This window comes from Pelecanus crispus, chromosome Z (assembly GCF_030463565.1).
Source record: "Pelecanus crispus isolate bPelCri1 chromosome Z, bPelCri1.pri, whole genome shotgun sequence".
NCBI classification, from domain to species: domain Eukaryota; kingdom Metazoa; phylum Chordata; class Aves; order Pelecaniformes; family Pelecanidae; genus Pelecanus; species Pelecanus crispus.
Window position 1 is genome coordinate 27647175 of NC_134676.1, and position 144179 is coordinate 27791353.

A 144179-nucleotide genomic window follows, 5' to 3' on the forward strand; every position below is an offset into this window, starting at 1 on the left:
TCTCCAGTAAGCTACCTCCAGTAACAACAATCATTGTCTTTTCTTCCGCAGCAATCTAAACTCTGCTGGTTCACCCCTGCCGCCTTTACCGAGTTCAATTCTTGATACAGTGTAGGCAGGGTAAAGAGAGTGTCTCGAGACCTTTCCTGTTAATGAGTAGTGGACTGCTTCTTCAATTGCAGCCACAGCTTTGACGCTCTTGCCTGCAGTCTGGAGTGCACAGTGTTAAAAATCAGCAGTTCTGCTAGTATTTATTAACTGAATAGTCTGAGAATAGTCTAAAATTTGAACTCATGTTCTGCACGTGATTAAAATGAGATGTACAAAAATATGCATTTGTGCTTTGGAAGCTTTAGCATAAATTCAATACCTAAAAACTAATGAAAAACTATGTTTGATTTCTAACTTATTTACATCTTTTGAAATACTTTTTATATCACAAAACAAACGAGCATTTTATTAGGAGTGAAAAAGCAGTACAAATTACAATGCTGTTATAAATTATAACTGGAAACCTTTTCTTTAAAAAGCAATAGGTTCATCCTAGAAGTAAGTAGCACAATATATGGACTTATCATAAAATTTAGATCAGTTTAATAAAATTGATGACCATGTGTACAAACACCACTTTATAAAAAAGGATGTTGATCAAGTGCCGCAATGTTTTTTGTGTAAAATTTGACAAAATATTGCACGGTAACATCTTGTAAGATGGCAGAGAAATATGTGGATGGCACCAATTATACAGAACATGCTTATTTTCCTCCATTATATGACCAATTTTAAGGGAATTTAACTCCTACCGAGATTTTATATGGAAAAGAAAGAAGAGAGAACAGGTGGTCTCTGAGAGAGAGTCTCTGTAATAATAAGAAGGTTGATTTAAATGGTGCAGAGTTTGGTTTTTACTGTAGCCAATTTATCGACATTCACTTGCTCTACTGTGCATCTTCTCTTTAGAACTATGGTTCAGAGAGCTGAAGAACACCAATAGAATTGGAGAAAACTTATGCTAGATAAGTGGGAAGTTTTTATGCTTACTTGTCAGCCTATTCTTACTCTACTGGTGACTAGATTACCCCTCTGAGAAACAGTTGTGTGAAGTGTTAGTGAATACAGCTGTATCAATTACAGGATTTGACAAACGCATATTCAGTATTAGAAATTAGTTTCAGAAGTACATTTTCTGCCACAAAATGTTAGTTCCAAAGAGCACTTACTCATCTGGGGATTATGTAGCCTTTTTGAAAACATTTTCCTGTAGGATTCGGAGAAGCTTAGAAGTGATGAATAAAATATTTCCTTCTTGCCACGCAGTCTTAATTTCACTGGAAAGGAAACACCATCCCTCTTGGAGCCAAGTCAGTAAGTGATTCACAGTGAAACTGGTAGATCAAGAGGTCTGTTTTTCTTGCCTTAGTGTCAGTTGTTGTTTTCTGATGGGAGCCTGAGACTCCTGCACTTTAACTCATCCAGTGTTTTCCAGTGTTTGTAGTTATTAGCCAAGTGTTGCATCAAAACAGGCAGATGTGCAAATGCTGAAATGAACAGGAGGAACAGTTGTACTATGTATACAGCACAGGCAGAAGAACAGCCCAGCCTTCTCTGAAATTGGCATTCTCCTACTCCTTTTGTTCCTTCAGCTGTAAGCTAATGCTAAAAGGGGAAAGTTTTTTTAAGTCTGTTTCTCATTCAAGCAAATCCCTTTCTTAATGCATGATGACTTTACTAAATTATGCTAACATACAACCACTGTGGTCTTAGCTTCTGCTGCTCAGAAGAAATATATTGCTAAAGGAAGAAAAGACCTAGGTGAGAAAAAGCTTAGTTTTAAGCCATTATGCTTTCCTTCTTTACATAGATTGTCTGGTAAGCGCTCAATTTTCGTAAAGCTGGTGTTGTGTGCAGTGAAACTGGCTTCAGCAGCATCATGGCTTAGATCCTATGCTGTACTACTTATATACGGGTACTGCCCCTGGAAAAAAATGGACTTAAGGCCAGCTTGAGATTATTCGTTTTAGTTTGTAGAAATCTCTGCTTCAGAGCAAGGAAGAAAAAAGCAGAAGTACTTACCATCCCATGCATCGAACATATCTGTTATAAAATAATCAATGAAGGAAATTTGAGACTTGGGGATGCTGCAGGTGTTTCTATCAAATACTGGCATTACAACAGGCAGTCCCTGTCTCTTCTCTTCATCAGTCTAAAGAAACAAAACTCCAGTTAGCCCCTAGAGCTTTGCTGGTTTGCATGCTGGAGTAGCAAAGGCCAGGGGATTAGATGAATTGCAGTAGGAGATTTGAGGCAAACCTTAGAACTTCTGAGGTGAACTGCCTTGGTTTCATATGCTTTATTTCATCTGGAACAGGGACTGAAATCAACACCTCTTCCCTTTCACAGGTACTCTATTACTGTAGTGCTGTGATTGCTCTTAGCTCTGGTGAGACAGAACGCTCTAATCTGGTGATTAGGGCACACCAGCTAAAAATGGAAAATGGGGTTGCGGAGTCCTTTAGCAGAAGACAGGTTTGATCTCTCCGTTTTCCACACCTCTAGTGGCTATTTCAAACCATTTGTCTTTTAAGTAAGAGTGATGTTGCTGTCGCTACTTTCTTTGCTTGTACTGGGTTATAAGATGAATGGAAGTAAGGGTATGCCCTTTAACTCCGTGTCCACAACTGGAAGAGGGCTGGTTTTGCTGCACTCAGTATGGTGGAGGAGACAATCACCTCAATAGTCTTAGAATTTAATTAGAAAAAAATATTTTAAGTAGTATAGACAGCACCTAATGCTGGAATTGGCAGCAGAGCAGTCCCAAAAATTATCAGATGAGGTGAATGACCACCAGAACAGTTCTCGGCAACTCACATTGCTGCAGGTGAGCTAGTGCCTAAGATTGGCAATTTAAAGCTAGCTCATGATACTTTGACTGCTAGGGAGATATGACCTAAGTAATCCTTGATCTTACCTAGGAAGTGATCAAGTTTATTCACTATGATTAAAATGAAATTCAGACATGTCCCAGGCACTAACTACTATTTTCTTTCAGTAATAACTATCATATGTATGATCTGAATTTGGATGGTAGGCATGCCTGCTTTTCTGTCTCTCCATTTGTAGCTGCTGATTTCCACATCATTAGTAGCAAATAAAAGCTAAGAATCTATCAGTTGTTCAAATAAAGAACTAGAAGAGTGTTTAACTTTCAGGAAGCTGGTACATTTGTATTAGAAATAATTAATACTAGGAAAGGAAGTTGAGCTTCCAGTTCTGTCTGGAGAGATCCCATGTGATAAGCATTTACATGGTCCACATGTCTGCCACATTGTCTGCCTACCGTGACAATAGTTCAGGTGCCATTTTAGAAGACAAAGAGCCAGCCTGATGATTCAGTTGAGCGCTTTGTCAAGCATGGATCTTCATGCTCTCTTCAGGGGAGGTATTGGGACTAGAAGCTAGAATGGTGACAGTCTTGAATTTCAGCCAATTAAATTGACTAAGGTTAATCAAATAATTTTGTTTTGGCCAGACAGAGAAAGTTGAAAGTGTAAAATCTCCTTTCCATTCCGTACTGCAAGCTTCACAGCAAGTAAACTAGCTAGCTTTGACTGGGGTGAATTCTTCTGTATGAAAATAAGGGGCCAGTTCTGACTGGGGGCAAAAAGCATACATCTGGACCGCATGGTGATGCCAGGCAGACCCCGTGTGGAACAGCAGACCAGCCGACATGCACTTTCTTACATAACATAATAGTCAAATTATAAAAATATACATACCTGTGCAAAATACTCCTCTGAAATCCTCCCTGCCCATTCAATACATAGCTCTAGAGGGCGACATGGATTTGCTACATCCGCACATTTAATCATCATGCGCTTGATCAGTGTCTGGTTATCTGAAAAATTCTTTATATTGCCTGTACATTCACAGTCGCTGCCTTCGCTCTGTAAAAGAGAGTTGGTGACAGGGACTGGTGGCCAGCACCCCTGCTAGCAGGAGCGAGGGCATCATTATCAGCTTTATTGCACTTAGGCAGTAAGAGGGCACCCAGCCTGACACCTTCTTACTTCACGCAGAGCACCAGGAATTTGGAGGAGAAAGTGATGTCTGAGAACTGCAGCCTTGCTCAGAAACTAATGTTAGCCCCATTACATATGACAGTTGTGAAGATTCTCAGAATTAACAGCAAAGGTTGTGAAATAAAGGAGTCACAGGCTTTTTATCAGCTAGGGTGAGTTACCCTTCTCTGCCTCCTGGTCTTGCCCTCTTGGAACAGGACCAGGATAGGGGATGCATCCACCAACTGCAAGCCGATAAACCATCCTCACTGCTGAGTGTTTAAATCTGGGGGTGGTGATGGTAGGGGACAGCTTCATTTAGGTGAGTTTCTAGAGTTTGGTTTTCATTCCTAGGTGAGAAAACAGGCAGGCGTGGGGAGCAGGGGGTGAACCTACCTGCACAACTGACTGTTTCTTTTGCAGGCAGAAAAGCAGGTCTGTGCCATTCAGTTCCAGTATGTTTGCGAATAAAACTGCCTTCTTTGTGCCAGATTTTGAACCCTCTGCCTGGAATACTTTTTGGTCTTAGTTACCAGCTAGACTGAAGTCTCAGATGATCTATGAGATTAACAGTAGGAAAATACAGGAGTGGCAGGCACACTGACTGCAGAAAGTCTGTTTGCTAGGCAGTAAAACACTGAACTGCTTATTGACTGCTCTGGAGAGCGGGCAGAGGGGACAGAGTAGTTTTTACAAGTCTGCTGTGGCATCGTCTTCTGGGTCTTGAACAATTTAGAAGGGCAGAGGTATATTATATTCCTTATTGAGTAATAAAAAGCCTCCACCTCAGCTCACCATGGCATTAACACTATTCTCAAAATAATATATTTGTGTAATTATGGCCTCTCTTCACTGCTAAATTCAGCTCTTGAGTCAAAAACTGAACATAAATACTTTTTACCACCATGACTAAATTAATGTCTTTGTGGTTTATGGGGAGATATTTTGTAGTGACTCTTGCCAATTCAGGCATTAATCTTATAACTTTATGTTTAGCAGTTAATTTTTTTCAGCATGGGTAGCCCAGGAAAGAGCTGCCAGATTAACCCTGCTCCTTAACTGCTGTTCAAGATCAAAAATAGGAAGAGCCACTGTTAACAATATGGAACAGAACAACCTAATACTGGGAAAGCCCCAAATCTGTAATACAGGTGGTTCTGTGCTCCACTTTTATTGCTCTCCAACTCTTGTACATTTTAAAAGAGCCTCTGCTATAAATGGGTAAGATAAAGGGGAGTGAGTCAAAGAAAATCTTTTCTATAGGTTACAAAAGCTGATTGCAGTAGAATGAATGGAGAGCATTTAAAGGGTCTTTAGGAAGTGCTGGAACAAATGGATTCATGGGATAAAAGGGAGATTCCCAGAAGTGTATCCAGAGCTTGGAAACACCATGGTTTCAGTGAGCCTTGTGAATCTAAATCCTACAGGCCAATGTGGGGATGCCAGAAAACTAAAGAGATTTTAAAAGGGTGGAGATGGAGGAAACATTTGAGAAACACACTTAAGCTGTCAGAAGGAGAAATGAAGCACTGGGAGAAGCCACATTCCCAGTGACAGCTCAGAGGGGTTTTTTTAGAAAATGGTGGAGCAAGCTGCTATCTGGTCCACATGTAAGTACAGAGAAATCCGGCAGCCAGTAATTCCACGCCACCCACTGATGTGGACCTTCCTTTCCTCTCAGCTGTGATTTAAAGTGGGATGCCCACTGTCCTGGCTAAGCCTGTGCCATGAGGGCAAACCCATGAAACACAGCACCAGGCAATGCGCTGGGAGCGCAGTGCAGAAACAGTGATAGGGGCCCTCAGCACTGCCCAAACCACGTCCCCCTGTGCTGTGGAACTTCTGGCACTGAAGATGATCAGGCTAACTCAGACCCCGTGCCACATCCAGTGAGCCCTCCAGAGCTTGGAAGTGCTGGGGAGTACAGTGCAAAGTGTCCACAGAGCTAGTGAAGTTCAGCAGCATTTGTGATTTCCAGCTCAAACTGTTGGGAGAACGGAGTTCAGCGGTACCTAGAAGCAGGACAGTTCAACTGATGTAATGCTGTCCTTAAAGTCATAAACCCCACTGGCCCTGACTGTTCTCTGCACCTATAACAGTCAACAGTGCAAAAAGTCCAGTTATGGAGAACTGACAGAAGCTACTTTTATTTGTTTTTAATATCACTGACCTTCAATTTAGTCTGATTTTTTCAATGTTTCTAACAAAGCACTATTTTCACTAAGCTGTTATAAGATGGTCTTTGCTTAGGTGAGTAACACTGCCCTTTTAGAACCCTGTCAGTCACTGAGCACTCTACCTCAAAGGCAACAAAAGAAGGTAAAGAGGGTCCTGGGCTGGGGAACTTGGAGGCATTTTATGAAATACACCCTGGCTGGTGATGGAGCATTAGGGTGTATAACTGAGAGGAATAAAAGCCCAGACACCTCTTGGTACAATCAGGAATGGGGATGGGGTGGTGAGGTCTCAGGAAGCAATGGAGTTACTCCTCATGACTTGAAGGATCCAGATCACACGGACAGAAAACCATAAGGGCAGGCTCCTCAGTTACAATGCCAGGCTTGGGCAAATCCCAGTGTTTGGAGGCAGGACTGTAGGCACAAATGCTGACGTGGCTTCATGCACAGAATTTTGCATGTACAAAAGCACCCACCTGCATGCTTTGTGAACACCAGATGGCTTTGAAACCAATGTTTATAAAATGAAGTGTTTAAATAGGCTAAGGGCAGAGCTGGACATAGAAGACAAGAAAATAAAAGTATTTTTTCACATTTTGAGGTGTGAGGTCACAAATGCAATTGTGTGTTTTGGGCATTACCACTGTGCAAATTAATACAATGTGAATGAAAATGATACTTGACGTTATCTTGGAAGAACTTCACTGGAATGTCCAAAGGCATCAAGTCCTGGAAGCACTTACGTGTGAGCTGGTCTCCTCAGATGCCATTGGCTTGTTGATGCTGTTCACAAATTTGTTCACGTGCTCAAAGTGCTTCGTCATCTCTGTTGCCAAAACCATATCAATAATGGCCTGGCGCAATGTCCGGTAGTGATTTCTAGGAAAGAAAAATAGTTCCTGCTCAAAAGCCTGCCAGACAGAGCTCCGTCATTTTCTCATTCCTGCCCAGACAGCACTGCAAAACACTGCTTGGGGGCTCATCCACATGACTCAGCACCTTGAGAGTTATGAACAGTCTAGGGTTACAGGAATGGACTAGATCATGCCCCTCTGGGTTCCTCCAGCTCTGATTTCCTATATTGCCTTTTTGTCTGTTATTTTTATCTAATGAAAACCAATCCCCTGAAAGCATTAAAAATTTATGACTCAATTTTGTCATGCTGTAACATGAAGACAACTTCTCCAGGAATGGCACCAACACATTTCCATCTCACTGTATTTTAGCTTGGAACTCAAACCTCAGGTTTTTCAGAAACCAACAGTGCTATGGGGAGTAGACAAATTCATTACTTGTTTGGGATCAGGCCCTTTCCCTTTCAGATCCCTTTCTCTCTCACCCTGTCCCTGCAAAAGCTAGGCTGATGCAATGGGAAACTCCCAGGCTACGTGCATGTCCAGCAGCAGGGTCCCTCCAACTCTCCCAGAGCTTCAGCTCCCTCTGCTACCATCCCTTTCTGTCCCATGTGAATACAGCAGTGCTGGCAAGCATGGGGCCATGTGCAGGCACAGCATGCAGCATCTGGCTGCTTGGGTGGAAACACATGGCCCAAAAAAGATATTTCCAGACTCCTGCAATGAAAAGGCAGCAGGTCAAGATGCAACCTTGAGGCTGCCAGCTAGACCATGCCAATGTAATCCGTAAAAGATGATCACACACCTTTATATGCTTCTACAAAATACAAATTGGAGGTCAGGTGGGGAAAACTAAAACCTTTTTGAAAATCATGTTTACATAGGATTCTGGAAGAGGTTAAATATTAATGTCTCTATTCAAATTATATTTTCTGGTTTAGAAGATAGGCTTTTAACCTGCCCCATACTAAAATCTCCAAACAAGCAACCCACACATGCACACTCCCCTTCTCCAGCGGACCCACCTATCAATATTCTTGAAAATGTTGCATTTGCTGTCTTTAGTTGTAAGCTGAAATGCCAGTGCTGTGTGATGACTCTCTAATACAGCTGTGTCATTGTAAAGGACAGCTAATTCACTGCCCGCATTGCACAGGAAAGAGTTGGTCCGTCCAGGGTGGTCTATGTCATGAATGGTGGCAGCTATTAATGCAGCCACCTCATCTAAATGGTCAAGACTTCCCTACAGGAAGAGAGAAAAATCACGATGTGGCACAAAGATTACAGTAAATAATTTCTGATCATTTTCAGGTACCCACAAATATGCAAATGTAAGCTTCAGTGCAGGGATTCTACCTCCTTGCAATTGTTTTGCACTCACTGTGCCCACAGGTTACCTACTCCAAAACTCGCCCTCCCGCCCTTACCCAAACCCTCTTTCCTTAATGAAGTTTTTTACTGTGCTGTCACCTAAGCAGACCTTTGCATTAAATCCTCTAATGGTGGATGGTGTCTCTAGTGGTGTCCTTCCAGTTTGTGTGCTTTCCTGAATGCCCCTGTACTGACTCTGCTCCTACACCGCTTGTGTTTTAGAGTAGGATAGGCTAGGATAGGACAGAATATTTCACTTGGAAGGGGCCTACAATGATCGTCTAGTCCAACTGCCTGACCACTTCAGGGCTGACCAAAAGTTAAAGCATGTTATCAAGGGGCATTGTCCAAATGCCTCTTAAACACTGACAGGCTTGGGGCACCTCTCTAGGAAGCCCGTTCCAGTGTTTGACCACCCTCTCAGTAAAGAAATGCTTCCTGATGTCCAGTCTAAACCTCCCCTGGTGCAGCTTTGAGCCATTCCCACGTATCCTATCACTGGATCCCAGGGAGAAGAGACCAGCACCTCCCTCTCCAAAGCTTTTGCAAAGCTTTGTTAAGAGCTGTTACTAACAGCCCGTTACAAAGAAATAGAAAAAAGCCAGGTTCCTCCCCCCACTCCCCCATTGTTGCTACTTAAAAATGTAAATTCCTTACTCATATAAACAGACTTTGGAGAAACTGTGTGGGCCTCCAGGCATCACAGGAAAAGACTTCAAGGGCAGAGTGACTTTATGAAGCCAGGACCATTATTTAAGTAAACATCTGACTTTTGAATGACACACATAAAGTGGTAAACACACCGAAATCCTAGCCCAGAGGACTCCTGGGTGGTGGTTATACCTTAACTCTCTCCTTCCCAAGAAAGAAGGCAGTAGCATGCAGGACATCTGCAGCATGTGTGGAGTTGTGGTATGAGTTGGAGGCGTGGTAGTTGGCTTCAATCACCTGCAGCCATGCTCGCAGTGTTGCTTCCGAACAGTTTAAAAACTCACAGACTCCAAACCGGGCAAAAACTTTCAAGCCCAAATACACTAATGGCCTGAAAAATAATAGAAGAAAAAGGTCCTGCTGTAAAATAGGAACTTCTGATATTCTAAAGAGCAATGGTTTTGACAAAGAAACCAACAAGACCTTAACAATAAAAGGTGGGGGGGAAATGTTAAGCATTTTTAAATTGCACATCTATTACCTCTGAAAAGCCTGGCCAAGGTTACAAATTATTACATCTACATCCTTTCAGACATTATTTTAATATGTTTTGTAGAAATGGTGCAGTTCCACTAGAGTTTCACCAATTCTTGTGGCTTCAGAAAAAAATCTTAAAAGCTCAGGTCTTCGGTGTTTTTAGTATCTGTCAACCAATAAAAAATGCATTTTTTTCTGAGGAGGAAAAGTGGACTTTGAACATGACGTGGGCACATCCCAAAGGCTAAAAAGCCCTAAGACAAAAAAAGTCAAATGTTTACTCTTTCAAATAATCCTGTGACTTCAGGGGGTCCAGATTTCTACTTCCTGACTATTTGAAGTTGACAATATGCAAAGTATATTGTTGCTCCTCAGAGCAGTTCTTAGCATCAGGTTACTATTTCATATGAACTCTTCTAGCTTTAGGAGGACTGGATCACTTTCTAGAGCTGAGGCAGAAGTCTGCCATTGGTGAATGTCTCCTCCCTTGAATTCCAAATGCTAACAGGCAGCAGATAACTCTGTGTGTGTGTGTGCGTGTGTGTGTGTGTTAATGTCTAAAATTGAACTTCTGAACTCTAAAGCAGAAGAAGCCTGCTACTTTCTTGCTTCAAGTGGTATGGGCTGGACTAAACAGAAGTGGCATGTCCTGAATCCTACCAGCAGTGGTCTTTCAGAGGGAATTTGAGGTTTGGTGAACGTAATGCTGGGGAAGACAGTGATGAGCCTGTGTGTGAAATAGTAAGTAGGGTAAAATCTCTAATCTTGTTGGTTCTTAAATCCAAATCCACTCTGGGTTGTCATTTACTCTGTGTTGCCTGTGACAGGGTCCTATCTATCAGTCACATCTTTCATTCCTGCAAGATTCCTCAGGGCTTCTGAGCTGAGAAAGGCATAACCAAAAGCCAACATCTGCAAATTAAAACCAGGCAAATGCAGATCCCCCAAATGGCCATTTCTTCAATCACAGTACAAGAGACCTGATAGTCTCTGCAATTCTTTGCATCTTGGAATGAAAATCACTTTTCTCTGTGGATGACTTGCTTACTTTTGTGGTCTGCATGACCTCAAAACTCCTGGAGTCTTCTTTCATTATAAGCTTTAAAATCTCAGGCTCTTGATCCTGTCACTGGTTTATCCTCCATCCCAGTTTTTTATCCCTATAATCAAAAGCCACAGTTGCCTCAGAGCTTCCTTAATCATAGGGTGATTTAGGTGAGGGAGTGGAGAGGCTTGCTTCTTCCAGCATGACCATTTGCACATCAGCAGGAAAAAGGGGCATCTGTGGACATCCAGCATGTAACAACACTGGACTGTGCCAAACAGTGTCACCTGGATAGAGTGGATGGGAGTCAAACAAGGTAAAAGTTGAATGGAAAATAATCCTGGAGGGCTGTAGGTGCTGTCAAGGAAGACAACAGTCTGCACAGGGCTTTCCATGGCCTGTGCATGCATCTTGGCCATGCCTGGCTTGTCAAATGGGACAAATGGTAACAATACACACACACACACACAAAAAAAGGCAGCTCTCACAGATTTACTGTGTCTTGCTTCAGTTTTTCCAGAGCAAAACACTTTCTGCTACAGCTCCTCAACAACCTTTCTGCGGCACCCAGGGAAAGGAGTCCAGTACCTTTTATTTGTAACAGCCTCCAACTCAAAAATATTGAAGTCCCAGCTTTCCTCATTATCCAGGAGCTGTGCAATACAGGGTGGAACATCATTGATGGTGTTTGGCACTGACAGGTGACTATGGCTCAGGTTCGTATCTGTTGAAATGGAATTTGGGAATTACAACATTTCTGGATTATTTTTTCCCTCAACATGCAGAATTATATTTAGAAATCAACTCTTTTTCAAGGAAAAACACTCTTTTCTTTACATGAAAAATTCTGTAAAAGCCTATAATATATATGGTTTATATTATTACAGATGATTTGGACATAAACCAAAAAGATCAGTGAACATTTCTTTGAGTGACAATTTAGTTTTTTCCTAATCTGACTTTCTATATTTTGAAACATATTATTTTAATTATTTGAACCTGCTTCAACTCCAAAATGGAGGCAGTCTAGCACTTGTTCTGCAGTCACTTAGGCAACCATTTCCAAAGACATACATCCCACTGCAAGTTAGCTTGGAGCTCTGTGTCACTAGCATCTACAAAAGAAGTCCCATGTGCAAAGGGAAGTTTAAAATGGTGGCTTACTCTTAGAAAACACATACTCATTTCCTGACAGTCTTCTCAAACCATCCTGAAAAAGCAAGTTTATCGTAAGTTTTAGGCAGAGTATCCATGCATCATTAATTGCAAAAACACTACATGCACTTTCTCTTTAGGTACTATTCCTGTGTACTAAAAGCACTGCTCCTATTGTAGCACTACAAGAACCATCCTTGTTTTAAGGTCTTTCAAAAGAGACATGAAAGGATCCAAGGAACACTAGTATGAGATCTCCAGAAATGGTGTTATTAACTATAGAGTGTATTGCCCTCCTTCACACTTTCATTGGCACCTGAAGGATTTTGTCATTCAAATTAACCACTATCATTTATTTTTCATTTTCTTTATATTATTTTGACAAGGGTTAGTTCAGTGTAAGTCAAAAAATGAGGTAAACCATGATGAAACCTAGGCAGTATGTCTCTGGCATACTCTGTTGTTGCTGTTATAGGATCAAAGCCAGAACCTGATTAAAGTAACCTCTCTCTTACACTGGACCAGTTGTAGAGCAATCCCTCTAATCCCATCTAAACTTCTAGGGTTTCTAAAAAGCATCTGCTTGAGACAAATTAGATTGGATGATATAGTTTCTAGTGGCAACTGGGTTCACTTATGTATGAGGATGAACACACCCAATGGACTGAGACATGGCCTTATCTTACTACATCTTGGTGCCTACTGTTACTAGAGAGGCCAAAATACTTAAGTGAAATGGTGATGAATTATGAGTCCCCTTCCTACTGCCTGTGAAATTTTAGCACAGCAGAATACTGAACTGTGATATAGGACACTGGTAGCAGTAATTTCATCTTTACTAATTTTACTCACAGTCATCAAACCTCCAACAAGATCACTTGTGTGAGGATCTTCATCTTTGGTACCTAGCTGAGGGGAGTAAAGTTCTGTTGTCCGCAGGATTTCCAGAACTCTGTCCAAGGCCTCTGCTACTGTGATGGGGCTGTTTTCCTGGGCAGCATTAATTATGTTAATAACCTGAAAGCAGATTAAGGAGGCAGGTGAGGAAGAGTGAATGTCACTTTTGTCTTTTGTTATTACAAAATCTTTATTCTTGGCTTGACTATGCTACTTCGCATTTGACAAATGCTATGTAATTCCCCCCAACCCTTTAAGTACAACCCTGAAAACATAAATTTGTGCTCTGATTCCCTGGTATCCACCTGCTATTTATAACTGGTAAACTCCTGGGAAGAGAAAGCAGAAGGGTGTGAAATATCTGAAATATTTGGAGGTGGGTAGACCAAAAACTAACCTTGTCCCAGACCTTCAGCATAGTCAGGGCTGCTCAGAAGCAACCACTCAGTCCCCAGAGGAAAAAAGCAAACGAACGAACTCTTGGATGTGACTCAGGTTATCCTGATATTGGATGTAAAACCTTAATTTTCTCAATGTGAAAATGAAGGGCAGAGAGCACCAACAGCTGGGCTGTGGTTGAGGGAGAAGAGGATGGCTCTTCTTTGCCTCCCACCTTGTGTCTCACCCGCAATCTGGGAATGCAGCAATGACACGGCAGCACCGAGGACTGCTCAGGGCACTGCCAGGACTTAGAGAGAGAAAGGCCCTGTGCTGTCTTCACCAGCAATCAGAGGCTGATGTGGGTGCATTACAGGTTTCCTTGCAGGTATGCTTGGGGAGAAGGAAAAGGAAAGGAGTCAGCTGCTCTAACAGGCAGAGTGTTGCTGTGAGGTAAAGAGCTTGATGCCAGGAAGAGAAGATGGGGAGAGAGATAAAAATGATCTGAGGGCGGGAGATGGCAGACATCCTGGTTTGTGGGACAAATGATTGTGAAGCTGGTTTGCGACAGCAGAGTTTGTATAACATGGATAGTGAAGAAAAGACTGCAGGTAAGTGGGGGGACAATATAGTGTAGGTGCTCCCTTCTTTGTATGCTATCTTATAAATATCAGTGGTAAAAGCAAAGGTGAGACTGGAAGCATATGTTTTCCCACACACGCACAGCCCAACAGAGGAGGGTCCCCTTTCTGTCACAAGCAGTGCGTCTAGCAAGGACACCTTTTTCCCCTTTTTAATATTCCTTATGACTAGGATTTGTAATGAGATTATGAGATGTAGCAAGTGGTAAGAAAAAAAAAAAAGATTTAAATTATTCTGTTAAATAAAAGGTGCAGGAAACCTGCAGGAAACCCTGGCTGTCCTGCCACAAACTACATACTTCCCTATGAGAGCTACTTCACACTCTGAGTTTGTGGAAAAGGCAGTGGCTCAGGGCTCACCTTTGTGATAGGAGCTTCTATTGTCATTGAATGGATCCTTGCCATAGAAGAGTACCATCGGGTCTGTAAACTTGGAGCTGCCATTAAAGAGAGCACTGTTTACATGTCACAGAGTGTAAATCAGATGACAGCATTTAAAGAGTGCAGAAGGCTGTCACTGGGGAACAGCACAACAGAATCCAACCTCGTCTCCCATTTCTCCTGTATCTCCCCTCCTGCAAGTTCTCGCTATACTCTTTAATTTCTTGCACTGTTGTCTACCTCCTTTACAGCCACCCCTGACTTCTGCTGTCAGTTTTTCTATCCCTCCATCATTTCAGCTACTCTGAAATGAAGCTATACTTAAGCTATATTATACTTCGTGCCCGGTACCTGCCACTCTCCCTTTGTTTGCAACGGACCTGTGCCAGACATGGTTCTTCCTTGTGAGAGTTGTGTATGTGTGTATCTCAGTGATACAACTGCTCTAACGAAACCTGTTGCTGCTCTCCCTAAGCTGTGCTTCTCTCACTACATACTGGGGCAGAAAGAAATATCTGCCACCACTGTCCCAGCCCCAGCAAGCAGCCACAAATGGAATCAGAAGCAGAAGTACTGCTCTCAAGTAACCAGCAGCAATAGATCCCTTCATGTCGCACACTCATGAAGCCAAAATACTGGTTTGGGAGCACAAGCTGCAGCTTTCTAGAAGAGGTGGAACTAGCACTTCACCATGCACTCTTTTAGCAGGCTGCCCCCATCCCTTGGCACAGCCACTCCTCCCTGTGAAGGCACTGCACACTGCACGCATTGTATAGTGACGCTGGTACTCATGCTGGAGCACTGTTTTGCAAATCAGAATATAGAAATTTTACAGCAGTTATAAAAAAACAGAGTACTCTCTGTTTAATCAGCTGCGAGTCTGTCTGGTTCCTCTTTCCTTCTGCACTTTTATTGCCTAGGGCAAGTTTGTTCTTTATTTATAATGGCATTCTTGACAGTTTACTTTCTTACCATCACTACTTTGAGATGTTATTGACTTAACATCAGTTGAGTCTCTCCTTCTGTTCTTGCATTTGAAGGAATGGGATTCTGCAAATACAAAACGAAAGCTTTAAAAATGCATCAAGACCTCTACAGAGTCTCCTCCATCTAAAATTCTGAACATTTAATTAAATGATCTTAATGATACCACGTAAGTGGGGGGAATACTGTAATCTCTGCACATCAGAACAAGGCAGTTGGTGTCTATCAATTTACAACAACTTGTCTAAAGTCACCTGGAAAGCTGTTTCACAAAGAAGGCAAGACACCTTATGGAACAGGGGAGTCACTTCACCTAACATCAGCTGCCTAAAACCAGCAGTCTTTCAGGCTGTCTTTGTCTCAGGCAGTTGTCAAAGATCCTGCTTTAGGAGATATATCTCAGGCAGGTGGGCTGAACCCCTCCTGCAAGTCCCTTTTGTTCTCCACCAGCCACTGAACAAGCCTGAGTTTAACTGCCTGGAAATTTAGCAAAGTGAAAAAAAATCCCATCTCAGTCTACACTCTTCTAGACCAAGCACAATTCAGACTCAGACAGCTTTTGCTTTTAATTACAATAATTGTTTGTACCATGTGCTTAAGAAAAATCCAACATACTGAGAATGATTATAAACAATCAGTTCAGTTGCTTTGAAAATTAACCACACACCAAGCTGTCTTTCTTGAAACTGCCATTTGCTAAAGCAAGAGAAATTATCACATCCAGACAAATGTAATAGCTAGATGAAATGCCTGGAAAGAGTCTCAAAAAAAAAAAAAAAGAAAAAAAAGGAAGAAAGATGTGGTAAAATTTCATTATTCTCCAAAACATTACAGTCTGCACTCTCTCATGCTGAATCTATGCACCTCTTTGTAAGAGTCTCTATAGCACTTATTCCCAGAGTATCTGAAATGCCACCCAAAGATCAGAGACCCCAGCAAGCTCTCAAAAGGAGATACCCACCATGTGAAGAATCAGAAATATCATAAAATTGATATTCTCAACATCAGGACCGATTTGTATAACCATGTTACAAGACAGAATACATGCGGCCTGTCTTTAGCAAAACAAAATGTTAGTATACAATTCTCCAGAATTAAAAATATAGCCATCTTAAAAATGAATAAAACACAATTTCTGTCTTAATTTTTTCTTTACCACAGATTTACATGACAGCTTGGGTCTTTTTATTTTGTTGTACTCCAGACTGGATAAACTGAAAGCATTTTCCTGTGTTGACAGCTAAGACTGGGGAATAACTAATGTATGTTAAATTATTTTATTTATTTATTTGATAGGACTCCTCCTTCAAACCCTTTTCCTGCATTAACATTTGGGGTAACATAAGGCACTTGAGTGGAGCAAACATTTACATGTAAACATAACTGTGAGTGGCAGTAGCAGACAAGACAACTCTACTTGTATTAAATACCAACTATCAAGTTGGAAGCTGTGCTAGTGCCACTTAAAGAGTCACAGGTGCATAAAAACTACTCTGTGCCATGCTACAATTTCAGCTGAAAATATTTAAATGCCTATATAAAAAATTTTCCTTCACCTGACAAGTGGAATGTCTCCCCATCCAGATGTGTTACAAATCACACCATTGCAAACAGCATGATACACATAGATTATTTTTCTACCCTCATCACATACTTGTATATGCCCATAGCTCTGGGAATTTATTCTTGGAGCACAACCATGGACTGCAGGGAAGGATAACCTACATCTCATACACGTGACTCTGAGGTTGCCTGCTTTCACTGCATCACAGTCATCAACAGGGCTTCATGGGATTTGGCTTCCCAGTCTTGCTGAAATCTGTGACAATAATGAGCAAACCTAAATGCCCCACATAATCTGTAAAACCCATTAGTAAGCTAGTAACTATGTGTTAACTAGTAACAACTGTTCTTCAGCTTAATTCACAGGCATTCTCACCTTCCCCTGTTTGCAGTAAATAAACAGTGACAAAGAAAAATTGCATTTATTACAGGGATACAGGAGCAAACAGTTTAACACATGATGGATCAGTTCTGATGGCAGCAATGGTAATGAGAACAGCAAATTGCATATATTATCTCTTCCCCCCTGCCCATTATTATTTGGTATCACAAAGCTCTCCAATGCTTGTATAGAATCTTATGATACTTGAAATAGGGGATGTCAAGCAGTACTTCCCATGCTCTTGGTATGTTATATCCTCATCCCATGTGAAAATCAGAAACTACCTGACATAGCATGGCGACATTGTCCAGTGTTTCATAGTGAGAAGGGCCTTGGGTGCCAGAAGGTAACAGGGCATGAGAACGTGTTAACTCAGAGTAAGACAGCAGTGTTGCATCTGGCTCAGATCACTAGAATCACAAGCTTAAAATTGGCCTTTAGTGCCTCCTTCTTCACAGAAAATGATTTTAAACACTACACAGCATCAAAAGAAGAGATGATTCTCTTATACTCGACACCTTTAGTCAAAAGCTATCTGCAGACGTTACTGAGAACTTGAACATGCTGTCTGCAAGTAAGCAAACCTGCCCAGGACACAGGGCAAAAGTTGTGCAGACACACTGCAACAACTCAACGCTGACTGGACATGACTAGCTCTACCGTGCACACTGCAGACAACTATCTTAGCCCTGTGCTGGGGCCAAACCAATGGCCTGCTGACAGGTCCTAAACTTGGAAACACTAGGGCAGATCTGCTGGCACAAGTTGTCACAGTTCCATATTAATTTCAAACAGAATGGGGTGCCAAGGTACACCAACTTCAGAATCAGACACGGTATTTTAATACAACGAAGAGCATCTTAGCTCTAAATGCACGGCAAGACCTCTGCACAGGAGACTGAATTATTCATGATAGTTACAAATCCAATTCATGGTGCAACATCAGAGCAGCTGGCATCTGTCATTGGCCATCTGCTCTGACCACTGACTCAACAGAGGGAAGTGACAACACTTCACACCAGCAAAGCACCTGGCCATGACCTCAAGCACAGTGGTATATAAAGGTAAATGATAGTATTCTAACCTGACTGAGAATTGTCTCCTGTGTACTTCTCATCACGGTGACTCTTGCAGAGCTGAAGATGCACCAAGAGTAAAATATATATGTAAGGAAAAAGAATACAAGAAGATTTTAAAAGGGCTACATTCAACACTGTCCTTATCCAACATTTACACTTCAGTTATTTGAAAAAAAAAGTGTTTGGCGAAGACTCTTCTTTAGGTGTAATTAGATGTAGAGAAATAATATGAAAGTAAACAGATATGCAATTCAGGAAATCACAGATATAATAATGCTTTTATGTACTAAGTTCCTGTTTAATGCCTGTGTCTGCAAGAGAACTGATATTCATTTTTAGATAGTGCTTTAAGTTGAAATTGCATATGAACCTGAAAGATTCCAGGAATAAAACACAAAAAGAAAAAAGAAATCCTAAAGTGTTCATTTTTGCCCTCTGTACAGTAATTTAAAAAACATTTTCTTAGTACTATATAAGCTAATTTTGTATGCATCCTTTTATGGGTCACTGATAAATGGGACTTCAAAAAACACAGTTACAAAAACAACTCTCCAGCAGCTGAAGGGTAGAGGTAGGTGTCATCCATCAGAACTTTTTTTATTTCCAAGTAGTTATTAATCATTCTCATGAATGAAGTTAAACACAAAATCTTAATTCTTTGTGGAAACATCTTGGGTATCTCTACTGATAAATATTTCAATCTTTCTTAGACTTTAAATAGGATATTTCCACCATCTTAAAGTTTACACCTATTGCTTGGTCTACAGTAACACAGATTAAATACTTCTCTGCTTTTCCATCCAGCTCAGAAACAAAAGCACAGTCTGTCCAATATATGACAATTTAATATCTGCTAATCACTTCACCCCGTTCCTTTGTTACATGGTTACAGAAGGTATTTTGCTGTTAAAAGGAAAACTGAGCAGAACTTTCAGTTCCTCAAGTCTTCCCTATAAAATTAACACAAGTTGTATTCAGGTATAGCTAACAGAGACACTGAAAAGGACTAAAAATAATGCATTACTTTTTTTACTGTATTCACTAGAGAAGGTATACATATCCTCTAATTCAGATGAATAAACTTTAGTGCTTAACACTGCACTTACAAATTATTCATTACACATTGTATTTAGGAGTGCAGTACTGTCATCTAATCTATGGTAACTGGCTCCTCTGACCAAATCCATCACCTGCTTATAGCAAAGCACTAGACTGCATGGAAACATGAAATCCATGGTTGTAACCTGTGAGTTAGAAGGAGAGTATGGCAAGGTTGCACTTATGCGATCTTAGCGTCCATAGCATTTCATGACAGTGCATGCTGCAGGGTTCTTACAGGGATTATTCAGGAAAGAAAGGAAAGGAATGATACAAATTCTCTTTTCCATCATTCTTGTACACCTCCATCTTTTTTTTTTTCTTTTTTGTTTTTGGGGGGAGGAGGGGAAGAGGGTGAAAAGGAAAGAGAACAGAAGGGAAAGGAAAAAACCCAAAAGTCAGGACTGGCTTTCAGTAATGAATAAGAAGGAAGAAAAAAAAAAAAAAAAAAAAAGGGGGAAATCCTGATCTCATGCTCCATATAGCTCTTGTTCAAGGGATTGTAAGGAATCACTCTTCCTCCAGAAAACTGATTAAAGCTTAAACACCTCTCTTGTAATCATGCAGGAACTCTCAGAGAAATCATCTCATCCAAACAGAGTAAGATCGAGGAAGCTCATCAGATATGGTACAGTGACACAAAGCATGTGAACTGCTCGTTCTGGTCCCAAACTGGAGCTTCTCTCAGAGCCCATGGATGTATCACTGTCTACTGCACAACTGGCAGAAAACATTGGAACAGCCCTCTAAGTGCTCCTCTAAAAAAATAAGACAAACCACATTTCAGTTCTGAATACTTCTCTTACCCCTTCTGCAGGCATGACCTGAAAGAGCCATGTAAGGTAAGTTACAAGGGCAGTCACATGGTTAATCTTGGGCTGATATGTTTTTAAGAGGAGAAACACCACCTCTGTTCTAAATTTATGAATGTGCAAACACTGGACTCTATCCTGCCAGGTCTCAAATTGACAAAGGCAGCATTAATCATTACCTAGGCTTCAGCACATGGGAATAGTCACATGAAAGTCAATCCCCATTCATAAATCTTCACTGTAAGAATACTTAATACACTCTCAGATGTATTTTGTTTTCCATGCATAAATCTAACATGCTTAATTTTTGTATGTGATAAACCTGGCACAGAAATCCATGAAGGTTCCTACACAGTGACTTCTAATCATACTGTGATATCCCTTATGGAGACTGTCAGTAATGACAAAGAACACGTCTACATTTTTTAAGGTGAAACAATGCATAATAATATAAGGATGTTTCTAAGTATGCATACAGTGTCTGAATGCTGAGATCAAGCCAGTTACAATTATGTTGATGTAGTGAAACATTAGACATTTGCATAGAAATTTGAATCATGACAGCTTTTTCTGCTCTGGAACTAAATAAATAGTTTGTTTGATTTCTGTTTATCCTTCTATAAAGAATTATCAGTGGCTTGAAAAGAAATCTAATATTTTTTTAGGGCAGAGAGAAGTTCTACTGCTGCAAGTGTTCAGCCATGGATTTTAGGAAAACTGCAGTGTCCAAATGTTGATCAGGATTGATACGATCACATTAGTATTGCTACAAAAATAACTCTAGGAAGTCTCATGAATATAATACAGATATTCCTATACATCACCATCACTGCCCGCCTAAAATGAAAAAAAAAAAAAAGCCAACCCAAAACCAAAACCACGCCCAAACCCCCAAAATTCCAAGACACTGAATTTTTCCTGCAATGCAAAAGCACCTGGTGCTCTACTATAGGCAGGAGATATTTCCACCACAGAAATGAAACAGAATAATTACCTAGTTCTGTTGGATGTACCTTGTTTTTTCCCCAATGGACCTTAAATCTGCACAGACCATGTTTTCTGTTAGGCTGTGGTCTCTAACCTTTGTGGTAGGTCTCTACATCTGTGGAGAACGCTTTGAAGGCCATTTTCCACAGGCTCACCAAATGTGTAAAGCTCCCCAGACCTACAGCATGTCATGTTAGTGCTTTATTTACCAATAACTGCTCATGAACCAATACTAGAAACTGTGAATTGATGGTGCTTTCCAATGGTGCCAGCAATACAGAGAATATGACTGTGGCATTGGACACAAGTCCCTAACTAAAATTTATTTCTTAAGCTTACTGGCTTAGGCAGCCCAATGAATGGGGCAATGAAAAACAGAAAAGACAAGAACTTCTACCTATATTCCTACTACTGCTTTTTACAGATGGCTGCAAGTTTGTTTTGTACTGATTATTTTGCACTAAGAGTATCACATCCACACTTCCCTGTACTAGTCTTTCAGCTGTGTGTATATTATAGAAAAAACATCAAATTGTATCTCACTTTCAAATCAACATCAAAGCAGCTATAAATGAAACAATAACAATGATAAGGTTTAAATAATGAATTAAAAAGAAATACATGTTACTTTAGCACTGCTTCTATTGCAAAACTCCCTTGCACTCTAGCCTGAACACTTCAAAACATCCTGCTACTGTAAATGATACTTTGCTGCTAATATTAAAATCCATGTTTTAGTTCAAAGATGAGGTAATTTTAAAACATTTTGAACCTTGTTTTTCAGTGATAGACCTTCAAAGTTCTTCCAAAAGTTGTGCAGAAATTTTCCTTGACTTGTTACTACCTGCCGCCACAAAAACTTGTGCAAGGGGGGTGGTTTCAAAAGTAAAATTTTACAGAATACCACCTAGGAACATCTTTCAATAGTTTTCCAATAATGTGTTAACATTCAGTATTGTTATACTGAAGAAGTGGCAACTAGAAATAGTAGTGACTTTCTAAATACCTTTCATGGACAAGTGGTTTTACCCACATCATGGATAAAAGCACATTAAAATTCTAAAGATACATAACACCTCCCCTAAAGAACATGGAAATACATCATGTTTTCCAAACATGTCCTCAGTCTAAAATGTTGCCAGCTACTCCCTATGCTCCCCGCTTTCTATCTCACCCCTACACACCACAGGTTAAAGATTGATTTCACTCCTTTGCTCACTAAAGTCCAAACTTCTTTACTCTACAGGCCATGTACTAGAGTATTTTTGAGGCAAAGCATGTGATATGATCATTTGCTTCAGACACTTTCAGAGGAAGGGAACCAGGAGCAGATGACAACAAACATCCCCCCATGCCACCAGCTTTGTTGCAGGACTTGCTCATGTGGACAGGTGCCTGAACTGTGGAATTGAGGTCAGCTGCTACTGCTGGTTTACTTGGGTTATGGCTTGAATTACACCTCTCCACACCACATGTTCCAATGAGCATGCAATGTCTCAGGTCCCATGTGAAGGCTACACTTTATTCAAGAATACACATTGGCAAATGTTGTGACAGCTGAGCATAGGTCATTATTAGACATAAGTACATCAGATCAGACTGGCAAAAGCAGGTCTAGAAAAAAGCCCCTGAACTCCCTTTGGACTATGTTCTATGTCGCTGCACAGTATCATGGATTCAACTGTCACATCCATGCTTCAGAAAATTAAAGCCTTTCTTTCTCTACTCAGCAGTCCTACAAAAGGAGACTAGCCCATGCAAATGCTGAAGTTTTCTTGCTTGCTCCAACAATCAGTGAGAATCTTGTTGACAATATAGATCATATCCTCTTGGAAAAATATCAATTTCTAGCCCAAAAAATATCAGTTTACTAAGAGCAATGAAAATTATGACATAAAAGAAATACGATACCTGTTTGTTGTTTTCATTGGTACAATGCAGCCTTTTGAGGGACACAAAGTGTCTTATTTTCCTAGCAGCAGAAATAATCACTTGTTACCATATCAAATGATAGAGAAGTGAAGTGATACACTACTATTTTTTAAAACAGGGGTCTCCATGACCTCATGAAACAAGATGCCAAACCCAACACCAAACAGACGACTGGGAGACAAGCACTCCTTCAGCATTACAGCTATGTTTTTGTCCCAGGACACCTGGTCCTTCTGCTCCTGTAGGAATTCACCTGCACATCTGGGAGCAGAATGTGGCAACATGCCTATACTACACTGCAAAGGTGTGAGCATATACAAGCACGCACACAAACAAGGGGATTGCCTAGCTGCTGATCCTTCCAGCTGGCCGGGTAACAGTTTGGATAGTGTAGAATAACTTCATAAAGAAATGCATGGTAACATGAACCTAAACATCAGCCTGCAGATATCTATAGCAGTAACACTATTAATTATTATGACTCTACAGTTCTTTTAGCCAGCATATGTTGACATTGAAATGGACAAATATCAGCAAAGAACATGACCTTCTCAATTTTGCTTATTCTTTCCACATTGCTTGAAGTCAGCAGTAATATCATAACCCTGCTACGAAATACATGGAGGTTCAAAATTACAGATGGGGAAAGTGGAGACAAGGCCCTGAAAAGCAGAAAGCAATTATGTTCTGGCCAAATTAGTTACCCTCCTTGACCGATCACAGGTGTTATCTTCACATGCTGCTGGATACTGTCTCCTGATTTTCTTCTTGCATAGTAAACTCCTTGCCATTCCTAAGCAAACACACACAGCAGAGACAGCATCTAAGAATACATAGCTTGCAGTCAAATATTCATTTATCATTACATAGTCCTTATGTAGTAAATAATTACATACTATTTCATGGTTGTATTTTTTAAAATAGTGTAAAATTTATTAATACAGAGTAGCACTTTCAACAGGCATTTGCTAACATAAGGACAGTGTAAATATGTTTCTTTTGTGAGAGAGTATACAATTTTTACAAAGAACTTTAGTAATCATCTACTTTGAGGGGTTACAAACATTCTTGCTAGGTACCACCATAAGCAGTGGTGGCTGCAACACATCCAGAGAATATCTGCCTTGGCAGCAGGAGAACATCTGCGCTGAGGACCATTCAGCTTTGAAGTTGTCAGTCGTCAAGTGATATGTATGTTAATTTTCAGAAGCCCTTGACCTAAGGATGTCCTTCAACTAACCTCAGGTAACCAACAGCCTATTCTCATTCCATGACTGTTTTCCAATTACCATAGATATCCAAGGCACTCTAGATCAGCAAAAGGAAGAAACAATTTCTTCATGGCATCTTTTATCCTATTCTTCCATACAAATATCCATTTGTCTGACCAGCCACTAATTTCTCTCCATCCTCACTGCTACAGGAAAGCATCACAAGGACTGCAGGCTAACCAAGAGCCATATACACACCATTTTCAAGGAGTTCACTGATGCAGAGAAAAAAGATACCCTCCAGTATGGATTGGAGAAGAAAGGAAGATAAAGCAGAAGGTTTCTTTCCCTTACCACCTCAAAGAAGAGAGATTTCAAGGAGGGAACTACTTGGCAGCAGAGTAGGATGAAGTTGGAAAATGGGTGGAAGATACCTGCTCTGTCACAGACAGATGGATGGATGCAGAAGATACACAGGGCCTTTGAGCAGGCAGTGCTAGCAGCTGGGCAGCCTATATAAATGAGGAGGGGCAAAGCAAGAGCAGCCTGCAGTTGCTGCTAATGAACCAAGGTGAACCTGCAAACAATTCCAGACAGTGACCCCCAAAGCTCAGATCATTCCTGGAAGCGACTCAAAGGTTCAAGAACTCCCCAAAGTTCATGAAGCAGAGGGTGAGACAGGGAAGGGTGAGAGGTACTTCTGCAGCCCATGGGAGATGGGATAAGAGAATGTTGTGTGTATTAGGGGAACATATCACCAGGAACATGTAGTGCTTTTGTGGCCCGTCACCACCATGACAGCAGTTCACAGTGCACTGCAGATATTCTAACTACAGTTAGAAAAACAAACGCCACTGGGTGCTGATATATTTTGGTCACAACTCATTATGCCACATGGTGCTTAAAGCATGCAGTCAATGAAGGCTCTGCAGTTATGACAGAAGAGTTACATCTTTTGGTTGGATGATGCAGCTACCCAAGAGACTGACTGAGGGACAAATTGTTATGTTCCAACTAACAAAAGCTGCATGGGCTCTAAAAAAACCAGAAACACAGAAAACATTCTTATATTGATCTTAATCCAACAGATTAGTAGAGGAGTTCAGTCAGATCCTAAAAGCAAATCTAAAGAAATCTGTAGTCACTTGTCTGAGGCATGGGCTGTTGTGCTCCTAAGACATCTGAGCAGCAGAATTCTGGTCTTATATGTGCACTCATGAAAACCACATCTTGTGTTCTTAAACCTAGAGCATTAAAAATAAAGCAGAATAGAAATCTAAAGCAATTTTGCCTGAGTTTATTTTATTTGCTTACCTTTCCTTTCTTAATAAATGTGTTGATACTGTCTAAAAGATCTGCACAGTTTTTATCACTTTTTGGTAGTTCAGTAAGTTCCTTGCCAATAAGCTCTGCCTTGTGATACCCCATCATCTGCTCAAAGGCTGGATTAACATACTGCCAAAACAAAAGTACTTTAGGATAATATGAAAAAGAACATACTTAAAAGATAATTACTCACATATAACTATTGAAGTGTTACAAGTTATACATCTAAAGCCATAGCCACACATTCCTACAATTCAGTGTTTTTCATATAAAAATATTATATAATGGTGAAACATTTTATTCAAGGAAGGAGCTAAACACAGAAGGTGATATGTAAACTCTTATTAGAAGGCACAGAACAAAAACAAAACTCTTTACTGTACAGGTTATCTAGTTCTGCTACAGATTTCATGCTCATTTTACCCTAAGAAACATTACTGAAAAATATCATCTAAATAAAGTTACTGAAACAAAAGTCTTAAAAATTCAGCAGGCATCAATGTGCAGCATCCAGAAATAAGGCAGTTCATTGCACAGGGCTTTCTAATGGGCAACAAAACTAAAATACTGAAATAGAACAGAAACTACTGAGCAAAGATATCTTTGGGATTCCTCTTTCCAAGTTCTATGACATAGTTAACTTTTTTTTCCCCTACCTGAATTACATGGTCTTCACTGGTTATTTCTACAGCTTCCTGACAATGGTCTAATGCTGTAAACACTGCATTACAAGCCCTGAAATTAGCAAATGATTCACATTAGTTTTATTGTTAGAACATTTTGCTCACTATAAATACAATATTATATTGTACTTATCAGTAGATGAATCACAAAGTAGCATGTTGTTTTGACTAAACCATGTCACTATCTCCATTACGATTTTTTTTCAGGAAATTCAGCTTCAGACATCCCTATAGTTAATGTGGTCTTACTGCAGATCACATTGTAAAATTGTTCAAGGGTGCTGCAGCATCTTAATGGTATACTTCTTTCTCCAAACATGCTCTAGACAGCTGGAACTAACAATTAGCAGTAAAAATAACAAATGTCTGTTACATCAGGACAAAAAGTTTTGTGATCATTAAAGATAGGGAACACAAAAATCACCAGAGCAGACATATACAAAGTGTTCAATACAGGAAATAGATCAGCACTATCAAAGAAGTTGTAATACAACAGAATTAAAGGAGACAATTTAAGCCATCTCAAAGCCCTAGTCAGAAAAATATCAATTTTCCTGCTTCCAAGTAATAATTCTGTGACTTGGTTTCCATACATTCTGATCTTTATTAAGGGTTCAGATGATCTTTTCCCTTTTTTTTCAAGGCTATCCTTGAACTAATGCAGGAAAACAAAAGCCTTACCTTCTTGCTACAAAATTTAAATTGCTTAAATTTTGATTTACACAGGATGGGATTAACATTAATATAGGCTCCTAATACTGAAAGAAAGAAAGAAAAAAAAATCTTTATAGAGAGTGTATACTAAAAGAAACAACCCAGGCATACTTGCTTTGATAGATGTCAGTACTTCATCTTTGATTTGGACTAAACACAATCTAGTTATCTTCTATGCACCTCTCATTGCAGGGAACATAAATGTACCATCCATAAACATTCTTGTATACAGTTATTACCTAAAAGGAACATCTCGCTCCCAGACTGCATAGTGGGGTTTGAATTAATATCGATGACTAGAGAATTAAGAAATACAGGATATCGCTAGTTCTGCTCATCATGGAAGTAACTCAAAACCAAATAGGATACACAAAGAGATATACACAGAGACATAGACACACAGCCATGTGGATGAAGATTTGTAGGAAAAAGTGTTATATACAGAAGACTACAGCAGTATGTCAGCTCACAGAATAAAAGGAGCTCCCAATGTAATTTTACCAGTGATTTTCTAACAGTCCGAGCCAGCTCCAAAGTATGATTTTGTGCTGCGTGAAACAACTAATTTATCTCAGTGATAGATGCCCATCTGCTACACCAGCTGCTAACAAATGTCATTACATAAACTTTCTGCAAGAAAACACACAGCTATGTTTGCACTATTCAAACCTTAGTATTTTCATTTGGTCTGGCAATCAGGCCAGCAAAATTACAAGCTGAAATGGCTGATATCCTCTTTGATTAATACACGCATCCCACAGATGTCCAACCAAGCTTCAAACCAGAAGCGGCTATGCGGAGAAGCGGAGTCCCCACTTGGAATATAAAGACACTTCTGACCACTGACATGACCTTACATGCTGCTCTCTTGGGCTGGTCCCACTTTTTCATGAGGTTTCTCTTGTATCTGAACCCCTGAAATATCCTGGTTTTAATTCCATTGGTTAACTGTCTGAAAATATTCTCTCTTCCCATTCGCTTTTACAAAGATGTATAGAAGACCTACTGAGGCAGCAAACAGATCAGAGACCCAATGGCATAGATATACAGTGCAACACTTTTTTCTCCACTTAATTAAACCACACAGATGAAAGAAAACTATAACCAAATAACATTACCAAACACTAGTTCTGCTTAGTTTTTAATGGCAAATTCATTTACAGCATCTGCCTAATTAGGCAGAGGTAGGGGAAAACCCTCTGTTGCAAGATACCCGCTTCTCCAAGTTACAAAGATGCCTTTTCAGAAAGTTTATCTTTTAAAAGGCTACTTTATGCCCCAAGATGTTAGTACAAATGTTGCTTAGAAGTCTGACTTGTGCTTGTTACATGATGATGAGTATTTAACTATTTAACAATCCTGGGCCTGCATCTATTAAACTCTTTAGACTACTTAACTATTCTGGGACTGTATCTGGCAGTGGCAGTAGCGAACCCCAAAATACCACTTCTTTTTTCATAGTATTTTGCAATGTTGCCAAAGGTTCCCAAAACAGTTAATGTTAGAGCTGATGGGAATATATATACACACACACATAAATGTATATAATGTGTATTATCAATATACAAAAGACATGATAACACAGAATAAATTTTCTATAATGTTATTATTTACATAAATTAAAAGGAAGTAGGCTCACAGTTTACGTAAGCACATTCAAGAGAGCAAAAGCAAGCAAAATTACAAGTGGGTGGTATGCTGCTGTTTCCATAAACAATATGGATGAAAGAACTGTCAGTAGATGAAATGCCACTGGAGACTGACATTGTTTCCTTCCAATTTTAATTAATTTTAAGATTTTTTTGGTGATGGCTATAAATAAACTTGCAGAAAAATATGGTAGACAATATGAATCATACTCCCTGTGTTGGAGCTTTAATTATCTGCATTCATAATTGATACTACTCATGTAGAGATACTCAAACTGTATTTGCATCTTGTTTGGGAAATGAAACATAAACTACAAGCATTGTGTGTATGAACGGCAGCTTAATCTTTCTATATAAAACTGATGTTTCTGATCTATGCTGACTTAATTCAGAAGTCACTCATTTCGAGTTGCATTTAGAACTGAACAGCAACCAAGTCAGGACCACCATAACACCTAATTAACTTCTAAAATTTCACAGCTGCTTTATTTTCCTGCTGAGTTTTGGAAAATACCTATTAAAAATTATGTGAGCCCAATTCCACCTCCCCCCCCCAAAAAAAAATTTTACTGTAATTGCATTCTACCTGGACAAACATGTAGTCACTTGAACATGAAGCAATTTTGGGATTACTTTGCAAAGAAAACCTTAGAAAAATCTATTTCTTAAACAGAGACACTGAAACATGTAGAAAAGTGATAGTGTTTTCTGTAGATGGAACTGGAATTCATTTATGACTCCCAGGGAACTTCATCTTCTCTGCATGACACTCAACTTCAAGGGCTTTTTTTTCATATATTTGTATTGCAAACATATTTACATGCATGTATAAGCACCTGTATTAAATATAAAATTAATCACATTAAAGAAAAAGTGATAAGGGAATGAAAGTCATTTAATTTCTCACTAAGATAAAAAACTGTGCTCCTGGTCTGCCAAGTCTTGCCTAAGCAAGAAAACAAAAAAAATAAAAACCATCATGTAAATTTGCAAACCATAAACCTTACACACAAGACAGCATTTTTAAAATGCTACCCTTGCAATTAAACAAGCCAAAATTGTTGTTCTGCAATATTTCTGCTAAAGGATTTTGCCCTGACTGTAATGCTGGTAGTAATGGCTACTAGAACATTGCCAAATTCAATATGGTCACCTGAAGACACATGGGACGCAAGCATCAGAATAAAGGACATGTACTGTATTTTGCATTAAGGAAAGCCATCATTTAAACCACCAGAGAATGAAACATACACAGACCAAGCTTTTTCAGGTTACCAGTTGCTAAGGCACTTAAATTTGTCCTTTACAATATAACAGAAGGAAGAAATAAGGGTATAGTATATTAGTTAAAATACAGATGCAAAGCATGTATATGTGTAGGTGGGAATAAGCAGAAAGTAACCTGATACAATTACGTAGACCAAACGGTTGATGTTTGCAGTTTCTTACATTTCTACATACCGTAATTTGAACTGAGATCGCACTTCCCCATGTTCTATTTGAACCAGTTCATTGTAACAAGCAGTTATGCTGCTATTCTCCATGAATTGCTGGAAGACAAATCAAGAGTGCATGAAATAGATTGCAATGGTTTTGAACTGTTATTTCTGTTCCTGCATCTAAAGCTCTAACCTTATAAAGAGAGGTGGCACAAGCCCAGCAAAGGGCCACGAAGGTGGTTAAGCATCTCCTGTGAGGAAAGGCTCAGAGAGTGGGGACTGCTCAGCCTGGAGAAAAGAAGGCTCAAGGGGGGTTCTCATGAAGGTATATAAATATCTGAAGAGAGAGTGTAAGAAGACAAAGCCACCAGTGGTGCCCAGTGGACCAGAGGCAATGGACACAAACGGAAACACAGGAGGTTCCCTCTGAAAATTAGGAAACATTTTTTTTTATTGTGAGGGTGACTGAGCACTGGCACAGGTTGCCCAGGGAGGTTGTGGAGTCTCCATCCTTGGAGATCTTGAAAAGTTGTGTGAGCAGGGTCCTGGGCAACCTGCTTTAGGTGGCCCTGCTTGAGCAGGGAGCTGGGGGAGGTGACCTCCAGAGGTCCCTGCCAAGCTCAATCATCCTGTAATTCTGTAGAAATAAAAAGCTTTAGTTGTACCTTTTCTGTTCAGTAATCATCTTTTCCCAGGAATGAATTTCTAGTTGTTAAGACAACATAGCTATCTAAATAGAAAGTAAGTATAAAAATATGCTAAAACCTCAACTGTGAATTTTCCCATTTGGTTTTAGTAACCCAGTTAGAAACAGATAATCTAAAAAAACCCAAACACAGTCTCACACAAACGCAGTATTGTCTTCATGTTTCATTTTGAACATCTGTCCTTAATTCAGAATGGAAAATACCTTAGAGATGTACAACATTCATGCTAAAAAAAACCAGAAGAAAAAAAAAAAAGGTATTTGGCATTTAATTTGTTTTCAAGCAAATACTGCAGCTGAAGCTCAGAAGGTGAAGTAACTTTTCTCCACAAGTAATCTCACTGAGCTGTCACTGTGAATTCAGAAGTGCAGAAAAGTATATAAAGTAAGGAGCATGCTGACAACAGTCAACAAATTTTACATACTCCAGATGGGAGACAATGTCCTCTTTTTGCTGGGGAAAGGTAGTAAGCTGAAAGGTCTTGTGCTTGGTCCTACTGAAATCAGAAATTTTATGTTGATACAAAAGAAGTAGGTTCTCTGGCTTCAGTTAAAATTTACTGCTCATTAGTAAACTTCTGCTATGAGGAGCTAAATCACTCCTTTAGAAATACATGCACCAACTCTACTTTTCACAGAAAATACCCTGTGTTGTAACTAGTTCTCACAGCACAACATGCAGAGTCAAGAGGCAGCACTCAAACCTCTGAGGAACAAAGAATGCCTTTTAAGAAATCTGTGTATGAAAAATTGTGTTTTGGGGACCAACGGCTTAATCCCACATTGCCAGCAAAATGTAAAAAACTAAAATTAAAAATAACTTTTGATATGGGTCTGCTTCACTCCTTAATGTTAGGATCTTAAAATATTTCTATAACTCTCACTTCACACACTAAGTGAATGCATGGCAAACCAAAAGACACAATATCAAACTGGCAGAAGCAAAGGCGCAAATGATGTTGTGTTTTTGCATAACAAACTGCCTACAAACAAACTTGCATTCTACAGCACTGTAGAATTAGATTTTCAGTTTTAGGTGGTCTTTTCAATATTCAAATATGCTTATGCTAAATTTAAAACAATATAAAACTAAATATATCGATAATACACAATTTAAGAATTATGGCAACCTATTTTACAAACAGTCCTTACTAGAATATACTAAAGCTCTTTATAAACTGAATTTTAAAGTAGTGATGTTTACTGACAAAAATCAACCACTATCTCTGCAGAATTCTTTTGCTAAGAACAAAGAACTGCATCTTGTTGAAGTGCTAAACCTGCTTTTAAATGTTATGTAGTCCTCTGCTGATGCACAGAGTCTTTTTATTTAAGTTTATAGTACTAATGCAATTTATTCACTGGCTCACTTAAAGCTGAAAAATCAACTGGGACCTGAAAAAAGCAGAAAACATTTTCTTTTTCGAATCTGGGCATCTAAATGAAGTTCAAGAAGATGAAGTTCGATTAACTCTCAAATATTAGAAGGCAGACAACAATATTTTCTTTTAAAAAAGTTTAGTATTTAGTATTTATACAGTACATTTTGACTGGGGAGTTCAACCACCCTGGCATCTGCTGGAAAAGTAGTATGGTGAACTGTAGGCAATCCAGGAGACTCCTGGAGAACATCGAGGATAACTTCTTAAGCCAGATGATAGACAGCCCTACCAGAGGGAATGTGATACTGGACCTGATGGTCTCCAACGCAAGCAAGCTAATCGGTGAGTTCAAGATTGGAGGCAGCCTGCGCTGCAGTGATCATGCACTGGCAGAGTTCACAGTCCTGGTGGATATGGGTCAGGCAAAGAGTAAAGTCAGGACCCTGAATTTTAGGATAGCAAAATTCCAGCTGTTCAAGGAGTTAGTCAATAGGACCACCTGGGAAACTGCCCTCAGGGACAAGGAAGCAGAACAGAGCTGGCAGATCTTTAAGGACGTTTTCCATAGAGTGCAAGAGCTCTCAATCCCCAGGTGTAAGAAATCAGGGAAGGACAGCAGGAGACTAGCATGGATGAGTCAAGATCTGCTGGTCAAACTAAAGAGCAAGAAGGAAATGCACAGGCAGTAGAAGCAGGGACAGGTATCCAAGAAAGAGTATAGGGACGCTGCCCAGTTGTGTAGGGATGGGGTCAGGAAGGCCAAGGCACAGCCAGAGCTGAACTTGGCAAGGAGGGCAAAGAATAATAAAAAGAACTTCTACAGGCATGTCAGCCTGAAAAGGAAGGTCAAACAAAGCGTACCCCCCTGATGAACGTGACTGACAAACTGGTAACAACAGATGAGGAGAAGGCTGAGGTACTCAGCAACTTCTTTGCCTCAGTCTTCACCAGCAATTTCTCTTCCCAGACCTCTCAAGTGGATGGTCCGCAAGACAGGGACTGGGGGAGCAAAGTCCCTCCCACTGTAAGAGAAGATCAGGTTCAAGACCACCTAAAGAACCTGAACATATACAAGTCTATGGGATCTGACAAGATGCATCCCAGAGTCCTGAGGCAATTGGGTGATGTAGTTGCCAAGGCCACTCTCCATGATATTTGAAAAGTCCTGGCAGTCAGGTGAAGTCCCAGCTGACTGGAAAAAGGGAAACATTGCACCCATTTTTAGGCAGGGTAGAAAGGAGGACCCTGGGGACTACTGACCTGTCAGCCTCACCTCTGTGCCTGGGAAGATCATGGAACAGATTCTCCTAGAAGCTATGCTAAGGCACATGGAGGACAGTGAGGTGATTCAAGACAGCCAGCACGGCTTCACCAAGGGCATGTCTTGCCTGACCAACCTAGTGGCCTCTGTGACGGAGTGACTACATCTGTGGACAAGGCAAGAGCTACAGATGTCATCTATCTGCACTTCTGTAAGGTCTTTGACATGGTCCCCCACAACATCTTGTCTCTAAATTGGAGAGATACAGATTTGATGGATGGACAGTATGGCGGATGAGGAAGTGGTTGGATGGTCATATTCAGAGGATAGTGGTCAACAGCTCGGTGTGCAGATGGAGATCTGTGAAAAGTGGTGTCCCTCAGGGGTCTGTACTGGCCCAAAGTCAATTCTATAAGTTTCAACAAGGCCAAGTGCCAGGTCCTGCACTTGGCTCACAACAACCCCATGCAACGCTACAGGCTTGGGGAAGAGTGGCTAGAAAACTGCCCAGAGGAAAAGGACCTGGGGGTGTTGGTTGACAGCTGGCTGAACATGAGCCAGCAGTGTGTCCAGGGGGCCAAGAGGGCCAACAGCATCCTGGCTTGTATCAGGAATAGTGTGGCAGCAGCAGGAGCAGGGGATTGTCCCGCTGTACTCAGCACTGGTGAGGCCGCACCTCAAATACTGTGTTCAGTTTTGGGCCTCTCAGTACAAGAAGGACATTGAGGTGCTGGAGCATGTCCAGAGAAGGGCAATGAAGCTGGTGAAGGGTCTAGAGAACAAGTCTTATGAGGAGTGGCCGCGGGAACTAGGATTGTTTAGCCTGGAGAAGAGGAGGCTGAGGGGAGACCTTATCGCTCTCTACAACTATCTGAAAGGAGGTTGTAGTGAAGTGGGTCTCGGTCTCTTCTCCCACGTAACTAGTGATAGGACGAGAGGAAATGGCCTCAAGTTGCATCAGGGGAGGTTTAGATTAGCTATTAGGAGAAATTTCGTTATTGAAAGAGCGGTCAAGCATTGGAACAGGCTGCTCAGAGGGGTGGTGGAGTCACCATCCCTAGAGGTGTTCAAAAAATGGGTAGACGTGGCACTCTGGGACATGGTTTAGTAGGCATGGTGGCGTTGGTTCGATAGTTGGACTGATGATCTTAGAGGTCCTTTCCAACCTTAGTGATTCTATGCTAGTTTTATTTTCATTAAAAAATAATCCAGCCACCAAGCCAGGAAACATGAAACTAATTATTACTCTACCCTTAATTGTTTTAGTGGTGGACTTGGTAGTGTTAGGTTAATGGATGGACTTTTCCAACCTAAACGATTCTATGATTCTATGATAACACCTTCATCAGGGACATAGACAGTGGGACCGAGAGCACCCTCAGCAAGTTTGCAGATGACACCAAGCCGAGTGGCGAAGTTGACACTCTGGGGGGCTGGGATGCCATCCAGAGGCACCTGGACAACCTTGAGAAGTGGGCCCATGTGAACCTCATGAGGTTCAACAAGGCCAAGTGCAGGGTCCTGCACCTGGCATGGGGCAACTCCCAGGATCAAGACAGGCTGTGGGATGAAGGGATTGAGAGTAGCCTTGTGGAGAAGGGTATACTGGTGGATGAAAAGCTGGATGTGAGCCAACACTGTGTGCTCGCAGCCCAGAAAGCCTACTGTATCCTGGGCTGCATCAAAAGAAGCATGGCCAGCAGGCCAAGGGAGGTGATTCTGCCCCTCTACTCTGCTCTGGTGAGACCTCACCTGGAGTACTGCATCCAGCTCTGGACAAATTTGGTGGCCACCTACAATGGTGTTACAACATTGGTGGATAAGGGAAGAGCGACTGATGTCATCTACCTGGACTTGTGCAAAGCATTTGATCCTTTCCCGCACAACATCCTTTTCTCTAAAATGGTCATACTGAAAGAGTTGAGGTCAATGGCTTGATGTCCGGGTGGAGGAGACCAGTGATGAGTGGTGTCCCTCAGGGGTCCATATTGGGACCAGTATTATTTAACCTCTTTGCCAGGGACATGGACAGTGGGATTGAGGGCACCCTCAGCAAGTTTGTGGATGACACCAAGCTGAGTGGTGTGCTTGATACTCTAGAGGGAAGACTTGCCATCCAGAGTGACCTGGACAGGCTAGAGGGGTGGCCCTGTGTGAACCTCATGAAGTTCAGCAAGGCCAAGTGCAAGGCCCTGCACCTGGGTTGGGGCAATCCCAAACATGGATACAGGCTGGGTGATGAGTGGATTGAGAGCAGCCCTGCGGAGACCGAGTTGGCGATATTGGTGGATGAAAAACTGAATATGAGCCAGCAATATGTGCTTGCAGCCCAGAAAACAGTCATATCCTGGCTGCACCAAAAGAAGTGCAGCCAGCAAGTTGAGGGAGTTGATTCTGCCCCTCTACTCTGCTCTCATGAGACACCACCTAGAGTACTGCACCCAGCTCTGGAGTCCTCAGCACAGGAAAGAAAAAGGCCTGTGGGAGCAGGTCTAGGGATGGGCCACAAAAATGATCAGAGGGCTGGAAGAAAGGCTGAGAGATTTGAGGTTGTTCAGCCTGGAGAAGAGAAGGCTGCTGGGAGACCTTATTGCAGCCTTTCAGTACTTAAAGGGGGCTTATAAGAAAGATGGGACAGACTTTTTAGTAGGGCTTGTTGCAATAGGAGAAGGGGTAATGGTTTTACACTAAAAGAGGGTAGATTTAAACTAGATATAAGGAAAAGATTTTTTAGAATGAGGGTGGTGAAACACTGGAACAGGCTGCCCAGAGACATGGTAGATGCCCCATCCCTGGAAACGTTCAAGGTCAGGCTGGACAGGGCTCTGAGCAACCTGATCTAGTTGATGTCCCTGCTTATTGCAGGGTGACTGGACTAGATGACCTTTAAAGGTCCCTTCCAACCCAAACTATTGTATGATTCTATGATTTAACTAACATACACTCTTAAGTTGCATTTTACTTCATTATAATTGGATTCCACTGTCATCCTATACAGAACTTGACCCAAGCCACAAGAGTCATCAGCTAGTAGGAATGCATCATTCTTTTCGTTTAGCAAGAATTACTAGGTTTAATAGTTAGGATTTATTTTGTTGCAAACCAGAAAGTTTTAATACTAACTGGTCAATGAGAATCAACATCTGTTTAGGTAAAGAACTAAAGTTCAAAATACAAGACAAGATTGTAATTGTCTAACTGCAAACATTAAGGTCCCCTGTTTGTTAATTTAAATCATAGTTAAAAATCAGTTAGGAAGCCAAATCACTTATTGAAATTAGGCCATCCTAAGTAGGTTATCACTATTAGATTTATGAGGCTAAGAGTAAAAAAGAAAAGAAAAATCAGCATAGTAAATGTACTGCATTAACAACACCATTAATAAACAAACACAATTCTGTTAATGATACAGGGAAAAAAAAAATCAGAAGATGTAATAAAATAGACTTTCTTAAGAAGGAGGAAGAAAAAACAGAAAAAACCCAGCACAAAAAAATGTCAAAGGAGCTTATAAAACGAACAGAAAAGACTCCCCAAATCTCTCTCTTTTCATAAGATCTTTTAGTGATCATAGTGATCCAGATCTGGATAGTGATCAATCATCACTGATTTCATTAAAAGAAATGAAATGTGATTTTTTTTTTTTAAGGACTACTTACAATATATTTTATAGGTACATATAAACTTAAAAAGATATTATTCTCACATAAGTGCACATGAAGGCAGCAGAACATTGTGAAGTGGAATAATCAGCTATTCACTTCATGGAAAGAAAAATCATGGTTATTTATAAAAGTATCCCTGAAAAAAGATTGAAGGAGTTCTTCAGAATCTTTAGATCCAAACCTGATGTAAAAAGTCTGGTTTTGTCTGCAAAACTCTACAAAAAGGTGACAGACTAATTGGCTAGAAGCTCATACTCTCCAGCTAATCAAGTTGGAGACGCATTTAGAAGACAGCCACCACCAGACGGAGCAATTGCATTCAGTGTTTTGTCAAGGGAAGAGGAGGAAGAAGATGAGCACAAATAGGACAAGTGTTAATACAATGAATAGTGATAGTGCAAAATAAAGCTACCAGAAAGGCTGGACTGTAAAAGTAAAAATAGTGAAGAGAAACTTATAATTTGAACAGATATGATTTTCCAAAAATAAATTTCATTTTCCTGCTGAGGAAGACATTCCCTGAAAATATTGTCTCTCTATGTGAAGAAGAGTATTTTTAAATCCTTGCGTCTGTGTGTATGTGTTTAAATGGATTTAGTCCCTACTGATCCCCATCCAAGCAGAAATAATTCCTATGTCCTCCCCACTACGAAAATAGGATCTTTGATATCAGATGTGTATTAAAGGCTTGAAAATTATTTCAATAGGGAATTACTGTATTATGCAAGCTCTCTGATAAATTTGGGGCAGCTAGAGGGAATCGTTAGAGCAGCTGTTAGGTGCAAAAAGATTTTACTTTCCTAGGCAGACTGTGTGCCACTGAGATCTGTCTCAGAGCCGCAGTGTCTCCTCTGGCTCCACCCAGTACTACACCTACGGTTATAATCTGGCCCATGAAACATATTGCCCTGCATTCCTTTTAAATGAAACACCAGACCTAAGAAGAAATAAAGATTTCTGTGAAAAATATTAACCCCCCCTGTTTTTTTGAGGTGGGGAGAAACTACATTAACAAAACACTGGCATTCTTGGTCTGACCTTTCTCTTGGCCCTCACTTTTCTGATTTTTGGAACATCTAAGCTCTTCAGAAATGCTTTTGCCTTTAATGCTTTTTCCCCCACAGTACCCTTGCAGGAGAGGCAAGATCCATTACCTCTTTCTGGAGATGAGCTGCAAATGGTGACTCAGGTGCATGTTCTGCTTTGTAAAGAAACTCAAGCTAAATATGAGTTAGCTCAGATACTGGACTCAGTATGAGCATATTAACATGACATTCTGCCTGGATTAATTCCCTTTCTTCTCTTATTTTCCTTACTACAGTTAATTGTCCTAACTATACAGAGTTAATTCTCCCTAACTACAGTGTCCTCTGATGTGCTTCTATCGCTTCAATACATAATCTTCCTTATGAATGGCTAACTTTAATATTACAGCTGATTTATATTACATTAACATAACATTAATAGCCATCCAAAGCCACTCACACAAAGGTTGGAAGAGGGTAAGCAACTGAACCTAGATTTTTCAGAGCTGAGACCTCCTGCCTTTCTGCTATCCCCTACAAAGTTGTTTTGAGAAACAGAACAAACTGTTAACTTTCCTCTTGCTGCCTGTATAGGAGCCTCTAACTCTGTCCTGAGACAAACGGGTGCAAGCCAACACAACAGACCTCATGTAAAAAAAAAATCTTCTCATCAGGAGGAGCTGGACTAGGCTTGTATTCTCTTTAGAAGAGGAATCTTAGCAGTCTGAGGCACACAGAGATATCTAGGTGACTAGTCAGCATGCTGAGATACGCAGTGCACATTAATCAGGGTTCCCCGTCATTGTTTTTTTTTAATGCAGTCATAAACAAACCCCACCCACCACCTGCCCAGACCACAAGAAATTAATCTCAGTATTCTTGCTTATTCTGGAAGGATTAGCTAGGTCACAGATTATTTCATATGCTTCTTGGATACGTTGTTGAAAAGAAAAGACTACCCAATCAACTGCCACTGGTTTCTCATCAATAAATTTTTGACAGAAGAAAATGTATAGTTTTCAATTTGAGGAAGTAGAAATGTCTGTAATTTATGAAGCAATCATGATTATTAAACGTAAATATGTAATTTATACACACCCTATTAAAGCCTGCATTAAGAAGGGGAAGAACCGAAGTCTCTTCTTGGTCAGCAGATCTACAAAACAAAATGTATGGTCACACTTAACATTTAAGAATTAGAGGCTATCAATTTGACAGTTACCTAAATATAATGAATGCAGTGAGAACACTCTTGCCTAAAATACGGACATTAAATCATACTATTACAGAAGTTGATGCTATAGTCTTCTTGTATAGGTATTTGCAGCTATTACTACAACCTGATAATTATTCCCACAGCAGACCTGACAGACACTCTACAGAAGTCATGTGTCTTTTCATAGACGCACAAGGGCATTACAAAAAGAAAGCATGAAGACGATAAAAGACATCCTGTGATATCCTATGAGACAGAATCTAAAAAAGTGTTATTAAGTAAAAGGTGAAGCAAGTTGTAAAGTCTTGCTCACCAGCAAACTTAGTCTATTTTCTAAGCTTGGCAGGAACAGTTCTTCTCCTGCCACTCTATTTCCTAATATTTTAATTGAGCTAGGAAGTTAATAAAATTAGAACAGATTCAGTAGTGTGCAGAAGTTTTAACAAGAACAGGAAACGTCTCTTTTTTGAAGGTATTTGATAAACAATGTATTTAAGTTAGTAAGAATTCTGCCTGAATACATAGGTTATGAATTACTGAATAAGGATTTTGGGACAACATTCTGGTTGGTTGAGTACCAACAGGATTGAAGTTTACCTCATTACCCAGTTCCCTTATAATCATAGTGTGTTATTTGATCTAGTTATTTCCTTTAGAAAGTAGTACACAGCTTTCTATTTTTTTCTCTTTTAGAAGCCAACACATAGCTTTCTATTTTTTCTTAGTATACAAGCCATTACATTATGATCCTCTGAAGGTGATAAGGATAATACTAGCTTGTATAAATGGAAAGTTACCAAATACTTAAATAGGCCACATAAAACATCACTAACCCATTTCAGGTAAAATAGTATTAAACTTAGTCTATGCGGCTTGCTAGTAAGATGCTTTCTGTTATTAGATAACTATTATACATAACATTCTTATAAAGTAAAATAAAAATCTTTCACAAAACAGTAATATTTACGTGCGTGGAACCACAGCAAGTATTACAGTGTGCTCTGATGGTTTTGTGGCACGAATGGACCTGAGGAAACAAAAATTTCTCCATTACACTACATGCTTTCTCAATGTTCCTCTGAGTATCTTCACAGACAATATAAATGAAAACAAGGACTGAAAAACACCACTGAGACTAGAAAATAGGATAACACACTGCCAAAACTGACCTATCCCCACTTAGACAATCCATTTCCACTTTGCTACCAGATTCCTCAGATTTTGCTCAAAGCACTCAAGAGGCAAGAACTCCAAAATCACAGGGCATGAAGAGCAGCTCTTCAAATCCACTCTGATGACCTAGCAAAGGTTTGCTCTGTTTACATAGCTTATTTGGGGCAGACTGGCCTGAATGCATGGGTTGAGAAAGGTTAGTCTATACAATGCATTTTTAATACACATTAGCTGATTTAAACAAGAATCTCTATAACCTTCTCCCATATTTACCATTGTCTTTCTAGATACTGTAAGAGTTTCTTCAGAGGGTAGGAAGTGCTTTTGGGGAATGCAAATAACAAAAGAGGGTATAGCAAATGTATATGACAGACTATCATTTATGAAATGCTGAATAAACAAAATTCTATCGCTTCACATATTATTGAGAAACTGAAAAAAATATGACCAACTATCAGAAGAACACTCCATTCACATTTTACTGGCTAAAGATAACTTTTTGCAATCATGTCACACTCCTGAATAAACAGACTTTATATTTATTTATTCATCTTTTAGAAGAGCTTCCATCAGCATAAGTATTTGAGCTTTAAAATGTTCCTTGTCATAAACAGGGTAAATTTCAGCTCATGATGGACTGAGAAGCACAGTATGGTGTATGATACAAAATATGTGCTTCAGCTGTATTTTAGCAAAGAATCCCAATACCAAGTGCTTGCAGCCTTAGAGCTGCTAAGACAGAGTCATGTGGACCAGAAAAGTGATGAGAACTTTTGTGAAGAGCTGGCAGTGCCTGACCTGGTGGTCAAACAAACACAATCCTTTGAAGCCTGCCACTTCAGATTTTGCTGCAGCAATAACCCAGGAAAGAAGTAGGCACAGACAACAGGAATAATTTCACAACAGCTCTGTTTTATGCTCTGATAGAAGCTCATGACCTAAAGAGACAATTCTACAATTCAGCTTTGTCAAAAGTTTATTTTTCATGTTGTTCTCCTCTTACAGATGTATGCAAAACTCCTGGCCTCAATCCCCTTCCTTTTCACTATAGTTTTGGGGGTTTATTTTTTGGTGGTGGGTTTTTTTTCTCTTCCCTGCCCACCCCCCCCCACCCCCCCCCCCATGTTCTGTTTTTAAAATTAGGAGGTTTGGTTTTGTACAATATATTCTGAAGTTCAAGAGAAGACCTTTAGGTTACCTGCAGATATCTTCTGCATCAAAATATCTGGAGTTCCTGTGATCTATAACAATTATTTCCTGGTGCTTATCAAGAAAACATTCCAGCGCTGACTCTGGAGTCCGGGCAATATTGCACCTATATCCAGCTCTGTCACAAGCCCACCAGAAACCATCACTTTGGTTGTCTTCTTTTGCAAAGATCAGCAAAACCTGCAAAGCATGGAAAACAGCGGCACCATGTTAAACATACAAAATAGTTCTCTGCATGGTGCAAATCTTAACAAACACTTCTGCTATACAAAAGATTGTGTCTACTTTGAAAGTGGGAAGATTGAATTACAGATTGTAAAACAGCTGATGCAGTAGCACAACTTTCTTAATAGATAGAGTGATTATCAGTAGATAATCAATAGTTAACTGCATAGGACTGATATTTAGGACAAAACCAATTGCCAGGTGATGAGTCTTTCCTAAACTCATGTTCAGATTCAATCAGCAGCCACACAGAGTAGGTAGGTAGGTGTTCAAACATCATTGCCACTCTCAGCAGACCATCCCAGCTACACACACTTTCAATTGTAATGAACTGCCTGAAGTGCAACTGCCTTAATTATTGCTCTTCAAGGACAATTAACATAACACAGTTTTATTCATATTTCTCCTTTGATGTACAACAAAATTGAGTTAACCCATATTCTTTCAAAACTGAGAACAACAACAAACAAGTGGGTATGGAGAGGGTTGGGTAGGGGAAAAAACCAATTCAAACATCACAATTTTTATCCAATAAATTGTCCCTAATTATGTAAATATATGAAGTAGTTTCAACAACTTCAACTGAACACTTAAGAAACTGCTCAAACAAGATCAGGCAGGATGTGTGCTGAGGCACTGTTCTAAAAATCAAATTGATGCTGTAGGAAGTCTGTTTGCTGACACACAGAATATAGGCTGAAAACAGCTGTATTTGTGTGCTTCTTGTGTGAAAGAAAGAGTGCTTTTAGGAGAGAACAAATTTTTCATCCTTGCCCTATAATACATATATTATCAGCATACAAATTACACAGCTAGGAACACGAGTCATGTAGACAATCCCCTTCACAATTTGCACATATTTACCATAGCAACTGATCACTAACCATGCCACCCTGTGTGACAGATGAAGAAAAAGATTAACTTAGTGCAAATATACTGTGAAAAAGAAAGGCCTCAAAAAGTCAAAAGTTTATCCACAGCTATTCAAATTGCACAGAAAGGCAGCAGCCAGAGAATAATCTACATATAAAGCAAAATCCTGTTCATTTCACTAGTCACCCCTGACTTCACTGAAACTATCTGTCTGAGCAAAATATGCAAAATTTTGCCCCAAATGCCTGTAAGAATGGTCAGTAACCTTTCACCTGTACTGCCATATGCAGCTGTGGTGTCACCAGGTGAAATTCAACACCATCAGTTTAGAAGTTAGAAAAGGTGACCATAACTTTTCTCTTATCTTGAGCTGTCTGCATTGTTGAATTCTAAACAATAAACAAATCAGTTAATGTTACTGTGGGAGGACAACCAGTCAAGGTTTCATTAAGCAGTGGAAGAAAGTTACATGCTTGGAAGTTCCATAACTATTAAGAAATAACTTAAGAAGTTTCATTTTTTTTAGAAAGAGTATTTTTAATTGCAGTTAACAATAAGCAGATTTGGGTTACTGACACTTAACATCCAATGTAACTGTTGTCACTCTACCTAATACCTGATTTTTTTCCAGCCATCGAAGTGTTGGAAAGCAGTGACATGGTTGAGCTGCAGACTTTGTCTCTGAATAGTTTATGATACAATCTTCTGTTTGGTTCCAGCTGCTATCAGTTTTATTTTGTTTCTAGTTTGATCGGTACAATATGGCTCAGAAAACAGGTTTTTTGGGACACATTTTTTGATAGCGTCATTCTCTCAGCGTTCCCAGTTTGGAAATAAAGGATTGCAAAATGCAGTAATTTACCAGCTGTAAAATAATGGAGCTTAATTAAACCACCTGATCTCCCACTGGTAGCTAATTATCAGCATGTGAATCCTTCTGAGAATATTAACTTTAAAAGGTTTTTTAAAGTATTACTACCATGCTTTCCCATGGACATTTGTATGAAGCTTACTATAAACCATCAAAACATAATGTAACTAGAAGTATGTTGCAAGACATGCTCTCAAATTCAAGATACAAATGTAACAATCCATATAAACAACACTGTCAAGGAAAAGCAGCTTAAATTCAATCTGTGTTTCTTGGCAAAAAACCCATGTAGCTATTTTTTGGCATATAATTTGTCAGTGTTACTGTAAAAAGATCATTTTACTCAGTGCTGCCCCAGTTTAGAAGCACTGTGGACTTCTCCTGTAGAGACCTTTACATTTTTTGGTGATGTGTTGGAATTTTTACCATCTTTCTAAGTATTTGCTTCAGACAACTATTGCATGTCTTGTTCCCGGTTTATCATACAAATACAGAAAATGGACAGAGATTTGCTTTAAAGAGCTCAAAATAAAACAAGAGACACCAGCTGAGTACAGACACAGAGTACCACAACAAAACTGAGAAAATGCCATACAGCAACATAAGAAGTAAAAATAAAGTTACTTAATAATTTTTATATTATTGTATCCCAGCAAGAGAGTTTTAAGGTGGAAAACACATAGTGGCTATGAATTAAGTTAGGGAGGCGCTCTTGTTACACCAAAAATTGGGATGGGGAAAAAGTAAAATGCTGTGCGTCATCATGCTTTGTTTGTAGCTCAACAGGGAAGATCACCATCATCAGAACAGAAATGGAGTTTGATGTCAATGCCGTGAAAGAGATGGTGAATGTCCTAAGAGGTGAGAAAATGCAGTATTTGAATGGGGGACACATCCAAACCTTTTATCAGCCCTGGTATACACTTCTGCAAAAGGATAAGACTGCTTTTTTATGTGCACTAAACATTTATAAAAACCACCTTTCTCCTGTGTCCTCTGGAGAAAGTGCATTTACGTGTAATTTTATCATGGACATTTCAAAGGTCTCAGAACCAGACCATGCCTATTTGCAAGCCTTGGTTCAAAGTTGGGGCAGACACGCAAGCTGCATGTGGGGAGAGAGTTTGGAGGGTCAGAGCTGGTAGGTTTGCTTCCCCTTGCCCCTTAAGGTCAGCAGCAACTGGGTCACAATCTAGTACAAACAAAACCAGATTTGCCTTCCAACACAGATGGTCATAAAGTCCAGTGAGGAATCTATTAAATGGTTTATGGCAGGTCACAGTCACGAGTAAGGTGACCTCTCACACAAAAACTATGGGCCATTTCGAGGTTGGCACAGGTGTCCCACAACAGCGTAAAACACGCACCAGAATAAAATGAACATTGCTCAGAAAAGCCCCAGTGGCAATTGTTTTAACAAACCAAGTTGACTTATCAGACAATTGTGAACATGATTAAGCACCCACAAATAGACATTTAAAATGTGATATTCCGTAGCTGTTTGCACTGCACAGAGAAACACGTAACTCCATTGTCAAGATGGAATAAAAGATTAACACACGTTTTTTAAATGCGTGCATATGTGCAATACTTGCCAAATTAGCTGAGGTAATGTGGCTTGTTCCACAAACGAAGGAGGTGGGTTTACATAAAGTGTTTTCCCTTTACTGTAAATAAGTTAGTATATGGCAATGTCTTTATGGAAAACTCTTCAGTTAATGGTTTTACTTATGATCCGCTTTCTGCTTTACTTAAGGTCTTCTATGGTAGCACCATAGATTCTCACTTGTGTAATGTAGGGACAAAATAACATCCACACAGGACAAGATACCAAGGAGAATGTCAAACACTTTTAAAAACAACAAAAACCCCACTTTCCCTTCTTATATGAAAAATCTTCACTTAAAACATCTAACAGTGGTACTATGATACTTTGACAAATCCAATTTCTACAAAGTAAAATCCTGACATAAGCACTGAGAGTATTTGAATTTGTTAAATATCTGCTTGACCATCGTTCTGAATATGATCACAGTCTAAAGAACATTTTTCTGTGAAGAGTTCCACACTTTTATGCTGAAATTCCTTACAAAACCAGACTGTTCTACTGCTGAAGCCACTGATCCACAGTCTTTATTATAGTACGAACAAGTAGTTTCATCAGATCAAGTCACCATTAAGACTGAATGCTTAATACAGAAATAAAAATTTGAAGCTTTATGATGCATATACACATGATTTATTTTTCTTGAGAATACCATTTCTTCCACATGTAGGTTTTTCCTCTCACAGCCAGATATGGGGGTAAAAAAAAAACCCAAACAGAAAAGATGACTGGTGACTAAATGTCCCTGTATTTTACAGCGTTAAGTGGCCCAACAAGTTAATTCAAATGAATGCTGTATCACTAGACCAATGTTAAAAACTAAGATAATTTAATTTCCTACCGTCTGAGAGCTCTAACACCCACTATAAGATAAAAAGGTAATGCTTGGCATCTGTTTACTGGCACAGGAACAAAAGAAGGAAGTACAGATGAGAGCTGTTGCTCCTTAAGCTGAAGCTGAACTTGTCTTTTTGAAAGTGGTGTGATATCTTGGATTGGTGACCTTTAAAAGCACAGTTTTCTGTCCTGTTGTGCAAAACCTAGCAAAACTGGCCAGGTACCTAAACTTTATAATGGAGCTCTCTCATTTGGTATATCAGAACTGAACAGTTTATAACATCCAGAGAGGCAGCTCTTTCCCCTGTTAATATACGTACACACACACTCCTGTTGACAGGACATATAAAAGGAATGATTTGATGTTAATGGAAATCTAAGCACTTTGCTTACCAAGTTAATTTACTTGTAGATCTCTTCTCAAGCAATCAGATAAACGAAAACACCAATTACTCATCTCACAGTCCTTGCATAAGTAAAATAAAGATATTATACTTAACCCTCGGGGTTGAACCTTAATTTCTTCACCCATTAACACTGAATTGACTGTATCAAGAAACTGAAAGAGCTTCTTACCTGAATTGGATCTTGTGTCAGTCTCATGGGCCCAATTTGTACTTCTGTAGTTGAAGCCTGCTAAAGAAGAGCATTACAGATATTTTTTTTCCAGTCTGGCTCTTAACAAGATAGCATTTTACATGCAAGAATGAAAGATCAAACAGAACCATGAAAGACTCTCAAAGGCAGGCAGGCATATGACTAGTAGCCTTAATCTAGTTGCTTGCAAGTGTATTATTTATGAGCATATTTTACCAAACTCCTAATTTTGTTTTATTTGCCTCTAAGTTAAAAATTGTAGAGTTTTAAATATGGAAACAAGAAACACCACTTCCTTTCCCCTCTTTCGCCAACAGAGTACCTTGGTTACACAGAAGGACTTGTATTTTGCTTAAGACTACAGAAAGCTATTTTTTCTGGCCAAAAATTGTGTTATTCATTTGAATGTATCACAGAATTTGTATTAAAGGTCTTGTGACATATATTGAATAATAATATTTTAATGGGTTTTGTTAGAAATAAGGTAACTTTTCAGACAAGAGAACTTTTTTGGATTACAGATTTAAAATAGTTTTCCAGAAACATAGCCTTTAGTTTGCAGGAAAAAACATTGCTACCATGTAAGCCATGACATTTTCAAAAGATATGAGATTTAAAGCTACTGCAAGAAAGCCAGCAGACATTGGCTGTGGCTGCTTTGTTGCCATATTTCCTAGGAGTTGGACTACCTTAATACCTTTTGCGTCTTGATACATTTCAATACACTTCTCCTGTACACTATTGATTTGTTTCACTTCAGACCATTAGCTACAAAAGGTTGTTAAGCAACTGAACAATACTTATGTCCTCCCACAGACGCATGTACTTAAGGAAAAGAGTCTTTGAACCCTTAAAATATTGTTCCCTTCATGCATGTGGAGGATTATTTGCAAGTTAGCCATCTCCAACAGGGCAGATTTTCTGCTTTCCTGGTAGCAGTTACTCTACGTGCCTGCTGTACTCAAGTTAAAGCAATTGCCGTGCAAGACATGTAATTTGAACAAAACCCTAGTTGTAGGCAGATTCCCAGGACTCTTTCCTGACACACAGAAGATATGGAGCCTTATTTCTGCAGCATTTTGCTCTGCGGTGCTTGTTACTTTGAACATTTTGTCCAGGTATTGCCTTATTCTTAAATCTAGTATTTTTCAAAGGAATGTCTCTAAACATTCAAAAGGGGTGAAGTTATCAGTATTCAACTTTTTTCCTTAGAGAATACAATACTGTGTTAAGTATTAACAGCCTTGCCTGCATGTGAGACAGTGGTATTATGTATAGCTACAACTGACACGTTGGACTTTCACACACCACTGAGCATCGATTCTTCTCAGCCCAACAACGTACGTCAGAAGGTAGTAACAGGCAGTACTCCAAAAGATTAAACTACAAAGCCTGCAACTATTTTCCAAAGCAAAAATTGTCCCCAATATATCAGATATATCAATATAAGTGTATCAGAATAGAAATGGAAGTTGTACCCATCGTAAACCATGAGTTATGAGGAAGGTTAGAGAAACAGTTCTCTGAAAGCTCCCAACCCCTCTTTCCCTCACCAAAAAAGAAAAACAGCATATTCACACACCAATGGTATTATATAGGAAACTTTTAAATACATTTTTAATCATGATTCACTTTGATTTAAAAAAAAAAAAAAAAAAGTAGTCTCATTAGACGAATCTGTAAGAATACACAGCAGACTTGGGTCAGTATCAGTTCAAAACCTTCTTTTTTTACAATGCACAGCTCCAACTGTCCCAGAATGTATTCAGCAAGAGCCTGGGATTCTTCACAAAAGATAGGACAGATACTTATTTTATTATCCATTTACTAGTGCTACCAGGGAACTGACATTGTAAATGAATGCCTTCCACTTTTCTACCACTTCAGAGGACATCCAGCTTTAATTACTCTGTTTTGTCCAGGATGGATAACTGTGTCTAAGATATAAATCAATGCAGGCAAGTCTATCAATCCCTTTACAGAGATTCCTTTATAATGTAGCCACTTCTCTTAGCCTGGGCATTTTAAAACACAACAACAAAAAATCCATACAACTGTGACTCAGGGTTTCTCTCCCTGCTGCTTCTGTGTCAGCCTCATGAATAGAAAATACCTGAATAGAAGGACGTAAAAATCAGGGTCTTTCTCTCTTCCCCCCTCCCAGTTTCATGGTGTTCCTGCCTTTGCTAACAGTAGGAAAGCTTCATGAGGATTAGAAAATCTGAGAGCCTTGATGTAGGTGAACTTGTCTCTGTCCTACTCTACGCAGACATGACAGGGTCAGAACCACACAGGGATGCAGAAAAGGCACTGCTATATCTGAAAGATGGCCATGTATAACCTTTAAGTCCTAAGATGTTCAACTTCATTACTTACACAATGCATGGAAACAGACAAGACCCTCAAATTAAGACTGGTAATGAACCTGAGCATAGGAAGGATTAATAAACCTTCTCATGAGATACAGCAAAAAGTATGTCTTAAATCCTCCTTCCTGGGCTTGGAGTTCTGAGTTTTGTTTTACAAGCTGAATCAGTCCCTTGGATTTATATGTCCAAATTGCTCTGGGTACAAGTGACTGTCTCACTTTTCTCTTTCAAAACACAGCTAGAAGAGGCAGCAAGAATAATCACACGAGTGCCTGGCCTTCACAAATGTCCTATGGATCTCTCCTTGGCCTGAAGGAACTAATTCTACATGCTCCTAACTCCTAGAAGAATCTGACCATGTGGACATTGCATATGAGTGATACCACAATCGTACCTTGGCTCATTTCCTGACTTAAGTGAATATCTCATTGCTGATGATTTCCAATTAAAATAAATCTCTCATTATTTGATAGACTCTCAGGAAGGACTGCTTATAGATCTGCAACCTAAATCAATTAGTACAGTAGCTCATGACAAACTTTTCTGGTAAAACATGTGGAGACAAGCCTGGTTCGAAAGAGGTCAGTGAGAAAATGCCTTATTTCTGTGAGCAGAGGAACAGACACAGGGGTGAAAGCAGAGAAATCATAAAGAAACTAACCATCTGGGAAAAGCAAAAGCTTAAAAACAGTGAAGAAATTTTTGGGTTAACATTTTAAACTGTCCAGTATTATTTCCAGTGTCATTCTAACCTCCTAGGCAATCTCCACAGGAATCAGCTATTAATCAAAGAATTAAAGACAAAGTCAATAGTACTTTCTTAAATCCTATGTTTTCATGTAAATCAGTGATCATCAATTACTTTACTGTCATAGCTGTACTACTAAGCAAAATGTACCTACAACTTCATTAAAGTTCCACCCTTTTAAATTACCAATACAATAATTTTTACTCCCCATACACCTGCAGACTTGCAGCCCCTGCAGTTTAGGAATCATCAATAAGTAGTAACACAACCACTGTAAAAATAATAACTAATTAGTACAGCAAAATCTTCTTGAATAATCTTCATTGCTTCAGAGCAACAATAACTAGAGCCAACTGAGCAGTGAAGCAAAGGTGTTGGTGAGTTCAGGCTCCTGGAAAGGCTCAGGATGGATGTGCCATTGAGAAGCGTCGCACAGACATCAAGGTCCCTACGGACACCCTTTTGCTCTGAAGGCTCCTTCCCCCTACCTGCTGTATCTTCTTTCCCCTTTAGTCACTCCCACATTGATGCATCCCTCCCCTCACCTTTGTAGTATGTTTTCAGACCTCTGTCCCTTTGGTTTTGTAAGCGGGTAATGGGACTCTCTTTTTGACCCACCTCTCACTGCACTGCTGCCTTACCCTGGCCCCATCTCCCCATCTTTGCTCGGGCTCATTTGCATTTCTCTCCAGCTCCGCTTTCCCCATCTACACTGCTGGTGAGGGTTGATACCTCAGCCCACCCTTTGGTTATTACCATTTCCATATTTGATTATTTTCAACCTCAGATCCCTTCCCTTCTTTTTCCTGGCCAAACTGCAGTCCTGAAAAGGATTACAACCATGTGTGACCTCAACACTGGACTTAGCCTTGCTTGAATTCCCTTACTAGACACAGAGCCCAGAGCTGTTCTCCAACATCCCTGGCCACTCCAACACTCTCCAACATCCTCTTCCACTGTTCAGCAATGTTATACCCCTCTCTTCTTCCCCTTCTTTTCTTTGTGTTGTCTTTCTTAGCGGAACTATATCCCAATTTTTCTCCTCTACTTTTACTTTTTTATCACTTCTGTTCCATTCAACTCCCATCCACTGGCATTTTCCTATAGTTCAACACCTGGCCACTCTTTCTTGGTTTGGTGTCTCCCCATGCTTCTTTGCCAGCTTCAGCTGTTACAGGGAATATCACTTGACCTGTCTAGCAATTTGCGTTTACTAAAGAAGGGACAGATTTACAGGAGAAAAATGAAGAGCTCTTTTCACAAAGATTCCACCTCTGACTCAAGCAGCTCCTAAATGATAAGCTGGCAAAGGCTTGGGAGAATAAATGGCATAGCTCACTACACACTCCTCCCACTGGAGATGGTCTTGAGCTAGATGGCTTTTGGCCTGACCTTCATGGCTTTTCCAGACACCACCGTTCCCTGATTCATTCATTGGACCAGCTGCCTCCGTTTCTCCTCTCCACCCACCAGTAGAGCTACTCCCCCAACTCTCTTTCAGGGAGCACTGCTCTCTGCCACCTCTGTTGCCAAGTTCTGGTTTTTTATTCTCCCTTTGCTGTGGCTTCCAGTTGACTTGTGCTTCTGCTTTCCCAGCTGCTCATACCTCGCATTTCCCTGGCTCCCACTAGAGGGCTGTCAATTCACTCTGCTCCACAAGCTGCTCCCCTCATGCCAGCCAGCTGCCACCTTTCCAAAAAGTGCAGAGGAGCATTAAATAGTTAGATAGCTCAATTCTAAGGTTAATGTAAGGTTTTGCTATTTTATTAACTGAATATTATGATCAAACACACATACCATTTAGAAGAGACAAGGCTTCATTGTTGTTGACTTAGCCACTGCAAACTCTGCAAGCATCCATAACAGAAGCCTGACCCATCAGATACATAGGAACTGGTAAAAAATATGCATATGCATTTTGAAGACCTAGCTTATTCATGACTTGTGTGACATAGGCTTTGTGTAAGTCACAAATATCTTCAAAACCAGCAAGTATGAACTTTCTGTGAGGTGTTTGGAACCAAGAAACCAGGACCACTGCAGACCCTCAATGCACCAATAACTTTTACATAGGCTTCCACTTGTGGTAACACCATGAAAATAACTAGCTGTATGCCATCTACTGCTAAGACCACAAAATTATCTAGGCTTCAGTTTCAGCCTAAGATGACACTCATGCTTTTCCTTCCTTAATTATTTTGAACTCAGGGTCTCTTTGCACTCCAGTCAAAGAGAAGTCCCTAAGTATCTCTCTTCAGTGTCAAAGCTCAGCAGTACTCCACAGTCCTCTTCCATGCCCCATCAGCTGTCTTTCACACCACTGACACTTTATTGTTTGAAATCTAGTCTGGCGTTGGCTTTCAGAAATATCCTCCACTGTAAGAGTTTTTCGACTTCTCTCTTCACCCCTTCAGAAGGTTCTCCATAGAATATCCTCTAACTTTGGCGAAGATCTTGGGTTGTTTTTCCCTCCACATGTATCACTGCAGGGAGTGTGCCTTAGAAATACTGACCTAAAGGCCCATTTACCTGGAACAGGAAACCTAGATTTTTCTTCTACATTTTTCTTCTTTTTCTTGATCATAGGAAAAAATAATTGCTTTAAAAATGCAGCTCCACTGAGGACTTGCATCTATACCCCCTCTTCTCCAGACCATTTTCCACTTCCATCAACACAAATCTCAGCTTTTCTCTATGTCTGTGCCTAGCTGACATTTCAGGTAAATCTCCCTTCCAAATCCGTGTCTCCCCCATCAACCTCTATCTGCAACCATCTCTCAGTCACTGTGAGTACTGCCACCAACCTTCTGCTCATACACACAATCTGTAAGTCATCATCCACTTGAGCTTCTCTCCCACCCTGGCTCTTTCTAAATCTTGCTCATGCTATGTTATCTATAAAATGTGGCCTTTCCTTCTCAACCACCTGCAGTCTTTTCATCCAGCTCTCTTATTTCACCTGCAGATTGTTACAGCATCCTTCTCTTTAGTTGTGACATAGGAAAACTTGCCAAGCTTACATTCAATTTGCAGAAGGATGCAGAAGGCACAGAAAAAATCTTCTCTGCAGACAAAAACAACAGAGAAAACAAAATAAAAGGGCTGCAAACAAACCTGTCTTCTCTCTGAAGACACTTCCCAGCCTATTTCTTATCCCTATGTGAATTACCCCCACTCCCTTTGCCTGGTATGTCAGGCTGTGCAGCCTGGCTGTTAAGTTTTCAAGTTTCCAAGCTGTCACGATCTCTGCATTTTTTCAGTGCTGACAAATAACAGCAAAAAGTAACTCCAAAAGCCATGCCCACAAGTGTCTAGAAGGTTTGTAGATATGATGGTCTCACTCTTACAATACTGTCTCACTCCTCTCATCTGTGCCCCTTTTAACACTCCATCAACAGTTACAGCTACTCCGTCGAAGGCAGCAATGCTATTTGCAGTCTGTGCTGTACAGCCCTTCTGCAGTGATGTCCTGGTCTTTTAAACAATACTCATGGCTGTGGGGTTTTTTTGTTTGTTGAAAAAGCAAGCACACCCAGGGCCAGCACACGCAGAAAAAGCTAGTACTTGCAAAGTTTTTGTCATTTTGTAGGTTTATTCTTTCAAAGAGTATCTGCATATTTGGATTCTTGACTAAACCTTATTATCTCACTTTATACTTTTTCTGCCCAAGGAAATGTTAATGAAATTTCTACCTTAAATAAGAGCAAAAAAAGGACAAAACCAATATCCACACATATTTTTGCATAAAGAATTAAAGTACAGAATTTTTTTAAGATAGGATGGAAAGTGCGACCAAATTTTTTTCAAAATATTGATATATTAAAAGTACAGCCCTGAATTTTTATAAACCTCGCAAAAAAGTGGTACTTTCCCACATTTTCAGGAATTACTCCAGCTCTTATTACTGTAGAAAATACCATTATCAGAACCAAGCTCTTCTTGATGGAAAATGGAATGTTTGGAAAAGATCTCCTCTCTTCTCTATAATTATACAACTCCAGATTGAGGCAAGTGGGATCTGACTGTTTGGAATTTAGGTCTTTTTGTTTTGCAAAACTTTCAGTTAAATTTCAGAATGCTTTCTGGTTTTAGGCAAGTGTTATTTAAAATGTGGCACCCCAAATAAGTTAATGCTATAAAAAAACCCCAAATCAAATCCATTTTTACAGCGTACTCCATAAAAAAGAGTATTAAACAGTTTAATTACAAAGCTTTAAGATAAACATAGTTTTATTTCCTTAATATATTAATTTAGCACTCATCTAGGAGGTCTGTGATATATCTGCATCTTAGTTTTGACTCATATAGTGTAGCAATCTAATGATTTAATCACTTAAAGCTTATCTATACATCAGGACTACTGTGTAGTTTTGAGTGTAATCTTCCCATATGTATAAGCAAAATTAATGATCCATAATGGATTCTACTTTTCAGATACTATATGTGATTTTGTTGACAAGCAACAAATCTCAAAATTCCCTTGGGGAAAAAGAAGTGTTTTACTTACATAGCTATCACTTACATAGCTATCACACATACAACTACTCAACTGGGCCAAATTCTCAGCTCAGGACAACACACACTGAGGCATGTAGCATGAAAACACTTACATACACAGGCAATAAACTGGACCCAAATCCACAAAGACATGTAGGCTTGTCAGGCTGTGCTGTACTTCCATGCACCTAGCTCAAGGGTAGAGCACAAACCTGCAGTTGGTTCTTCTGCTTCCCAAAAGCAAGCAGAACTGGGATGAGGCCCTCTCAATGCCTCCAGTTAAAGCTATGTCACTGCACACAAGGGAACTGAAAATTTGTGAGGGAGAGGGAGAAAGTCAAGGGGAAGAAGAGCCTGCCCTTCCATGACCACCCTCACCTCTGGGCGATGAAATCAGGCTCCTGTTGCACACTCTCTCCCTCACCCATGACCCTTGCACTCCTTTTTGCAGTGACCGGTACCTGAAAAGGAGCCTGAAGCACTATCTAACTTCCTTTCCCATCTCCCTTTTCCACACCAACCTTGCACTCACAAGGAGAGCACTCACCTGGGGGAGAAGCATTTGAAACCAAGCTTGGCTGGGCATAGGCTATCATATACCAGATGGACCAGCCCACTGTTGTCCTGGCATTTCCCATGTGCTGTGAGAATACCAGCCTGACTGCATCTTTCAGGGGACCTGCCATAGAAATGCCTCTGGCTGTTCTTCAGTGTGAGGTATGTGTCAGGACTGCATATCTTAATAGAGCTAAGATTGGCAGCAGTTCTAAATATAACCATAAGTCCTCATAAAAACTTCAAGGATCAAAAGGCTAAAGTTGAATTTCTGTGAATTACACAGTTGGTAACATATTGGATGCTTAATTCTTTTTTTTTTTTGAGTTTGGTTCTCAGAGTCTGTTCCTACAACTACTTCTGCACAAAGCTGCAGAGATCTGTCTGATCAGTTAGCTTCAGGCACAGATGTTAAGACTTCTATCTTTCTTCCTTCATCCTCATTCCACTCTACATGGTTTCCTGGATTGTGTTTCAAATAGAAAATTGGAAAAGTAGGTATTTGAGAACACGGATTTGTTTCTTCTCTATTCATCACTCCTTTTTCCCCCCTGCAACACAATTCATCTACTTTTAAGCAATTACAGACAGTAGTGATAGTATAATTTTGCGGTTTCAATCTAAAATCAGTGGTAACGGAAGAAAAGCAAGCCAATGGGATGCAGGTAAACCTCTGAAAGACATGGGGAAGAGAGAGGGGAACAAAGGGCAGCTAGCACAAACAGGTCACAAAAATTGTACCATCCTTAAGAGAAAAAGAATTGAGAAAGACAAAGTGTACCAGTGTCAAGCTGCTAGCAATTTTAGGCAACCTCTTGGACAAGCAAGCTGACACTTGTAAAATAATTCTGTGAGCTCTATTATAACAAATGTGTGTCTGATATAAAATGATAACTGAAGCGAGAATATTGTATTAGGACTTTTTGCATTCTGTTGACATTTGATAGAAGCTTCCTTATGAATACATTATCATAATAGGATGTAGAACAATCAAATAGAAGACACTAGTTTGGCCATTGTTTTGTTAAATTTGGCATACAAACTACCATTATCAATTGACCCTCAATTCTGCTCACAGTAGCAGCTGTTCTGAGACCTGTCAAGGGAAGATAGGCTACAAAACCCCCAGAATCCATGTCCCTTTTATTCCTCTAATTCACAGATTAAGGCTTCCAACAGAATCTGGAAGCAATCCTGCAGGTTTGTATTTCTCCACACACACATTTTTCTTACATGGATTCAAGGATCATGATCTGCACATTGGTCCTACTAAGATCAGTACCATGATTCTGGTTCTTAATGTTAGCATAAAACATATTTGGTACCCAAGTTACAGTTCGTTGAACAGAGTTGATTAGGACATCCCCCAATAAAACCTCGCAAATCCCTGGGGAGATTTCTAAACACATTCCCATGTCCTTTTTAGAAGCTCTGTGAGGAACAACCAAAAATTGGTCAGACCAACCAATATTGACACAATGTCCTGGCTCCAGAAGTGGCCAAAAGCAGATGACAAACTGAAAAACATAAAAACAGGGTAAGCATGGAGTGAAAATGTCCCTTATACCACGTACGCTTGATAGCTCATCTCAGCTTACGCTTTCCTTACAGAAAAAGTCATGCTAACTCTTCTCCAGAACATCATATTATCCAATTACCTACCACATCTACTTGTGCTATGTTTTATCTCTAGACATAGTGCCTTTCCCAGTATGGAAACAGAATGTAGTTCCTAGATGTTCTTTGGTACCCTCTAAGGGTAATGTGTCATTATCCAATTTTCACTCCTCTGGCACTGAGACCAGTTTCAAGAACAGGTGACACACCTTAGTTAGTAGTTCAGAAATTTCAGGTTTATGTTCCTTGTGAACTCCTGGGTCAATGTGCCAACTTGGTCCTGGCAATCTTTCCTTCTCCTTCACCCCCTCCCTACAGCAGAGCAATAAATGGCCCACATCCCCAGATCTGATATCCACATGTCTCTTGTTCAAGAGCAGAGTGCCCAGGAAGGTGGCTCAGATGACTCGTTAGCTATTAACATTGCTTGAGAAGGGCATGGTCTCAAAAGATATAGTTATCATTATCAGTGTACTCACTGTCAGTGAAGTTTTTATGCCAGTGACATTAAAAAAAAAAAAAAAGTATAACAAAAATGTTATAAATTAATTTTAATAGGTAAAATATACAACAGGTAGACATCACATTACAAAATGCTGCATCACAGTCTGATACCAAGCACTTTTCTTTCAATAAATTCTATCTTTGATGCATCTGGTCTTTCTCACTCTAAATTCAGTATTGATTTTAAGGAAAAAAATCATATTCCTTAATGGGTTTTCTGGTTAACGTTTACATACAAGTCTACAGAAACAAGAAAAATACAGCATAGTTGGCTTATTTCCTACCTTTTGATGAGAAAGCTAAGCATTTATTCCTCTCTACATTAAGCTGCTCTTAGGTATTGCAGGTTTCTTATTCTTGTGTTTATGTAGAAGTTCAGAGGTACATTTGCTTAGAATTGGCTGGATTTCTATACCATAGGACTACAAAATTTGAGAAATCAAATTGGTTGTGACAAGGTACCTTTTCAAGAGAACAGCTTCTTATCCACAGATGCTGTTAATTTGTTCAAAATGGGAATGTTGTGGTTTAGCCCCAGCCAACAACTAAGCACCACACAGCCACCCACTCACTCCCCTGAGCCCGATGGGATGGGGGAGAGAATCGGAGGAGTAAGGGTGAGAAAACTCATGGGTTGAGATAAGAACAGTTTAATAATTGAAATAAAGTAAAATAGTAATGATAATAATAACAATATAACTACAACAACAACAACAACAACAACAACAATAATAATAATAATATACAAAGCAAGTGATGCACAATGCAGTTGCTCACCACCCACCGACTGATACCCAGACAGTTCCCGAGCAGCGATCGCTGCTCCCCTGGCCAACTCCCCCCAGTTTATATACTGAGCATGACATCATGTGGTATGGAATAGCCCTTAGGTCAGTTTGGATCAACTATTCTGGCTTTGCCCACCCCCAGTTTCTTGTGCACCTGGCAGAGCATGGGAAGCTGACAAGTCCTTGACTAGTGTAAGCAGTACTTAGCAACAACTAAAAACATCAGTGTGTTATCAACATTCTTCTCCGACTAAATCCAAAATCCAAAAGACAGCACTATGCCTACTACTAGGAAGAAAATTAACTCCATCCCAGCCAAAACCAGGACAGGGGAAAAAAAACCCCAAACCCACCAAACATCCAAAAAGCAAAAAACACCGTGCAGCATTTTTTCCTAATTAGGGGCTTAAGCCATGGCAAAAATCTAACGCATTGATTTCCAGTTGTATTTTGACTAGGTATTTTGACTAGGTATTCCTGCTCACAAGGCAGCAGGACACATAAATTAAGAGCATACCATTCTCCACTGACTGTCTACAGTGCCTCAAGGTCTACAGCAGTAGGAAACTTCCTCCCCTTCCCCAGGGTTCTCAGAACCTGAATAGGAAGAAGGGCCTGACTAATGTCTAGAGGTGCTCAGTGAAACACCAACGAGTAAAGAATCACAAAACTGTTGGCCTGAAGGGACCCCTGAAGGTCATCTAGTCCGTCCAAGTGGTGCTATTGCCAATGCTAGATCAGGTCAACCATGCTTTTGCCTATCCCTTTTCAGCATGGCTGCTGCTCAGGCAATCACCTCCCAGACAAGAAAGGAATTGAAATCCATAGGCTGGCCACGTGCTTTAACTTCTGAACTACTGTGTAAGAGAAATATCTGCTCTCATAATGTAGCCCTGTTTTATTTCAATCCTTTCCCCCTACCTGTAATATGGAGTAAATTCAGATGAAATTGACATATTTGTTTGGAAAACATGAAAAAAAAAAAAAGTTACTGAAATACTTTAAAAAGTGAACATTAAAGAGATCCTATTGAATCCTCCAGAGATATGAAACTTCAGTAACTCTCAGTATAACTATTGTGGCAAGTTCAAAAATGATGACTTCTTTAAGAAAAATACACTTCCACATTTTAATCCAGCAGCACACAGATAATAAAGAGACAGACTTGTGCCACAAACAGCAACATTTTTAGACTTGTGGAAAGAAAACTAATTACAGAATGCAGTCTCCAATGACATCAGGTTTATTCTGAATATTGACTTTGTCAACACAAATTTCTCTGAAAGTGTATTTATTTTGCTAACACACACATTTCACTTCACTAAATATGCATGGCAGGTAAGTTATATTAATGTCCTTGCAGTGTGAAGAGGCATGGGGAAAACAAACTTTTCCAAACACCTGTCAAAGTAAGCAGAATCTGCCCAAGATTGTGGATCTCGCATGGTTAGACCTCTTTCTGTAAATCCATTGGTCATTACTGTCCATTCTCAACTTTGTAAGAGCATGAGTCACACACATTACTGGAGAATCCAGCCAAATCTCCTTACAAAAATCTCAGGGAAAAACACAGCAACTAAGCCTGAACAGTTTCAGAAATACATGCACTGGTGTTTAGGAGGGAGCAAAACAAAACTATAGACACAGAAAGATTTTTAAAAAGACAAAGCAACAAGAATAATCATAGATATTGCCAGTCACCTTTGGAGAACTAAAAAGACTAGGCTGCTTCTGCCAGGAAGAGAGGTAACTGAGGAACAAAACAGGCATCCATGAAATAATGAATGGTGTAGAGCTGAATGAAGAATGACTCATCAATAATCTTCACAATACAAGAAATATGATTTTTTCACTTAAATTTTCAGGTCACTGGTGGGGGTGTTGTTCAAAAAGCAGTTGAACAAAATTTACCAAAGATAGCCCTCTGTGTGGCTGTGAAACATGTCAGTAGGAACATAACCTCAACTCAGAAGCCCCTTAGTTATAGGTTAAGAGAGGCCCAGGGAGAGGTCCCTCTCTGTCTGCCCTCTTTTCTGTCTGTTGGACTAAGTCTCTTTGCTCTTGCCTAAGACAAGATAATGGGCTAGCAGACCTGTGGTTCAATAGAGTAGATCAATTCTTGGGCATGACTACTAAAATTGATACAAAAAGGAATGAAGTAATTTTCAATACTCAAAGATTCAGGAAATATGATCACATAAGTATGAATGGAAACAGCCAGCACATTAATCTGCAGCAAGCTGCTAGCTAAATAACCCTGATCGTCTTCCATCAGCTTTTGGTCTAGGTAAATACTCAAAACTTATGAAGCATACTGTTAGTCTGCAATCAAACAATCATTTTGAAATGTAAAGTTAACTTTGCCTTCCAAAGACTGACTAAGAAAAAACGTCTGGAGGTTGTCTGCATACACCTGAGTGGCTGCCAGCCCAGCATTTGCTCTAGAGACTGTTCAGTTCCCTCCACCTCACATGGAAGGTACTGCCCAAACAAATTTAAAGTCCCACTTCTGTGCTGGGCTGTGGGGGGCATGCTTCCAGGGTTCTGCAACACCAGTAAGAGTTTGCTGGAAGACAGTTACCATATCTGAAATTCTTCCTGGATATTAGCAAAGGAAGAAGTTAAATGTTTTAATATGTGAATATTCAGGAGTTTTCCACAAGTCTACTTCCACTAGAAAAGGGCAATCTGTCTCCTTTCTCTTCATTCAGTGTATTGCTAGCTTTGGCTGCTGCTTGTTGAAGGTCTAATTTTAGTTCGGGGACATTTTGACAAGGAACAGTGTGTTCTCAGTTTAACACTGCTGTTACAGTAGTACATAACCTACCTGGTTTCTTACTGAAGGAGAAAATTTTAGTTGTCTTGGCTTCCACTGTTTATCTAACATAAACTATACAGTGCTTTACCAAAAGTGAACAAATTAAGATTGAGCTGAATTCACAGGTTCTCTCTTGCCTTCAAAACCACTACGATTATGCCCTCAATAGTCTGAGAGCAGTCGGAAGCAGCACCTCAAATACCGATTTGCAAGTGCACACGTAGGTATTATGGACTCTACTCCAAGGGTTAAAAGGAAGACAACTTTTTGACCCAAGGTATGCACTATGTTTTTAGACTACCATTTCTCCAACACTTTTCAATGCAGATACTCCTAGCTATCAATATCGACCTTAAGCTGGAGTGGTTAGCAGGCTGCTTCTTCAGAGGCACATGATGGATGCCACCATCAGAGCTTTGGCTTAGTATCACCTCCTCTTATTTTTTACCCCAGGTGGGCAGAGCTGGGAAGAAGTTCTTCCTGATTCAACAAGGTCTGTTTACATCTTCCTTTACCAGCTACTGTAAGGCACCTACATATTATCTCAGCCTAAACCCAACACTGTATTCCTCTTGCTGGAACACAGAAAAACAAAACAAGAAAAAACAGAAGAAAGATGTTCTGATGAGCGCTAGTCACTTATTGAAGTTTTCTGAATTGTCTTTCACTTAGAAAAAGCTCAGCTGTGAATTTTGATCTACATTTGACAAAAAAACCAAAATAAGCTCTAGTGAAGAATAGGGTATTCCCCACTTTCTTTGAAGACGTAATGTTCTCTCTCCCCTACTCCTTCACACTGCCAGACAGTGTTTGCCTCACAGTTCTTCTGTCTTGATTGTTAGTGTCTGGGGACAGGCAGCTGAAGCCAACTAGTTTGGCCTTTTAATTAAAATTTTAGCATCCACAAGATATGTCTCAGAATTATACCTAGAAAGTCTATTTAAAAAACCCCAATAAAATCCAACAACAACTCCAAATTGCAAATACACAGCACAACCACCAGTAAAACAAAAATTAATTCTTCCCAAGTTTTCAGGATAACAGATACATATGTGCACTTTTTCCATTACAATCTAACACTGACCCTAAAATCCAAAAAATATAATTTAAATATAAGTCAAAATTAACTATTCTGCCATTGATCCTTTTATCAGAAACCCACAGATAGAGTTATTCCCAGAGCAGACCCCACCATCTCAAGTATCAAGAGTGATGCCATCCCCAGTAACAAAGCCTCCAGCTCAACACCACCTGTTATTGTGCAGCTACAAATTATCAACATGAAAGTCAGTGCCACGTCTCACTCTAAAAATTGTGCAGACAACAAAAATCAAAGCCAGATTCTCATCAAAATAAACAACCTGGAGACTCTCACGCTGACTGAATAATTCATGATCACATTTAATTCAGTTTAAGTTTCTATTTTAATTTTGACAAAGCCACTGCAGACAATCCAGACAGCAGCAGTGGTGTGTGAATCTAAGACTCTGACACTGACATCCGGATATCACCTTCTGGGATGTGCACAGTGCCGTGCCCACTGGTGAGTCATCTAGCTGAGCCACATCAATGTTACCCAAACCCAGCATTTTCATCTTCTGTATTTTGTCATTCAAGACTAAAGTGTTTACGAAGCTTGCAAAGATCACATTTCATTTTTATAATACTTGTATAATAGGGCACACGGGCTGACTGATCCTGTAAGTCCAACCAAAATACAGATGAAGAGTGAGGAAGAGTAGAAGTAGTATTTGTACAAGGTGGGTATAGCGGCACACGTGAAGTGGTCAGAGAAATGGGAAGATTTGACCCAGAGGAACAGAGTAGCCAGTGTTAGATGTATGTGAAGTAATCATACCTTGCAAAAGTAAGAATTGCCCTGATAAACCTGGAAACCTGATTAGCCAGTCTTACAAACTTGAATGCAGTCATGTTGATTTCACTGCCGTTACTCTACTCACGTAATTGCTGGTAGGATCAGTGTCGTATGTTATGGTTTAACTTTTGCATACACCAGCAATCCAAATAAGCTCTGCAAAAGTATGAAAAGAAGGCATTGCATAGTCCTTCAGCTGGCCTGCTGCAGCAGAGCAAATTATTACTTATACAATAAGCAATAATCATTTTGGTATTACTTAGCACTATTTCCACAGTGTGGAGGGAAATCATTAAAAGCTTTCTGGAAAAGGACTTTTTTTGGACATTTTATTCCAATCTTAACAAGGAGAAGCAACACCAAATTTAAGGGCAACTTTCTAGACCCAGCATTACAAGAGTCATGCCAGTGTTCTACAGAGAGCTCTTACTGCTACTCCAGTTTTTATGTACTTAACGTCTATTTGAACACAATATGGTCATTTTAGTCTGCTGTTAGGATTGTCCATCACTAGGATGTATTATGCAACTCACTACCAACACAATAGTGAGAGGATTAAAAAATTACACTGTTATCTTCTCCACAGATAGTGAAACACAACTCTTCTGCAAATGTCTCAGCAACCCATCTTGTCCCATAGCTTCCACACATGCACAGTATGAACTTCCACACTCAAGAATTAAAAGCAGAAGTTCTGGCCACTGGATGCAGTGTTAGCTGCCACACTTTCTCTCTCCAGAGAATAGTTACAGCTGCCTATTTTCAATGCACTTCATTCTCCAGAAGCTAAATTCTGTGCACCACAACCTCAGTTCGGCAAACTGTTATTTTATTTTATGCGCAATATCACTGGAGACAAAAAGGGCTTCTTGTACAGTTAAACGTAGCATGGCCCAGTTGCTCAGCATTTTGCAGAATTAAGCAACTATTAAGCAACAGGAACTATATACATATCATGAATTGTAGGAGAATATTAATCTCCTCTCCAAGAGATCACATGGACAGTTCAAAGCCTGACACTTTCCAACAACTTTTATCTAGAAATCCTGTCTGTGAAAGTCATAAAATATTTTAGTCCCAGTTCACTGGCAAATTTTTCACCATCAGAGCTTTTATAAGGCATGATCTCTTCATTTTAGTGGATTAGACTCAGTATCACATACAGCTCCATTGCAGAACCGCTTATGCATAAATTATTCACAACCTAACACTAGAGTCCATGAGATTACAACAGAAAAATATATTGCTGGAGTTCTCTGTTAAGTATCTCTCTCATAGATCTGTTTATTTTACAACTGTCTTTGGATGGGTTTTGCAGAGAAATATGTTTTATTTCCTCTTAATACTATACTTATTCAAAGTGCCTATCACAATATAGAAAACAGTAACTTCTATAAATTTCTTGCTGAGTCACATTCAGTTTTCAAGGAAGTTGAGAAATATTTGATTGACATAAGCTGGAGGAAATGATCTGCCAAGGGAGCAGGGAAAGTGATCTGAGCAATCATATTGTCACTCATGCTAAAAATCTGTGCTGGAGTTGTATGGAAGAATAAAGACACTGAGTTATATTGAACAGAAGATGCAATTCAATATCATTGTACCAAACTTACTGGGTCACCCTAATATGAGTGCTGATAAAACTGTATAAAATAATAAAAGTGATTTTCTAGAGAAAGGAAACTTAATAAGCCTGTCCTGTTCAAGACTGCTGAAAGGCATTTGTTGAGATGCCACAGGCAAAGCTGTTAAAAAAGCTACAGAAAATGGGGTCAATAAAAGAACTGCAAAGCAGGTAGTGTAGCAGAGAACCTCAAGGGCAGGACTCATAGAAATGGGATGAAATTCAAACAATATGAAGTACCACACTGTGTACTTCTGGATGTTGCTATATGTTAGAAGTTTCTTAGCTGAATGCTACAGAAAAAGTAGCGATGATGGCTTAGGACTCCTGCCAGTAAAGTCAGAGAGGACCAGGAGTAAACTTTTTCAAGGCTTTGGTGAAATTAAAGGGGTTATAGAATGTGTCTTCCTACAATTGCAGGGGCCAGCTCTCTGACCCAAGAGTCTTTTCCAGAAATTGCATTTTACTTCACATAACAAGTGCCCATTAAAGTTTAAATGCTTCCTCAAAAGAGATGTCAGGCTGGGAGTCCTCCTAAAAAAAATACATCTGTACTGAAATGTCTGTAATTGTTACATTTGTTAAACATAAAAAGCCCATTTCTGGTCACACATAAAACAGTCTGACTAGCTCACTGGTCCCATCTGCAGACACCTTGTGATGAAGTGACAAGGCAGTATGGATAGGCAGATCCTCCACACTGTGTAACACAGGAGTATCACTGAGTATTTCAGTTATGGCACTGCAAATATGTTAGTACTCCTCCTTACAGAATTTAGGCCCCACATCTTCAGATCCACAGAACATTATTGGACCAAGAAATTTTCACATATGCAGCTCTTCTTGGGGAAATACCACTTTTCCATTTCAGACCTTTGTAGCCACACAGAGCTAACCAGCTGTTCTATATTTAGCTGCCAGACACAGGTTATAACCACCACAAGGCTGTTTTGGACTTCTCCTGAGTGCAATGACCCTGCGGAAATGTAAAGTCAAACCAGTGCTCTGTTTTTTCCAGTCAAGCTGGATAGTTCTACTCATGTGCTTAAATATTTTGCTAAGTCAGGCTTCAGTGGAGGCCAGGATTGCAAACACATAACAACAGGTGCACTGGGTCAGCTCAAGCCACCAAACTAACATCATCTCTCTGAGAATAGTCAACACTGGATAATATGTACAAGACCAGGGCAAGCATGTATGATACCTCCTGCATCCATTCCCCATCACAGGCTTTAGAGATTTCCGAAATACACAGAAGTCATTTTTGGTTTATTAACCCTCAAAAGATCTCTCTTTCACTTATTTTTTCAGTGTCCCAGTGAATTCATGTTACATGCTCCATGGAACACTACCTCCTTTTTGTATATACAACTGTAAAGCAAGGCACAGTCTGACACATTCTGTAATTTGCAGTTGTGCTGGTTTTGGCTGGGATAGAGTTCATTTTCTTCATAGTAACTAGTATGGGGCTATGTTTTGAATTTGTGCTGGAAACAGTGATGATAACAAAGGGATGTTTTACTTACTGATGAGGAGTGCTTACACAGAGTCAAGGCCTTTTCTGCTTCTCACCCTACCCCACCAGTGAGTAGGCTGGGGGTGCACAAGAAGTTGAGAGAGGACACTCAGCCAGGACAGCTGACCCCAACTGACCAAAGGGATATTCCATACCATATGCATCATGCTCAGCATGTAAAGCTTGGGGAAGAAGAAGGGATGGGGGGACATTCGGAATGATGGTGTTTGTCTTCCCATGTAACCATTATGTGTGATAGAGCCCTGCTTTCCTGGAGATGGCTGAACACCTGCCTGCCAGTGGGAAGTAGTGAATGAATTCCTTGTTTTGCTCTGCTTGTGTGGGTGGCTGTCCTGGTTTCAGCTGGGATAGAGTTAATTTTCTTCCTAGTAGCTGGTATAGTGCTGTGTTTTGGATTTAGTATGAGAATAATGCTGACAACACACTCATGTTTTAGTTGTTGCTAAGTAGTGTTTATACTAGTCAAGGACTTTTTAGCTTCCCATGCTTTGCCAGGTGCACAAGAAGCTGGGAGGGGGCACAGCCAGGACAGCTGACCCAAACTGACCAAAGGGCTATTCCATACCATATGATGCCATGCTCAGTATACAAACTGGGGGGAGCTGGCCAGGGCGGGTGGGCAGCAATCACTGCTTGGGAACTGTCTGGGTATCGGTCAGCAGGTAGTGAGGAATTGCGTTGTGTATCACTTATTTTGTGTATTATTGTTACTATTTTCCCTTCCTTTTCTGTCCTATTAAACTGTCTTTACCTCAACCCATTAATTTTACTTTGGGGTTTTTTTCCGATTCTCTCCCCCAACCCACTGGGGAGGGGGAGAGTGAGTGAATAGCTGTGTCGTGTTTAGCTGCCTGTTGGGTTAAACCACACCAGCAGCTTCGGCTTTACTTATTCAACTGTCTTTATCTCAACCCATGAGTTTTCTCACTTTTACTCTTCTGATTTTCTCCTCCATCCCACCAGTGGGGAGTGAGCGAGTGGCTGTGTGGTGCTTAGTTGCCATCTGGAGTTAAACCACGACAGCAGTAATTATGTCATTCACAGAAACTGCCATATATCAGGTACAGATTACTCATAAAACTTTCATTAAAAATAAAGCAAAGCCATTTTTAAGTCCCCAAGGTAGATAGAGTTGTATTTTCAAAGTTAGTGTAAATCAACATATCACTGAATATACAGTAGGTCTGAGACAACAGCTCTGATAGCCTTTAAGGCAATTTAATAGTCATCTTGGTGAACTTATCTTGCAGAGAGATCAGTTCTGAAATGGGAGTTTGCCTTGTGTACTCTAAAAGAAAAAATAGCCTTGATATACCACTTACGTGCATCTTGTCCAGTGGTTTTTTTTTTTTCCCTACAGAAACTGAGAATATTGCTTCTCAGATCCAAATCAGGATAATCTGACTTTAGGGATACCTTAGGAAAGGTACCCTGCCCCCCCCCCCCCCCCCAAAGTTAGCAGTAAGATGAGGATGAAAATGAGAAGTAATCTTGCTAGTGGTGAGAACTGTAAGGAGTTTATGAAAGTGTGCATTGTTGACCCATTTCAGCATCAATTTTTAAAAAAATGTGCAATGAATACATACAAAATGCTGAAAAATTGTCATTCCCCAATAGAAGTCTGAGTGATGGGTTACAATTATTATTTAATGCTTTAGAAGTTTCTTGTGTTTTAATTCTTCTCACAGCTTCCAGTAGAGAGGTACATATATTTGCAGATACAGTTCTGCCTGTAAAAGTTCTAATGAAATATATCTGCATTAACTGGCATTTTTATATTTCACTTTATCAAAACAGCCCAAACAAATATCCTTTGCCATTAAAAACAAAAATTAAAAGAAGTCATTCCCTAATCTGTTTTTTTAATTTCAATCATGACGTATGCAGAAATATTTTTAAATGTTTCAATCACTCTTACCACATTTAAAATATGATTGCTTGAAAACACCATGAGCCAGCTAAGGAATATACATTTGCATGTTTTCAGAGGATAACTAAAAGCGACTCTATGCACAGTTCCCATTTTTCTCCAGAGTGGGATCTTCATCTCTGGATTGGATACTATCCTTCCAACCGAGGAGGAGTCAGCTAGGAGCTTGCTCCCACTTGGCAACACTGAGACAACCTGTGTGGGGGCGCAGGAAACCTCATCACAAAGCAGGAACTCTCTCTGCAGCCAGCCAGCTCATGGGAGGCAAAAGCCACAGCATTATAGACATCAGGCCATCTTAGAACTTGGCACACAGAAGTCTCAAACTGGCTTTGCCTATATCAGATCATAAAAATGTTTACCCTATTTCTACATGTAATAAAACTTACGATTTCATAGTTATTGATCATGTTATCGTACCAAGAAAGTGAAAATATGATGTTAGAATAGAAACCTTACCTATGTTCACAGCAAATAAGAACTATTCCTCCATTTCTCATGCACGCCAGTTACTTTAATTGATTTTTTCCTTTGTTGCGTAAGACACTTGCTATAAATTGCAATGAAATTTTACGAAGGTTCAGGTAACTAGATTATACTATGTACACAGTAATTTCATTGGTACACACCACAAATTATTTTATTATCTCTGGAAGACTATTGAAGATGTTGTGACTGTGTACAGAAATAGAATAAATAAATTTTACCTGGCAAGGATTTATATGTGAGCTCTAGTGAAAAGACTAATTCTGAGAAAGTGAAACAGCTGCAAGATGGTCTACCTTATTTAAGATGACTTGGTTTAATGATTGTCTATGCTGCTCTTGAAAGGTAGACTGCAGACATTTCTGTCTGAGATTATTACTTATGACCAAAATGTGTACAGCATGAAGCAGTACAGAAGTGTCCATGAATTTTTATGTACTGCAGAACACACACAACTGTTGATCACTTTACCTTTCTGTTGCTGACAGTAAGATCAGGTAAGCATTTCATTCATATGCTTCCTCAAATGACTAGGTTCTCCATGAAAAGAACAACAGATCAAGTAACAGCCAACTAGTCCAATTTAAACCCTTGCTTGGCTTCTTTTGCTGATTTGGACTCAGATGGAAACTAAGTCAGAAACCATATTTATTTAAAGATAGCTTGCTAAATTCTTCACCTTAGTGCTCCACTTCATCTTTCCTTCAAAGGGAATGATTTTTTATTTCCACATGTGCTCACTGAATGCATCTGCAAGCATAAAACACAGACAGCGAAGCCAAATCTGTAACAACACAAATGACATCATGGCTGATGGTAAGAAAAGTAAATAATCACTCATTTTATTTTTCACTCTGAATTTTGATCTAACAATGCAACCTCTACCAAAGATGCAAAATACACCATTGCAAAAGTAAAAAGTCAAGTCAGTTACCAAATGAGGAAGAAGACCAGCAGCAAGCACTGCAATCCTATTTGTGGAGCCACTGGGCCTTTGTAGAACTGATCCAGTTGTCCAAGACCACCTACTTGTCCTTTACAATAGTGGCACAATTGAAGTGTTTAGGCACCTGGTCAGGCCCTTTAGGCTGGTTGTGTCTCAGCAAGAACTATTGAGATCTTGGTCCTATGCTTCCAACCTCAAAAGCATACAACGTTGGGCTGTAGTTAGGTGTAGTCAGTGCAGCCAGCTGCTGAAGCATATATCCAGCCTCCCAGTGTGTGTTTTACAGCTGATGTTGCTATAATCATTAGCCCTCAAGCTTTAGCAATTTAAAGTTGGTTTAAAACTACTGAGGGCATCTCTATGGTAACATGTCTTTGGACCTCCCAGCTGCAGCTTGAAGTGAAGTTATCGAAGTTAGCATTGCCACAATTAGAAATTTTCTAGCGGGATCCTCCCAGACACCAGAAAATTTTTATTTATTAGACATAAAGCCTTTTGAAGAAACAGTAAATCAGGTGGACATTTTTATCAAGAATCTGAGATTTACTATAGTAAGTTCTGATTGACTTGAAACACTTTTCCAGAATTTTATCTTTGAAATATTTCTCTTGTTGAAGTGATGTTTCCAAGTAAGCAGGAAGTCCAATTCACATTAGCTTGCCATCAGCATACAAGTCAGTTGCCAAGCAAATTTCTGAGCAGATAAGCAGCAAAAGTTTGGAAGGAGTTTAGAGAGGATGCACAGAAGACCATCTTTCCTGTATTATGCTTAATCCTGTCATAGGTAGCAATGAAAGCACTGCTTTAAGTCACCTGTCTGTGCCATGATTTTTTTCCTGTTCATGGCATACGTGCTGGTAGCAGAAAAGAAGATATGCCTACTGTTGTCAGATGCTTATCAGTTTTGATAATACTTGGAACAGATAGATAGAACTGCTCTCCTCCAGAGTGAGAAAGAATGTAACTGATCATCAAAGAATGAATGAAGAGATTTGGCAGCTGGTAGACACAGGATGTGAACTGTGACCAAAAAGAACAAAGAAGTCCACACATTTGAATGTATCCTGCTTTGATCCCATTCTTAGCAATGGCAACACCTCTACAACCAGTCAAATGGGGCGGGGGGGGCGGGGGGAACCCAACCAAAACTGGAGGGGAGATACCAGAAGATGTTCACCCAACCTTCAGACAAGCATACACCAAGTATGCATACAAACATACAAAAGGATCACCCATCATCCCAAGAAGACAGGCTATCCTCTTCAGATTCTATGCTGAAAGAACAAATGCAAAATAAAAATCCTGTAAGATGGAGAGTGGCAGTTCAACAAAAGGGAGCGGTTGCAAGAAGCACTGCCAACATCTCCAAGTGATGCAAATCTGGTATGTTGCACTTATGCCATGCCACTACCTCCTTCACTCATCAAGAAATGTTGAACACTTATCAGGGAGAGTTAGGAACAAGGCATTCAGAGAAGCAGCGCTGCCCAGTCCAACTACTAGCTACAGCTAAAATAGCTGAGGGCTGTGTGGGAGATATGCTGCCAGCTGTTTTGGTCCCTGACAGCCCATTAACCAAAAGAGGAAATATCAGGGCCAAAGAATTTATTTCTATTGAATTAAACATAGAACTTGGGGAAATTTTCAGAAAATTTGACTAGCCTTTTGACCATTGCTACCTTCCTATCTGAAAAAGGCCAAATATTCATCTCACTGATGTCAGTGGAGTCTTTCCAGGAGCAAGACTTGTGTCCTAACATATGGAGTGGTGACTTCTGAATTTGGCCATTTTAACCAAAATACATGTATGAATTGCACATTTCTGCACCGGGGCTGGAAGTCCAAAAAGGTACAAAGTTTTTACTGCTGTATCATTGAACACTCTTCTGTATTTTAAGCTCTTTCATTAGATTTTTAAGTAAAATGCTGTTCTTCAAGGATAAGAAGTGATACACAAAAAATCCAGAGTACTTCTTGGTAAGCACCATAAAAAATAATCACATTTATTTTCTTCATGTTCTGGTGTTCAGTTAGGAAGCTAGCTCTGTTAAATGTTCTTACAATGTGTGTCCACAGTCATAGTTAACCTGATACCTCTCCTAAAATTTTCTGAGGTGCGCAAAAGTTTATTGCTGCTTTTTACCACTCAGATATTCCTAAATCTGCCTGATTACTGTATCTTGTAGGAGTAGCTCTCCAGCTCAAACTCAGAGATGATCATATGTCTAGTAGCCATTTTACAACATCAATAACACCAACTGAAACACCTTGCAACTGTGAGCAAGTTGCCTCCATATTCCTTCATTTTGTTCCAGTGGATCCTGTGCAGCTATACTATGAGTTTCTGAAAAAAAACAAGGGTATGTTGAAGACATTCTTTACTCAATTGCTGTTTAACATGCTATATGCCAAAACCCGTATGTGAATCATAAAATACGAACTTTTAAACATACACATATCTCAGACTTGGAGAGATAAACTGCATCATGTATTGACACTAGAGAATAAGCGTGAGCATGGTAATTAAGGGTCATCCTTTCACAGGCAACCATCTGCATTAACCATGCAGGAAACCAGTGTTCTCTGATAATACTTTACATGTGAGCTACTGAAGTACAGAGCCCTTTTCAATTTTAAGCTATCTGCAGACTATTTGCAAACAAATGAAAAATAACAATAAAGTGAACATGAAAGAATGGCCTTAAAGGAGTTACTTTCAGTGCGGCAGATTTTTCAAATCTAAGCAAGGCCACAGATGTCTTATAGCTCTAAGGGGGAAAAAAAATCCTTGATCTAAAAATAGCCTCTTACATAAATCTGGTAGAACCCATGAAAACAATTCCATTCTTTGAAGATGATTCATTACTGAACTGTTTGAACTGTATGGATGGCCCCTAAGCCACTAAAATGCCAGAGGGCCAAAAAAGATCTGTATGTGCATAGGCTGCCCTAGTTAATGTGTATCTGCAAACAGACAACAAAGGAAGCTTTGGAGTTAATAGGGTACAAAAGAAATAAACAAATGTAAGCCCGAAGTCTAAGACTGTTGGTTTGAACTATTTTTTAAGAGAGCTTCTCACCACCTGCTAGTTTTTCTTCCTGAACTCTATAAGCATATGTCGGGACAAAATGGTAGGTATTAGGACAAAACCCAGGAACACACAGAGATACAAGACTTTGTCCACCTACATTTGTGAGGGCCCATACCCCTAAGAGCAACATACAGATCTAACTCACTGCAGGATCTTACCAGAGGTCATACAATATCCTCATGCTTTCTGGTTGAGCATAACGCTGATCAGTCCCACCACTTTTTATGTTATTGATAATTTTATGATATTTCACTTTCCTAAATATCTGGCTTCATAACTGAAAGAAAAAGTCTGATATATCTAACACCAGAATGCACAGAATCTAACTTAAAATGATGAAATCTTAAGTATGTTATTTTTAAGACTGGCACAACTCTTGGCTTGAGCTTGAGTCTTGAGCAATGTCTATCAAACACATGGTTTCAATCTACTAACGGTGTGAGAAACAAACAAGTTCTGTTGCTCACTCTAAGTTCACCTGGAGGACCAGGGTAATAAAAGATAGCTCTATCACACTGAAATGAGCAAAAATGCCAGAATGCACCAAAGAAATTGTTGTACCAAATAAAGTGACAACATTTATACAAAGTCACTTTTTAAAGAAAAAACTGCCATTAAGATTAAATTCATTCTCATGCACCAGACCCACAGAGCTACACTGTGCAAGTCCTCTCCTGGCAATATCGTATTTGGGCCTGGAACATAGGCGTGCATGCTGTCATTTCACAAAGTTGTACCAGAAGTGTCTCCATATTACAACAATTTTGATTGTTATGTCCTGCTTGGTGGTTTTGGGGTTTTCTCTGTTGTTTTGGTGGGTTTTTTGTTTGGTTGGGTCTTTTTTTTGGGGCGGGGGGGAGGGCAGTTTCTTTTCCCCCCTTTTGTCAAAGATCTCTTCAGGACAACAAGACCCTCTCAGCAAGCTTCCTTTCCTGTCTTAAACAGGAAAAAAGTAAAAACACTGACTTAGCTACCAACATTCTACCCCCAACTATCATGACACCACAACAAACCAGCATGGTTTGTCTGGAGCAGTATTCCAGACAAGGATCAAAAATACATGAACCTAAGCATTTTTTTCCTTTTGAGAGTGTAGAGATTGCACTGGCAAACAGACTGGTTAGTAGTCTTCAATTTGCCTAGACAAATGTTAGTTATTTCTCTCTTGTTCTCAAATGGATAAAAAACTGGTTGGGTGGCCAAGCCCAGAGAGTAGTGGTGAATGGAGTTAAGTCCAGTTGGCAGCCGGTCATGAGCGGTGTTCCCCAGGGCTCTGTTTTGGGGCCAGCCTTGTTTAACATCTTTATCGATGATCTGGATGAGGGGATTGAGTGCACCCTCAGTAAGTTTGCAGATGACACCAAGCTGGGTAGGAGTGTCGATCTGCTGGAGGGTAGGATGGCCCTGCAGAGGGACCTGCACAGGCTGGATCGATGGGCCGAGGCCAACTGTACGAGGTTTAACAAGGCCAAGTGCTGGGTCCTGCACTTGGGTCACAACAACCCCATGCAATGCTACAGGCTTGGGGAAGAGTGGCTGGGAAGATGCCTGGCCAAAAAGGACCTGGGGGTGTTGGTTGACAGCCAGCTGAACATGAGCCAGCAGTGTGCCCAGGTGGCCAAGAAGGCCAACAGCATCCTGGCTTGTGTCAGGAATAGTGTGGCCAGCAGGAGCAGGGAGGTGATTGTCCCCCTGTACTCGGCGCTGGTGAGGCTGCACCTGGAATACTGTGTCCAGTTTTGGGCATCTCAGTAGAAGAAAGACACTGAGGTGCTGGAGCATGTCCAGAGAAGGGCAACAAAGATGGTGAAGGGTCTGGAGCACAGGCCTTATGAGGAGCGGCTGAGGGAACTGGGGTTGTTTAGCTTAGAGAAGAGGAGGCTGAGGGGAGACCTTATCGCTCTCTACAACTACCTGAAAGGAGGTGGTAGTGAGGTGGGTGTTGGTCTCTTCTCCCAAGTAGTTAGTGATAGGACGAGAGGAAATGGGCTCAAGCTGTGCCAGGGGAGGTTTAGGTTGGATATTAGGAGAAATTTCTTCATGGAGAGGGTAGTCAAGCATTGAACAGGCTGCCCAGAGAGGTGGTGGAATCACCATCCCTGGAAGCGTTCAAAAAACGGGTAGATGTGGCACTTCAGGACATGGTTTAGTCTAGTCTACCCTTGATTGGTTTAGTGTGGATTTGGTAGTGTATGTTAATGGTTGGACTGGATGATCTTAAAGGTCTTTTCCAACCTAAACGATTCTATGATTCTATGAAATATTAAATTTCATACATTTAGAAGGAGTCCTCTGCTGTTGTGATGGGGTGGCAAATAAAATCACAGAAAACACAGACTATTACGTGACTTTAGGCAGTAGTGGACACATTACTACAATTTTGTAATACAGAACACCATCTATGCATTTCCTGTTGCAGTGAAACCGATGTATGATTGAATTGTTTTAAAAGCTCATTAAGATTACCACAAATAAACTGCAGAAATAGCATGTTCAAGATGATTGCTATAATCCACAAAATTTCTTAGCATTGAGTTGCAAGCTACATTTTTGTTGTTTAGTTATAAGGTCTGAAGAGAAATTACTAGATTCAGACACCACATCTCCTCAAGATTTCCAAGTGTCATTGGCATCCTGTGCCACCAAGACAAATCTTTTTTTTCCCCCAAAACACCTCTCTACCCACATGCCCCTTCAGCCCCACTCCCTTTCGCTTAAGTTTCTGTCCTGGCCTCCTCCAGCCCATAACAGATGCTCCTTCCACAACTGCCCCAACTTTGGCTAGATTGATTACTTTCTTTTCACCTGAACAATGACGTCTCACTCTGCTTAGCATGTCTCAGATCTCATTTTCATCCATCTCTTCTGTAATAATCCACTGCACCCTCATAGTACTCTAGCTGACCTTTTTTAAGTCTGCAAAACCCTCCAGAACAAAGATAGCCAAAGATTTCTCAGGTTTCCAGCAGCACACTGCAGCCACCGTCCAGAGCTCCATGGGGACAGGAGCACTGTCCAGCAGCTGCAGCCCATTGTACCATGTCCATGGCCCACTGCACCATGTCCACAAGAACATAAGAAATCAAAACTTTCAAGATGTCTTGCTATCTTGGCCTCCCTCACTTTGCGATCTGAGGCAAAGGGAAGCAACCTGAAACAAGGCTGTGGCAAGGTGTTCAACATGGCAGTTAACTTTTCCACAAGTAACAACACTGCCTGGCACATAAACACAGCCCTAACCATTTAACAGATATGATGGTTTTATTCTGAAATGGAACATACCACCTGTTCCTGAAAGCTTGTGTTATTTCCCAATATAATTAAACAGCTGTTTAGGAAACCGCTTTCTTTGAGACAGGAGGAAGTGGTGATTCATCAGGATGGGACTCTTTGGAATGGATGGATTTCAGGGAAGCAGTCTCAGGGCCAAGAGGAAGAGAAACCCACAATATCCAGCAGTCCAGGAAGCAGGGGACTTATGTGGGAGAACATCTTCAGGCTCTTTCAAAACAGAGAATTGAACTTGGGTGTCTTGTCTCCAGAAAACACCCTAGCCACCACGTTACCACCTACCCTGAGGTCTCTTGATTTTCAAAAGAAATTTGATTTGCTTTGGAATTGAACACACACAAAAGTTAAAGCCTCATTTCCCCCCTCCTTTTCTAAAAGAGATTTCTTGGTTTTCTGGCTAGCACAATGGCTTGATAAGTTGCATTTCTTAAATGGACACAATGATTATTAAACATAGCTGCAGGAGAATGACAATCATTGACAACATTCAAGTTCACAGTGCCTTCAGACAGCCTTCCAAATCTACTACGGGGGAAGAAGAAAGCCTCTTTTGCTGTCCCTGGGGTGAAATGACTGACCTAAGAGCAAAAGGAAAATGGAGTGCTGGAAGCAGCTCCAAAGCTAACTTCAGAGACCTTGTGCCCAATTCCACATTTGATTAAGCTGATTTTTTTATAGCATTAAAACGTATGCTGCCGGTCAGTATATCACGATTTTGATTAAAACATGCATAAAATGAGAAAGGAATCAGATGTGGGGTATAATATAAACAAATAGATTGTAATTAAATCTAACAGGTTACAGCTCTACATGCAAACTGGCTGTGAGCACAGTTTGTCCTAGCCTTATAAGTAGCTGTCAAATAGCTTGTTTTCCAATAGATACATTGCTTCAAAACTCCATTCTGCCCATTTCAGCTCACTGTCTTACCTCATAGTGGACATTACTGACGCTACTGATGCAGAGTCTCTCAGCTAACTGTTGTTTCTTTGGATTTCTTATTTAAACACAATTTCATAATATCTATACACATGCTCACACTTGGCTGCTTTCCCTGTGAATTCTGTGTGCTGGAGTCCAGGCGGCCCAGATGTTTGCAATTCCTGCTCCACTCTTCCATGCTATGAAACCAACTGACATTGGTCCAGTTTTCCTGTCCTGGATGCAGTATGAATCCAGGGCAATAGATTAATGACTTGTAAATCTACATCAAAATTAATTCTGTATTTTCAAAGTGAGTAGTTCACATTATTAAGAGCTTAATGTTGGGACTGATTCTAAAGTAGCACCATTTAGCTGAGGGGCTTCTCAGAATAAATCTAAGTTCTACCCTTTCTATATTCAAGATATGAAATATTTGACACTGGATGGCCAAATCAGTGGGTAGAGATATACAGGGATTTTTTTTAACAATTCTCCAGAGTAACTGTCTATTCACAGAGTCAGAGTTAATCCAAAGGAACAGAATGTCTCTAACACATTTTGTTCTTTCATAGCTGACAATACAGGTGAGAAAGACATTTATAAATAATTGGTTGCTGAAGGCTGGGGTAGTGGTTGACACAAATGATCGACCTGCAAGAAAAAATAAAGCTCATAAGCAAATGGACTAATGGTCCTCTCAAGTGAAGAAAGTTACCTGCACTACCTCCAGAAGGCTGTACAGCATGTCATCTTACTCAGAATTAATAATGTATCTCCGGACAGCACTTCTTCCTCACACAAAAGAAAAGGTGACTCAAGCTTCATAGGCCAAAAGCACCAGTGTTTTGGGGGAGTCATGGGAGCTCCTATAGAATGAACTTGTTGTACTTTATGGTCTGTGAGAATGGCCCCAAAGAAGATGCCCTCAGGGAACCAAGGGGACAGTCAGCTGTTGCTGCCCTGCAAGACCAGTGACTTACTGGGCTAGAAATGCACCTACTAAACTGGGCCAGAGGGAGACAATACTACACAAGAAGTCATCAGTTGGCAGTCTAACCTCATGCCCTCTGCCACAAAATGATGCACGTCAAACACACACGCTGTATTCCACAATGCTCCATACATTTATCTTTACATCAGTAAAGGTGACTGTTGATTTTCTGAAGCCATAATCCTGCTACCACTGAGTTATTTTGAAGTCCAGAAAATACTAGGTTTGGTTACCATGACAACACTCCCCCAAAAGAGTTAAACTCTGCTACACCATAAAACACTTCACATGCTATTTCCTAGCAACCACACAGGTACATACAGCCTTCACTGAAGGCAATTTTAGAAAAGTTACATGTACATTAAAGATAATTCTACGAATTTCATGTACACCATGCATCTTTCACTTTGGGCTGCACTGAAAAACAGTATAACTGAGACAGACTTGAATCTTTAAAAAAAATAAGAGGAGTGACCAACAGGCAGACAGGTAATACAGGCAGAGAATGATCTGCATGGGAAGTAAAGTACCCTGAGATCTGGCAGCAGTGCAGGTGGTGCAAGAGGAAAATTTAATCCAAACATGGTTTCTTTTCCATCTCTGGTTACCCTTCACACCACAACTTACACTTTCACCAAATCTTGCTCTCCTGAACCGGAATTTTCAAGCAACAACACTTTTGAGTACACAGATAATCCAAAATGAGAATACAGTAGTCACACGAATAGCATGTCTGCCTTGTACTATGAAGATTTTAATTTAAAAAAACCAAACAAACAAACAACAAACAAACCCCCCAACTCTGCTTCTTTTTTGCATATGGGACTAAGGTTTATGAATGTCCCCAGCCCTGGCTGCATTAATCTGACAAGCTTACCGATAAGCACATACCATTTCAGAAATCACTAGGATCTAGAAACAATACTCCTTTTAACTTTTACAGGCTTTAGGCATCATTACACAAAATTCAGGACTACTTCACAGAACATTACCAAGTTATTGAAAATATGCACTTGCATTACTCCCTACTTCAGGAATGCCTATGCTGTACGATCCAGCCTGGTACAACTACCTGATCTAGGAAGGCATGGACATAGAAGAGGTACAGCAACCTGTCTGAAATAACAAACTCCCGGAGAAGTTGAAGGACCCCCACCAGGAACAGGAAACATTTTTGTGAGTCAGGTGCTTAAATGCTCATTAAAGCAAACAGGGCAAGCTCATCATCTCAACGTGATAGATGTCCAAGGTGTGGAGGGAGCACTCAAGACAGTTGAAAGGAAATGTCTACAAGAGGGTTTTGGTAGCCTTGCCTCTCTCTTAGACTACCCACAGAGCAGGTATGATGTTTAGTTTCACAACCTAAACCTGCTCAATTACTCTGCTGTCTAAACCACTACTTAAAGTACAATAAATGACTAGATTATTTCTCACCTGAAGGAGAGGAATGGGAAACTGTGCACCCATTTTCTGTATCACACCCTAGTGATGATTAAATGTTCTCAGCTGCAGGAATTCAAACCTATCTCCTGCAACCCAAGAGCACGCGCTATTGCCCAGGTTATATGGCACAACTCAGCTCGCATTATGTCTTTCAGCCGTGTGGTCAGTTTTATCTGAAATCCCTCTGCTCTGCATTGATGATCAGCATGATCATGGAGTATTAGAAATTGTCAAAAGATCCATATCAAAATCCCCAGAAGGTAAAACCTCATAGTCTCACTTTGCACATAGCAAGTGGTACAAAGTAGAAAACAGATGCTACTAATGTCCAGTTTACCTAAAACTCTTTGGTATTTTGGGCACTGAAAGCAAATGTTCCAAAGTAACTTTTTACTGGAGGACGTAGAGTGGTGCAGGGGTCCTGAGATGCCTGTTGACTCTCAAGGCTGAAATGGTCAAGGCTCATTGTTCTCTTACAAGCTTCCAACATTTCTCTTTTCCTATACAAACTAGGAGGGGGGAGGATGCATTTTATATCTAATGATATAAACACCTAACACCCAGAACAGTTTTGGAAGTCCAGAATGTTGTGTGACTCAATACCAAGCAAGTTTCTTCTACCAGGCTGCTCTGTTTCCTTTGCCAAGTGGTTTATTATTTTTTCTGAAGAAATGGTTTTCTCCATTCTGTAACACTTCTCCTGTCTAGCACTGCTTAAGAGCCCAGCTACAGTGCTTGTTGAAGTTTACCTGCAGCATTTGAAGGAGGAATGGAAAGGTCAGATACGGAGCAGCAAATCTTTGCTAAAGTCCTTTTAGTGTATTCATTTAAGAAGTCTGGGCTTAGTCCAAGAAGAGTACTTCTCTACTAGCAATTTTCTTTATGGTAAGAGGTATTCAGGCCAGCACCTGTAGGAGAACAGCTAGCCTAAACTAAAAAGGCTCTGCACTGTAACATAGTTCAACACTTTTTGGTCTGCCCATCTTTTTTTTTCTGCCAGCTTTGCAGCCCCAGAGTATGTTCAAGAGCACTCTGCTGTCTTAGGTGTCCTATTGAGTTGTGAAATGGACCTTCATCACACTAAGTTACAGAGTTGGGAGGTTTATTTTCCAAGTTTACCCTACATCTGGTATGTTCCATGTTCTATAGAACATACTAGCAGCCAGTTAAACAGTAGTACACTTCAAACAAGACAAGAAGTGCAAGAAGTACAGTGACTTCCCTTACACATGATACTGCTTTAAAGAGAAGAACTGTATTTGAAATCAAGGCAATGCTTAGGGTTCCATTTCTCCAGGACCCATGGACCTGACGCAACTCTCTCAGTACCTGGATTTCTCAATGCTGTCCATGGCACTTTGTAATTGTATTTGGTATTTGTATTTGGCAGCTGCATCCTTTTCCCTATTCCCCCAGATTAAAAAAAAATCATAAAAGGTAGGTGTTTGTCTTATTGGGGTGCCTCCTTCTCCTCAATGCTTCCACCTTGGAATTTAACAGAGACCAACATTGGTAAGAGATATTGTCCCACTGTATTTCTTCTTATTTCTGAGCTTTGCTTCTAATAATTATATTGCTATAGAAAAGCCTGAAAACTGTCAAAACCCGTTCCTAGTGTGACTGACTTTCAGGAGAGGTTCATGAACAGGTTTTTCTCTTCCACAAAGAACACAGCATAAGAAGAACCAAACCATTACACCTGCTGTTCTTGCTATTTCAAGAAGAAAAATAAGAAAAATAAGATAAAGTAATTGATAGAAGACTGCAGGTTCACCCCCTCCCCCCTGCCCCCAGGCTATATGTTAGCAACAAGAGCCTTAAAACTTGTTTGTTCTCATTGTCTTTCAGTTTGGCTAACATCTAAGTATCAAGGTGTTCAAGAAAAGCATATCTACGCAAGCACTTGTGTTTAAGATTTGTATTTGGCCATAATAAAAAGATGTATTTGTAAACACAAATAAGGTAAACTTTTATTATCTTTTCAAATCCCCAAGGAAGTGTTCAAGAAGCTGTTTACTTCTTGCTAAACAGCTGGTACTGTTGCACTTCAGAACTGGCAATAGTTGAGCAATGGGTCAAGCAGCCATTATACACTCAGTATCATCTCGTGCTCAATGTTATGCTTCAGTGATGCAAGCTAAATGCCTTGTATCTTTATATAAAGCTGATGTAGGGTTTGAGATATTAATACTGTTTGGTTTTATTAAGGAGGGAACATGCACAAGGAATGCCTGGTTTTTACTCAAGTGTTTCTGCACAAGTACCTTAGTAACATAGTGTATGGCTGGGCACCAGAAACTGTGGGTCATATTCCAAATCAGGGTGCAGATGCATCTTATAATACTTAACAAGTCCACTTAAGATCTTTGTCATCTAAGCAGTAGATATTTTTTACCAAGCTTTTGAGATCCACAAAGAAACACACACATGCTAGAACTGCTGAATGGTTACTTATAACCAGCGTGAGCAGGATGCGACCAACACATCTGAATGTTCTAAACAATTCAGAACTTTTTATTAAGGAGAGGAGAAGAAAAGAAAACAAAAAAATTATCTTTTAACACTGACCTCACCCCATTGAATACGGATTAGATGGAGTTAAAAAGTAAGGTTTAGGTAAGCCATGTATTTTAAGTGACCTGGGATCAGTTTTGATTTTTCTTTTATTTGAATTGCATCGGGCTGAAATCATTACAGGTTGATTTCTTTCAATACCAGTTTAATATTATGGTATGGATGAGTTTTAAAACACTGTATAAAGATAGGGTCAAATGTAAATAATGCAATACTTGATTGTGGAAACAACTAAAGGGCAGTTTAGAACAGAAAATGAAGACAAACGAAGCAGCATGGTTTAAGTGGGTTGAATAGTTACACAACTGGAATATTATATTAATATATAATAGTGCTAACAGCCATTTGACCCATGCACTTTTTCTGTCCTCTGAATACAGTTAGATGAGATTTCAACACAGCTAATATGTGCTACCAGCACTACAGCAGTTGAAACCATGTGGTATTACTAGACACTTTTTCTGTACCAAAATAACTAAAATTTTTCTTCATTTTTGAGCTTCTATGGAAATAAATATTGTTATCATGTACTATTGGAGAACGATATTTCCATACTTTTCCACTTCTTATAGCCCATCAGGTATCAAGTACTATTTTGCCCTTATGATAGTTCTGTAACAGTCTAACCTTGCCTTGGTCACAGAAATACTCAAGTATGATATTGACCTATTGGAAATCATGCCAGGAGTAGCAGCAAGGACAGAGGCTCTAATTTGGTTTAAAAATGATAGAAAATATTTCATGGATCTTAATTCTTACAAGAACGGTAACATTTCTACTATATCATTGCAGCTGTTGTTAAAGAAAAACCCCTATAATTTCCCTTAAGTTTTTGGGACTCTAAAACTGTAAAAAGAACTGAAACTATCAAAAATAATATTACAGTGGCAATTACAAAGTTCAAAAACTTCTGAAATATGTTCACTTTTAATAACGAGGAAGTTGACAAATACATCTGTTTATAAGAGCACATGATGTAATAACAAATAATAAACAATTCATAAAAACAGAAAAGGGGCATCAGCACTTTCAAAAAAGTCTTCTTTCCAAATCTCAACTTAAAGAATTGTGCAAGAATTTCTGTTTTGCTCCCCTCTACATTTAAAAAATTGTATTTTGTCTTAAGTATTCCACTCTGAAATGTAAAAAAAAAAACCCAAACCCAAATCCAAGAAATATAGCAATTGTTTTACTCCAGTCCTGCTCAGACTTTGTCCCTGTTACTGATTATTATTTACCCATTCAGCAGGTTCTGCTGCTGAATGAGTAAAACAGTCAACGTTACTGCAGACAATTCTGCAAGTTTCTCAGCATTTGAACAAACTGACTATGGGTTGTGGTGATTTTTTTTTTTTCTTTGTGATGTCTCTCACTTATGTTTGCCTTAGACAATTTCTGGACTTTTTTAAATTACAGAGGAAGATTATATAATCTTCTAATTTCTTAACTGTATTCTAACAAAATACCAGGATCTATTTAAGCCCATGGAACTACTTTGTGACATGATATCCTGCTTTATTAGTACAACAGAAAAGTAACCTAAAGTGCAGCTGGGATCATGACACCATTTGTTTTGTTAATAAGCTTTGAAATAGGGCAATGAAGCAAAATTTAATTCTTAGAAAACTTTCAGGGAAATTCATGAAAAACTACTCTGATATTAAAAAAAGAGAGTAAGAAAAAAAAAAAAATCCAGAGCAATCACCTCTCTTAACTGCTAAACTTAAGTGAAGATCTTGCCGAGCGGGTTGCAGCAGTGCCTGCCTTAGCCACTGAGAGGGGGAGCCAAGCCTTCCCGGTTTGGGGTGAGTTGACCCTACAGAGGCGGCCCCTGCCCGCCCCTCGCGGAGCATCCCCTCGCCCTACACCAGCAAGGCGTCTTTGCCTGTGTGTGCAAACCATAGCGGTTCGGTTCTCCGCGGAACATCCACGCCTGGCAGCAACAGTTCATTTTCACCAGATACGGGGGAAAGCAAAGGGGATGAAGAAACCCCAACGGCACGCAAGGGCTTTTTGCTGTCGAGAATTAAGCAGGGGGAGATTTTATTCCGGCACGTGAGCACCTCTCCCAGACGCCCGCTGCTTGCCATCGGCCGCAAAGCTCGAAACCAACCCGTTCTTCCCCGGCCTTAGCTCCAGGAGCGATCTCGGCACCGGGGCACCCCGGAGCCACCCGAGGGAGCCCGGGGGGCCCGGCGCTCGCCCCCGGGGGGGCTCCAGGCCAGGCGTCCCCCGGCGCAGCCCCCCCCCGCAGCAGTGCCAGCCCGGCCCGGCCGCCGCAGCTGCGGTGAGGGCAGCCGCTGCTGGCAGCTGCATCCCGCCTGCCGAAGCATCATCTCCCTCCCCGGGGGAGGCGGGGGACGCTCCGGCCCCGTCCTCCTTCTGCCGCGGCCGGCGGGGACCCGCACCGGCCCCACCGGGAACCCCCGTCCGGAGCGGCCGCCGTTTACCTTGGCGCTGGTGCTGCTGGTCTGGGTCTCCGCTTCGATGCCGCAGCAGCGGGGAGCCCTGGCCCGGGCGGAGGCGCCGGGCTCCCTGCGCTCCCTGCGGCGGGGGCCGGCGGAGGGCGGCGGCGGCGGCTGCTGGTGCCGCCGCCGGCTCTGGTAGGAGAGGACGGAGGGGATGGAGTCGGCCGCGTCTGTCTTGATGAAGAGGCCGTGCAGGGTGGCGGTGCCCTGCGAGATGGTGGTGGTCTGGTGGGGGGAATTGGACTCGTCCGAGTCCCGGCAGTAAATCACGCCGCTCTGCGAGACGTGGATGCTGGGGGCGCAGCCCATCCCTTCCCTTCCCCACCCCGCCCCACTGCACCGCCGGCGGCCCGCTCCGGCCCGCTCCGCTCCCCCCGGCCGCCGCCCCTGCGCCGCGCACCCCGCGGCGGCACCGGCGGCGGCACCGCCACCGCCACCGCCACCGGCACCGGCACCGGCACCGGCACCACCCCCCGCCGCTGGCGCTGGCGCTGCCCCGGCCGCTCCCGCCCATGCGGCGCCTCCCCGGCACCCCCGCCCGTCTCCCCGCGCCGCCTCCAGGGACCCCAGACCCGCTAAGCCCCTTCCCCTCCTCGGCAGCGTCTTACGAAGCCCCTGCGGCCACCGGGTCCTTCAGCCGGGGGCGAGGAGGAGGAGGAGGAGGAAGAGAAGAAGATGCATCACCCGTGGTGCAGCCCCCTCCCGACCCTGGCAAAGGGTCTGCTTGCGAGCCTTCCGTTCGTACAACACGACACCCCCCCTCCCAGTTGTGCCAAATACTTTTTTGTTTTTTCTTTCTTTCTTTTTCAAAGCAGTTGAAAATACTTATTTTGACAGTCAGAACGTGCCTGTTTTCTCAGCCATGGGTGAGCAAATCTCAATTGTTTGGAGGGACTGCAGGGTGGAGTTTGGAGCCACACAGCACCCACTGCAAGTTAGGAAAAAAAAGCCAGGATTGTTCCAAAACCTTTAATGATGTTTTTCAATTAGTCCAACATTCAAAAACACAACTGCTATTTTAGCCTATATGTCTGATAGCTGCCAATCCCTGTTTCCAGCCCCTGGGGAGATAATCAAGCAAAATGTTTAATGCTGCAGAGATTTACACACCTTCTTAGCTTTCCACAGTGAATAGTTTCATTGACCTCAGTGAAACTACCTATGAGGTGTAAAGCTAAACATGTGGTTTTTAAGTCTTCACAAGATTTTAGTTTAAATCTCTGTGTTTTCAATGGCACATTATAAATCCTCCAAGAATTGGTAATGTCATCCAAGCAGTACACTGCCTGCCTAGTAAAGCATTTATCTGACACCCAGTTACCAACAAACACTTGTGTATACACCTTTTCTTCTCCTTGGAGCGTTACTGGATGTTTGATAGCTCCTTCTCCACCTAGGTTTTAGTGAGTGATGTAAAAATACTAGCAATGTGAAGCACAGTCATCGAAAGGATTGTGACGTTGAATGACAAAGTGCTCTGAACATGTTGGTTTGGCTCCTAATACTCCTGAAGCGCTTTCATGGATTAGAGACCAGTTTATTCAGAGTGGTATCTTCACAGCTGAAATGCCTCAGTTTAGAGAGACTGTTTGAGTTTTCAGCCTCTGTCTCTGCTGATCCAGTCCATGGTCATTGTAATTATGTCAATATGGACATTCACTCATCCACCAAAAACTGGACCAGGATCACCAACCTATTTGACAATACGGATATTCACTCATCCATCGAGAACTAGACTGAGATCACCAACCTATTTGACAAACTATGGTTTTCCAGTTACCAGAGAGAGCCTGTGTTGGCCCCAGTAATCAAACTTCTCTAGGTAATTTCTTCCCCCACTAGTTGTCAATGTTCACAAACCAGGTTGTGGCTCATATCCTGCATATGCTGCATGTTTGCATGCTGCCACGTTGCTCTGCTGGTGGCTGTCTTTGAGGACTACCTTGAAGACACGCTCAGTACGAGTGAAACGAAGCAGACTACGCTTCATCACCCAACTATGCAGCCTTTCTTGCTGCTTAGGCTGAAGTTCTGGATGAGACCTTCCAGTCTCCCAGAGCATAATGCACTTAGTTGCAGATGAAATGTCCTAAAACTGCGTTTAATAACAAAAGAGCAACCAGTTGTATGCATTCCTGGCAATATTTTCACATCCCTCTTCACTTCTGTTATAGTTGGGAAACTAAACTTGGGGATTTGAGTTACCTGCCTTAGGCCACACCTGAGATTTGCAGCAGAGCCAGGAGCTCAGGAATGCCACTCAGAACCCATATGTTGGTGTAAATGACGTTGCCCCAAAAGACCTCTAAGAGTTGTTGACTATCTAGTTTGAGGCTTTGTTCATAGGAATTTACCCACCCCAGGTATCAACAGCATCTAGAATTTTAATAAAGGATGTGAACATAAACGGTATTTTGAATTTGCAGACTGAACTTGGTGAAAATGTCACATCACACCCTAAACTCTGTTGCTAGCTATTCACAGTCCATTTTTTCTGAATTGATATCAGTGATAAGCTATTTCATCAGTCAGTCAATACCTACATTCCCTTAGTATCCCAGTACTTGGGTTTCTGCCCTGCTCCTACTGAATTCTGTGACAACTTTGCTATCCATTTCGGACAGTAGTGCAGGCACCTTCCCATTCTCACATGGATTTCCCTTGTTTAGGTGTAACATTTGAGTTGATGTCAGAGAATAAGTTGTAGGAATAAGAAGTCACAGCTCTGGAGAAACTTTGCCAAATGCAACTTTCAAGTAGTTCTCCCTGTGCTGTTGATTTTGCCGTAACAGGGAATGATCACCACTGAAGAGGATGAGCCTGCCTGTGCAAAGTGCCAGAGTGCTTGAGAGGAGTGAAGGCTGTGGGCCGGGGAGCTATGTGGACTGCTGAAAAACAACAGAAAACTGGGGAGAGTAACTTAATGCTTTGTCTGACAGCAGAATCACAGAATCATAGGATGGCTGAGGTTGGAAGGGTCATCTGGTCCAACCCTCCAGCTCAAGAAGGGCCACTGAGAGCCGGTTGCTCAGGATGGGCATATGCAGATGGTTTTTTAATATCTCCATGGATAGAAAGTCCACCACCCCTCTGGACAACCTAGTCCAGTGCTCAGTCACACTCATAGTTCCCTCCTGATGTTCAGAGGGAACCTCCAGTGTTTCAGTTTGTGCCCATTGCCTCTGGACCTGTCACTGGGCACCACTGGAAAGAGCCTGGTTCAGTCCTCTTTGCACCCTGCTTTCATGTATTTATATACATTGATGAGATCCCCCTGAGCCTTCTCTTCTCCAGGCTGAACAGTGCCAGCTCTCTCAGCCTCTCCTCATCCTCATATGTGCAGTGCTCAGAAGGAACTTAGATGGATGGAACAAGCAAGTGATGATTAGCATGAGCAGAGGCTGGAGTGGGGCAGAGTGGATTCAGAGGATGACTGCTGCTGAAATAGGAAGTGAAGAAATGGAAAGTTAAAGATGCCTCTTCCCAACATCAGTACTCCTCCTGCACCTTGCCTGTGAGAAGACAACTGTGGATTTACTGGACAGGGGGGAAAAGGGAATATTTAAAACATATGCATGCACACTTGCACCCTGTCTGATGGCACGCTCAAGTCATGCTCCTGCAGTCACCTTGCTGCAGTCTGCCCTGACTGATGCCCACTAAAGCGGAAGACTTTACCGTGATCAGCACGTACTAATTCAACCAGGGACTAAGGAGGGATAGTTAATGTACTGAAGAAGACTCTGCCCTCAGAAATGCATATTTAGTATGGCCCCAGGATTAAGCCAGTGCATCCAACCACTGGAAGATATTCACATGCACCAGTTTTTCCAGTACTAAAGAGCCTTCGCTGGCTTTAGCTGCAACTATACTAATCCTAACAAATTTTATGCTCACAGGAAACCAGTTTCTTACACAAGACTAATTTCAGCATGATGAATTTAAGCATATGAGTGATTCTGGAAGCTGTCAGTGGAACCCTGAAACATCTCATCTTTTTTTCCAGTAAAAAGCAGTGGATCTACATTCTCTATGGTGTTTACACCTGCAAATCCCTCCACAATGAGGAAAATATACTCCTCCAAACTTTATATCCCTCCAAAGCCAGTCATAGGCTTCGCTCTGACCTCAATATTAAGACTCTGTGCTATGAGTAGATTGGTAAGTTTATGTTGGCATTATTGGAAGTGACATCTGTAAATCCCAATTCATTGCAGTAAGCATATACTACTTCAGAGGTTGCATTTTACAGAGACTTAAAAATCTGGTACTTGACAACCAGCTACTGAAGACAGTTACCTCTATTCATGGTTCATTTACTGTAAAACCAGTTTAAGAATGTATGAATAAGTCTGCACAAAAATAAAAAAAAAAATTACTAGGCTCTTAGGAGGTTCAACAGTTTCTCAGTCCTTTCATATTGGTCCAACAGTCTAAACTACAGTAAAAACTAACATGCTGCATATGCAGATTAGAGCAAAGTAAATACCTAAAAATTATTTAAATTATCCAGACTATGTGCTGTGTTTTTAACTTAAAATAGATATAAGGAAAATAATAATCATAGCAGCTAGAATAGAACTCTTCTCTGTAACTTCTGTTTTGTTAAAAAACCCATGTCTATAGTAATTTGATAATCTATAATAGATTACCAAGTGCTAACCTTGTCCTTTTGCTCATCAACAATACAAGAAATGATGGTGCTTGGAAAACAGAAAGATGTTAAATACAAGAGGTGAAGGTGATTTCTTTTGCCTTAGGAAGAGCAGAATATATTTTTCAGTCCACAAATCCAATGAATCTTTCACCAGTGTAATCAAGAGCAACTTCACTGAAAGCAATGACCTTTCTCCAACTCAACCAAAAATCACAATCAAGTCCTATTTTCTTTTTCCCTGCCCCAACCCCCTTTCATTTTATAACTTTGAAAAATAATTCATTGCAGCAAAACTGTGGTTTAATTTACCATGGCTTTGTTATACTCTTTTTGCATACTAAATTCTGTGAGTGCCACGAATAACAATCTCCCCGTAGCAACACCCTACAATAAGATACCCTCAGGTAGGCATTGCTCAGACAGAATGGGTTTGATGGGATTGCCTGTTAATCACAGCATAAAGCCTGATTTGGCCTTATTTTACAGTCAGATTTTGACTGGCTTGGACAGTGCCAGTTATCTGTTTCCCCCAGAAAATATTTTGCACTCTGGATATTTTGTGAGTTGGGAAACTGAGTCACGGAGAAGCCTGTTTCCAAGCTCACTCAAGGAAGCAGAGCTGAAGAGGGAACTCAGTCTGGTTCCCTTTCTGCTAGCAGTCATGACACTGTAAATGCAGCGAGGCACAAATTGTGCTGAGAGTGCATGGAGGGGCAGGGACCTTCCTCCGCCCTCTACCTTCTCCACCCCTTGGTGTGTGCAAGCAAGGAAGAGCTGCGGCTCCTGACCTCCTCCGTCTGCAGCTGTTTCTCTTTCCCCAGGGGCAGGAGAAGATGCAGCCCTGGGCTTTTGCTTCTCACTGCTGAAGGGTGATGAGCTGCCCCAAGGATGCAGAATTCCTCTGGGAGACAGACACCTGTAGTCGTTTTCCCTGTAATGAGCCAACTTGGCACTGTCCTTCATATCAGCGTATTCTTGACAGACACAGCAACCCTTTACTACAGTGCTTTGAAGAGGAAGAGTAATGTATAGAAATAGATAGTAACTACAGGCTTCAGCCACCAGCAGTAGCATTATGTGTTAGCATTATTCCCCTTGAGGAGCTCAGCTTTTGACAGGACATTGGCCAGATACTTCTACTTATAAGCAAATTTTCTAGGACAACAGTGATCACATCATATTTAAAAGGCTTAGGGTTCTGCTCTCCACCAAACCCTTCAGTTTGCCTTTGAATAGGACTGAGTCAAGTACTTCACAGCACTCAAAGTTAAGAAAAACCACTGCGTTTCTCCTACCAGCGCTGAAAAGTCCCCCAGCAAGACTTCAGCGGCCGTTTCCTCACCAGAAGCTTGTTCTTTACTCGTTATTGCTTTAATGACGCGACTTTTCTGCCTTGATTTGTTCTTCTGCGGGAATATTTGAATCGCTGCACAGCAAATCCCTCTCGGGTGGTCATCGCACCCACTGGAAGCCCTTGGCTCTGTGCTCTGCGCACCGCCGAGCGCAGGTGCCGGCGAGCCGGGCCGCGTTGAGCGGGCTCAGGCAGCCGCTTTGGCAGCACCAGCGGTCGGGCACGTCTCCGCCAGCCCCCGGGTGCCGCCCGGAGGGGGAGATCCCCCGGAGACTGTCAGCACCCGCGGCCGCTGTGCCCCGGCTCTGGGCGCCCCGGAGCAGGGGGGAGCCCCTCGGGATCGCCCCGCTGCCCCCCGGACCCTCCCGGCCTCCCCTTACCTTCCTCCCCGGCCCGTTCATCCTCCGAGGAGCGGAGGGGAGCGGGACCGGCGCTCCGGCGCGGCTGCCCAGGTGAGCGGGGCGGGACCCCCCGGCCGCCGGCGCCTCCCCCGGGGCAGGCCCGGCCCGGCCCCTCCCCGGAGCTCCCCCGCCGCCCAGCGCCCGGCCCCGCTGGGCTGGAGCGCTCCAGGAAAATGAGTTTCGGCTCTGGGGCTCCACGGGGGAAGGAGGGCGAACCGGCTCCCCCGAGCTGTCCCGCCCCCCCGGCCTCTGCCCCTGCCTGTGCCCCGTACCGATCATTTTCTGCCCTGATCGGGAACATTTAGTAATGGGGTAAACCACTCGGGGAAAGTAAGGTGAACAAAGGTGAGTGCTCTGAGCCTGCCTTGGTTCAGTATGCTAATAGTTAACACAGCCTTTGGAAAAAGGCAAACCCTTACATCCCCTGGAAAGAGTGGCAAATCCACCCACGGAGCGGGTAGCTAGCTCGTTGCTAGTGCTTTTTGGGGTCCTCAGGTAAAAGCCAGCCTCACAGTCGAGGAGAGGGGAGACAAACTGCCTGGGGATGACAGAAGGCAGCATGAAGCAAATCTCAACTGCCAGAGGTGAGACCAGAGACATACTTCCAACAGCCTATTTTAATCTTTGAGATATTCTAGTTTGCAGTACCAGGTAGGTGGAATGCGTGATCTTGGGAATGACATCTTTGGGCTTGACTGGACTTGACTCCCTCACTTTGTTGCTCTCTCCTTCATGCTTTAAGAACAGCTTATTGCTGTTTTTCCTTTTGGAGTATTGCTATTTCTTGGGAGTGTCAATACTGTCACTGCTCTGTAGTGGTACCCAAGGCCTCAACGAGGGAGCTGTACAAGATACTCAGCAAACACCATAAAAAACAATCCCTACCCAAAAAAGTCAAAGGCTTGCACACAAGACAGTGGAGAGCACGTGCATGTCACAAAAGTAGAGCAACATTAAAGATGACTGGGAGCTGTGGTACAGGTAGAGGTCAAGTCACAGCAGCTGCCAAGCCAAAACCCCACAAACCCACAGACCACAACACAAAATAAACACAAAGTGCTGAATCTGTGCAGAAAATCAGTTCTAGAGAGAAGAAGCAGAACCAGCATGGGTCAGCAAGTTATGTCAGATTGAGGCTAGGGACTGTGAACCGCTGCCCTAATTCTAGGGGAGAAGACACACGTGTCAGCAAACACAGTCCTGCTTAAGCTCCCCAGAAACCCTAGACAGTGCACGCATTGAAATGTCCTCGACAGCAGGTCAGAACATCCTCACTTTTGTGGCCATACATCTGCAAGAGCTGTTGTCTGGGAGCTCATGTCCTTGGTGCTCTCTCAAAGGTCCTGGTCCTGCATGGATGAGATGGACAGGAGGTTTCCTACGGCCTCATTCTTGGACACCTGGGACTGCAGCCCTGGTATGCTCTCAGAGGAGGTATAACCTTTCCTTTTCAGCACCTCTGCACATGTGCCAGGTGCCAACCAGCCTTTAACTGCAAACCTCAGAATCAGCTTTGCCCAGCTATTCCAAAAGATTGTCAGACAAGCAAGCATCACAGCCTGCCCTGGGACTCTTGCTTTCCCCATGCAGACAAATTAGGGACTAATCAAAGCATGCCTCTTATTCCTGCCATTCTATGCAGCCAGGCTGCCTTCCCAACAAAGACCCAGGAAAAGGAGGAAGGATCTCACCCAGACACAGCATCACGATCAGGGCAAGATGTTCATCTGGACACAACACCTCAGAAGTGCCCAGAGCGCTACGTTTTGGATACAGCCACACAGACTTTTTGCAGCTCCTACATAGGCCTTTCCTTGCATTTCTCCTTGCACTGTCCCTTTCGAGCTGATGTGGCTTTTGAAGACTCACTAGAGGAATGCTGAGACCAGCCAGAGCATCAACTCTTTGCAAGCACTGAGAAGCGGGCACAGGAAACGCAGAAGGCTCAGCCTCATCACTAACAACCACATTCTGTATGTGGCAGACAAACGGCATTTTGCGTGCACTCCAAAAGGAGGATGCCATCCTGCAGTGACTGTACTGTCAGCAAGGCTTTTCCTGAGCAAAGAGCACAGGCATAGACCCACTCACTTTTTATTCACCTGTGACTTGGGACCGGGCTGCAGGCACTAACTGCAGCACTCTAGAAGATAAAACTCGGTCTTTGTTTCTGGGGAAGCAGTCACATGGAGGGGATTATTCTGCCTACTTTTCTTTTACATGTAGAAGTAAAATAAAAAGTAAATTGTCTGCTTTTTTTAGTACATTTTTCATGCATGTAGACTTTAGCATGCACTAAAGACCCCACTTCAGGCTCGGTATACTATTCCCACTGATCTTAATGGGAATGTGGCTGTTTATATTTTAATAGGGATGGAATTAGGCCCTTCATTTGAATTTTAAGGCTTTTTTATTCCTTTTTTTATTAATCTATTTAATCATTCTTAATTTGCTTCTGCTGTGTTCTGAGAACATCGTTAAGTACACTCCAGTGTCCTGAATAACATCTTTAAATTCTAGTATGCAAACATTGTGCCTCCTAGTGGGTAATGTATACAGACTTCAGCTGTCCTTCACGTTGCATTTTCATATTAATTTCTTGGGACTTTCTTCTGTTAGCATCAAGGAGGTAATTTTCAATATTTACATCACTCTGGAAGTCCCTTGTTTCTTTCCTATGCTGTTCACTTTGCTCTTTCTTGCACACAGCCAGTTAGGTTCTGAACATTTGGCCTTTTCTGAACATTTGGCCTCTGAGATATTCTTTGCTGTGCATAAACCTTCTATTCAAATTCCTCTCATCCACAAGCCTGTTTGTAAAGAGCCCATTCCTAAGACGTTATTGCAGCCATAGAACTAGTAAGGAAGTGTGTGTTTGTGTACCCCCCTGAGTGGACTTCCTTGAGTATATCATCTGTGCTTGAACTGTGCCATGACAGCAATAGAGTTCATGTTTCTTATGCAAGTAAAACGCTCACTCCATGGATTCAGGGAATTTTGAAAGAGGTATCCAAGACATGTCACAGAAAAGACCCAGGATACTGCTTTTGTTGGGTGAATTCCCCCACCTGTGGAAGCAAATGACAAACTCCAGCAGCAGGCCAGTAGGTCTAGGTACAGGAAAATCCATAATCCATTTCTGCCTCCTTAGGCTGGCTGCAGCCTGGCCGTCACTTCAGCTCACAGCATCCACATGTAGTTTATGAAAAGAAAAGCTCTAGGTACCAGCTGGTGGCCAGGCTGAGGTGTGCTTGCCCAGACAATCCTTCCTGCCCCAGCTGCAAGGACCAGAGCTTGGTCCTCCTAGGCTCAGGCAGACTCCAGAGCTCAGATTAAGTTTGCACTTGACCGTTTATTTGGCATTAGCAAAGCACACAACAAAACATCCCTGGTCTTGCAGACAGACCCAGTCCCATGAATGGCATCCTCACTCATTTCTCTGCCATCAGATTTTCATCCTCTGATTTCATGGTAGGCAGGAGTAGGATGTCTTTCCCACTCAGACAAGAAGTTTTTTTGTTTTCCATTTATATTTGGCCAGTATTGAAAATGCTGCTAGATCTCAATAGATAAGAAATAATCTAAAATTAGCTGTGCTTAAAGTGAGCAAACAATTTTCATCTCTGAACATACATAACCTACGTGTAGGTTACAATATTAATCCCGAAAAGGCCATGATTTGCCAGACTGCAAGCCAAACTGGAGCACAGAAGATATTTTCATTATTTTTTCTTTTTTATCCAGTCCTTATACACTAGCTTGGGTTTAATCTCTCCTCAGGTTTTCAGGTCAGCACAAGGACAAACAGAAAAAAAATCATTAAAGGTTGACGTTAGAAGCTGAGGCAAGTAGATATCTAACAATACTCTCTGGCAGAGCACAGCTGGGTGAATAGGACACTGACGGAGATTTGTCACATGACATGTACTCAAAAAAGCATTGCTTTTGTCACTGGCTAAGAAAGAACCATTCTTCAGAGAAAGAAGTGTCATTCAATAATAGTAGTAATAATAATAATGACGATAATAAATAATAATAACAATAGTAATAATTTGCATTCCTGAACAATTCACTGCCATTTTATATAAAAGATAAAGCCAATAAAGCCATGGGCTTTATGCTGCATTTTAGGTGCCTGATTCTTGGATACACACAGTATTTCCAAGCTCTTCCCTTGCTTGACACTGTCTCAAAAGCCTTCAGGGGAAATGAAGGGCTAATTCTGTCCCACACTGCCACACATCTCCATGGACTTTTTGACCAAAAAAAAAAGCACAGAGAGTTGAGTCACTCCCAGACCCAGTTCCTGAGCCTGGCCTGCAGAAAAAAGGGAATGGCACAAAATGGCCACAGGTCACTTGAGAGTGAGAAGTCTCAGTTCAAAGAGTTTCCAGCAGGCTTCAGATAGTCCTGATAGCCTTTGACTTTGCTGAGACTGCTAGCATGAGTAAAAGGCTGCAGGCTCCTTCATTAATCCTGTTGTTATCTACAGGCTTCAGAGTGTATCAATTATTCAGTTTCCCCTACATAATCTTTTACAGTGTAATCTTTGTATGCAGTCAATGCCATAATATTTTAAGTACATATCAGTTCATGCTATAAATTGCATCAGCTGATGTGTACAGTAGCTTCTTGTCTTGCCTTGGAGTGGTTCATTTGGTTGGTAGACAGTCAATTTATTGTTAAATGTGTTCTCAACTGATAGACTGATTGGGCTCTTTTATATTCTTATGAAGTAAATAAAAAGTAATGAAGTATAAAAATAGTATAAAAATAGCCCAGAAAAACTGGTAAACTACAAGCTAGAAAGCCACAAACATCACACAAAGTAAAGACTCATGAGGGATACCACTTCTGTCTAGACTTGCCACAAATTGGAAGAGAATACTACACCACACTGTGAAGAAGAACTGAAGATACTGAAACACTCAACTCAAGGAGCCAGCCTAGTAGAATTAAGCAGCACTAAGCCGTTTGTATCTAGAATGTGGAATGTACACCTCACCACATATTTCAGACGAGATTTCCTCTCCCTTGAGTATATTTAGAACACCTAAGGGCAGGTCCTTTTGTCAGTGAAGTTCACATGAAGACATTTTCTTGCTCTCTTGTCATTAGGCAACACAAGGCTTTGGTGGATCATATGGTCCTTTCCTGACTCTGGAATAAACTGTGCCACTAATAAAACCAGATGAAGGAGGCTTCTCTAACTGGAAAACAGTTTTAAGAAACCCAGTAATTCCTGACCTATACTGTTATGTCTTCAAAAAATAAGGCATTGCAGACCAAACTTGTATTAAAAGCAGTGTGAAATAAAAATCTTCTCTAGCTCAAGCAAAGTTCTCTACTCTTTTTACTGTCTCCCACAAACAAACACTAACAAATAACATTGGGGATTTGCTGTTGGGTACCCATTGACATACATTTTACTGTAAAATAGTATTAGGAGTATTCACCTTAGCCATCACAGGGAAATTCCTCTTCTACTCATTTTGGCAGACTGTGTACTTACTGAAGATATCTTCCCTCCTGGAAAGACATGAGCATGGCTTTCAAGAGCTACAATACTTGGCAGAACCCTGTTACTTGGCCAGGACACAAAAGAAGAAAGCAACATGAATCATTTTGTGCCTGTAAACTCTCAGGGCTTCAAGCACAAACACGAATTCCATTATTTTAGAGCACTCCACAGCAGGATTATGTTGTAAACAATTCTTTGTCAAAGATGATGATTACATCACAGACTGCGTACTTGTGTGACACCCGTGCGTGGATGGACAGGCACTAGGCTCATGCCAAGGCAGCTATGACGAATACAAACTTCACGAGTCATTAACATTTGTAAAGCTCATGGGGTTATGATACAAAAGACAATATGCCTGTGCAAACAAGTGTTAATATGATGTTTACAAATGGATGCTTCTGCACCTGCTAGAATACAAACATTTTAACAGGTGCGTTTGAAACCTCTCCAGTGTTATAGCTCTGAGGAACCACTACCCAGCTCATTGTATAGAAATAATCTGATTTTTTGATCTCTTTGCAACAATGCAATGAATCTGCACAAAAACAATCACTCCTGAACAACTAAGGAGACAGACACAGCAGAAAAATCCTTTTCTTTGCATGCCACAGTGTCTAACCCAGACCCACTGCACCAAAATATTGGTATTCAGATCTTCAAGTCATGGCTATCTACAAACAGTCTCAGTTTAGAAAGTTTGACCTTCTTCATGGCCCTTTTGCTTTCTATTATACACATGGATGAATTAGTGTAAACATATTCAAGAAAGAGTAACATTACATTACTCTAGGAATGACTACAGCAATTTAATTTTAGAAAACCTTGTAGTGAAGATCTGCTAGATCCAGCAGTTGACAGAAAGAAAAATCACTGAACCGTTCTACTTTGTGTCACAATAAAATTGTATATCCTTTATTATAATACCTGTGCTTGTCTCATGATGTCTACAAAGCTAGCTGTAGTTATGGAAGGCTTGGAGAAAAACAATTCCCAGAGCAGGAATAGAAATGCAGCAACAGTTTAAAAAAAGAAATCATAATAAAACATACCAGTTCCTGAAGGGACATGGTGGCAGAACTGCACATTTTCCTGTGATCTGCACAGCCCTGTCTGAAGCACAACAGCTGCAATCTGTTCATTTCCACAAGCAATGAAGATGACTTGTGTTGCCCTCCAAGAAGCATCCAAGAGTCTTCACCACAGCCTAGTCTCTCTTCCCCGCTGTGGTAGTAGGGGTGTTAAAACTGTAACTGTGCAAAGGGCAGAGAAGTCTTTTGCACAGGGAAAATGAGAGTATAGAAGGCTGTGGTGGGTTCAAGGCACAATGCTGAAGTGCAACAACAAAAGTACAGTCACCCCATGCACAGCACCTCTGTCCTGAAGGCAGCCTGAAATTCAGAAACCTGGGGGGTGAGGATCAATGAATGGCTGCATACCAACAGTTTTACTCATGAAGTGGCAACGTGATATCCATAAATGTCATGCCAAGCCAAGGGCTCCCAGGCTGGTTGCAGCCTGCAGCTCATCCAGCCTGCTGACTCCACAGGGGTGTGGATGAATTGCTGGAGTGGTGGCAACCAGCTCCTACCTACCTTGCTGCCTTCTTTGCCATTGTGCTGGGTTGCTGCATGTGCTCTACATGGTTGTGTAGTAGAGTCTGCTTCCTTCTTGGGAAGACAGCAGAGCACCCTGGGCTCTGTTGGCTTCTCTGGTTACAGCACTTGCATGTCCTCCTTGAGGAGAGGCAGACCGACCGATCTGCTCGCAGGCCCCTTAGGTTGGAAAGGTTATATGCTAGTCATAGCACACAGACTGTGAGATCTCCAAAGCAAAGCACTCCTGACAGAACTCACAGACAAAGGCAAAGCCACTACTCAGTTGAGTGAAGGCTTCCAATGTAAAGACAAAGGGTATGAAAGCTAGGACTCCTTCCCAACTCTCTTCTGGTAACAGAATGAACACATGAAATCACAAGTCAGAGGGCAGTCCTACTGACTTCTGGAAAATACCTTCTAGAAAATGTAATGAACTCCAAAAAAACAGGCTTTTTCATTCTCCATTGTAATCTAGAGTGCAAGACCATTTGCAACAATATAGAGCTATTTGCAACTTGTTTTCTGACCCAGACCATTTTCACCCACAAGTCAGGTAGGTAAAATATTCTTTATTTGCAGTCAGAAATCACTGTGTGCAACGTTTCCAGGCTCCTATCAATAAACCAAGTTCAAATCCATTTTCAGATCTGACCTTTAAAATGACATAATGGGTTTCTCAGTGCATTGTATGAGAGTGATTATTTTTCCATAGTGGGTAATTTCAGATAATAATGAATACCACAACTTCAGCTAAAGAAGGAAACAAACCCCAGGAAAAAGTCACGCTGCCTTAGACTTATGACAGTACCAGTTAATTTCTATTAAAAAAGAGATGTGCTTTTGCAGAGACTATCTTGCCTCAGTTTCCCTTCCAACTTCCAAATTAATCCCATTACTTCTCCCTTCACTTGTATCTTTTTCCTCTTCTCTTTAAGCAGTTTCCTTCTTACAGTTTTTGCCCTTTTCCCCCACCTGCCTACAGAGATACACCTTGGTCTTCTATTCCAAAAAAGTCTTTTCCTTGGCAATAACTGGTTTTCAAACTAGTGCCTTCTCTTACCATCCTTCTCTCACCTCCAAGACTGTGGACTATGATGTTCACTTTCTCTACTTTATTTTCCTGTCATTAAATGGTGACGCCTTAAATCAGGTCTCTGGCTTATGCTTTCCCTCTCTTCAAACAAATTGTTCTTTTAAGGGCCAATCACATTCTCCATATATCGGAGTCCCCCATACCGCTGGAAGAGTAAATAGTGACAGTGACCATTCACTCACAGGGCAATTGGGATTGCTTGCTCACCTAAGCACAACCAGAAGTACAATTCCATATACAGGAAAGATCAGTTGGAAACAAGGAATGATCAAATACAACCAAGAGAGCAAAACTATCCCAAAGCAGTTCTGCCTCTTCCTATCTGTGACCATGATTGCATGCTCATCCTATCTCATGGCCAAGAGTAGCAGGATGATCAATCTGAAATGAATCTAAGAGCATTCATATGATATTCCTGTCCATTGCAAGAAGGTCATAATTTACAGCTACTCCTCCTCTTTTACTCACATGGCTCTGAAATGAGACTGATAGGAAATACTGAAGGCAGATGGATTGCCTTCTCATCATCCTTTCTACAATAAGTAGTTTAGCATCAGCTAGTAGTTAGTAAGACCATGATTATACAGATCCGCTTGCTTCAGCAGGTTAACAAAAACTCCCTGAAGAAATGTGACACCCTCTTCTACAGAGAAGCAATGGAGAAAAGGAGCAGAGGTATGGTCTCGCATCCAAGGGAGTGACTTCATTGAAACTCTAAGAAAACCGCTTGACTTTGCCCCTGAGAGATCACATTCTTAGCCCAAGTAAGTGAAAACTCTGGTTTACTCTGGAGCAATTTTATCCTCAACATGCCTGTAGAGCTGTATACAGCAAAGGCACTCAGATCTGTATCTACAGGGCGGTCAGGCACTTTTCCTGACCTCTTTCTTTACACAGACTTTATCTCCTTTTTCCCACCCATCTCTGAATGTTGAGAATGGCCTACACTCACACACGCACTTCTTGTCCATCTGGTGCTCTCTTCTTCCAATCCATTAATTCCAGGAATCCCCTAAAAGGTGGGCTTGGGGTTTTTTCAGCTACAATCTCTCAAGCCTACCTTTAATTAAATAATTGTACTTTACCATGTCTCAACCTATCTGCTAGACTAGAGCAGAAATTGAAAAATGTAACACTGGGTTTTGCTGGCACTGTGTAGGTACGTCATGTTCCACAGATTACTTAATTACTGCTAAAGTCTAGTTTAACTAGGAGGCTGGTTGCTAGCTGATTACAGACAGTTTCCTGTCCTTGCCCCTGGAGAGTGTATAAACAGTCTACATGCAAGGTTTTCAGAGTCACCACAAAGGCTCCCACCTGGTGGAGGTTTTTTAACACGGGATGGTGATATTACATAGCACAGTGAAATGTACTTACTGGAAGAGTTGCAACACTTACCATGCATAAGGCTTATGCAAGCACTGTGTATTTGCTTAGGCTTTTTAGTATGGGTGACAAAGTAATTTTAGGATGTGGAATGTCTCCTTGCACAGGAGATGGAAGTTGGTAAGTCCAGAGAACACAAATATGCTTAGTTTTGGGAGGGGATAGAAGAGGGAGTGAGCCAAGTACTACAGGCTTGCTTACCCTCAAATGGTCCTGGATTCCCGGATTCTACTGTAAGTATTTTAATCACTTGGAACCTGCTGTTTGATGCTGGTTTCATGTTTGTGCTGTTGTAAGTCATGTTTGGCCATGATGTGAGGAGCAACGCAGTGAGACTATTTGTGCTGTGCTGACAAATGTCATTAAAATAGCATCAAGATGATGAACTATGAACTCATTCAGCAAGAGTCTCTCAGCTTGCAGAAACTCTAAATAAAAAGACAGAGGGAAAACAAACAAGCAAACAAACAAACCAGCCAGAGCAAGTAGGAAGATGAGAATTAAAGCCACAACTAGCTGCATAAAAGCCAAAAAATCCCAGAAATGATAATTTATAAATTCTCAGTAATACTGCTATCTGAGCACCCTCTAGTGGTACACGGTTGAGAATAAACAGCTCCAGAAATGAAAATGTGATCCCACAGGGAAAAAAATAAGCAGAAGATGTAGTGTGTCATTGACTTTGTTTGGACAATTAATCATTCTATGTGTGTTTCCATTTGGAAGACAGGGAAGTAGCTCAACATTCAAAACCAATTTTGTTATTTATCTCCTGGCATTGTGTTCCCAGCATTTCCTTAATTTTCATGTCATCCAACTGGTTAAAGGCTTCTGTTCATTTAAAAGTATTCTATCAATTTGTTTAAACTCATTTTCTTCGGAATGGGAGATTAGAGTCAAATGAAAAATAATAAGCCAGTATAACAATGCAGAGAGAAGAGATGGAGGGAACAGGAGACTATCCAACTGATTTCCACTCCCTGTGGCGCCAAGGTATATTTTAACTTAAGGGCAGATAAATACTATTTGGTTTGAAGACAAAGCTGTTCACCATTTTGCACTTGTATTTAACCTGCAAAAGGAGTGGAGACTGGTCTAATCACACAGTGATCACAGATCACAGCTTTATAGTTCAGTATTTTTCAGGAAAATTTTAAACTTAATTTTATATATACACAGAATATGCTTCATGTTTGCTCTTTTCCACAATTTTTTTGACTTATGGTCTGTTATCAGTTGGGTTCAACATACAGCAAGTGTACTCTACTACACTAAGACCATGGTGTTACAATTATGCATTATTTTTACTGTAAAAAAAAAAAAAATCATTCATCCCAGATAGTGTGAGGTCTTTTATTTCCTGTGGAAATCTCATATAGTTAGAACATTTGTAGATCCACCAGACATTACTCCTGGAGACTTTGCCATAGTGAAGGCACTTGTCATCAGGAAGAGTCGAACTGGTGGTGCCAGACAAAACTTTGACTCATGTTCTACCTCAGGGACTATGGGCGACCTCTTCCGTGGCAGCACTAGGCAACACAAAGAGAATAGCTTCAAGAAAGATGGGTATCTGCAACTATGGGGAGGCTTAACACATTGGAACATCAAATCAATTCTACAGCACGGCCTAAGCTCCTTAAAGGACGACAGGACCATAGATGAGGGTCCCTGAAGCTGAGATATCTGTCTTTGGTACCCGTCTTGCCAAGTGACCAGATTTGACCAGCAACAACAAAAAATGGTGGCTTCAGATACTGTCAGCAACTCTGTCAGACCACATCCCTGAGGGCTCCCGGCCTGTGTGAGGACATGTGAATGGAGGCACATCTCTATTAAATTACATAGCCGAAGAAATTCCTTACTCTCAACAGGCCTTGTCCTCAGTGCCAGGATTCTTGCCTCCACCCCCTCTTCTTTTTTTTCCATGGGGAGCATGGCACCTCTGACACACCTTACCTAACTAAGCTTCCCACACCAGGGAAAAAATTGTTAATGAGTATATTGCTGTTGATTCCGACAGAAAATAAATGTGTTCTCAGGGTTATGGCTTGAGAAGAGAAAATGGAAAAGATCTTATGTCCTGGATAAAAGGCCAATTACTCTCCTGAGTAATTAAAAAATCCAGGGCAAAATATCATGCCAAAACTTTCTCCATACTGGAAGGTGGAGATCTAAATTCTGGAATATTTCAGACAGTTCACAAAGTCTTGTGACCTGACTATTGCTCAGAGTCCTGAATACAGCCATGATCCACTAAAAACACATATTCTGTCTTAACCAGTCATCTGCTGAGGGAAAAAATAAAAGTGAGGACCCCAGCATATATGTCTAGTTCCCAATTATCTCTTACCTTTTCATCTTCTCCTTACATATGAGAGAGAAATGATTTTTACCTTGATCGTAAGACACACAGCCAGAGGGGTCATTTAAAATCTTTGGTGGAGCATGTATTTGAGAAATACAAGCAGAAAAAAAAAATCTTCATTACAGTTAATTACAGTTAAAATGGGTTTGGAAGAGAAACTGCTCATATTTTAAAGGCAGCCATGAAAAAAATGTAATGAGAGTCAGACCCGGATCCACACTTAACCTCGCTTGCATTGGTGTAACCCGGCTGCCTTTGGAAGAGTTTCTCTCCCTTTATACTCCTCGAGTGAGATGCGAATCAGGCCCACAGCCTACCTGCCCACCCTTGCCATGATGATGATGATAACGATAATGAAAAAATTAATGGACCTGGAGTCAGTATTAAAAATTGCTTGTACCTAATACTAATTTTCCTCATGGCTGTGAAGCCCTCTTTTTGACGAGAAGGAAAACAGAACAGTTACCAGCTGTTCACATAATGACGAACACTAATAAGGGAAGACATGCATGCTAATGAGCTGGGGGAGGGGAATCAGAGGGTACACTCATCAGTGTGCAGCTGTAAGTGCAAATCCTTCCTCTGAGTATTTTGGAAATCTGACGGCATGTCATGCTGGCAAATTGGCTTGACACTGAAATCAGTCCCAGATAAGGAAAACAGCACTTCCAGAGTCTGCTTCCAGCCCTGGCCAGGTGAAGATGAGTGTATTTTTCACCATGCTGTTAACTGTATTAGGACAGGTACTTTCACCACATGTGACATCTTCTAAAAAATTATTATTGCAGTCACAAATGAACAGCCAAACAGAGATGACCTCATGGGTCCAGCAGACAATAACAAGTGAAGAAAGAAAGAGATGTGTGGGACAGAACTGGGAGGAGAACAACAATGCCCTTTGTACTCTCTGGTCTGTACATCACACAAACAAATTCACGCTTAAAGGCTTGCCTGCATGCAGAGTTGTAGGGTCTTCTTTCAAAGTTTTAAAACCTGATGTAGCTGCTTTAGTGCAAAAGCCAGTGAAAACCAGTCTTTCCTTAGTTCAAACCCAGCTTATTTTCATTAGGTTTAGGTCAGACAAGCACAGGCTTATGCTGAAATATGCCATTCAGCCCAAAGTCTGCATATAGGCTTACAGTGCTCTAACTAACCCACCTCAATTATGGGCAGATCTTGTAGAGGTGATGAACTTCAGGCTACCATAGGTGTAAAACCCCTGCTTGCAATTCACTTCCTCCCAATTTTCTCTAAACAGTCTGAAGGGGTGTTAGGTTCTTGGAGGACCTCAGCAACTTGAGTCCTGACAGCTTTATTAGAAGATAAATTTGTTCAATTTGTTCATTCTGAGCAATCTTAAGAGACTAATCATCAAAACTGAGCAATGTTAAAGGGTAGGTCTGGAGAAAAAGGCCTGCTTAAAATGAAAATCTTGCTCCAGGGCTTTTGACCTGCTGAGGATTGCTTGGCCACGTTCACAGGTGCCAATCCACAGATCTACAAATGAGATAGTTCTACATAGCCAGGGGTAAGATTGCCAATATGAAGGAAAGCGTCTGGCGTAAAACACAATAGATGGTGTAAAATGGCAAAGCTGGGGCTATGCTGATTTACATCAGGTAAAAATGTCTTTGGGGTTTCTGATGTGTAAATAGGTCTTTATAAAGGGGTTAACATTTCATGGAAGGATGCTCACTTACTAGGTTTTTATTTCTCTGTAACAGATGTGGCACTTAAATCAGTACTGCAAGTTGCTATATCAACCTCTACGTCAGGCTCACATTGAAGAGAGGCTGCTGGGGACGTGTTGTCTCCTGATTAACATGAAGATAGAACTTTTTTTTTTCCTTAATGCAAAGAGGAGACTGAAGAGAAACGTTTACCATTCTAGCTCTGTTTCTACAGGAAAAACGTATGCTGCACAGCAGTCAGCACTTCTCAGCAGGAAAACCTGAGACGAAGAACACGGAGACATGTGAAATCGGAGAAGAAATGGAAAACATGATCAAGGGAGATAAATTAGAAAAATCATTTAGAAAAACTCAATTTCCTAGTAAGTTCTAGTTAGTCTCACAGAACGCACTGAAATGAAATACAAAACAGGGAGTCCGACTCCATCAAGATGCAAAGATTGCACAGCATGGAAGCCAGTGAAATCATATGAATTCATTTAACTCTGAAAAAGTCTTCAGAAAAGTAAAAGCTTCTGCTGCTTTTTCAGGTGGCTGTAATGGCTGAGCCTGAAGATATATACCAACAACAGAATAAAGTGCAGAGTTAAAAAGAAATCCAAACACAAGTGTTTTAAAATTTACAGTTGAGGGTAGAGAGCACTTCAAGAGGTGAACTGATCTGATGCCTGCCTTGACCCACAAGCTGATCCCTACCTGAGTGATCCAAAAACATTGCTAGGTTGCTCCTAAACATGCTTCCTGCAGCACTAAACAGCAGGTAGAATAGGGCTGGAAGAAGTTCCACGAGATCTACCTTGGCTGCCTTTTGGAGGCAGGACCTGGTACAAGATGAAGACCCACTGCGGACAGCTGTCCAACACTTGCACTCTGCCTGGAGATTTCATGACATCGGCCCATGGAAGGCAAAATTTTTCCACACTCAGTGGTCTTTTGCTGCATATTTACACTTGTTCTTTCCCTCATAGATACGGCAGATAGGTGGTCACCATCCTCTTCAATGCCACGCCTCCAAAGCCTTTCCATGTCTACTCACTCTTCTTTTTTTTTAGGACAAACAAACCAAATTCTTCAGCATGACCATGTTTTCCAGTCCTCTAGTCATTCTTGCTATGGTCCTCCAGACTACCTCCAACTTCTGGCATGGTACAAGATGGGTGGTGGGGATGCACAGAAAAAGAGGTTTCTGAAGGCCAAATGAATGCTGACACTGTTTAGATAAAGCTGTAAATAATTGGGAAAACCACTGCCATTCAATTGCTGAAATCAGCCTTTGCAGAATTTCTAGCACTTTTTCTACATGCAGACAAAGGGCTTTGGTTCTGCAGAAGCATGAGGCAGAGATGTGTAAATCACTCTTCTAACCTGAGAACCTGAGGAAACCCAGGTATCCTGTCCCCCTCATCATCAGCCAGACAAGCAGTGGCATTTTCAGCTGCAATTATGAAGGGTGTTGAAGACACCAGACTGGTGAGAACAGACTTTCTGCACTGCTTTAGTCTGCCTCTGGCTCAGCTCCCCATAATAGCCCATGTCAGGCCAGCGCAGAAATCTCTTCTGCATGTGTTGGGAGATGTTGTGCAGGTGTGCTCCTCTGTGCCATTACCCTGATCGTAATCCCCACTGATGTGGCCACACTGTAGATAAAGTGGTATCCACCTTTTGCACTCCTGCTAATAGTATTGCTGCCCTGCGGGAATGAGGCAATGATATGCAAGTGCATAGCTACTGCATGACCATTTCTGACAAGAAGCAACAATGAAAAGCACAGAGAAAATACAGTGAATGGAAAATTTATCTGTATCAAGTTGTGATTCTCAAGGTTGGAGTTTGGTCACAATACTTCCATGTGTGCTGAAAACCTTATGGAAACTTTAACAGCCCAAAGAAGTTAAGACCTTGGATTTTCACCTCTTCTGGAAAACTGCAGCACTGTAAGATGCTGGCCATGTACTGACTGGAGCCTTCAAAGATTGGTTTTGAACTTAAAAGCACTAAATTGTGTTGATTGACGTTAAAATACATGAAAAGCCAACAGAACAGCCAACATGGCTTCATTAAGAGCAAATTGTGCCTGACAAATTTGGTGGCCTTCTACAACGGGGTTACAGCATTGGTGGATAAGGGAAGAGCGACTGATGTCATCTACCTGGACTTGTGCAAAGCATTTGATCCTGTCCCGCACAACATCCTTTTCTCTAAAATGGAGAAACACGGATTTGATGGGTGGACCACTCAGTGGATAAGGAATTGGCTGAAAGGTCATACTCAAAGAGTTGTGGTCAACAGCTCGATGTCCAGGTGGAGGAGACCAGTGATGAGTGGTGTCCCTCAGGGGTCCATATTGGGACCAGTATTATTTAACCTCTTTGCCAGGGACATGGACAGTGGGATTGAGGGCACCCTCAGCAAGTTTGTGGATGACACCAAGCTGAGTGGTGTGCTTGATACTCTAGAGGGAAGACTTGCCATCCAGAGCGACCTTGACAGGCTAGAGAGGTGGGCCCATGTGAACCTCATGAAGTTCAACAAGGCCAAGTGCAAGGCCCTGCACCTGGGTTGGGGCAATCCCAAACATGGATACAGGCTGGGTGATGAGTGGATTGAGAGCAGCCCTGCGGAGACTGAGTTGGCGATATTGGTGGATGAAAAACTGAATATGAGCCAGCAATGTGCACTTGCAGCCCAGAAAACAGTCATCCTGGCTGCATCAAAAGAAGTGCAGCCAGCAAGTTGAGGGAGTTGATTCTGCCCCTCTACTCTGCTCTCATGAGACACCACCTAGAGTACTGCATCCAGCTCTGGAGCTCCCAACAAATAAATAATAAGACAGACAAGGACCTGTTGGAGTGGGTCCAGAGGAGGGCCACAAAGATGATCAGAGGGCTGGAGCACCTCCGCTATGAGGAAAGGATGAAAGCGTTGGACTTGTTTAGCCTAGAGAAGAGAAGGCTCTGCGGAGACCTTATAGTGGCCTTCCAGTACTTCAAGGGGGCCTACAGGAAAGATGGGGAGGGACTCTAACAGGGATTGTAGTGACAGGACAAGCGGTAATTATTTTAAGCTGAAAGAGGGTAGATTTATATTAGATATAGGAAGAAATTCTTCACTGTGAGGGTGGTGAGACACTGGAAAGTGTTGCCAGAGAAGTTGTGGATGCCCCCTACCTGGAAGTGTTCAAGGCCAGGTTGGATGGGGCTTTGAGCAACCTGGTCTAGTGGAAGGTATCCCTGCCCATGGCAGGGGGGTTGGAACTAGATGATCTTTAATGTCCCTTCCAACACAAACCATACGATAGTTCTATGATTCTATGACTTAAAAATAGTAGGTGACTGATGTGCTGATATTTGAAATCATGAGTCATTTATTCAACTGTTAGCACCACTTGCTGCAGCTTCTTCAGCCTCATGTTCATGCACTAGTTGTAACTGCACTGGTGTATCACGGATGGTGCAGTGCAGGCAGCATGGGAATCCTAATGAAGGAAAGAAGACATGGTCCAAGGAAGAGCATGGGATTTTTGGTGCAGGCCAGAAGGTGTGAAGAGGAGTCGTGAGTGGGGAAAGGGAAAGTGAAGAGAAAAAATCTGATCCAGTTGCTTGCTAGCTAAGCACATTCCCTCCTGTGCAATAAAAGCAGTAGAGGGACTTTGGAAGTAAAGAGGGCATGAGAATATAATTATACATTAAATCGTAAAGCAAGAAAACTGCATTGAAACAACACAGTTAGCATCATACAGTTAAGCATTCAACAGCTGGAAATTCTGATAAATGTTCAGGCAACTGTAGCTCTTGCCTTTCTGCAACACTTGAGAGTCTGACTACAGCATTAACAACATACTCTTTGTGTTGATTTTGCATGTGATATATGTATCAGTGTGCTCAGCCACATTTTGGTTACCACCTCTCACTCTCAGGATGTAGGGCTGGGGACCTATTCTCTTCTTATTAATACTAGTGTAAATTTCAAGTAACTGCATTGAACTCAAAGAGGTGCCACCATAAAAAAAAACAGGTGCAAGCATCAAGGAAATAATATCCTATTCTTACATAATCAACAGAAACTTAAAGTGGTGAGTAGCTAGTGAAAGATACCACTGCGAAAGCCTAAAGTGAAGACTGCTATCTGCACTTTGAAGAAAATGATTTTTTAGTCTAAATGAGCCTTGTAGATTCCAAAATACGCTTTGTAAAATCATTGCTAATTGTCAGATGGTTGAGTCACTCCAACTGAAGCCAGTAAAAAATTGTGCCACTGCAGCTGTCAAGAGTTACGGATTTTAAGGCTCTAGACTATTTTTAACGGCATGTAAAAGAATATAAAGCATGTAATTATTCAAATGAGAAATGCACAATCTGAAATATGCAGTGTTTTGAAAATAAGCAAGCATCCTGACACCTGTAACATTGCTGCAATTTGGCTGGCACTATGATTATGCCAACTATTAGTGCAGCTGTCACCCGAAACACTGAATACAAGCAGGAGGTAAAAGCTTCATTTAGGTGAGCAAATATACCAGGGCTTCTAAATGAATGACAATAGAAAGATCTTCCTTGGCTAATTGCTGCAGTGCCACACACAGAGTTTGGCAGGAGCTGTGAAAGAGGAACATGTTTCTCGGTTTGGGGTCATGTTGTTCCTCTGATGTCTGACATAAACATTTAAATTTCTCCTCCAGCTTGCAGAGTTAGGGCATGTGTATATGTGTGTAGACTTCTGTACCAACACCCACACTATTACCTATTTACTAACACTGGCCTATGAGCATCTGGGGCCAGATCATCAGCTGATGGAGATTACTATGAACTCACTGAAGACACAGTGAGATCCCAGTTGAGACTCCTGCCCTCATATTCCAGAATTTGTAAGCTGCTCTTCAAGCTTTCAAACCCAGGCACACTGTCAGTATCTATGTCTGCATAACAAAAACTTCTTCCTTTCAAAGCAAAACAAATAAAGACTAAGGTGAACAAAATGACATGACTCATTAGTTAAAATCCCCCAGGAAAACACAGTCTTTACCTAAATCAGTTGTGGCAGCTATTAATAATCCTGCCAACTGTTACAGAAGGCTTCTTCAAGTGTACTGAGATCTCAACTTAAAGGTCTCCTGACAATGCATCCACTGCAGCATTCTAAAAATGAGCCTTACACTCAGTTAAGCCTTCTTAATCTTTATTTGTAATGACTAAAGTGATTTATCTAGGCATCAACAGTTCATTAGTTTTAATGGTGAATACTGTGAATTGGAATATTACCACAGCCAGGTGTCAGCAGCATCTAGGGGTCACAGGACAGCGAGGAAACAGGTGAGGCTCATGCCACATTTTGTAGGCGGTTGTTCAAACATTTTTGCGATGTTCCACCACCAAAGAATAGCCACTTTACTGTACTTTCCAAAACTCTTGTTTAATATTTACCACTCAGACTCATCATGCGCTTGCTGTTCTTCTGTGTTGGGTCTGGCTGAGAGGGAGTTAATCTTCCCCATAGCAGCCCTCACAGTGCTGTGCTTTGTGCTGGTAGCTAGAAAGGTGTTGATAACACACCAGTTTTTTGGCTACTCCTGAACAGTGTGTGCACAACATCAAGGCTGTTTCTCCAACATTCCCCCCTCACCAGTAGGCTGGGGGTGGGCAAGATCTTGGGAGGGGTCATAACCAGGACAGCTGACCCAAACTGACCAAAGGGATATTCCATACCATATGACATTGGCTCAGCAATAAAACCTAAGAGAAAGGAGGAGGAAGTGGGGGCTATTCCTTGTTTACATTTGTCTTCTGGAGCAACTGCTACACATCCCAAAGCACTGCTTCCTGGGAAGTGGCTGGACATTGCCTGCTGATGGGAAGTAGAGAATAAAACCTTTGTTTCCTTTTTTTGCTTCCGCACATGGCCTTTGGTTTTGTTTTTTATTAAACTGCCTTTATCTTAACCCATGAGGGTTTTTTTCCCCTCATCTAATTTTCTCCCTGCCTGTCCTGCTGAGGAAGGGTGTGATAGAGTGGCGGCTTGGTGGCACCTGATGTCCAGCCAAGGTCAACCCACCACATCTTCTTTTAGCTTAACCTCTTCTGGGTCATGAATCCTGACCTCAAGGACAGCTGGTGAAGGGTAGGCTAGACAGCAGATTGTTTCTTTTCATTAAGTCTTGAACTGCTGACTCTCCTTGGGCTTTTTGTTGGTTTTCTTGCTATCATTAGGTCAAAACTTCTTTTTGCCTGCCTAGGTGTGCCCATGGCCTCCACCCCTGTGGTATCCAACTGCCAATCAGTTCCTCACCACACTTTCTGTGGTAATCACAGAATTGAATAGTGGCTGAAGTTGGAAGGGACCTCCAGAGGTCATCTTCTCCAACCCCCTGCTCAAGCAGGGCCACCTAGAGCTGGTTGCTCAGGACCGTGTCTAGACAGTCTTGGAGTATCTCTAAGGAGGGAGTGAAAGCAAGTATTATTATTCCCATTGTGCAGATAAAGAATCACCGAGAAAGAGTAGGGGTTTGCCAACGAAGTTAAGGAATTGCAACTATAATTTTGATTCCCACTAAGCCTTACTCAACATCGCTGGGCACTTTAGAGACTATTCTTGCCCGGTGGTGGTACAGACTGAATAAAGAAGATTAAAGGCTGAAAAAACAAGTCCAGTGAGCAGTGTGATGGTGGTTAACTCAAGTAAGTATCACAGTTTTATTTAATCGTCACTTTGATTTTTTTGGGGTGGGTAGAAAAGTAGCTAAATGAAAAAAATCCTCATCTTAAAGAAAAAAATTAGCCAGGGGAAACAAAAAGGAAGACGAAAGCGAAGGACTGCAGGGGGAAAAGGTTGAGGATGAACAGATGCTAGTGCAAGACTCAAGGTGCTACAACATCTAGCCTGACCAACAGCACAGCCTTTTCAGTCTCACAAAGCTCAACAGTTGAGGTTTGGCCAAAGCATGCTGTCTGCAGCAGCAACCAGGCTTGACCTAGGACTACCGAGACATGGCCAGTCCACCATCGTCCTTGGTTAGAAAAGGGAGGGAACACGGAGAGTGCAGGGAGGCTGAGGAGCAGGGGCTGCAAGGCATTTACAAGAGAAGGGCAGGGAATGGCAGGTTAAGAGTCAGCTCTTTGTGGGATGAGGCGCGCTGCTGGCCCACAAGCTGCTGAAGGGGCTGAGGCTACTGCTACACCGGCTCCCTTGGTGGGCTGCACTGGCTCCTCCCGCCATTTCCTTCTCAGCATCACTCGTGAGACTCCACTCTTTCTTTCTTAGGATAATTTCCTAAATGTTCAAAAAAGTCATGTAGATGTCTTGTAAAAACAGGATCTATGGACCTCGTTTTCTTTTGTGGCTGCCTGGCCTCTGACCACGCCATCCTCCTGTGACGGCTTCCCTACTTCTGCTCCACATCAGCTGCGCGCTCGGGGGAACATCCCAATTCTCTACCTTTCCCGGAGCGCCTGAGCCCACGGCAAGGCTGGGCAGCCGACGCCCGGCCCCGTCGGGAGGCAGACGGGGAAGCGGAGGAAGAGGAAGAGGAGGAGGAGGCGAAGGGGAAGCAGTTTCAAGACCAAAGGCGCGGCGCCGACCCCCGTGCGCAGCGGGGCCGGGCTGGGCAGGCCGCGCTCCGCCCTCGGCCGCCCCCGCCCGGTGCCGCGGCGGGGAGAGCGCCGCGCCGCGGCCGCTGGCCGGGCGGGACGGGAAGAGACAAGATGGCGGCGGGCCCGGCGGGCAGGTAAAGGCCGCCCGTGTCGGGCCGGGCCGGGTCGGCGCCGGGGCCGCGCGGCTTCCCGGGCTCCGCAGCGGGGGCTGAGGCGGGCGGCTGGCTCGGGGGGTGGGGGCGGGGAAGGGGCCGATAGTGCCGGCGGGCCCGGCCCGCTGCCCGGCACAGAGCCGCGTGTGCGCGCAGGAAGGGCCCCGCCGGCCGGCCAGGCCATAACCCTCGTTTTCCCTCCTGCCTTAACCGAGGAGCTTGAGGAGCAGCAGGAGAGGCAGCGTGTGCCCTCTTTGCAGTGCTGAAGTGACACCGAGACACTTGAGCACAAACGGATGAGAGCGGATAGTGCCGTGCTGCGCTGTAGGGCTGTGCCGGCATCAAGGCTAGCTGGGCCACGGAAACCGGTACGCAGGTATGTTCATCAACAGAGGCGTTGCCAGATTAAAATAAGATGCAGATGAAAAACATTTGTAAGGGAGGAAGTGGGTGAGAAAACAATCCCACATTCTATGGTCACAAAGGTATGCAGCATGCCTAAAAAGTCCATATAGTATGAACAAAATCGGTTGGTATGCACATTTAGGTACATCTTGTTCATAAGAGGATGCTATTTTTGACATCTCTTCTTGCTGCTATGGATTTGTTATCTACAGGCTGAAAGCCCTTATCAGGTCCACTTCATGCAACCAGCCCCAGCAGCACAGGGTCTGTTCTTCCTAGAACAGAAACTGTGGTTTCATCTATGGTGTATTTTGTAAAAGTATGTCATGTATACAAAGAGCCCCTGTTGGCATAGGTGTTCAGTCCAGTGGCTCTCATACAGTGATGAATGTGCTTCTGTTTTTACTTGCCAGCCAGGTTGTTCAGCACTGAATATACGCACCTACCTGCTCTTCTTAGTTCATTTTAAATTCCAGAAATATGTTTGGTAAGTCAGTGCTTTGCAAAATTCACTATTAGGATTACAGAAAAGAGTGTTTATATAAACTGATGAATGCAATGTTATTCTTAACAGCTTTAAGATTATATATGTTCATTAGCATTATTTATATGTACACACAATAAACTGCTAAAACTTGACTGGTTATACAGAAGAGCAACTTTGCCTGAGTGATAAGGATCATAAGTTTGAAAAGACAACAGGATGGTTGGAGGACTGAGAAGGTAAGACAGTTAAACCTTATGCTGTATCTTACTGGTTATAGCCTCCAAAATTATAATAGTGCAATGGCAACTCATGTTCCCCTTCTGACATGAGGGAAAACAGTACTGCATTTGCACATAAGGCTTGCATACCGTTGGTGGCTTTCACCCAACTCATTTATACTTAAAACTTTCTAAGAGGTCACCGAGGTAGGGGATGAAAAGCCCTGTCTGGCTCAATACAAGTCTTCCTACTCAATAAAGATACACAACTGCTTGATGAGGATTAGTCAGACCTTATTTTTGGTTGTTTTGTTCACAATGTGTGTATTAATGGCACTGCTTTTTCCACTTTCCTAGGCAGCATCAAGAGATAATGGGATTTGTCACACCAACGCTCAACTGAGACTAAGCTTCAACCCTTTATACAGAACTGTTTGTTAAAAGTGGAAGCTGCAGTACTGAAAGCAGTCAGTGCTTGACTGCATGAGACCATGCCTCTCACAGAAGGCGAATGATGTCTTACTTCAAAAACCTTATGAAATGCAAACACAGTTGAATCCTTTCAGGTTTCTTCTTTGTAAGGCAACAATAAACCAGTGACTGACTTTCTTAGAGCTGTTACTTGAATAATTGTGGAGAGGAAAAGGTTCCTACTAAGGTATGTACAAGGTGTCTTGCTCTCCCCTTAAGATTAAGATTTGTAGTTTGATTTACTATCAAGACCACAGAGGTCAACTTTTTTAACAAAAAAAAAAAAGGCAAAAACTTTCTTTTAGCATACAGGGTTTTTTTCCCTCTTAGTAGCAGAAATGCCTTTTTGGTGAACTAAAACTTGACATAGCTCTTTTCATACAGAGCAATTTTTTTTTCACAGCTAGAAATAGCTAGCCTCTGAAAATGTGAAGTTGTCAGTATAAAGGAATACAACAGCAAAATGAGCCAATAATTCATAACTATCACTAAACCAGTAAAAAAACCCCTGCTTACAAAGGCAGTGACCTGATTTTAATTAAGTAATATTGCTGTAAGTATTCACAGTGCTCAAAACTGTATCTTGAACTCTATACTGCTGAAATAAGGCGTACTTCAGATAGTTAAAAAAACTTGTGTGCTTTAATTATTTAAATAACATAACTGAATATTTTGCTTTGTATTGGATGCATCTAAAGATACATTAAGATAAATAGCTAGTAACTTGTCCTGGTTTTACTCAACAGTGCTTGACAGTTGCCTGCGAGATCCAATAAGATGGTGAAACTACCAAGTTTCCTTTACTTGGACAAGTATCAGAACTGTAACTTGACTAAAACATGATTAAGTTTTTCTCATTTTAGAAGAGCACTCCTATCCAGCATATGCATAAGATACTACCAAGAAGCACACTGCTTAAATTGACAATGATTTATTGTGTTTAGGAACATTCAGTAAATACCAAGATGTAGATTCAGTCTGGAATCCTTCCCCACCAAAAGTTGGTTGGTTGTGGGGTTTTTTCTGGCATAATCTCCATTGCCAGCAATGGATATATCAGAACAAGAAGTTAATAAATAATACACACAGATGGCAGTTTTCTAAACATACCTTCTCTTTTAAAGGCATGATACAGATTTACTAAACAAATCTCAAGCAAGTTCTTCACAGAAGAAAATTTTGCTACAAGCGGTTTCTGAACATTGTTTTCTTCACCACTGCTGGCAGTTTATTTCACGGAGTACAGTATTTATTTTTGAACAGTACTGATGACTCATTTAAAACTGTGGTTTTTTCCCCCCCTTAAGGTAAGCTGAGACATGTGACTAGTACTGAACTGTATGAATTCAAGAGTGGTGTAGCTCTTGCTGAGGATTTCATGGCAATCATGAGTAAACATACAAGAGAGGAAAAGGCAATATGATACTGTTAGTAGGGTCAGGGGGATTTTTTGTTTGTTTGTTTCAGCTTACTTTTAAACCACTGTTCAGACGTTAAAGGTATCATATTTAAATTTAACAGATGTTTGACTTTCCATGAAGAATTGTGTTAAAAACACAATTAAGAAACTTCCTGCTCATGATGAGAATCACTTTCAAGTACTTAAATTTGAATATCCCTCTAAATTCCATTATTAAAAATGTGTTTTTATAAAAGCATGAAGACTACAGAAAACCAAATAACATAATAGAGTTAATGTTGTATAATTTTTTCCACAACTGTATTTTACATATCACCAAACTTCTGCTTTAGCAAAAGAAAAAAGAATAAAAATAAATTCTCTCCCAGCTATTTACACACAGGAAGTACCCTGCTGTGGGACCAGGTACTTCACTCTACAGTCCCTTTAACCCAAGGTGTAATCTTAGGTGTATCCCTTTGTGATTTAGGTTCTTGGAAGTTTTCAGCAAACCTTTCTCTTGCTTTATCCCAGTTCTTTTTATTCTTGCTCTGGATAATCTGAACATCTTCAACTGAGGCTGGTCTGCTGGTACCCAAACCTGCATGCGTCTTATGTAACTGAAGGTGGATCTGTCAAATACATTAAATATTGTTATAACTGCAAGTTAGGTATCCTAATTACTTTAAATCATTTTTTATAATACTAATTCCATCTCCCCTCCCCATGCGCTTCTCTTTAAGGCTCTACTACACCTAGACCATACATAGACATGTAAAGTACTGTTAAAATGATGCATCAAATCACCACCTCTGGAACTATGATCTAGAGTGCTGAATGATGTCACCTGCCACTAACATTACTGTGAAGTACTCCTCACTGACTGAATAATGCATGATCCCTGTGCTGTGGGCAGTTTGACAAGAAAAGGTATGGCGTGTCTCTGAGCAGCACTACTGTCAAAAGACCACACACCTCCGGTGACAAACTGACTAACATGGCTGCCACAGAGGTCTGGAATTTGGTGGCTAGAGTGACTTCAGACAGCTTTTCCTCTCTTGTTGCCTGTCATCTAGGTTGACTTTTGTGCTACATCAGCTTCAGAGAAAGTGAAGGATTCCACCATAAGCCCTCTTGAATTCACATCACTTAAAATTATCTCAATCTTCCTCTACACTTGTATTCAAATACGAGATTACTAATTCAATGGCTAGAAGCTATCTGTCCTCCCTTGCTTAGTTTCCTAACACAGACATTTCCACTGAACAGAAAATCATTGAAAAATTAAAAAAAATTTCATTAATCAAGTAAAAAATTACTTTGGGATTAGTCCTACTGAGATTATTCTTCCCTAACCAGGATTTTGAAATGTTTCAAGTAAATAGTGGCTTACAATTAGACATTTTTCTATACCTTTTTGCTCCAAGTAAAAACCAGAGACACCTACCGGATCCTTCATACCACCACCATCCTTGCCCAGGCCTTCCCCTTTCTTCCATCCCATCTTCTCCAACATTTTATGTCCTTTGTTGCTGTTGCTGATTTCACTTTGAAGAAAGTTTAAGATAACTGGTAAGCAAGAGTTAATACAAAGAGTATGCTCTCTACTCAAATACTGAAGGACAGAAATGTGCATGGATGTGCTGCTCTAGAAATCAGAACTACTGTACTGTTCCATCAGGAGCTATCCAGAAGACCCTAGTGCTACCTTTTGCAAGTTCTTCCATTAATACCTTCAGTTACCAAAGCTATTCCAAGCCTCTGGTTAATAGCAACTTTCTTAAAACTCCTTTTGAACTACTTGCTTACTTTAGGAGTTAAAAAATACATAATGGGTGGGTGGGAATTGACTGCACTAGGGAAAAGGCAGTACTGCTACCTCACCACCAAATCATCCTAACATACATATTTAATTGTCTCACACTTCCTTTTACTAACTTACAAGCACCTACAAGTTCAAGTTTCTTTAAAAAAAAAAAACCACCAACCAAAAAGCAACTAAGAACCCAGGAAGCAAAGGAATAATTAAAGAGGAAAATTAACGTAAATGTAATTTAAGAGGTGTGTAAATGCATGTTCTATGATAGGCTGGATATTGACAATGAAAGAAACTGCAGGTGAAAAATTTGCATGTGTGCTATTACTGGAACTGGATAGGAAAAAGGGAAATTGCAACACTTGAAAAATAGACACTATTGAAGGTGTCAATAGTGCAGCTGGGGAGTTCCTTGATTTTTTGGGTTGGTAAAAAAGTGATCTAAGCATCCTTAGTGCCAAGTTGAATTCTGTATGGAAGGTGAGGAGCTAATAAAAAAAGGATATGAACTGGGAGCTGAGAATAGCTTACTATTTTCTAGCTTTCCTACACATTGTATACAGGTAATTTATAACCTAACAAACTGAATCCTAGTAACTAATTGATAGTTACTTTATAGTAATTTTTTAAGATTCACTAGAGAAGGACACGGAGGATTCCCGTGTGTCTGCCCCCCCCAAACTTACACGTGAACAGAAGCTGGGCTATCATCTCTCTGGAAGGTTCCTTCACTTCCAATGGTTTCTCTGCGTTTCCCTGCTCTGTCTTTGTACTTTGGATTCTTCACTGCTTTGTTGTCTTCGTACTCTGTGTTCTTTATAAGCAGATTAAATTCCATCAAGGCAAAGAAAGTGGGCTTTAAATTCTTTATTTTTGGTAACTTCGCTCCTTCCCTCCAAAAGTAAGGCAGCTTCAGCCGTACCTTGTAAGGTATGCTATTGCCATCATCACATAATAATAGAATATTGCCAAATTCATTAATTTCACAGAGGCTGTGAATTAACAGATTCTCTTGAATCTTCTCTTGCTATGAAGAATCAATCTCTCCATGTTAGCAGAAAACCATATGGACATGCCACTGGCTTTCTGTTTAAACACTTAGCCTGTTCCTCAGCAACTATTTCTTCAGAATAGATGACAGAACTAAGCACACACATGCTTAGATTCCATATGGAATTGAGCACATGTATAGATTCTGTATCAATATTATTTAGGTAGCTGAAGAATTGGAGAGAAATGATACCATTCTGTTTTCTACACCAATACTTATTAAAAGTGCTAGATGTAACCCCATAGTTAAAATAATCTTAAAACAGAAATAACTTGAATACTTATATAGTGTATTGCCTATACATTCATGTTGGCATTCTTCTATGGCAAAGCAGACTTAAAATAAAAACTTTAAAAATTTCCTTCTTCCTTCCATCATTTTTTCAGTTGTTCATTATTTTTCCTTTCCAAATAAAAGATAGCGCTGCAATTTAGTGCAAACTTAATTTGCAGAAATAAAAATAGAAATGTCTTAAGAAATCTTAACCTCAGAAGGCTGAGGAATCGCGTACACATTGGAATAGATCTTCTTTTCCTGAACATTTAACAGAACCTTCATGCCCTGTTACCATCATCTCTCTGTAGAGGTTTGTAGATTATTATTATTTAGTGTACAAAACACAAGCTTGAGTTAAACTACCAGGCTCAAGTTTGAGTGTGTTTGAAAACTTCCCTTATTCACTGAAGTCTATGGCTTAAAATATGAATCACAAAGTAGATGTAGACTTCAAACACTTAATCAACTTCTACCGTAAACTCACCTGTAAACCGTATTTTACCCGTATCTGTTTTAATGCTTTTCTTCTGACTAACTCTCTCTCTTCTTTGCTAAGTGCTGGGCAAACTAAAAGGAAGAACACAGGATTGAATTTCTAATTAATAATGTAACAATGTTTTGAAACGTCACAACTGTGAGAAATTTTGTTCTAACATTATTACACATAGACACACATACCAAGAAACTATATCATCATGTATTGTAGAACTATTCCCAGTTGACAAGAAATTTGTAAGAAAACTGAAGTAACTGTTATGTTTATAAAGCAGAGAGCTATAAGAAAAAACATATCCCCTGATAACATGACTAACCAGAAGATTCCTTTTTCCTGTCCAGGCGAAGATGTGCTCTGACTTGTCCTGGTTCACATCCATCACAAGTATCACTGCCAGGATGTATATGAAAAGAAAGCACAGTTTCACCAATCTTCACTTCATCTCCATGCTCCAAGATGTAGGGATCACATTTTATTTTAGGCTACAGCAAAAGAAAGTTTTGGCAGCCATGTTAATTAGTTACTAATGAAGGGCATGAACTCTTATTTCAAGAATACTGCTCATAATTTAGTAATTCAGTTTGGTCTCAACAAATGCAGGCAAGTATTTAACGACAGTGGGTATTTCACTCTAACAACTGCAACTGTAGTGGATTTTTCCTAAAATAAACCAAACATGAAGTATTTTAAGTGGCCCTAAAAACAGAAGGGAACCAAGGAAGAGACTGATGTATGACAGATGCCACATAATGGTGTTAGCGAATTGCCATAACATATTTAAAAGGACCACATGACTACAGTTTTCTGCACAGCGTTATATCAACACGTACTGACCTGGAGAATCTGATTTCCATTAACAACTGTCCCATTCTGACTGCCTTGATCCACAAGAACGTAATTTTGCAAATCGTGGTCGAAATACACTTCTGCATGGAACTGAGAAATAGAAGCCTAAGTGATATGTTCTTATTAAACAAAGACTTCACAATTTATATGCTATTGTAAGATTTCAGAACAATTTTGAGGCCTTTTAACCGAGTGGCTCTGGTACCATATAGTATTCCACACCTTGTCATTTCACCCATGTGAAATGTAAATGAATGGGCCACAACAGCATAAGCTAAAGTACGCTGTTAATAATATAACTCATTTGACTATAAACTGATTCAGTACTGAAAAAGTATATACTTCCAATATGGCACATATGCTTTACTTAAAGGACTGCAGAATTCAGTGATACAGCATTTTTAACTGTTTTTATAAATAAAAGGCTTTTTTCTCATAAGGTATGTTACAGCACTCTCAATTTCTCTCTTTCAATTAAAAATAAATCTGATCTCATTCTACAGCTTCAGGTTACTCAGTGTTTCATATCCAAAATAGCTCTCCAAATGCCATGCATCTGTAAATTTCACATAATTCACCTTCAGCTGCATCTTGATGCTCAGGACACAATGACTAGCCATCATTTGCTGTTCCTTTTATATCCTTTCTGATATTGAGACTAACATCTAATTTTTTTTGTGTGTTTTGTTGTTGCAAATCTATATAGGTATTGCTCCCAAGCCCACATAGAACAGAGAAAACACAATTGGCCAAACTCACAGAGATACACACTACCTCCAAAAATGGCCACTGAGCAAACCAAAATATCAACTTCTATGGCCTACTAAGACTCCCAGTAAAAAACAGAAGTCTAAAAAAGTTAGTTTCCAATTTGACAAGCAAAGATACCTTTTACTATAGTGAAGAAAAAAACCAAGAGTCAATCTGAGAAGAAAGTGTTCATTTAAAACCAAATCTTTTCTTATCTTTGAGCAATAGCAGTTGCTACTTCCAGTAATAAAAAAAGAATCAAAATAATATTTTGTAGATTGGCTAGCATTTACAACAGGAATACTCCCATAATGGTAGAAAGACTGACTAGCTCATTCAATAGATAATTTAATTTCTACTTCTGTTTTACTGAGTAGAATGATCCCAAACTTCTAAAGATTCTAAGTCTGCAGGGTGTAGTGTTGTTTTTTTAAAATCTCACTTTACACTCAAGAAAAGCAAGTGCCAAAGTGGTCCACAGCTATCATCTATGATAGCGAGGAAAACAAACCGGTAGTTAACTTTTTGTTTCTACAGATATATCATTTATCTTCCTGCCTTTGACTCCTTATCTGCAAAGTGAAATAACTTCTTACATAAAAACTCGGGTACCCGTGAAGTACTGAAATAGTACCATTACAGAAAAAAAAAGCCTTTTCGCTTCTTCATGCACCCAATTTCAAATACATGCCTGAAAGTCATTAATAGCAGGGAAAGATTTGCTCTGGAAATTGTTCAGTATGAAATACAGTATGTGACTGATTAATCAGAACTATGATCTGGAACAGACATAAGTAAAGTGTATTTCAGATACTTGCATTTGCAGATGTTTTTATCAATTTTTGTTTGGATGGTGTCTCTTTGTCAATCTACATTTTCTTTTATTAAGAGTACTGTATTTATGGTCTGCGTTAAAGTAGTTAGCACATAATTTCTCTTCAATCTTTCTTAACCAGAAGAAAAATTTTCCATTACAATCCGTCACTGAAAGAAATTCTGTTAAATTTTCAAACTCTCTGTACATCACGTATTTAGATATATTTATATATATATTTATACAGTTGCCTTGAAGAAAAATAAAACAAAACCTGTTGCTCTGAGCTCAACTGCAAGGATTGGATTACTTTATGAAAAGTCCCAAATAGCTGACATCAATATTTTATACACCATTCATACTTAACAGAGTAATATGTTTTCCTCAATTTCAGTAACTAAGAAATCCAAGATTCAAAGTATAATTCTTTTACTGTGCATTACACTATGGATTAGTTAAACTCTAATTGAAAAAACACTTAACTTTCCTAGACTTTGAAACCACACTGCTGTTCGCATTAAATTCCCATTCAGTAAAATACTGTATGTTTTCCTTTTTCTAACTTCAAATGTGGTGAAACCCCATCTCATTTCAAAAGGTCTTGAAAAAAAAAATAACATAAGATTTTGCAGAATTTAAAGCCATGAAATCTGCAGCTTCATTCATACACTGATCTACCTTTCAGCAGACAGAAATAAGAGTTACCTTACTGACTGCAACTTCAGGAATCTGAAGTGTGTGTCCAACATCTTTTTCCCTAGAAAGAAACAACATGAGAAAGTAAAAATAGGATTAATAAGTGGCTTACAAAAGGTGTATTTCAGTTGAACCTTAATGCCATGTTTCTCTTTTGAGCTATTAGGGAGCTCTACAGGTATAAACTACTGTATTGCAATATACACAAAGACTTGCTTCACGTCCCTTCTTCCATCTATAAACTATACACAGTAGGCAATGAATGTATGATAAAGCTGTACCTTTAAATTTTTATTTATAAACCTGACATTTCAATCTGAACTTTTATACAAGGCCTGTAAATAATAGTCTGAACTCTGCATCCTTCAAGCTCTTCAGTGCATCTTGGCATTGGTCTTCAATGCTGAAGTTGAATTCTTAGTAGCATTAGGCAAGTAATACAAGCAATGAAAAAGTAATCTGTACAGATTTTTTTTTTTTTTTGTCAAAAACACTGCAGTACGAAGAGATTTATGTGTTAGTTTCTTATAGTAGGGGATGAGGAAGCAATGCAGCTAGCAAAGGACCTATATGGAAATTGCAAGGAGAATTGTCATCTGTCAATCTTCACATAAATGTACCTAGAAAACTCCAGCTATAAGAGCAAATCAAACCACATCTATCAGCATTAGATAAAAGCAGCTGAAAAGGGGCAAGGTTTCCAGTAAGCACAGAAGTAAGCATTAATTCATCATTAAATTCATCATCCACAGTGAACAAACCATTTTTTTTTTTAAATATTAGAACTGTAAGAATGCATACAGGCTAGCACAAACCCCAACTTATTATTTAAAAACGATGAACCAACCCTACTGGAATTTGAATGTGTTAGGAAGTCAAGGATATGCTTCCTTGTGATCCTGAATTTCTGAAGTGTGTTCTTCCATTTCTGAAAAAGTCACCTTAGTAGCCCAGAAGAAAAGTTTACTCACTTTCTAGAAAACAACAGGTTTCAAAGAATGACTTGCAGCTGTGCTGCCATTAGGACTAGACACAAGATCAAGTCATCACTAAAAAATTTTCATGACTGCTGAGCTACATTAACTGCATATGCTGTTACCACAGCAAGCATGACATCATGTAACATGACTTAAATTTCTTACCATGGGCTAACCTAACTCAGAGTACCTCACAACTGCTGCACACTAGGAGAACAAGCATGAAGAGCAGGGATAAGCAATCCTGAGTGGCTTCCACAGCTTTCAAAGCGACGTACAGTTTCACATATATATAACACATTCCATTCAGTTTTACCTTCCAATTGTAGCAGGTTTCACAGCTGTAATAATATAAAGTGATCCAGTCTGTAGAACTGGCGATCTTATTACAATTACTCTGATACAAGGAGGCCAGATCTTTTCTTCATCTATAATTACAAAAAAAAAAAAAAAAACCCAAACCAACTGTTACTATGAACAAATTACAGTTTTACCCCTATAGTCTATAGTTTTCAAACAACTGATATACATTCAGCCATTATCTGGCTAAATTCTATGCAACTTTCAGAAAAAGAAATGTATAAGCACATCTGAGAGAAAACTTTGATGATACTACTGTTTCAAAGGCTTTCTGACTACACACTTAGTGTATTAAAAATGTTTTCCTAATTCTGGTTATTTACATGTGCACAACTGTTTAGTTACACTGATAAAATATAAATACATTCACAGAATTTACTAGCCTATTATAAATTTATGGACCATTAGTCATAACAGCTTAGAATACAATTTTACTTTGAGAAAAGGCAGCACCTTTTTGTTCACATCACAAACCTAATGCATATAGAACTTCATATCTGACAATTTCTACGGCAGAGGTATTTTTACTAATTTTTACTCTTATTAGCACTATGCACCAATACAGATGAGAAAAAAGTAATAGATGAGCCTACAGATGCACACACTTTTCTTCCTCAGTATCTGTTAAGTAATTATATTGTAACAGCTGTATGAATTCGGTTCTTGGATGTGCATTTGCAGAAACAGTCTCCGATGATCTCAGCTAGAAATAGACATGGTAGGATGGGAAGACATTAGCTCAAAAGGTACTAGGAGGAGAAAAACTGTCTCCAGTTTTTATTACTCCAGCATTACTGCAGAATTGATTATTAGAAACTAGTAAGAGAAGGAAATTTAACCTAAAAGCCTGATGGTAGCAAGCACATTTTCAATCGTATTAGTCGCTCAGAATCTGAGTAGTTGATAAGTAAAGTAATGAAAACAGAAGAAACAAACTGACTATTTAACTGTGAGCAGAATACAGGCTGCAGTACGGACTTCTGTAGGTTGTACTTCACTCTGTGATTTGGAACATCCTTTGCATATACGTAGTTCCAATTGGTTGCATTAAGCTTTTCACAGTTTTGGGGTTTTTTTGCAAGAGCTCATTCAATTCTTGAGGAGGTTTTAAGGACCCAGGAGAACACTTTCTTTGGTACAAAACAGCATATAGGTTTCCTCTCTATAATAATTTCTTACATGTTGCCACTGTAATACGCACAAAATAGGATTTAAAATAGTACTGAGTACTCCACATTCAACCATGTCACCATGTGGATTCATCTTACACTGAATTACATCTGATTGTTTATGAATGGAATCAGAAATATTATACATTAATTGAAGAGAGTTAATACACAGAATTACTGTGAAGTCCGTACTAGAATCTCTATTTTAGCAATAGACTTTCTTTCCTCTTGTCACTATCCTAATCTAAACAAAGCTTATTCTACCACTGAGGTTTCTACACAAGCACAGGAAGTTATACCCCTAAACAGCTTTTACAAAAACACCACTACTTACTTCTGGCTACTATGCAAGTAAAGAGAATGAAACAAATACTGGTAACATATAGCACTTTTAAATTCAAAGTATCTCAAATCACTGCTGTTTTTTTTTTTTTCTTTTTTTCCTCCCCCTTAATTATCCAAACTGTTTTCTTGCAGTTCATTCTTAATGGGCTCCTGGAAAAATACAGTAATATCATACACAAAAGCCACAATAATTCACCTTTGTCTTCTGAGTCTTCTGAATCAGCAGTTTCTTCACTTGTTACTTCATCCTCACTGCTGTAGGCTTCACACTCAGAATCTGTAATTTCACCTTCTTCTGGCTCACTCTCTGTGTCTGCTGTTCTACTGTCATCTGTATATGCTGCAGCATCTGGTGTACTTTTGTGTGAATGAGAATTTATGCTGTCTGTAGAAATTGATTCTTTGGCTGTTAAACTGTTTCCTGGTTTTGTGTCCATTTTAGTCTTCTTTCTTACATTTGGAGACTCTTCTTCTTCGGTAGAACTTACTTGCTCAGTAGTGGAAAAGCAATTCAGACTGTTAGATGATTTCTGCTCTTCTGTGTCCAAATCCTGGAGGGGAGTTATAGAATGTTACATTCTTTACAGATTGAGTTATTCTAAAGTCTGCTATCAGCCTGGAAGTAAATTCTTCGTTAGGAAGAATTATTTTTACAACTGTTAAGAAATGGTTAACTTTCCAGAAAGTTTAGCACATGCAGTCAACAGAACATTTCAGTAGAAATATTTTGACATCCTATTAGACATGACTGAGACCATCTTCTATTTGGGAAAGTGTGACTGCACTTCTCTTCTAAACTTCACTTATTCCTTCCTCTTTTCTCACACAAAACTTAAGATTCTTGTCCTCACTTTCAAACTTGTACAACAGCATCTTGAATATTTTCCAGTTTTGCTTTTATGACACTTCTGTCCCTCTCTTACTCAATTCTTGCAATTTGTTTGAAAGTTCTTTAATTGATCTTCATCATATCTTCCTCCTGTTTTTGTCTTCTCATTTTTTTCCACAATGGTCCAGAATATCTAGAATGCCCACCCATGCTCACCTAATAACCTGCTCTTCCTCCTTTCAAAACTGCAACTTTAAAAAAGCCTTTCATCAAGATACTGCAGAGAACTTAAGGTTAATTTATGCTATGTGGAACAGTTCTACTGAGAATCCATTTTCCACTGCAACAAATTTCTCCATTGAATACCAGACAGATTAGATCAGTGCAGGTTCTTCCATTGCCATTTGATTTCATCAGCAGCAAAAAGACCATCAACGTTTTTTAACTGAGAAATCTGAAGTTTCAGATTAATTTTTCCAGAGTACCTTGAAAATTAATTCTCAATCTACCAGCCCTGATAACCATCTTAAGAAAAAAAAAACAAACCCAAAAACACAAACATGAACACAAATGGCTTTAAAAGATAAATAAATTTTAAAAAAATCTCGGATTGTAAATAATTTGCCATCTTGGATTCAGAATGAATGCATTCAATTGCCCTGAATTGTACCAAATATTACAACAGAGCGGTTAAAATAAAAAACATCCTTGACTTTTTTTCAGTAGGTTTTCATATAGAGCATTTTACATTTCAAGATACATGAATTAATGTGAATGTTAATGTCCTGGAAATTAAAGCACTTCAACTTTTCACAATTGTAAAAACTCATCCATGGCACAGCTTGCAAGACAAACACAAGAATTCCTCTCAGCCCAGCAGTCAAGCTGTTGGATAGGAATTTACAGTGTACTTCTGAAACATCTGCTGTCTGAAGACAGAAGATTCTCAGCAATAATCAGCAAAATTTAAAAGACCTTGAACTAAAGGACTATCAATTTGTTTAGGATTTCTCTATAATGCACTTAACCTCCTCCCTGAATCCTCTAAGTATTGGAACTAGGAAGGAACAGGATCACAAGGTCACTGCCTAATGTTGTTTGTTTTAAATAAGAGATGTAGTAATCCTGCCAAAAGTAAGACTACACAGTTCATATATGTCAGACACACTGATTCCATGAGAAATCTTTTTGGCAAATCGGATTATAGCTTTTATGAATGATCTTTTCCAGTGTATTTATCTTCATCTGTATTTATGTTTGGTATGGATATTAGATCAACACCCAATATACCAAGGTGCTCTCCATTCCCATATGTATTTCTTCCCATAATACTGTGAGTTACCAAAGTTTTTCTAATTTGACAACAGAGAAACTAAATAGTCTGCTCAAATCACAACTGAGGCAAAGCAACAGATGACTGTGATGCACTGATGCCCCAGTATAATGCTCCAGCCACTCAGCTCTTTATCCACAGTGAATCCAGTGATACTTGTTTTTGGCATCACTTCAGATATTCCGAATTAGGAAAAAAAAAAGGCACAGTTTCAAAGCCTAGCTCCTAAAGAGTAGGCTCTCTGTTCTGGGTTGAAAACAGAAATTTTAAAAAAACACTATTATAGACAGACCAAGGATTCTGTATGTACATTCTGCCAATATGCCCGTTAAGCCTGTTCTCAGCAGTTTCATAGAATCATAGAATCACAGAATGCTTTGGGTTGGAAGGGACCTTTAGAAGTCATCTAGCCCAACCCCCCTGCCGTGAGCAGGGACAGCTTTAGATCAGGGTGCTCAGAGCCCCATCCAACCTGACCTTGAATGTTTCTAGGGATGGGGCCTCCACTACCTCTCTGGGCAACCTGTTCCAGTGCTTCACCACCCTCAGTGTAAAAAACTTCTTCTTTATAGCCAGTCTAAATCTATTCTTCTTTAGTTTAAATCCATTACTCATTGTCCTGTCACAACAGGCCTTGCTAAAAAGATTGTCCCCATCCTTCCTGTAGGCTCTCTTTAAGTACTGAAGGGCCGCAATAAGGTCTCCCCACAGCCTTCTCTTCTCCCCGCTGAACAACCCCAACTCTCTCAGCCTGTCCTTGTAGGAGAGGTGCTCCAGCCCTTGGATCATTTTTTCCACTATTACTACAATCATCTGTTAAGAAAGCAAATAAACTAAATAGTTAAGTACTCATAAAAATGTAGTCTTTGCATTTAGAAATCCTTGTACAAAATTGAGGATTTTAAAATTGCATTCCTAAAGAATATGTATTTTGAGCCCTTTATGATTTCACAGATTTGTATTAAAATGCACATCTTGATGGTGTCTATACATTAAACTTGGGGATGCTGAATATATTCTTAAAGCATCTGAGGAGGTCTCTACTCATGCTGAAGAAATCCTTTTCCATTATATGTGACTACTAGTACTAACACAAAGCGTATGTAGCATGCATGAAAGTGTAACTACACAAACAGCACCTGGCCTCCATACAGCCACTTCTTAAAAACCAGGAACCAGTGGTAAACAGAATATTCAGTAAATATCATCCTGAATGACCTAACAAATTCTAGCAATGTACTTCATTTCTCAATAGCAGGATATTTAAGTTTTCATCCCAAACTAATGACAGAACACACAAAGTATGCAAGTACATGTTCATTCTAACCATGTTTGTTACACCATGATACTAGGCACATACATTCCTTTGTATGTTGCTTTGCCTAATATATCTAAACGGGCAGTAGACCTACCCCAACAGTCATATGTCGGATATGGATTGACTCTATCTGATTCAGCTTTGAAAAAACTTTGTATCTACTGGCTATCGCCACATGATCTCTGGCTTTTCTCTCACTAAGCACGAGTAAAGTTGAGAGGTGGGATGAATCTGATCCATAATAAACTATTTCTTAACTACAGGGTTGAGTCGGTTCATATTTCTGCATCCCTGACAGACAGCCAAAGGTACAAGCGAAATCAGGATTTTTATGTATCCCATGAGGAGTGATCTTATAAGAACTACAAATCATGTTTGTGTGACTGGAATTGACGGTTTTGCTTTGTAATCAGTAGTTTGTGGCCTATTCTTTATAAGAACCTTCTGAAGTGCAGATTGGCCTACTTACAATATATACATGAATGATGATAGTAACTGAAGTGTTTTTAATGAAAAATTAAAAATATTTTAAGCATTTAACTACACTTTTTACTTTACTGTGACAGAGAAAGGCATTTTGTCTCTCAGAACTTCACATTTTTCTGTATTATGCCTGATCAGCATCCATGTTCATGCAACTCTTCAGCATGCCTACAAATTAGAACTTAAAAATTATTGTGAGCATAATGAGCTTAATTCTAATAAATGTACTGTTTAAACTGTATTTTTTTCTAAATCAATTTATTTTATACAAAACATACAAATATGTACAAATACAGCTTTTCGGAAATGCTTCCTGGTTTGCTAGAAGTTCAGTAGGTGACTTAATGGAATCATGGGTACTCAACGCCCTCATCTAAAGGGCTGAATGTTAGATATTTAGTACTGGCTCTCTCCATGTGAAATATTAATCTCAAATTCAGTATTTTACTAAAGAAACATTTTGAAACAGTTTAAAATAGCTCTTTCACTCAGATAATTAAGTTTTCACTTGCTAGCATGGTTTCACAAGTACTTCAGTTACTGTCTTCCACCCTACATAATACTTGAATTTCCAGTGCAAAAAAATCTAATTAAAAGTCAGAAAGAGAGTAAAGCTCTTCCTATATCATAAAGAAGCCATTTCATACACTGGTGGACACCTCTGAAATACAGGAAACAAATACCTGCCTTACCTAATGAACACATAGTTTGTTTAGTCAGGACACCCTACATTAATACAATGATGCTAAATATGTCTCTTCCCAAATATTCTAGAATGCCATCAAAGTTTTCTTCAGATGTTCTACTTATACAGTGTTTCAAATATATTTCAAAGTTACTTTGCAGATGAACTGATTTGGATCAAATAGCTTGGAAAAAAATATTAATTCCTCTAGGAAAATAAGAATCTAAACATAAACTACTAGATATTACTTTTTCTTTAATAAAAATATCAAGGTTAAAGGTAAACATCCACGGACTAATGTGTTTGGCGTCTCAACTCTACCTTCACCAGAAGCTGCCAATCCAAAAGAAGAAATCTTCAGATTAGCCATGGTTTCTGTCAACTGACGTACCTAAAGATGGGACGAATATCAGCAAAAAGTAAACTACATGTGATAAAAAAAAATCACCGCTTCAAGAGTTCTATTGGAATAACTACTACAAAAGCCTTGTCTCTCCTACAGAAGCAGCTAGGGTGTGTCTATAATGAAAGAGGATATGGCACAAGTTAATTTTGAGCACCATGCTGAAATAAAATTTATTAGACAGTAGTTTAAGAATAAATGATAAAAATAATTTCTGGAAAAAAAATTAGTGTATGTCAGACCCTGCATCTGAATTTTCTAATGGTCCCAATCCAGCAAGTAGAACTACATGATCACTATTACACACAGTCTATTCTCCAATCTGTACAGAAGTACTGGATCTAGATATTGGCCCAGGGATCACATTATCATTGATGCCACCTTGTGATCTGTTTTGGGTTTTGGTGGTGTGGGGTGTTTTTTTGTTTTGTTTTGTTTGTTTGTTTTTTTTAACTTTTCCAAATTTACTCACTTGAAGGTTTTTCTTATACAGGAGATAATTATTGTATTTCTTGTCCCACTTTTTTTTCTTTTTTCCCACCACTACAAAAAAATATCAGAACTGAACTATATGCCTGAAAGTTCCAAAGTATTCCACCCATCCTCTGTATGTGAGCTGCACAGAGGCTATCTAATACTTCATCCTGGCAAATAAAATTCCTGATTGTCTATTAAAAGCAAGCATGTGGGCAGCATGCTTAGTTTTGTAAGTCAAAAGAAAACTATTTGTAATGTATAAGTTTGGTGAATGAAAAGAAATAATCTCTTTAAAGGAAGTTCTTGTATAAATCAGGAACGTTCCCCAGGAGATACTAAGCATGTGAGTTCCCCTCCACTGTTTTTTGCAATTAGAAGTACATTCATTTTAGCAGACACTCATTAATATTTCCTTGTTTGGTAATTCAGCTTGTTAAAAATATAATAATATTTTAACATTAATTTTATTCTTTAGATTCACAGGTATCTATTGCTTCTTCAAGGACGCTGGAATATTTTTGAAGAATACACTTGCCATTTCTGTAGTGTTAAGTATCCCAACTTACTACTTATAAATAGATACTATATGTAAGATAGCTGAGCACATCAAATTCTTCACAATAGCTACAAACTAAACCACAACTAAAAAACCCTCCTGTGACCAGAAAGTTAACAGATTGGCCCAGCTGCGATCTTTTTTAGATTAAAAAGAGATTAACTTCGATTTAAATAGAACAAGTCATTCAAAAATCACGCACAACTTTTGTAAAAAATAATATAGCTACCAGTACCGTCTATGTAGAAATCTTTGCTGTGCTAATCTACACATGCAGCTGCTAAATTCCCTTATTTCTCGTATTTAACAACTTTTAAATAATTCTAAATATCAATACTTGTTTACATTTACTCCTTTAACTGAAAAAGAGAGAAAACAAGTTTAAGAAGTGTTTCATGAACTTGAGGTTCTGTAACTACAGCTCACTGTCTTCCCCCACTTCACATGCATATTCCTATAAACCACCTCATCTTCATCCACGAATAATAATGTTCAGGGGGTTATGACATATTCCCAGAATTAGACCCTGGTATTGCTTTATTTACCATAATTTTAATTTACATATTTTAAATGTAGTTTAATTTACCATTAATTATTAAATTAATAATTTAATCAGTATTCAGGGATCGGTTTTATTTTAACTTTGGGTTTGGTGTTTGGTTTTTGTTTTGTCAACAGTGAAAGAGGAAATGGAAGGAAAAGGGAGAAGGCTAGGCATGTGTGTGTAGGAAAGCATTTCAACAGAACTTTGTAGTTGGAAGCGTTGTCTACTTAAAACCAGACATTTTTGGTTTGGTTTTAGGATGAAGTGGCAGAACCTGTCTGTATTTCTGGAGTGACAGGAGGATCCCAACAGCTAACTGTACTGGAGGCCAAAGTGAGCCTAACTGGGAATGAGTGGCAGAAGCACCCCATTGTGACTGGCCCAGAGGCTCCATGCATCCTTGGCATAGACCACCTCAGGAGAGGGCATTTCAAGGACCCAAAGGGGTACTGGTGGGCTCTTGGTATAGCGCCTTGGAGACAGAGGAAATTAAACGGCTGTCTACCTTGCCCGGTCTCTCAGAGGACCCTTCTGTTGTGGGGTTGCTGAGGGTCAGAGATCAACAGGTGCCAATCACTACAATGGTGCACTGGCAGCAATATCGCACCAACTGAGGCTCCATGTTTCCCATCCATAAGCTGATTCGTTGACTGGAGAGCTAAGGAATGATCAGCAAGACTTGCTCATCCTGTAACAGTGTGGAAGTCTAATGGAGAGTGGAGACTAACAGTAGACTACCACAGCCTGAATGAAGTCATGCCGCTGCTCAGTGCTGCCATGCCAGACATGCCAGAACTTCAATATGAGCTGGAGTCAAAGGCAGCCAAGCGGTATGCCACAATTAATATCACTAATGCGTTTTTCTCAATCCCTTTGGCAGCAGAGTGCAGGCCGCAGTTTGCTTTCACCCAAAGGGGCATCCAGTACACCTGGAATCAACTGCCCCAGGGGTGGAAACACAGCCCTACCATTTGCCATGGATTGATCCAGATGGCACTGGAGCAGGGTGAAGCTCCAGAACAATACATTGATGACATCATCATGTGGGGCAACACAGAAGATGTTTTTGAGAAAGGGAAGAAAATAGTCCAAATCCTTCTGAAAGCTGGTTTTGCCATAAAACAAAACTAAGGTCAAGGGACCTGCATAGGAGATCCAGTTCTTAAGAATAAAATGGCAAGATGGACATCATCAGATCCCAATGGATGTGATCAACAAAATAACAGCTATGTCCTCACCAACCAGCAAAAAGGAAACACAAGCTTTCTCAGACTCTGTGGGCTTTTGGAGAATGCATATTCCAAATTACAGTCTCATTGTAAGCCCTCTCTATCAAATGACCTGGAAGAAGAATGATTTCAAATGAGGCCCTGAACAACCATAAGCCTTTGAACAAATTAAACAGGAGATAGTTCACACAGTAGCCCTTGGACCAGTCTGGGCAGGGCAAGATGTAAAAACTGTGCTCTACACCACAGCTGAGGAGAATGGTCCTACCTGGAGCCTCTGGCAGAAAGCACCAGGGGAGACTCAAGGTGATCCCCTAGGGTTTTGGAGTCAGGGATACAGAGGATCCAAGGGCCACTACACTCCATTGGAGCATATGAAGGGGTTCAAGCTGCTTCAGAAGTCGTTGGTACTGAAGCACAGCTCCTATTGACACCCCAACTGCTGGTGCTGGGCTGGATGTTCAAAGGGAGTGTCCCCTGTACACATCATGCAACCGATGCTACATGGAGTAAGTGGGTCGCACTGATCACATGACAGGCTCAAAGAGAAAACCCCAGTCACCCAAGAATCTTGGAAGTGATCACGGACTGGCCAGAAGGCAAAGATTTCGCAGTATCCCCATAGAAGGAGGTGATGTGCACTGAAGAGGCCTCACTGTATAACAAATTACCAGAAAATGAAAAGCAGTATGCCCTGTTCACTGATGGGTCCTGTCGTATTGTGGGAGAGCATTCGAGGTGGAAGGCTGCTGTATGGAGTCCTATAGGACAAGTCACAGAAGCTGCTGCAGAAGAATGTGAATCCAGTCAGTTTGCAGAGGTGAAAGCCATCCAGCTGGCTTTAGATATCACTGAATGAGAAAAGTGGCCAGTGCTCTATTCTACACTGACCCATGGATGGTGGCAAATGCCCTGTAGGGGTGGTTACAGCAATGGAAGCAGAGCAACTGGCAGCGCAGAGGCAAACCAATCTGCTGCACTGTGGCAAGATATTGCTGCCTGGGTAGAGAACTTGGTTGTAAAAGTATATCATGTAGATGCTCATGTACCCAAGAGTTGGGACACTGAAGGACATCAAAACAACCAGCAGGTGGATCAGGCTGCTAAGGTTCAAGTGGCTCAGGGAAGTCTGGGCTGGCAACATAAGGGTGAATTATTTATAGCTTGGTGGGCCCATGACACCTCAGGCCATCAAGAAAGAGACACAACATATAGATGGACTTGTGATTGAGGGATGGACTTGACCATGAACACTATTGCACAGGTTATCCACAAATGTGAAACATGCACCGCAGTCAAGCAGGCCAAGTGATTAAAGCCTCTCTGGTATGGAGTACGATGGCCGAAATATAAATATGGGGAGGTCTGGCAGATTATATCACACTCCCAAAAACCCACCAAGGCAAACGCCATGTGATTACAATGGTGGAAGCAACCACTGGATGGCTGGGAAAATATCCTGTGCCCCATGCCACTGCTCAGAACACCATCCTGGACCTTGGAAAGCAAGTGGTATGGTGACATGGCACCCCAGAAAGAATTGAGTCAGAAACGGGACTCATCTCTGAAACAACCTCATAGATACCTGGGCCAAAGAGCACGGCATTGAGTGGGTATATCACATCTCTTATCATGCACCAGCCTCCGGTAAAATCGAATGATACAATGGACTGTTGAAGACTACACTGAGAGCAACAGGTGGTGGGACATTCAAACATTGTGATACACATTTAGCAAAAGCCACCTGGTTAGTCAACACTAGGGGATCTGCCAATCGAGCTGGCCCTGCCCAATCAAAATTTCTACATACTGTAGAAGGGGATAAAGTCCCTGTAGGGCACATAAAAAATATGCTGGGGAAGACAGTCTGGGTTACTCCTGCCTTGGGCAAAGGCAAACCCATCCGTGGGATTGCTTTTTCTCGAGGATCTGGGTGCACTTGGTGGGTGATGCAGGATGGGGAAATCTGACGTGTACCTCAAGGGAATTTGATTTTGCTTGAAAATAGCCAATGAACTGAACTGCATGATGTTAATTGCTATATAATACTGTGTGTCATCACTTCTATGCTGAATATATACCATATCAATGGTATTACAGTAAGAATCACCCAGATTAATGAAGAATGAACTTTGATGAAACTGAGCAAAGTGCAGCAATGACAGAACCAGACAAGCACAGCAATAATGGAACCAGAACTGGCTTGAGCATGCAACAATCCAACACCACACATCTTCTCTCCTGCCCTGAAGGACTGTTATGACAGATGGAGCCCAAAGTCATGGACTAAATGAACTCAAATGGGCATTTTAGAGGGATGGCCCATAGACTAAAGGAATGATATCTCTGTGTGTGTATCGAAACACAGGAAAAGTGGTGGTGACTAATTGGAATATATTGGAAAGGGTAGGACCTGGGCATGATGTAGATGGTATAGAATAAGGGGTGGATATTGTCCTGGTTTTGACTGGGATATAGTTAATTTTTTTTTTCCCTAGTAGCTGGTATAGTGCTGTGTTTTGGATTTAGTATGAGAATGATGTTGATAACACACTGATGTTTTAGTTGTTGCTAAGTAGTGCTTACATTAGCCAAGGACTTCCAAGATTCTCATGCTCTGTCAGTGAGAAGCTGGGAGGGGGCACAACCAGGACAGCTGACCCAAACTGGCCAAAAGGATATTCCATACCCTATGACATCTGCTCAGTATATAAACTGGGGGGAGTTGGCCAGGGGAGAACTGCTGCTCAGGGACAGGCTAGGCACTGGTCGGCGGCTGATGAGCAATTGCACTGTGCACCATTTATTTTGTATATTCTTTTATCATTATTATTATTTCCCCTTCCTTTTCTGTTCTACTAAACTGTCTTTATGTCAACCCACAAGTTTTCTTTTTTTTTTTTTTTGCTGATTCTCTCCCCCATCCCACTGGGGATGGGAGGAGTAAGTGAATGGCTCTGTGGTGTTTAGCTGCCTGCCTGGTTAAACCACAACAGATATAGATAATACAAAAACTACCACGAACTAATTAGTGCCTTTACCGACAGCAGACCAAACTGGACACCAATAATATTGCTAAGAAATGCTAGGCATCTGTGAACTGGGTTGCACAGCTTATAAACTATTTTTCGGTTTTCTAACAGAAAAATCTATAATCTTTTATTCTAATACACCTTCATCTTTTATTCTAATGTAATATTTTTTTAAACTAATGAATGAAATTCTTATGTGATTAAGAACCACACACAAGAGCAAAGCATTTGAACTCAGCCACATAAAATATGACAGTAAGGTGCTTTGTTTTTTCTAAATCTAACAGTGCATTTACATAAAAGTGCACTGACAAAAAGGCATTATATTCTTTTTGAAGTGGAGAGTGTTTTAAGTTTCACTTTGTATTCTCCCTTTTTTTGTTTTAAAAAATAGAAAAGGCCTTGATTCTTACTATGACACTAACTTTCACTTACTATTCACAGATGCAAAGATCTGTGCCCTACAAAATGTTTTAAACTTTTTTCCTATTATCTTGTTGTTCAAACAAATTCACAAATAAAGCAACTATTTGTGTTCAATCTATCTAGTTCACTATCAATAAAACACATCATAAAAAGTGGATGTTTACCTCCTACCTTGTGACTGTGCAAGCTTCACACAAAAGATTTGTTAACAAGACCGGCTATATAAAAATATTTTATCAATATAAAATAAACTAAAGACAAGTAGCTATTTGTAGTATAACCAGATGACAGAAGCAGATTGTGATGAGATCCCAAAAAGTAGTCAAAATTATTTGTTAGGTTAGAGCTATATGCACCACAGAACTTTATAAATACACTTGTTGATTTCAGTCAATATGTAACAGTTCATCACAGAACTAAATTTAAAGAGATTTCTTAATTGTGCTATATGATAAAGGCTCATTCTTACAAGCTTTCCATGATGCTTTCCTGACACATGATCAATAAAGTTCAGTATTAACAATGCCTTCTGAGAGTGGCAGAATGCTAATTCAGCAGTTGCACACAGCATGCCCAGAACTTGTATGCTGGTAAAACTCCTAGCTTCAACTGTATTAGCTCCCCTCTCTTAAGTCTAAAGGATCATTATACTTAGTGTTGCTAAGTATCCACTTCAAGCTTTCAAAATGGAATGGTTCACATGAAGTTTTCTCAAAGAGCAGAAGTTCCACATTAGCCACAATCTATTTATAAAATCTGTAATCCATCACCTACCACTATCCATTTAACCTACCTTCACTGGTTCTTAATGTAAAGTTACCATTTTCAGATCTTTCAAGAGACCTCACTCCTGATACAAAATTTTTAAACTCTGTACTGATGCCATATAACTATTACATAAGAGTACCTGTACACTAACAATTATTTCAGATTTCAACCAATCACCTTGACTGAGGCCTACATAATGAATATGCAATGGTTAAAGCAATAGGAGCAAAATAAGGAGCACTGCAAACTAAAGAAATCAATACATTCAATTAAATCTTAAGTAATAAAACAAATTTGCAGAATAGGACTATACAAATTTGGTTCAACATCAATAATAGTGTTCATTAAGAAAATGTTTCTTGAGGTTTAATAGCTGTGTTACAATAAAACCTCTGGTGTTTAGGAGTGAGTAATGTTTTTCAAGGCAGTCACTATGTGCTATATGGTATACTTTCTTAGCAATCAGAAAAACAAAGGAAGTTATGTTTTTTATAACTTAAAGTACAAGTTAATTACAATGGGCATTTATTAAGATGTGTACAGCTTATCCACACACTATGGACAACAAAAATGTATTGCCCAAATAAAATATCAATAGGAGAGCATAATATGCAAGGAATTAGAACTTCACAGACATTTCATCAATCCAAACTGATGGTAGAAATACAGTAAAATGTCAATGGAATGAGCTTTGGAATAGAGTCACAGAGAAGGCGTGTGTGCATTTTCAAAACCTTCAGTCATTTTTTGATCATCACGTGAATTAAAAACCCCAAAGAACAAAAAAACAAACCAATGGCCAACAACAAAAAAACATAAGCCAAAGCCCTAAAACCAAAACACTGAGGTAACACTGAATTTCTGATGTTAATCCAGCCCACACAGTACCCTGAATTCATTCTAGTGTGCTTGCTAGTTGGAGAGCTTCATTGACACTCAATTTTAGATATTTATACAGTTGTATTGTAATAAAATAACGTTGAAAAAGTGAGGGAATCCAAGTTTAAAGTTTCATCTTTAGTCACTCACTGGGAAAATTATTTGAACACTAAATACATGTTAGCAACCTGCTGTATATAGTTTAAAGATGTTTGAATTGTTCAGAAAATAAGCATACATCCTCTACATAAAACTAAACCCCACAATCCCTAAATTGCACCATGAACAAAAAAAACCAAACAGGTTTTGCATTTTCTACTTGTCAGTTCTAAAGTTACCTTATACTCATTTGCAGTAATCCACTCTGGTTCCTTTCTCTTCTTTTTCCCTTTTTTATCCTTACTGTGTTGAGTACCAGAAGCCTGGTAAGGCTGCAGATTCACTCGTGAATGAAACTGGTATCGGCCGCTTTCCACATCACAATAGTAATAAATTCCAGTTGCTGGATCATAATACAGTTGATTTTGCTTTATAAGAAACATAAAGAACAATGTTATCATTACTTCAATAAATACATTGTTCCAAGAAACACCCAGTTAATGAAGAACCACATACTAAGTTTAAAAAAAATACTCAAATGTAGTAAAGTACTGTGGTGGCATTCTCTCAATCCCCCTCCTCACAGGACCAGGGGAGAAAGTAAGATGAAAAGCTCATTGGTTGAGATAAAGACAGGGAGATCGCCATCACAGGCAAGCCAGATTCAACTTGATGAAAATAAATTTAATTTATTGGCAGTTAAAAAAGTGCTGGAAGATGAGAAACAAAGACAAAACACTTTGCCCCTTTTTTCCCAAGCTCTACTTCATTCCCTCATTCCCAACTCGTCTACCTCTCTTCCCCCTGCCCAAGCAATGCAGGGAGATGAAGAGTCAGGGGTTGCGGTCAGTTCATAACAGTGCCTCTCTGTTGCTCCTTCCTTCTCACACTCTTCCCCTGCCCAGCTTGGGTCCTTCCCATGGGTTGCAGTCCCTCAAGTCCCTCCTCCACAGGCCACAACTCCAACCAGAGGAGCCTGCTCTTGCACACTCCTTAAGAAGCTGCTCTGCTATGGGGTCCTCCACAGACTGCAGTGTGGATATCTGCTCCAGTATAGTCCTCTTCCATGGACTGCGGGGAATTGTCTGCTCCAGTGCTTGAAGAACCTCCTCACGCTCCTTCTTCTTTGACCTTGGCATTCGCAGGGTTGTTTCTCACACTGCCCCCTTCTCCCCTCTGCACTCCACTGTACAGTGTGTTGCCCTTTCTTAAACATGCTTTTACAGAGGCACCACCAGCTTCTCTGATGAGCTCAGCTGTGTCCTTGGTCATGTCCAGGCAGTCCCTGACCTCTTCTCACAGAGGGCCCCTCTGCAGCCCCCGGCCCCACTACAAAAACCTTGCCCGTAAACCCAATACAAGAACATTTCCTGTAATTCAGAACAGTTACTGAACAAGAAAATGTAGAACAAGAAAATATATTCTTTTGTGTAATCGTACCGTAAACTGTAATCTATAGCCCTAAAAATTTGTGTATCTAATTATATAGCCACAAAATATGTCAAAAGCAATGGTATCATTTAAGACTTTAAAAATTAAGTTCAGAAGTGTCCCTGAAGACAAAACAAGTAGTTTTGTGTGCCACATGCACTTTTTTTTTTTAAATTGAGTTGAATGTAATGCTGCAAACAAAACCTCTGTTTTCATCACAGTAGTTCCACTGGGATTTGTGACAGCGTCTGTATCTATCTATATATGCATGTACATATACACATACCTCATAGGACAAAAAGAAAACCTCCCCAAAAGCTCTCTTATGAAAAATGTGTAGCAGAAATTAACCATTATAAAATTCTGATCCACCGTCTGACATCTTTTTTTGAAGAAGTATTTTCTTTCCCATAACATCAAACTAGTTGGTAACCGTACTCACGTAGAAGTACAAGTATTTCGTGTATTTTCTCTCAACACGCTTTTCACCGTGGAGAAGCCACTGACTTAGTTCAGCAATCTGTCTTTTTCTAAACAAGTCATCTTTTAGCGCAATTTTAATTTTGAAAGTTTGAAAGCAGCTTTATAGTATAAAATTTCTACAATGCCAAGCAAGTTAAAGATCTAGGAGACATCAAAAAGAACTGAATGAAAATCTAAATTTGTATCTTAGCCTGCTATCTTTAATTTGACTGAAGTAATTCAGCAACTAATTAACAAACTTACATTACTATTCATCTTCAGTAACATGTTTTTCAAATCATATAGTCAGCTTGGATCTTAGTTCTTTGCTCACATCAACTTTTACTACTAAAACTTTGCAATAGAGAAAAAATGCCAAGGGTTTTGAAAACAATCCTTACTGAATTATAGTAGAATCCAGTGCTATGGTCATAATACAATCCTGTATTTTCATCATAAATAAATCCGGTTTGTGAAACAGCAGCTTCTGCAGCAGCTCTCAAGCTCTCCGCCAAAGAACCCTCTGGTACTGAAGTATCTTCTGCTTCCTGATATCAGAAAGTAAGAAATTAAATTTTCTTCTAAAAAGAACCTCCTTGGTTCTTTAGCATTTTACAATGCCCTATTTTAAATAAAATAAATTAGTGCTCTATGGACCTGGATTGATTCAAGAACTATTAAACAAGAAGGCAAAAATCTATCTGTAGTTTACTGATAAACCCCTACTGATTTCAATGGGACGAAGGCTTCATCCTGTGCTTTTCGTTTTCCCCAACCTTCATTCAAAGGTGGTTCATATCAAAAATATACACAGTGAATATCTTTCAGTACATCCCTAAAATAGATTTCTGCTCTCCATTCCATTTCAGTTGCTAGATGCTAAGGCACAAAATCAGTTAAGTGAGTAAGATGGAGTGATCTAAGAGCAGGGAAAAAAAAAACCTAACAAAATAAACAAGTAAACCCCCCAACAACTTTCTTCTTATATGTTGCGTCCTTATATCAATGGGGGGAGAGGAGGGGAAGTACACTTTAGGACAGTCAGCATGGCCATATTGAACATATTCTGCTGATAAAAAAATTGCCACGCTTCTAGGCTATGTAGGACATACGTTTTAGAATGTGCATTTTTTTTTTTAAACAAATCTAGGAGTATGTTACACTTGGGACATACTATGAAAAGAACCAGTTTCAAAGCACAAGGATGTTTTTCTATCATTAGCACCACACAAAATAATTTCATGCAATGAAATCAAGACCAAGTGCACATTTTCTAAATGAAGTGAAATATTAATAGACTGCTGACTTCAAAATTGGTAAAACCCCAAACAGTTCTATAACCTGTGAATTCCTGATCAAATTTTCCTCTTCTCCACCTTCAGCAACTTCAGTGCTATCCATCCTTAAAGCAATACTAGCACCTGTCTGGGATTCCTCTGTGGAATTATGCTCAGTGCCTTCAGTCCCATGATTGTGCTGCACCGGCAGTTCAGACGCACAATCTTGAGTATCAGTGTGATTGTAATAATTATCATAGTAGTAATAATCTGCAGGAGGAAAAAAGAAAGTTGAAGTGGCATAAATTAGCAAAGTAGTATTTTACACAATGCAGTTTAAGGATCCTAAATCTTAAACTGGGAATTTACGCATATAAGTAGTCTAATGAAAATAAATTATTAGGTAGTGCCTCCGCTTTGAATTTATTCTACTCTTAATGAACAAATTATGCCTTTTTTTAATGTACCTTAAAAATTAGTAAAACATGTATATATATTTAACATATGAGATTACTATGTAACAGAGTACTGTGGCACGAATTCCACTCCAGTCCATGCTACATTTTATCCTGTTCTAAAAGGAAGGGCTTGAATAAACAGGAAACAGTCCGAAAGACAATGTCAGGTAACAGAGTTTAATACAGCTAAGGATACAGACTTTTACTTCTAGTGGGAAAAAAAAAAAATCAAAATAAGACACTGTTCTAGACACCTGTTTAAGCAATCACCACCCTCTCTACCTGCTTGTGACCACGCAGCATAGTCCTCTGTCTGTACTTCTACACTAGACGTATCCTTCTCCTTCCTATTATGGATTTCCTTAGTGAGCTCTTCAACCTAAAAGAAAAACATGTTACAGAATACAATGCTGCATTTTAGGGGTCTACATCAGAAAAGAGTATCAGCCTATTTTACATTCTATAATTCAAACAAAACATAACTGCATCATAGCTATTTCAATTGATCTTTGTTTTGCAGGAGACAATTTTCTACTTGAATGGCTGGCATAATGAAAAACATAATTTCAGCTCATGAAGGGTATAATAATAAAGGCAAGCACTTGGAAGATAAAAGAAAAACTTAGCCAAGGTTATTTTTAAGATGCCCACCCTGAAAAGTTGAATTTCAAGTCATAACCACCGTTCTGTGGTGGTGAACTGTGGCACTTACGAAACTTCCCTATTTTGCCACAAGCATCCATGGGACAGTTCTTCCACTCTTCCTTTACCTCACCTTGTTTATTAAGCACCTTTCCTTCTGCGAAATGTACCTTGTCCTGCTGAATGCAAAACCGACTTTGTGGCTGAGAAGACCACATTCTTACGTGGTTATTCTTATGTTATCATCGTCTCCCACAGCCCAACCCCCCCCCCCCCCCCCCACCCCCCGTCGGGCCAAACGCTGAAGGTTGCCTCGGGACAGCAAACTCGAGCCAGCAGCAGCAGCGCTTCCTCCGGCGGCTGAAGCCCCGCAGGCCAGCCCAGCCTGGCGGGCTCCGGGAGGGACCCGCCTGCGCCATGAGCTCAGCCCGGGCGGAGGGGGCACGCCGGGAGGGGCGAGGGGTACGCGGTCGGGGGGCACCCGATCGGAGGGTGACGGCAGCGGGGATGCCTGGCAGGGCTGGGGCCGGGTGCCACCCCGCCCGGAGCGGGAGAGAGGGTCGGGGGAGCCGGTTCCCGGGGCGGGGGCCTACCTGCCTCCTCAGCGCCTCGCTCCCCGCCCGCGCCTCGCGGTACAGGCGCTCAGCGCGGCGCAGCCGGCGCTGCGCCCGCTCCAGCTGCCCGCGGCAGGCTCCCAGGTCCGCCTCCAGCGCCGCCACCTGCTCCCGCAGAGCCCGCTGCTCGCCGCCGGGCGGGGAGGCCATGCCCGCCCGCTCCTCAGCGCCCGCCCGCCGGCCGCCACCCGGCGCCTGGGACAAAGCGGCGGGCGCGGCCCCGCCCGCCGGCCCCGGCCATGGCGCCCGGCCGGGCGCGAGGGCAGCAACGGCGGGGTCGCGCGCGCGAGGTGCGCCCAGCCGGCGCCGCTGAGGGACAAGTTTCCCCGCGGCGCGCGAGGACCTGCCCGTGGGGCGGGAACGGCGCTCAACCCCGGAAGGCAGCGGGCGAAGCCGGAAGTGACGTAGGAGGAGAGTGCGCATGCACCTGGCACCAGCTTCTGGTTGCCAGGCGGCGCGCTGGGGCGGGTAGGGCCGAGGTCCGGTAAAACCAGCGGCGGGCGGGGAAACTGCCGAAGGAGAGGCTCGTAAATCGTTAGCTGGGGCTCCTGCGGTTCGTGGCAGGGAGACAGCGCCGGAGAAAAGCTGAGGGATGACTAGAAACCCCCAAAGAGAACCGGCGTGCTAAGCTCGGGGCCTGCATGGGGCGGGCTCGGGGCTGGAAGTGTCCGAAATCTGTTAACGGCCTCGACTGGCACATGCACTTGGTCACGCAAGGGAGAGCTTGTTGCTGTTGGTGTGCTCCAAAGTTTAACCTGTAACACATGATAGAGTGAAAAGTAATTCTAGGACCTACACTATTCTACAAAAGTACAGCAGGGCTTTGCTTGTTTTGCTTTTTGGTTTGGGTTTTTTTTTTGTTTGGTTTTTTTTTTTGGCTTGAGTTTGCTCAGTCTCCACTGTGACACACTGCTTCATATCCTGGCTAGAAATTGCAGTGTCTGGAGAGTATTGCAACTGTAGCTGTCTGAGCAGCATTCAAGGCTTCTGTGTTTAATCTGTGCTGAGAATTGCAGTATTGCAGTCCTGTACAGAATTCTATTGCTGGGATTTCTAGAAGGAGCTGCAGAGGGTTCTTGGGTTTTCCCCTACAGCTCCATCTCCATATGATACTTTTCAAACCTTCACCTCACATGCTTCTGTTTCTTAAGTCTGCTTTGTCTCTGATGAGCACGATGCTTCTCAGTTGTTAACAAACTGTTAAGTGTGGTATCCTTTGTCACTTTTGTACCTTGCTTCAGAAACAAGAAGTACATCATAGTAGGTCATAGCCTAACAGTTTTTAGACCTGACTGTAGTGAATGTATTAGATACATAGACATCTACTCCTGCTAGCAGATATGTCCTGAATAATGCACCACCTTTAGAGGAAGTGTTCACCTTTAGAGGTAGTGAAGTAATGTATACATTTTGTATATATGATACTTTATGTTTTCATATATATATATTTCATATATATATATTTCATGTGACTTCTTTTTTTGTTTTGGCCTTTCCTTGACTGCTGGTTCTTGCTATGCTGAAAGAGTCCCCAAAGGGATGAGGGCTTTAAAGTTTGTCATGTGTCATGATGCAGTCCACAAAGTTGTAGCCATGCTTCCGTGTCCTCCTTTTTGGCTGCTAAATACAAGGAGGGTGGCTTATTGCCTGTCAAACTTTTGTCTCAGCATCAGATTATTGATTATTTTTGCCACTGCAGTCTGTCTAGGCACTTCTAAAATGTTTTTACTTTGGCCTCATGCCATTACTTACTAAAGCTTGGTAGCAACATGGGACTACAGTAGGTTTCGGATTAGACCTCACTCAACACAAGCAAGCTTGAACCTTATGTAGCTCTTGTGGAGAGCAGATAATACAACACTTTTAGTCTATGAGATAGAAGCTGAGGTGGTGCTACCTTTATTCACTTGCTTCTGGCAGTTGCTGAAATAATGACCCATTTTCAATAAACAATGAGCCCAAAGACGTGTGAGCTTGAAAATCACAGTATGTTACAGTACTATTTTAGCACAAACACTACTTTTTACTGCAAAGGCAATTGGGTCATGTACTCATGCACAGCTCATTAAGTACCATTCTGACCAGAAACTGCCAGAGCCAAGTGCTTGAACTCCAGAGGGTGGCCTACA

General features: G+C 40.7%; 2 protein-coding genes, 1 long non-coding RNA gene and 1 other non-coding gene across 13 annotated transcripts; 2 read left to right on the forward strand and 2 right to left on the reverse strand.

The window, feature by feature from the left end:
- Positions 1-1255: 1255 nt before the first annotated feature.
- On the reverse strand, positions 1256-84052 carry PDE8B (phosphodiesterase 8B). 10 transcript variants are annotated; one of them, XM_075725791.1, is made up of 23 exons: positions 83663-84037; positions 54944-54958; positions 46630-46689; positions 41631-41821; positions 40227-40286; positions 39142-39199; positions 30027-30115; positions 26176-26254; positions 25508-25648; positions 23687-23775; positions 22962-23022; positions 18159-18210; positions 15118-15195; positions 14125-14201; positions 12701-12865; positions 11858-11903; positions 11282-11417; positions 9304-9502; positions 8115-8332; positions 6979-7114; positions 3777-3944; positions 2074-2203; positions 1256-1538 (listed from the first exon to the last, which is right to left on the reverse strand). In XM_075725791.1, the coding sequence occupies exons 1-23, from the start codon at positions 84035-84037 to the stop codon at positions 1423-1425; spliced, it is 2739 nt and encodes a 912-aa protein (XP_075581906.1). In that variant the 3' UTR covers positions 1256-1422. The 10 variants fall into 10 exon arrangements, with proteins under 10 accessions (XP_075581906.1, XP_075581905.1, XP_075581907.1 ...); XM_075725790.1 differs by lacking the exon at positions 54944-54958 and having other exon boundaries at positions 83711-84052; XM_075725792.1 differs by lacking the exon at positions 54944-54958 and having other exon boundaries at positions 46630-46686; positions 83711-84037.
- Positions 84053-111748: 27696 nt separating this feature from the next.
- LOC142596606 (uncharacterized) lies at positions 111749-118527 on the forward strand. The gene is made up of 3 exons (XR_012831847.1): positions 111749-111905; positions 112997-113297; positions 118490-118527. It is a non-coding gene; the product is annotated as an uncharacterized LOC142596606 (long non-coding RNA).
- Positions 112643-112771, forward strand: LOC142596773 (small nucleolar RNA SNORA47). The gene has a single exon (XR_012831895.1). It is a non-coding gene; the product is annotated as a small nucleolar RNA SNORA47 (small nucleolar RNA).
- AGGF1 (angiogenic factor with G-patch and FHA domains 1) lies at positions 113906-142200 on the reverse strand. The gene is made up of 14 exons (XM_075725949.1): positions 142030-142200; positions 141077-141173; positions 140401-140606; positions 139461-139607; positions 137406-137594; positions 124302-124656; positions 122548-122659; positions 121264-121315; positions 118983-119084; positions 118465-118630; positions 118137-118219; positions 117012-117139; positions 115957-116056; positions 113906-115141 (listed from the first exon to the last, which is right to left on the reverse strand). The coding sequence occupies exons 1-14, from the start codon at positions 142198-142200 to the stop codon at positions 114941-114943; spliced, it is 2109 nt and encodes a 702-aa protein (XP_075582064.1). The 3' UTR covers positions 113906-114940.
- Positions 142201-144179: the final 1979 nt, after the last annotated feature.

Excerpts from the sequence above, each read along its gene's own strand:
- AGGF1 (XM_075725949.1), bottom strand. The coding sequence starts at position 142,200 with ATGGCCTCCCCGCCCGGCGGCGAGCAGCGGGCTCTGCGGGAGCAGGTG. Across the intron at positions 117,140-118,136 it reads GGGTAAAATACGGTTTACAG|AACACAGAGTACGAAGACAA; the intron begins GTGAGTTTACGG and ends CTGCTTATAAAG. Across the intron at positions 115,142-115,956 it reads GTGGTGGTATGAAGGATCCG|ATCCACCTTCAGTTACATAA; the intron begins GTAGGTGTCTCT and ends TGTATTTGACAG.
- PDE8B (XM_075725791.1), bottom strand. The coding sequence starts at position 84,037 with ATGGGCTGCGCCCCCAGCATCCACGTCTCGCAGAGCGGCGTGATTTAC. Across the intron at positions 23,023-23,686 it reads CCTGTGATCGGTCAAGGAGG|GAAAATAAGACACTTTGTGT; the intron begins GTAACTAATTTG and ends TTCTGCTGCTAG. Across the intron at positions 12,866-14,124 it reads TAGAAGCTCCTATCACAAAG|GTTATTAACATAATTAATGC; the intron begins GTGAGCCCTGAG and ends ATCTGCTTTCAG.